General features: G+C 36.4%; 7 protein-coding genes, 2 non-coding genes and 1 pseudogene across 16 annotated transcripts; 5 read left to right on the top strand and 5 right to left on the bottom strand.

Moving 5' to 3' along the window:
* The first annotated feature begins 33,058 nt into the window (after positions 1–33,058).
* LOC107613357 (P-loop containing nucleoside triphosphate hydrolases superfamily protein) lies at positions 33,059–46,316 on the top strand. 3 transcript variants are annotated; one of them, XM_088497279.1, is made up of 9 exons: positions 33,059–33,198; positions 36,564–36,785; positions 36,907–37,011; positions 37,873–37,950; positions 39,313–39,463; positions 39,611–39,681; positions 40,334–40,430; positions 44,804–45,009; positions 45,650–46,316. In XM_088497279.1, the coding sequence occupies exons 2-9, from the start codon at positions 36,609–36,611 to the stop codon at positions 45,887–45,889; spliced, it is 1,125 nt and encodes a 374-aa protein (XP_088353405.1). In that variant the 5' UTR covers positions 33,059–33,198; positions 36,564–36,608; the 3' UTR covers positions 45,890–46,316. The 3 variants fall into 3 exon arrangements, with proteins under 3 accessions (XP_088353405.1, XP_088353406.1, XP_088353404.1); XM_088497280.1 differs by having other exon boundaries at positions 33,063–33,198; positions 36,584–36,785; XM_088497278.1 differs by lacking the exon at positions 33,059–33,198 and adding an exon at positions 35,020–35,142 and having other exon boundaries at positions 36,584–36,785.
* Positions 33,068–35,518, top strand: LOC107613355 (Tetratricopeptide repeat (TPR)-like superfamily protein). Its single transcript, XM_088497277.1, has 2 exons — positions 33,068–33,198; positions 33,492–35,518. The coding sequence occupies exon 2, from the start codon at positions 33,516–33,518 to the stop codon at positions 34,800–34,802; it is 1,287 nt and encodes a 428-aa protein (XP_088353403.1). The 5' UTR covers positions 33,068–33,198; positions 33,492–33,515; the 3' UTR covers positions 34,803–35,518.
* A 2,660-nt stretch (positions 46,317–48,976) lies between the features above and the next one.
* On the bottom strand, positions 48,977–52,155 carry LOC110265993 (uncharacterized). Its single transcript, XM_088496121.1, has 2 exons — positions 51,908–52,155; positions 48,977–49,601 (listed from the first exon to the last, which is right to left on the bottom strand). The coding sequence occupies exons 1-2, from the start codon at positions 52,054–52,056 to the stop codon at positions 49,346–49,348; spliced, it is 405 nt and encodes a 134-aa protein (XP_088352247.1). The 5' UTR covers positions 52,057–52,155; the 3' UTR covers positions 48,977–49,345.
* A 6,362-nt stretch (positions 52,156–58,517) lies between these two features.
* Positions 58,518–66,560, bottom strand: ATCS (Citrate synthase family protein). Of its 3 annotated transcripts, XM_088496400.1 has the most exons (21): positions 66,327–66,531; positions 66,005–66,074; positions 65,762–65,824; positions 65,471–65,512; positions 64,869–64,934; positions 64,674–64,739; positions 64,390–64,503; positions 64,179–64,242; positions 63,355–63,437; positions 62,259–62,308; positions 62,102–62,179; positions 61,835–61,963; positions 61,708–61,750; positions 61,515–61,601; positions 60,884–60,988; positions 60,360–60,467; positions 59,770–59,820; positions 59,170–59,243; positions 59,026–59,077; positions 58,804–58,897; positions 58,518–58,710 (listed from the first exon to the last, which is right to left on the bottom strand). In XM_088496400.1, the coding sequence occupies exons 2-20, from the start codon at positions 66,053–66,055 to the stop codon at positions 58,811–58,813; spliced, it is 1,413 nt and encodes a 470-aa protein (XP_088352526.1). In that variant the 5' UTR covers positions 66,056–66,074; positions 66,327–66,531; the 3' UTR covers positions 58,518–58,710; positions 58,804–58,810. The 3 variants fall into 3 exon arrangements, with proteins under 3 accessions (XP_088352526.1, XP_088352524.1, XP_088352525.1); XM_088496398.1 differs by having other exon boundaries at positions 58,518–58,897; positions 66,327–66,560; XM_088496399.1 differs by having other exon boundaries at positions 58,518–58,897; positions 66,238–66,560.
* A 26,693-nt stretch (positions 66,561–93,253) lies between these two features.
* Positions 93,254–93,361, bottom strand: LOC148549278 (small nucleolar RNA R71). The gene has a single exon (XR_015897970.1). It is a non-coding gene; the product is annotated as a small nucleolar RNA R71 (small nucleolar RNA).
* Positions 93,362–103,668: 10,307 nt separating this feature from the next.
* LOC148549279 (small nucleolar RNA R71) lies at positions 103,669–103,776 on the top strand. The gene has a single exon (XR_015898882.1). It is a non-coding gene; the product is annotated as a small nucleolar RNA R71 (small nucleolar RNA).
* Positions 103,777–114,567: 10,791 nt separating this feature from the next.
* On the bottom strand, positions 114,568–116,292 carry LOC148549280 (zinc finger BED domain-containing protein RICESLEEPER 2-like; annotated as a pseudogene).
* Positions 116,293–120,877: 4,585 nt separating this feature from the next.
* On the top strand, positions 120,878–123,300 carry LOC148549281 (uncharacterized). The gene is made up of 2 exons (XM_088495249.1): positions 120,878–121,060; positions 121,339–123,300. The coding sequence occupies exon 2, from the start codon at positions 121,339–121,341 to the stop codon at positions 123,298–123,300; it is 1,962 nt and encodes a 653-aa protein (XP_088351375.1). The 5' UTR covers positions 120,878–121,060.
* Positions 123,301–124,758: 1,458 nt separating this feature from the next.
* On the bottom strand, positions 124,759–125,255 carry LOC110265339 (uncharacterized). The gene is made up of 2 exons (XM_021108292.2): positions 125,061–125,255; positions 124,759–124,989 (listed from the first exon to the last, which is right to left on the bottom strand). The coding sequence occupies exons 1-2, from the start codon at positions 125,253–125,255 to the stop codon at positions 124,759–124,761; spliced, it is 426 nt and encodes a 141-aa protein (XP_020963951.1).
* Positions 125,256–126,640: 1,385 nt separating this feature from the next.
* Positions 126,641–132,381, top strand: LOC107613488 (GTP 3',8-cyclase). 4 transcript variants are annotated; one of them, XM_088497377.1, is made up of 7 exons: positions 126,641–126,905; positions 127,720–128,140; positions 128,706–129,326; positions 129,539–129,706; positions 129,803–129,994; positions 131,333–131,401; positions 131,679–132,381. In XM_088497377.1, the coding sequence occupies exons 2-7, from the start codon at positions 128,060–128,062 to the stop codon at positions 131,760–131,762; spliced, it is 1,215 nt and encodes a 404-aa protein (XP_088353503.1). In that variant the 5' UTR covers positions 126,641–126,905; positions 127,720–128,059; the 3' UTR covers positions 131,763–132,381. The 4 variants fall into 4 exon arrangements, with proteins under 4 accessions (XP_088353503.1, XP_020965288.1, XP_088353505.1 ...); XM_088497379.1 differs by having other exon boundaries at positions 126,670–126,905; positions 127,727–128,140; XM_088497378.1 differs by having other exon boundaries at positions 126,690–126,994.
* Positions 132,382–144,179: the final 11,798 nt, after the last annotated feature.

A 144,179-nucleotide genomic window follows, 5' to 3' on the forward strand; every position in this document is an offset into this window, starting at 1 on the left:
CATTCAATATTTAAGCACAAATCATCAATTTCTTGTATGAAAAAGCATAGAAAAATATGACATGTTGACATGTCATCAGAAAGTAAAGATAAAGGCTAAGAATTTTACCCACTTGAAGTTTGTATTGGGTGGTAATGGCCTTGGGAGAGGTGTTTTCAGTGGTCTTTCAAGCTCCACTCCTTTGTACTCTTATGTGAATTCTTCCACCTCCTTGCAAACCTCTTCAGTTGCAACTGCGTCTTGATCGAAGTCTTCGACTTCTTCCCCATCACTCAAGTCATAAGTTGGAGGTTGAGAAAAGTCTACCTCCACATCATCTTCGTATTCACTTGGGGAAGGTTCTTTAAGCTCAAGGAGTTCAATTTCGGATGCAAGTTCATCACTAGGAGAGCTTGATTCATGATCATCATTACCAAGGAAACTTGCTTCGTGATTTGTTCCGTCCAATTCTTCATAAGATACATGCCTTGGGGGTTGTGCACTATCCTCCTTAGCGTCAATTGCAAATTTCTTGGCGGAATTCTCTATAACTATTGATTCCCATGGAGGTTCAGCGTCTCCTAAGTCCTCAACCAATTCTTCTTCTTCGATAATTCCAGCTTCCTTTACTTGTTCCAATACAACGTCATGCTCCTTGCTGTCCACCGGAGTTTCTAGTATCTCCTTCATGCTACGTTCTTCATTAGATTCTCCACATGAGGCCATGGGAGTTCCTTGAATGTCCGAACGTCGGGAAGCTAATTGATTTATCGCTTGCTCCAGTTGATGAAGGGTTGCGTGAAATTGATCCACTGTTTCCTTGAAACGATCCTGTGATTCTTGTTCTGCTCGGATTGCATGATTAGGATCATATGTCTCTTGGGTCGATGGATATGGACGTGGTGCATATGGAAGTGATGGTTCTTGGGAGTAATTGGATTGGGGTTAGGGTGGTTCTATATATGGTTCATATGGCTCATAGGGTGGTTGATTGGGTGGATAATGGTTAGGATCATGTGAGGGTGTTTGGTAGTAGGAGGCTTGTGAGTGTGGTGGTTCAGAGCTATGTTGAGGAGGGGGTTCATAAGCATAGGGTGGGGCTTGTTGGTAACTACAAGGGGGTCCACCATATCTATCATCATGGCACGCACCTCGGAATGGCTCTTGACCATAGTAATTTGGTGGACGTTGGTTGTCATGGAAAGGTCCACCATAACTATTGTCTTGGTATGCATCATAGAATGGTTGTTGGTTATAGCGCATTGGAGGGGATTATCGCCAAGAGGGTTGATCAAATCCTTGTGGCTTCGCCCATCCTTGATTATTCCAACCTTGATGCATGTTCTTATTATAGCGCCCATTCCTTACAACAACATTGGATCCAAACTCAAAGCGACAGGGGTGAGAATTCATAGTGGCTAATAAAAATTAAAAACAAAAACAAATAAATAAGCAAAAAGCAAATATTTACAATAACCAATAATAAGGCACACGTTTGCAATTCCCCGACAACGGCGCCATTTTAACGAACGGATTCTTGCTAGTAAAGAATTTTACAAATAAGTTCTCGTTGAAAGTATAACTTCTAGACCGACAAAGAATCCTTTCGTACAAAAGTTTCGGTTGTCACAAGTAACAAACCCCTAATAAAATTGATAACCGAAGTATTTAAACCTCGGGTCGTCTCTCAAGGGATTGCAGGGAGGTGTATTTATTATTAGTTATGAAAAATTATCTTTTTGGGGTTTTTGAATAAGGAACAAGAAAAAGTAAATTGCAAGAATTAAAGTAATAACTAATAAAAGCTCTTGGTAAGGTATAAGAATTGGAAGTTCTATCCTAGTTATCCTTATCAATAGTGATGAAAATTGTTCATTACTCCCATTTAGTTAACCTTTACTAAATAAAGGAAAGTCAAGTGGACTAATCAATTTGATTCCTCAAGTCCTAGTCAACTCCTAAGGAAAGACTAGCTTTAGAGGGATCGAAATCAACCAGCAAATTCCAATTATCAATCAACAAAGGAGTTTGATAACTCAAGTGTCACCAATTACTCAACCAAAACCAAAAGGAGAGAAATCTAAATATTGAAAGCATCAATCACATAAATTGAAGAAAGCAACTGATGAGCGGATAATTTATACGCTTTTTGGCATTGTTTTTAGGTAGTTTTTAGTATATTTTATTCAATTTTTAATATATTTTTATTAGTATTTATGCAAAATTCACATTTTTGGACTTTACTATGAGTTTGCGTGTTTTTCTGTAATTTCAGGTATTTTCTGGCTGAAATTGAAGGACCTGAGCAAAAATCTAATTCAGAGGCTAAAAAAGGACTGCAGATGCTGTTGGATTCTGACCTCCCTGCACTCGAAATGGATTTTCTGGAGCTACAGAAGCCCAATTGGCACGCTCTCAATTGCGTTGGAAAGTAGATATTTTGGGCTTTCCAGAAATATATAATAGTCCATACTTTGCTCAAGTTGAGATCACGAAAACTGGCGTTTAACGTCAAGTTTCTACCCTATTCTGGCGTTAAACGCCAGAACTGGCATAAAAGTTGGAGTTAAACGCCCAAACTGGCACAAAAGCTGGAGTTAAACGCCAGGAGCAGCCTATGCACGTGAAAGCTTCAATGCTCAGCCCAAACACACACCAAGTGGGCCCCGAAAGTGGATTTCTGCACTTTCTATCTTAGTTTACTCATTTTCTGTAAACCTAGGTCACTAGTTTAGTATAAAAACTACTTTTAGAGACTTACTATGTACCTCATGACATTTTACATCAGAACTTGTATCTTCTACGGCATGAGTCTCTAAACCCCATGGTTGGGGGTGAGGAGCTCTGCTGTGTCTCGATGAATTAATGCAATTACTACTGTTTTTCATTCAATCACGCTTGTTTCTATTCTAAGATATTCACTTGCACTTCAACATGATGAATGTGATGATCCGTGACACTCATCACTATTCTCAACCTATGAACGCGTGCCTGACAACCACCTCCGTTCTACCTTAGATTGAGTGTGTATCTCTTGGGTTCTTGGTTCACACGTTTGATTGCATCTCCTAACAACAGAGCATTCAATTCTGTGAAATCAGAGTCTTCGTGGTATAAGCTATAATCAATTGGCAACATTCTTGAGATCCAGAAAGTCTAAACCTTGTCTGTGGTATTTTGAGTAGGATCTGGGAAGGGATGACTGTGACGAGCTTCAAACTCACAAATGTTGGGCGCAGTGACAGTGTGCAAAAGGATCAATGGATCTTATTCCAACACTAGTGAGAACCGACAGATGATTAGCCCTACGAAACCCGTAGCTGGACCATTTTCACTGAGAGGACGGCTGGTAGCCATTGACAATGGTGATCCACCAACATACAGCTTGCCATGGAAGGAGCCTTGCGTGTGTGAAGAAGAAGACAGTAGGAAAGCAGAGACTCAGAAGACAGAGCATCTCCAAAACCTCAACCTATTCTCCATTACTGCACAACAAGTATTATTTAATCCATGTTCTTTTACTCATTCCAATTAAAACTGAGAATTATTATTGACATCCTAACTAAGTTTTACAAAATAACCATAGTTTGCTTCAAGCCGACAATCTCCATGGGATCGACTCTTACTCACGTAAGGTATTACTTGGACGACCCAGTGCACTTGCTGGTTAGTTGTACGGAATTGCAAAAGTGTGATTGTGATTTCGTGCACCAAGTTTTTGGTGCCGTTACTGGGGATTGTTCGAGTTTGGACAACTGACGGTTTATTTTGTTGCTTAGATTAGGAAAATTTTTTCTTTTTGGTTTAGAGTCTTCTATTATTGTTTTTTTTTATTAAAATTTTAAAATCCTTATTTTATTTTTCTAAATTATTTTCAAAAATTTTCAAAACCAATAACTTCATAATTTAGTCTTCTGTTTGAGTTTAGTTTCATATTCTAAGTTTGGTGTCAATTGCATGATTTTATTTTTCTTTCATTTTTTCGAATTATCAGTACTCAAAATATAAAAATTTTTAAGTTTGGTGTCCTTTGTGTTTCCGTTTTCATAAAAATTTTTCAAAAGTTGCTCTTAGTGTACATTTTGATATTCAAAGATTCCTTGTTTGTTATATTTGTTTTGATCTAAAAATTTTAAGTTTGGTGTCATTTTTACTGTTTTTCTCTTTCTTCATTAAATTCAAAAATATCTTTTCTCTTTATTTTAATTGATTTTCAAATTCTGCCTTTAAAAATTCATATTTTTATTTTAAAACTTCTTATTTTATCTTATCTTAGTTTTGGAATTTCAAAATTCAAAATCCCTTTCAAAAATCATATCCAAAGTTTTTCAAATCTTCTTAATTAAGTAATTATTTTAGTTTTCGAATTTATTTTTCTTTTTTCTTTTAGTTTTCAAATTTTATATTTTAATTTTTAATTATTTTATTTTATCTTATTTCTTCTTTTTATTTATTCGGTTTGTTTTTAAATAAATAAAATAAAAATTTTAAAATATATTTTATTTGCAATTCACATCAATTCCCTTTTCTCCATCATGGACCTAAGTGGAAATGAACAATCCAGAAGGACTCTGGGGTCATATGCTAACCCCATTACGACTGCATATGGGAGTAGCATCTGTATACCTCCCATCAAAGCAAGCATTTTTAAGCTAAATCCTCAGCTCATTATCATGGTGCAGCAGAATTGTCAGTATTCCGATCTTCCACAGGAAGAACCTACTGAGTTTCTGGCACAGTTCTTACAAATTGCTGACACAGTACGTGATAAAGAAGTGGATCAGGATGTCTACAGATTATTACTATTTCTATTTGCTGTAAAAGATCAAGCTAAGAGGTGGTTAAATAACCAACCCACAGCAAGCATAAGAACATGGAAACAGTTATCAGACAAATTCCTGAATCAATATTACCCTCCAAAAAGGATGACACAGCTAAGGCTGGACATCTAAGGCTTTAAACAAGAGGATAATGAATCCCTTTACAATGCTTGGGAGAGGTACAAAGGGATGCTAAGGAAATGCCTCTCTGAAGTGTTTTTAGAGTGGGTGCAGTTAGACATCTTTTACTATGGGCTTACAGAGAAAGCTCAAATATCTCTAGATCACTCAGCTGGTGGATCTATACACATGAGAAAGATAATTGAAGAGGCTCAAGAGCTTATCGATATAGTTGCTAGAAATAAGCATCTGTACATAAGTAGTGAGTCCTCCATGAAAGAAGAAGCTAAGGCAGTATCAACTGACTTTAGTCCTCAGGAACAAGTTGTTGAACTCAATCAGCAACTATCTTCTATAACAAGGCAGTTAGCAGAATTTAAGGAGATGCTACAAGAAACCAAAAATGCTAATAAGGATATGGAATCATAATTGAATCAGACAAAACAGCAGTTATCAAAACAGATAACAGAAGAATGTCAAGCAGTTCAATTAAGAAGTGGAAAAATATTAAATACCTCAACTCAAAGCAGCAGAAAGCCAAGAAAAGAACAGCTGACAGAAGATGAGCAATCTGCTACCCAAAATCCCTCTGAGGACAGTAAGATCCCAGAGAGGAATAACTCTGGCATTCAAACGCCAGAAAAGGGTAAAAAACTGGCGTTAAACGCCCAGTGGATGCCCAGTTCTGGCGTTCAAACGCCAGAAAAGGGTGAAAAACTGGCGTTAAATGCCCAGTCCATGTCCAGTTCTGGTGTTCAAACGCCAGAAAGGGGAGGGAATCTGGCGTTAAATGCCCATCCAGCCCCAAGCATGGCGATCAAACGCCAATGAGGGATCAGACACCTGCAAGTGCTGATGGTAACCCCTCTAAGAAGGCTTCTCCAACCACCTCTGTAGGGAATAAACCTGCAGCAACTAAGGTTGAAGAATACAAAGCCAAGATGCCTTATCCTCAGAAACTCCGCCAAGCAAAACAGGATAAACAATTTGCCCGTTTTGCAGACTATCTCAGGACTCTTGAAATCAAGATTCCGTTTGCAAAGGCACTTGAGCAAATACCCTCTTATGCTAAGTTCATGAAAGAGATCTTAAGTCATAAGAAGGATTGGAGGGAAACTGAAAAAGTCTTCTCACTGAAGAGTGCAGTGCAGTCATTTTAAAGAGCTTACCAGAAAAGTTTAAGGATCCTGGGAGCTTTATGATACCATGCACATTAGAGGGTACTTGTACCAAGACAGCTCTGTGATCTTGGGGCAAGTATCAACCTAATCCCTGTATCCACTATCAGAAAGCTTGGCTTGACTGAAGAGGTCAAACCAACCCGGATCTGTCTTCAACTTGCTGATGGCTCCATTAAATACCCATCAGGCATAATTGAGGATATGATTGTCACAGTTGGGCCATTTGCCTTTTCCACTAACTTTGTAGTGCTGGAAATGGAGGAGCACAAGAGTGCAACTCTCATTCTAGGAAGACCTTTCCTAGCAACTAGACGAACCCACATTGACGTCCAAAAAGGGAAATTAACCCTGAGAGTCAATGAGGATGAGTTTAAGTTGAATGTTGTCGAAGCTATGCAGCATCCAGACACCCCAAACGACTGCATGAGCGTTGATATTATTGACTCTCTGGTGGAAGAGGTTAATATGACTGAGAGTCTCAAATCAGAGCTAGAGGGCATTTTTAAAGATGTTCATCCTGATTTGGAGGAACCAGAGAAAACAAAAGAACCTCTGAAAACTCCTCAGGAAGAGGAGAAGCCTCCTAAACCCGAGCTCAAACCTCTACCACCATCCCTGAAATATGCATTTCTGAGAGAAGATGACACTTTTCTGGTAATCATAAGCTCTGCATTAGAGCCACAGGAAGAGGAAGCACTAATTCAGGTGCTGAGGACACACAAAACAGCTCTTGGGTGGTCCATAAGTGACCTTAAGGGCATAAGCCCAGCTAGATGCATGCACAAGATCCTATTGGAGGATGATGCTAAGCCAGTGGTTCAACCACAGAGGCGGCTGAATCCATCCATGAAGGAGGTGGTGCAGAAGGAGGTCACTAAGTTACTAGAGGTTGGGATTATTTATCCTATTTCTGATAGCCCCTGGGTGAGCCCTGTCCAAGTCGTCCAAAAGAAATAAGGCATGACAGTGATTCATAATGAGAAAAACGAACTGGTTCCCACAAGAACAGTTACAGGGTGGCGTATGTGTATTGACTACAGAAGGCTCAATACAGCCACCATAAAGGATCATTTTCCTTTACCATTCATAGACCAGATGCTAGAGAGACTAGCAGGTCATGAATACTATTACTTTTTGGATGGCTATTCAGGTTACAACCAAATTGCAGTAGCTCCTCAGTACCAAGAGAAAACAGCATTCACATGTCCATCTGGAGTATTTGCATACAGAAGAATGCCTTTTGGTCTGTGCAATGCACCTGCAACCTTTCAGAGGTGCATGCTCTCTATCTTCTTTGATATGGTAGAGAAATTTCTAGAAGTCTTCATGTATGACTTCTCAGTATTTGGAGACTCATTTAGCTCCTGTCTTAACCATCTAGCACTTGTTCTGAAGAGATGCCAAGAGACTAACCTGGTTTTAAATTGGGAAAAATGTCACTTTATGGTGACTGAAGGAATTGTCCTTGGGCACAAAATTTTGAACAAAGGAATAAAGGTGGATTAAGCTAAGGTAGAGGTGATTGAAAAATTACCACCACCCACCAATGTTAAAGCAATCAGAAGCTTTCTGGGGCATGCAGGATTCTACAGGAGGTTTATAAAGGATTTTTCAAAAATCGCAAAACCTCTGAGTAATCTGCTAGTTGCTGACACACCATTTGTCTTTGACACAGGGTGTTTGCAGGCCTTTGAGACTCTGAAGGCTAAGTTGGTCACAGCATCTGTCATTTCTGCACCAGACTGGACATTACCATTCGAATTAATGTGTGATGCCAGTGACCATGCTATTGGTGCAGTATTGGGACAGAGGTATAACAAGCTTCTGCACGTCATTTACTATGCTAGCCGTGTTTTAAATGATGCGCAGAAAAATTACACAACCACAGAAAAGGAATTGCTTGCAGTGGTTTATGCTATTAATAAGTTTAGATCTTACTTAGTAGGATCAAAAGTGATTGTGTACACTGACCATGCTACTCTAAAATATCTCCTCACAAAGCAGGATTCAAACCCCAGACTCATAAGATGGGTGTTGCTTTTGCAAGAGTTTGATATAGAAATAAGAGACAGAAAAGGGACAGAGAATCAAGTAGTTGATCACCTGTCCTGGGTAGAACCAGTAGCAGGAGCGTCCCTCCCTCCTACTGAGGTCTCTGAAATCTTTCTGGATGAGCAATTGTTTGCTATTCAGAAAGCTCCGTGGTTTGCAGACATTGCAAACTATAAGGCTCAGTAATGTCAAGCTATTGACAGTAAAACAGCACTTATTGGGAGGTAACCCAATCTTATTTATCGATGTTAATTACTTTTTCATTTTATTTTCCATTGTTATTTTATGTTTTCTTTAGGTTGATGATCATGTGGAGTCATAAAAACAGCTACAAAATTAAAGCAGAATAAAAAACAGCATCAAAAATAGCACACCCTGGAGGACAGACTTACTGGCATTTAAAAGCCAGTAAGAGTAGCAGAATGGGCGTTAAACGTCCAGTCTGGCACTATTCTGGGCGTTTAATGCTAGAAAGAAGTAATAAGCTGGCGTTTAACACCAGAATAGAGCACCAAGTTGGCGTTAAATGCAAGAAAGGGAAGAAAAGTTGGCGTTAAATGCCAGAAACAGGCTGCAACCTGGCGTTTAACGCCAGAATTGCACTCTAACAGTGTTTTGCACACCTAAATGGAGCAGGGATGAGAAGTCCTTGACCCCTCAAGATCTGTGGACCTCACAGAATCCCCACCAACCTCAACTCATTCTCTCTTCCCCAGGATCCCCACCTGCCTCACCATTCAAATTTAAACCATTTCCCTCCCAAAACCCACCCATTCACACACCTCCATCTCCTCCACTTCTCCTTCTACACCCTTCTTTCTTCTTTTGCTCGAGGACGAGCAAACCTTTTAAGTTTGGTGTGGAAAAAAGCGTTGCTTTTTGTTTTTCCATAACCATTTATGGCACCTAAGGCCAGAGAAACCTCTAGAAAGAGGAAAAGGAAGGCAGTTGCTTCCACCCGAGTCATGAGAGATGGAGAGGTTCATCTCAAGGGTCCATAGTTTAGTGGTAGAGCATTTGACTGTAGATCAAAGAGCCATGAGGGACAAGCAACAAAGGCAAGGAAGAGACATAGAGGAGCTCAAGAGCACCATTGGTTCTTCAAAAGGAAGAAGACGCCACCCTTACTAAGGTGGACCCGTTCCTTAATCTCCTTGTCTATTTGTTTTTTTGTTTTCGGTTTTGAGCTTTATGTTTGACTATGTTTTGTGTCTTTACTACATGATCATTACTGTCTAGTGTCTATGCCTTAGAGTTATGAATGTCCCATAAATCCTTCACCTTTCTTAAATGAAAAATGTTCCTAATTACAAAAGAACAAGAAGTACATGAATTTCAATTTTTATCTTGAAATTAGTTTAATTATATTGATGTGGTGGCAATACTTTTTGTTTTCTGAATGAATGCTTGAACAGTGCATATTTTTTATAGTGGAGTTTATGAATGTTAAATTTGTTGGCTCTTGAAAGAATGATGAAAAAGAGAAATGTTATTGATAATCTGAAAAATCATAAAATTGATTCTTGAAGCAAGAAAAAGCAGTGAATAACAAAGCTTGCGAGAGAAAAAAAAAGAAAAAAAGAAAAAGCAAGCAGAAAAAGCCAATAGCCCTTAAAACCAAAAGGCAAGGGTAAAAAGGATCCAAGGCTTTGAGCATTAATGGATAGGAGGGCCCAAGGAAATAAAATCCAGGCCTAAGCGGCTAAATCAAGTTGTCCCTAACCATGTGCTTGTGGCATGAAGGTACAAGTGAAAAGCTTGAGACTGAGTGGTTAAAGTCGTGATCCAAAGCAAAAAGAGTGTGCTTAAAAACTCTGGACACCTCTAACTGGGGACTTCAGCAAAGCTAAGTCACAATCTGAAAAGGTTCACCCAGTTATGTGTCTGTGGCATTTATGTATCCGGTGGTAATACTGGAAAACAAAGTGCTTAGGGCCACGGCCAAGACTCATAGAGTAGCTGTGTTCAAGAATCAACATACTAAACTAAGAGAATCAATAACACTATTTTAATTCTGAGTTCCTATAGATGCCAATTATTCTGAACTTCAAAGGAAAAAGTGAGATACCAAAACTGTTCAGAAGCAAAAAGCTACAAGCCCCGCTCATCTGATTAGAACTAAGCTTCATTGATATTGTGGGATTTATAGTATATTCTCTTCTTTTTATCCTATTGTGTTTTCAGTTGCTTGGGGACAAGCAACAATTTAAGTTTGGTGTTGTGATGAGCGGATAATTTATACGCTTTTTGGCATTGTTTTTAGGTAGTTTTTAGTATATTTTATTCACATTTTATTATATTTTTATTAGTATTTATGCAAAATTTACATTTATAGACTTTACTATGAGTTTGCGTATTTTTCTGTAATTTCAGGTATTTTCTGGCTGAAATTGAAGGACCTGAGCAAAAATCTGATTCAGAGGCTGAAAAAGGACTGCAGATGCTGTTGGATTCTGACCTCCCTGTACTCGAAATGGATTTTCTGGAGCTATAGAAGCCCAATTGGCGCGCTCTCAATTGCGTTAGAAAGTAGACATCCTGGGCTTTCCAGCAATATATAATAGTTCATACTTTACTCAAGCTGAGATCACGCAAACTGGCATTTAACACCAAGTTTCTACCCTATTCTGGCGTTAAACGCCAGAACTGACATAAAAGGTGGAGTTAAACGCCCAAACTGGCACAAAAGCTGGAGTTAAATGCCAGGAGCAGCCTATGCACGTGAAAGCTTCAATGCTCAGCCCAAACACACACCAAGTGGGTCCCAGAAGTGGATTTCTGCACTTTCTATCTTAGTTTACTCATTTTCTGTAAACCTAGGTCACTAGTTTAGTATAAAAACTACTTTTAGAGACTTACTATGTACCTCATGACATTTTACATCAAAACTTGTATCTTCTACGGCATGAGTCTCTAAACCCCATGGTTGGGGGTGAGGAGCTCTGCTGTGTCTCGATGAATTAATGCAATTACTACTGTTTTTCATTCAATCACGCTTGTTTCTATTCTAAGATATTCACTTGCACTTCAACATGATGAATGTGATGATCCATGACACTCATCACTATTCTCAACCTATGAACGCGTGCCTGACAACCACCTCCGTTCTACCTTAGATTGAGTGTGTATCTCTTGGGTTCCTGGTTCACACGTTTGATTGCATCTCCTGACAACAGAGCATTCAATTCTGTGAGATCAGAGTCTTCGTGGTATAAGCTAGAATCAATTGGCAGCATTCTTGAGATCTAGAAAGTCTAAACCTTGTCTGTGGTATTTCGAGTAGGATCCGGGAAGGGATGACTGTGACGAGCTTTAAACTCACAAATGTTGGGCACAGTGACAGTGTGCAAAAGGATCAATGGATCTTATTCCAACACTAGTGAGAACTGACAGATGATTAGCCCTACAAAACCCGTAGCTGGACCATTTTCACTGAGAGGACGGCTGGTAGCCATTGACAACGGTGATTCACCAACATACAGCTTGCCATGGAAGGAGCCTTGCGTGCGTGAAGAAGAAGACAGTAGGAAAGCAGAGACTCAGAAGACAGAGCATCTCCAAAACCTCAACCTATTCTCCATTATTGCACAACAAGTATTATTTAATCCATGTTCTTTTACTCAATCCAATTAAAACTGAGAATTATTATTGACATCCTGACTAAGTTTTACAAAATAACCATAGTTTGCTTCAAGCCGACAATCTCTGTGGGATCGACCCTTACTCACGTAAAGTATTACTTGGACGATCCAGTGTACTTGCTGGTTAGTTGTACGGAATTGCAAAAGTGTGATTGTGATTTCATGCACCAGCAACCATAAATCTGAAATACCTCAAATTGCATTAAATAAAGAAATCAAATCTAACATGGAGTTCATAAACCAAATTAGAAAAATAAACAAACTAAAGTAATAGAATAAATAAAAATAGAAGAGAAATTAAATTAAAGGAACATTGAACCTGGAATGGAGAAGAAGTAATCCTAAAACTAAGAGAAATCCTAAAACCGAAGACCTAGAGAGAGGAGAGAACCTCTCTCTCTAGAAAACTACATCTAAAACCTAAAAATTGTGAATAATGAATGAATTCCTGAATGAATCAGTGATTCTCCCATTCTGCAGCCTCTATTCTGTGTTCTCGGGCTTGGAATTGGGTCAAAAAGGAGCCCAGAGATCGCCCCTAGCGCTTCCTACAACTTTCTGCACGTGGCGTCTGTCACGCGTACACGTCAGTCATGTGTGCGCGTCATTTGGCAAAATTCCTTGTCACGCGTACGCGTCAGTCACGCGTACGCATCGCTCGTGTTTTGCGTTAGGCACGCGTGCGCATCGTCCATGCGTGCGCGTCACTGTCAGTTTCTCAAAATTTCATTTTCTCGCATTCCTTCCAATTTTGCATGTTTCTTTTCCACCCTCTAAGCCATTCCTGCGCTATAAAGCCTGAAAATACTTAACACACAAATCACGGCACCGAATGGTAATAAAGGATAATTAAAATTCGCAATTTTAAGGTCTAGGAAACATGTTTTCACATATATCACAGACTAAGGAAGGAATTGTAAAACCATGCAAATTATATGAATAAGTGAGCAAAGACTTGATAAAAACCACTCAATTGAGCACAAGATAAATCATAAAATAGTGGTTTATCACTCAGCAATGGTGGCAAGGAGAGCGTCGACTACTACACCAACGGAACGTGAGCATTACCTGGGTGTTATTCGAGGAAGCCTTCTACAAGAAGTACTTTTTTGAGTCGATAAAGGAGGCCAGAGAGTTGGAGTTCTTGCAGCTGAAGCAAGGTCCATGACTATAGCTGAATACACCAGCAAGTTTGAGGAACTTTGTAAGTTCTCGAGTATAAGTAAGGGTTCCCCTGAGTCCTATGAAGGCTGGAAATGCGTTAAATATGAAGTAGGGCTGAGGGAAGATATCAGGAGTGCTGTAGCTCCATTAGAGACTAGGAGATTCTCTGAATTGGTGGACAATGCGAGGGTTGTTGAAGAATATGCAAAGATGGTAGCCTCGTCAAGGGACACTCATGGAGGAAACACTAGTAGGGACCGCGATGATTACTTCGGACCAAGGAGACAGAACTTCAAGAAAGATGGACATACTCTTCAGTATCTGCAAGGGCAAGGAAACTGCAGAAGGGACAACAAAGCCCAGTTTCATCAGGCGAAAGGAAATGGTCGATGCTATGCATGTGGGAAACCTGGACATATATCTAAGTATTGTTGCCATAGGAGGAATCGAGATGAGGGTTAGAATCAACAGTCTAGCCGTGTGGGTATCGTGGATGCACGTGATACGCCGGGGTCGAACCTTCCGATGAGAGGTAAGCGTATGCTTTGAGTATTAAATTGCTTGCATATGAGGGTAGCCTAGTTCTATCTCTGCAAAGTCGCCGTTAGGAGTTCAAGGGCTTAGAGTCATGTTGAGAGTAAACCATGGGAAAAGAAGGATCCTAGTGGCAGTACCCGAGGATTTCGGACTTGTGATGACGAACGATTAGAGTGGACGTGCCGAAATGGTTACCAGGCATGACTAGAAGTCTTGTCGGTACCCTGTATGGGTGATGGGTGCGGTTCAGCACTAGTGGCAATGATGAACAGACTCTTGACGGTTTAGAATTTTCTCAAATGAATGAAATCTCGTTGTAAAGTATAGTTTCCAAACCAATCAAGAATCCTTTCATGCAAAAATTTTGGTTGTCACAAAAAACAAACCCCAAATAAGAAATAACCGGAGTATTTTGGACTCTGGGTCGTCTCATAAGGAATTGCAATGAAGTGGTCAATTATTGGCTATGAAGGATGTAAGGGGGGTTTGGTTGATTAAAGGGGCAATAAAATAAATGACAAGAAAAATAAAGAGAGCAATTAATAAAGAGAGAGACATTCATGGCAAAGATTGAGATCATAGGCTTTCTATCCTAGTCATGCAATGATTAATTCATCTTATTTAGTCAACTCCAACAAATAGGAAGAAAGTCAAACAAGATTAATCAATCATACCACAATAATAACAATGATGTTAAACTAACATCCTATTAATAAGCAGCAGCAGTAAACAGTAAACAAGATTAATAATCCAACACTTATAATGGAAAACAAAAATTAAACTAACTAACTAACTAACTAAAAAAAATGGTGTTATATGATGTTTGGTAGTGTCGGATGATGTTTTAAGAGTGGAAGAAAAGAGAAGAAGGAAAGAAATGGAAAGAGGAGAAGAAAAGAGGGTGAGTGAAACAGGGCAATCCACGCGTGCGCGTCATGTGCGCGTAAGCGTGGGTTGATGAAAAATGGAAGCGACGCGTACGCGTGCAGTGCCCGTACGCGTGCATGGCAAGGCAGAGAGTCGACGCGGACGCGCAAGGTACGTGTTCGCGTTCCCTGGGGCACAAAGTTGGCACACTTCAGGCACAACTCTCGGGTGAATGTATGGAGGGGTGGAAAAACTGAATCCACGCGTACGCGTACATGGCGCGTCCACGTGGATGGTTGAAAATGCTTGAGGCGCACGTACGCGCCAGGTGCGCGCACGCGCGGGTTGGTGCTCTGTTTTTCAAAATTTTTCCAAGTTCTTGCACCAAACCAAGCATTCCAAACAGCTACCCAAACACCTTAAAACCTTATTTAACATATTATACTACCAAATAAACTCAACAAACAAAACAAAACATGAGATCAAACCTATTCTACCAATATTTACAAAAGAGAAAAATGAAAGGATATTACCATGGTGGGGTGTCTCCCACCTAGCACTTTTGTTTATTGTCCTTAAGTTGGACTTATGGGGAGCTCTTCATCAAGGTGGCTTGTGCTTGAATCCATCCTTGAACATCCACCAATGCTTGGACTTCCATCGTGCTTCATCATTCAAAGTTAATAACTCCAAGCTTTGATGGAGTTCTTCACAAACCATAGGCTCCTAAAGTTGATCTTCCTTGTGCGATCCGGGATCCCACACTTTGTTTTCACACCCGTCCTTGAGTTGATCATGGTGATTTCCTCCGGGTGGCAAGAGAGATGAATTCTCATAGGAGCACCAATCTATTCTCCTAGACCCATCCAATTGAGCATTAGTCCAACCTTTGCTCTTTGAAGCTTCAACCATAATGAGCCTTGATTTACAACGCCAACCACAAAACATTTTTCTTTTACGCTTCATCCCACAAAGCATCCTAAGTTGACCATCCGTTTCAAGCAAGCCATATTCGAGTGGGATAATAAAGATAATAGAAATGAGTTTCATCCACTCAAATAAAGGTGTAGATGGCAACCTAGGCAAAGGTGATTCCAAGGGTCTTGACAAGGCATATTCAATTTCCATCCTCCTTTTTCTAAGGATCTTCACCTCTTCACAAGATCTCTTAATCTCAATCCTTTGTTCAACAATTTTATCTAACTCTTTTCCCTTACTCAAATCATAAATGGGAGGACGAGAGACATTTACCTCCACATTGCTTTCCATTTCATCGAGAGAAGGTTCTTCATGCTCAAAGGATTCTTCACCACTAAGACTTGATGCTTGATCTTCATCACCAAGGGGACTCAATTCTTGCTCTATCCCATTCGATTCTTCATAAGGGATATGCCTTGGAGGTTGTGCACATTCCTCCTTAGCATCAAATTCAATCATCTTGGAGGGGTTTTCTTCAATCCTAGACTCCCAAGGTGGTTCCGCATCTCCTAAATCTTCAACCACTTCTTCCTCTTGTTCAATAATCTCTACCTCCTCCTCTTGTTGTATTTCTTGCTTTAACTCCTCTTCTTCACCTTGGAGCTTCAAGTTCACTCCCTCACTAAGCTCCTTCGTTGCTTCTCCATATTCTACAATGGAAGTGCCTTGATCACATAGGCTTAGGCGGGATGAGACTATGTTGCCAATGGCTTCTACCATGATAGCCATTTTTGCTCTTAACTCCTCAAAATTATTTTCATCCTCCTCGTGTTGCCTTAAGATATGAGATTCAAGATCCCTTAATTCTAGCATAGAGGCTTCATCGGAAGGTGATGGTGGAAGAGAGGGTTTATTGTTTGGGGGAAAGGTATTATAGTCGGAAGGTGGTTCTTTTAGGTAGAGTTGTGGTGGAAGGTAGAGCTCATCTTGTGGTTGAAAGTTTTCATGTATTGGAGGTGGTTCATCTTGGTAATAATATGAAGGGGGTGGCTCTTGAAAATGTTGATGTTGGAGTGGTGGTGGCTCTGTGTGTGGTTCATATGGCTCATATGATTGTTGGTAGGATGGATATGGATTAGGGTCATATAAAGATGGTTGGTAAGAAGGGGCTTGTGAGTATGGTTGAGGGTTATGTTGGGGATATGGCTCATAGGTGTATGGTGGTGGTTCTTGAAAGTCACAAGGAGATTCACCATAACCATTGGATTGGTATGCATCATAGAATGGCTCCTCTTCATAGTGCATTGGTGGAGGTTATTGCCATGAGGATTGATCATATGCATATGGCTCCTCCCACCCTTGATTATCCCATCCTTGATACACATCCTCATTGAAGTTCCCATTTTCTACAACATAATTGTAATCACACTCATAGCCAAAGTGAGAATTCATAGTGAAAAGTGAAAATAAGAAACAAAAGCTAACAAGAAATAATGAAACAAAATCCTAAAACTAGCAAAAACTAACAAGCAATCCAAAAATCAAGCTATTCACAATATTCACATATATACAATAACCGATAACATAACACCATTGCAACTCCCCGGCAACGGCACCATTTTGATGAACGAACTCTTGACAGTTTAGAATTTCCTCAAATGAATGAAATCTCATTGTAAAGTATAGTTTCCAAACCAATCAAGAATCCTTTCATGCAAAAATTTTGGTTGTCACAAAGAACAAACCCCAAATAAGAAATAACCGGAGTATTTTGGACTCCGGGTCGTCTCACAAGGAATTGCAATGAAGTGGTCAATTATTGGCTATGAAGGATGTAAGGGGGGTTTGGTTGATTAAAGGGGCAATAAAATAAATGACAAGAAAAATAAAGAGAGCAATTAATAAAGAGAGAGACATTCATGGCAAAGATTGAGATCATAGGCTTTCTATCCTAGTCATGCAATGATTAATTCATCTTATTTAGTCAACTCCAACAAATAGGAAGAAAGTCAAACAAGATTAATCAATCATACCACAATAATAACAAGAATTTATCTTATTACGTCATCTCCAACATTGGAAGAAGGTATCATATTATCTTCGATGGAAGAAAGTCTAACAAGACTAGCTAATCTCAATCTAAAAGTCCTAATCAACTCACTAATTTAATTAGCAAAAGATTAGCGTCAATGGAAACAATATTCCAAAAGTCCTAATCAACTCACTAATTTAATTAGCAAAAGATTAGCGTCAATGGAAACAATATTAGCTAACAACTCTAGATCACCAACATGAGTTGGGTTTTCATGACTCAAGATTGCCTAATTACTCTCTCCAAGCCAAGAATGCTCAAAAATCTACTCTAAGATCCAACCAAGCATTTTATCAAACACTTGGTGGGTATAAAAAGAAAGCATGGTAAAATAGCAAGGAAAGTAAATCTACACTACTCAATTGCAAGGAAAATAAACAACAATAAAGCAATTCAAGAATAAAAGAACATGAATCATAAATTGCATTAAAGGAAAATGGAAGAACAAAAGTGCATCAACAAAAAAGTAAGCAATTACTAGAATAAAATACAAAATTAGAGAGAGGAAGAGTAGAGGGACAAGAAATTGTAAAGGAAAAGTAAATCAAAGCATGAATTAAATCTAGATCTAAGATGAAAATTAACCTAACCTAATTCTAGAGAGAAGAGAGAGCTTCTCTCTCTAGAAACTAAACTACATGATGCTAATGCTACAAACAATTGCTCCACCCTTTTTTCCAAGCTTGAATTCTGTATGAAATAGCTTCATAAATGAGTTGGGTTGGGCCCAAAGTGCTTCAGAAATCGCTGGGGTCGATTTCACCTTAGTGGGCCACGGCAGAATCGGCGCGCACGCGTACATGGCGCGTGTGTGCCCCTGAGCGCGAAGTAACATATGGAAAATTTTATATCATTTTGAAGCCCCGGATGTTAGCTTTCCAACGCAACTGGAACCGTCTCATTTGGACCTCTGTAGCTCAAGTTATGGTCGATTGAGTGCGAAGAGGTCGGGCTTGACAGCTTTTCGGTTCCTTCATTTCTTCATGTGTTCTCCCACTTTGCATGCTTTTCTCCTCACTTCTTCCATCCAATACTTGCCTTATGAACCTAAAATCACTCAACAAACATATCAAGGCATCGAATGGAATTAAAGTGAATTAAAATCACCAATTTTAGGGCCTAAAAAGCATGTTTTCACATTTAAGCACAATTCAAAGGAGTATTACAAAACCATGCTATTTCATTGAATAAATATGGGAAAAGGTAAATAAATCCCCCAAAATAAGTACAAAATAAACCACGAAATCGGGGTTTATCAGGCAACGAAAATACCGACTGACGCCTTTGCGGTTTTTAAACTATGATTTTTGCAGTTTTAAGGTTTAAAATGATTTTCAAATCTGGTTTGGAGCTTTGGTTTAAATAATTTGGTTTTGAAACTAGGATTGGAACTTTCGATCAAATGATACGATTTAAAAGGGAAGGTGAGTCCTAAGATTTTGTTAACTTGCGATTTTGGTTTTTAAAATTTAACTTATCCAAACGGGATTCAAATGGAAAGGTTTTGATTTCAGGGTTTTAATGAATTTAGGAAAATCATGCTTCGAGATGATTGATTTACAAATTAAATGTTTTCGACTCTTTTAATAAGGTTTTAACAATGGACTCATTTAGATTGAACTTGTTTTAAAGGTTTTAAAAAATACTACAAATCGGTATTTGGTTTAAGGAAAAATCTTCATATTCTTAACGACGATAATCAAAGTAACGTAGCAGAAGGTGAGAGAGTTTTCAGACTTTGAAGCAGAAGTTAACTTCAGCACCTATTTTAAATCTTGCTGGAACCGCATGAACCATTCGAAGTGTATTGTGATGCGTCACTGAAGGGTTTCGGTTGCGTGTTGATGCAACATCGGAATGTGGTGGCTTACCATCGCGTCAGCTAAGACCGCATGAGGTGAATTACCCAACTCATGATTTGGAATTAGCGGCGATTGTGTTTGCATTAAAGATTTGGAGGCACCACTTGTACGAAGTAAAGTTTAGCATCTTTTCTGATCATAAGACTCTCAAGTACATCTTCGATCAGAAAGAGCTTAATATGCGCCAGAGAAGGTGGATGGAATTGCTTAAAGATTATGATTTCGAGTTGAGTTATCACCCTGGAAAGGCAAATGTGGTAGCAGACGCTTTGAGTCGGAAGTCCTTGACAATAGCTTGGATGAGAATCAAGGGAGAAGAGCTAGTGGATCTTAAGCTAGACATTGGTGAAGTTGCCGGAAGAGCTTATTTGAACCAGTTACAAATCTCAAGCACGTTTAAATCAGAGATACAAAGGGCTCAGCAAGATGAGCAGAAGTTTCATCAATTATTCCAACCAGTTGGTGATAAGAGGCATGAAGAATTCACTAAGGATAAGAAAGGGTTGTGGAGATATAAAGGGAGGATTTGTATACCGGATATTGGGAGTTTAAGGCAAGACTTTTGTCAGAGGCTCACATCAGTGGGTTTTCTTTTCATCCAGGAAGCACGAAGATGTTTTAAGACTTAAAGAAGATGTTCTGGTGGTCTGGGATGAAAGGTTATGTAGCTTCAACGGTGTCCAAGTGTTTGATGTGTCAGAAGGTGAACGTAGAGCATCAGAAACCGTCGGAGATGCTACAATCTCTTGGAATTCCTCAGTGGAAGTGGGGAGGAATCGCAATGGATTTTGTGACCAGTTTACTGAAGACTAGGTCAGGATTTGATGCGGTTTGGGTGATCATGGATCGCTTAACCAAATCTGCTCATTTTCTGCCTATTCGAGTAAACTGTTCTATGAAAGAGTTAGCAAGGTTGTATATAAAGGAGATAGTAATATTGCATGGTGTTCCGTCGTGCATAGTATCAGACTGTGATCCCCGATTCACATCAAGGTTTTGGGGAGCTTTCCAAAGAGCTTTCGGTATAAAACTATGTCTCAGTACCGCATATCATCTGCAAACTGATGGGCAGTCGGAAAGGACTAATCCGACGTTGGAGGATATGCTGGGAGCATATGTTCTGGATCAACCCGGAAGTTGGGACCGTTACATGCCATTGGAGGAGTTTGTGTACAATAATAGCTTTTATGTGAGCATTGGGATGGCTCTGTATGAGGCCTTGTATGGATGGAAGTGCCAATCTCCACTTTGTTGGTATGAATTTGGTGGAGCAAGTGTTTTGGGTCTTAATTTGATAGCGGAGACTACTGAGAACATTAAGAAGATTCGTGCAAGGATTCTAACTGCTCAAAGTCGACAGAAGAGTTTTATGGACCAGAGAAGGAAGCCGTTGAAATTTGAAGTGGGAGAACATGTGTTCCTAAGGCTTACACCGACAACTGGGATTGGAAGAGCAATCAAGACCAAGAAGTTGAATCCGAGGTATATAGGACCGTTTGAGATTTTAAGGCAATTCGGGCCGGTGGCGTATCAAGTTGCTTTGCCACATCATCTGTCTAACTTGCATGACATATTCTATGTGTCACAACTCTGTAAGTACACATCGGATGTGGCTCATGTGTTGGAGTCTGAGTCAGTTGAGTTGAGGAAAAACTAAACCTTCTAAGTAACGCCAGTGAGGATCGATGTCACTAGCATGAAGAAGCTGCGAAGAAAGGAAGTTGCGTTGGTCAAAGTTTCTTGGAAGCAAGCAGGAATTGAGGAGCATACGTGGGAATTGGAATCTGAGATGCGAAAGGATTATCCTGAGCTTTTCTAAGGTAATTCAAATTTTGAGGGCAAAATTTCTTATTTGGTGGGGAGAATGTAAGAACCGTAACTAATCAACTAGTTAATTAAGTGGTTAATTGCCCAAAGTAGATTTTGAAAAGTTAGAGTGAGAATCTGAGGATTTAAAGGTGATTTTTGGACTCAGTGGGTCTTTCTGAGCCAGAAAATGTGCTTTCTGCAAAAAACCGTCAAAAACCTTAGAAAAACGTTAGAAGTTGAAAACCGAGCGTTAATTTTAAAGGTTTGGCCCGAAGTTAGGCCAAACAGGCTAAAAACTCTAACGGGTTACACCGGGCCCAAGTTGGGCCAAAGCCTAACATATATAAGGGTTCATTTAATGAACCCATGCAGCCACACCACCATTAAACACACAGACACACACACCAAAAAAGAGAAAGGGGAGAAGAGGAAGAAGAAAACACTATTCACTTCAATCTTCTTTTTGCGATATCTTGAGCTACAGAGCTCCGATCCCTGCACCGTTTGCAACTACGCGTTCCTTGTGAAGAGCTCTACAAAACTCACCCAAGAAAGTAGTAAGGTAACCACGAAATCTTCTCAGTTCTTCTCTCCAAAATTTCGGGTAATTAGGGCTTTGGGTTAAATGAGTTTTTGTGATTTTGGATGTTTAGATTTGCTCTAATCCTTGCTTAGCATTGGATTGTTGCTATTAAATCTGTTGAAAAAGGTAAGAGCTACTAAACCCTTGTGTTTTTATGTTTAAATGCAACCCTAGGTTGATTTGTGGTGATTTATATGTATATAGCTTGATTATTGTGAGTTCGGAGATTGTTGGTGCTTGTTAGAGTTGCATTGGTGGTTGGATTTTGGTTGAAAGCTCTTTTGGTGCTCAATTTTGAGTTAAGGGCATATTGGGAATCGGCCTAGGTATGGTTTCGATTTTCTCTATGTAGTATATAATATCCATAGACACTTAGGCTAGTGACCTATAGGATAGGTTTGGAAATTGTATGTTGTTGATGATTGTTTGTGTTGATAAGGTATAATGAGTTGATGTGTTGTTGTGATTAAATGATGAATTTGAAATATAATGGATTTAGATGAATGAGTATTGTTAATTATGAATAGGAAGCATGGTTGAGTTGATGATGAGAATTGGTAGTGAGATAATGATGATTGGTGAATATGTTGTATATGTGATAATTGAGGTTGGAAGTAATGAAATGTGAAGGAAATTGTGGTATGATTGGTGTGATATGATCCAAAAGGTAAATTTTGATGAAAAAGGGAGTTTGGAATGCTTTGGTATTGTTTTGGTTGGTTTGAGATATGAAGGTTGGAAAAATTGGTCATTTGGGAACTTTTGGTAAAAATGAATTTTTGGTGAACTTTGCTTGATCATAACTTTTGTCTCAGTTTTCAAATTTTGATGAGATTTGTTTGGAATTGAAGATCTTTGAAAACCCTTTAAATTAATATAAATTTTGTAAAATTTGGAATTTTGTAGAAGAAGTTATGATCATTTAAAGTTGGTGTTAAAAATCTGAAATTTTGCTAAGCTGCAGAATTTTATTATTTCTGATGTGTGCGCATGCACAGCCTTGTGCGCGTGCACAACCCTGCAAAAATTTTACTCTGTGCGGACGCACACATTTGTGCGCACGCACAGGCAGGGAAGTGCCTACTGGTTGCAACGCTAGCACAGCTGGTGCGCGCACAATTCAATGGAGAATTACGACCTGTGCGAACGCACACACCCCTATGCGCACGCACAAGTTGGGAAGGGGAGTCTGTTGGGGGCGCTAGTACACCCTGTGCGAGCAAACAGACCTTATGGATCTTAGTATCTGTGCGTACGCACACACCCCTGTGCACACGCACACTTTTAAAATCTCCTGCGCGTGCGCACGCACACCCCTGTGTGGACGCACACGCCCTGTTTCTCAAATTTTTCTTTGTTTTCAACTATTCTACCTCCCTAACAAGGTTGTAAGCTTCTATAACACCTTTTTAAGCCTTTTGGGCATATATTTGGATACTTGAAAATTGGAAAGGATTTTAAGGGGTCTTAGACAATATTATTTGAAAAATTTAGAAAATGGAGGCCTATGTTTCTGGCGTATTGAAGGTGATTTAATATTATGTGGTGAATGGTTGATGAATGAGATGAGGATTAAAGAACTGTTGAGTTCGGAACTGAAATGTGAATGAACAGTGGTTAAAAAGACTCGAGGGCTCTGAATGAAGTGATGGATCCATCTTGTATTAAAAATATTTTTGAAAACCATTGCACTACTTTTCATTGAGTTTATGAGACATTATGCGCCCGGAAGGAGCCGAGGTTGGATCCCGCCTGTCGAGGTAGTGGCGGCGGCGTAACGGCGGTGGTTCATCCCGCTTGCGCTTAGATGTGAGGCCGGTGGCAATAGATCCCGCTCGCATCCCTTCGGATCATCAGAGCGTACAGGCGCAAAACCCTGGATAGTAATCTGAGCACTATATCTCGGGGGTTCCCACACCATGATTCCGAAGGGCAACATCTCTATGAAGATGTGTCGGGTTGGCAGTTGAACCGACAATGTGATATCACAGCCAGTAGGACAGGTATTCATCATGTGCATTTTCTATCTATTTGTATGCTTTGCCGACTTGAGGTTGTTTGCCTATTTGTATAACATACCTAATTGCTACTTGAATTAATTGCTTATTATGCTCCTACTTGAGTTTTACTTGCATTGTATATAATTGTGTTTTCTACTGGGATTGAGGAGGTTCGGAAGGCGGAGGCGATGGGATCGCATGGAGGGTAGGCTGGTGAAGGCTGTGGGATAGTGGTGTTGGTTTAGATTAGAAACTCCCATAAGATGTAGTACCCGGTTTATTTATGTTAAGGTTTTATATAATTATGCTTATTTGGTTTAGAATGCTTTAAGCTCGAATTCTTGTGATGGATATGGAGCTTAGGATTGCCTTTAGCGTCCCGGGGTCTTATATCCTACATCACTGGGCACTGTTACCATACTGAGAACCTCCAGTTCTCATACCATAATTCTGTTGTGTTTTTCAGATGCAAGTTGCATCCCACTTCGGTCAGTTGTCTGGTTGGTGACAGAAGCGGAGGATCTGGATACTTCTTTTGAGTCATTTTAGGTTATTGTGTATATCTCTCACTATTGTATTTTGTTTTGCCTAGAGGCATGTATTTGAGAGAACAAAACTTGTATATGCTCTTTTAAAACTTCAATTTCTGGTCATCTGTATATGGCTAGCCGGCTTAAACTCCACGAGCCGTGGCTAGTTTCTTATGATTATTATATACTTATCTATGTTATCTTATCTCTGTTTCTTGTGGCTTAAACGAGTAGCTTCGTTAGTACGTTTTGCGCTTTTGAAATCCTGCTTAAATGAATTTTTGGTGAACTTTGCTTGATCATAACTTTTGCCTCGGTTTTCAAAATTTGATGATATCTATTTGGAATTGAAGATCTTTGAAAACCCTTTAAATTGATATAAAGTTTGTAAATTTTGAAATTTTGTAGAGGAAGTTATGATCATTCAAAGTTGGTGTTAAAAATCTGAAATTTTGCTAAGTTGCAGAATTTTATGATTTCTGATGTGTGCGGACGCACACGTCCTGTTTCTCAAATTTTGCTTTCTTTTCAACTATTCTACCTCCCCAACAAGGTTGTAAGCTTCTATAACACCTTTTAAAGCATTTTGGGCATATTTTTGGATACTTGAAAATGGGAAAGGATTTTAAGGGGTCTTTGATAAACCACTATTTTATGGTTTATCTTGTACTTAATTAAGTGAATTTTATCAACTCTTTACTCACTTATTCATATAAATTGCATGGTTTTACATTTTCCTTCCTAATTTTGTTCTATAATTCGAAACTTGCTTCCCAAGCCTTTAAATTACCAAAAATTAATTCTCCTTTATACCATTCGATGCCTTGATATGTGTGTTAAGTGATTTCAGGGTTTATAGGGCAGGAATGGATTAGAGGATGGAAAGGAAGCATGCAAAAGTGGAAAGAATACAAGAAGTTGAAGGAATTGCTAAACTGTCCAGCCTGACCTCTTCGCACTCAATTGACCATAACTTGAGCTACAGAGGTCCAAATGAGGCGGTTCTAGTTGCATTGGAAAGCTAACATCCGGGGCTTTGCAAAGATATATAATTTGCCATAGCTGCCTCGAAGATAGGTGACACGCACGCGTGACCTGGAGAAAATTCAATCCACGTGTACGCGTGGACGACGCGTACGCGTGACTTTGCCGCGCGCTGGACGTATCAGAAATCGCTGGGAGCGATTTCTAGGCTGTTTTCGGCTCAGAAAACACATATTAGAGGCTATAAAGTGGGGAAATGCATTCATTCATCAATCAATCATTCAATTCACATAATTTTAGGTTTAGATGTAGTTTTCTAGAGAGAGAGGTTCTCTCCTCTCTCTCTAGGTTTTAGGATTTAGGATTTCTCTTAGTTTTAAGATTACTTCTTCTCAATTCTAGGTTCAATGTTCCTTTAATTTAATTTCTCTTCTACTTTTATTTGTTCTAGCTTACTAGTTTATTCTATTTTTCTTGTTGATTCTCTTTTTATCCAATTTGGTTTATGAACCTTTCAATGTTAGATTTGATTTTATATTTAATGCAATTTGCGGTATTTCAGATTTATGATTTTAATTTAACTTTTTACATTCTTAGTTTGAATTGAGTAATTGGTGACACTTGAGTTATCAAACTCCTTTGTTGATTGAAAATTGGAATTTGCTAATTGATTTGGATCCCTCTAAAGCTAGTCTTTCCATAGGAGTTGACTAGGACTTGAGGAATCAAATTGATTAGTCCACTTGACTTTCTTTTATTTAGTAAGGGTTAACTAAGTGGTTGTAATGAATAATTCTCATCACAATTGATAAAGATAACTAGGATAGAATTTTCAGTTCTCATACCTTGCTAAGAGCTTTATTAGTTATTACTTTAATTCTTGCAATTTACTTTTCCTGTTCATTATTCAAAAACCCCAAAAAGATAATCTTCCATAACCAATAATAAATCACACATCCCTGCAATTCCTTGAGAGACGACCCAAGGTTTAAATACTTCAGTTATAAATTTTATTGGGTTTTGTTACTTGTGACAACCAAACTTTTGTACGAAAGGATCTTCTGTTGGTTTGGAAAATATACCTACAATGTGATTTTTTTTTATGAATTTCTTTACCGGTAGGAATCTGATCGTCAGTCTTAGACGATATTATTTGGAAAATTTAGAAAACAGAAGCCTATGTTTCTGGCGTACTGAAGGTGGTTAAATGTTATGTGGTGAATGGTTGATGAATGAGATGAGGATTAAGGAAATGTTGAGTTTGGAACTAGAATGTGAATGAACAGTGGTTGAAAAGAGTCGAGGGCTCTGAATGAAGTGATGGATCCATCCTGTATTAAAAATGTTTTTGAAAACCACTGCACTACTTTTCATTAAGATTATGAGACGCTATGCACCCGGAAGGGGCCGAGGTTGGATCCCGCCTGTCGAGGTAGCGACGGCGGCATAAGGACGGTGGTTCGTCCCGCTTGCGCTTAGATGTGAGGCCGGTGGCAATAGATCCCGCTCGCATCCCTTCGAATCATCAGAGCGTACAGGCGTAAAACCCTGGATAGTGATCCGAGCACTATATCTCAGGGGTTCCCACACCATGATTCCGAAGGGCAACATCTCCATGGAGATGTGTCGGATTGGAAGTTGAACCGACAATGTGATATCACATCCAGTAGGACAGGCATTCATCATGTGCATTTTCTATCTGTTTGTATACTTTGCCGACTTGAGGTTGTTTGCCTATTTGTATAACATGCCTAATCGCTACTTAAATTAATTGCTTATTATGCTCCTACTTGTGTTTTACTTGCATTGTATATAATTGTGCTTTCTACTGGGATTGAGGAGGTTCAGAAGGCAGAGGCGATGGGATTGCATGGAGGGTAGGCTAGTGAAGGTTTTGGGACAGCGGTGTTGGTTTAGATTAGAAACTCCCCTAAGATGTAGTACCCGGTTTATTTATGTTAAAGTTTTATATAATTATGCTTATTTGGTTTAGAATGCTTTAAGCTCGAATTCTTGTGATGGATATGGAGCTTAGGATTGCCTTTGGCGTCCCGGGGTCTTATATCCTACATCACTGGACACTGTTACCATACTGAGAATCTCCGATTCTCATACCATAATTCTGTTGTATTTTTCAGATGCAGGTTGCAACCCACCTCGGTGAGTTGTCCGGTTGGTGACAAAAGCGGAGGATCCGGATACTTCTTTTGAGTCATTTTGGGTTATTTTGTATATCTCTCACTATTGTATTTTGTTTTGCCTAGAGGCATGTATTTAAAAGAACAAAACTTGTATAGGCTCTTTTAAAACTTCAGTTTCTGGTCATCTGTATATGGCTAGCCGGCTTAAACTCCACGAGCCGTGGCTAGTTTCTTATGATTATTATATACTTATCTATGTTATCTTATCTCTGTTTCTTGTGGCTTAAACGAGTAGCTTCGTTAGTACGTTTTGCACTTTTGAAATCCTGCTTTAAGCTATATTTTTCATCGGGCTTCTAGATTATACTATTCTTTATATATATGTATGTATGTATGTATGTATGTATGTATGTATGTATGTATGTATGTATGTATGTATGTATAAGTCTTAGAACTGTCGTAATCTCTGATTAACCTTTGCCTTACGGTTAGAGGTAAGGATTAGGGTAATTAGAGTGTTACATTTAGTGGTATCAGAGCGGTTCGTCCTCGTGAGCCTGAGGGATGGACCGATTGTGCTTTATTGCATACTCTGGGTCATTTTTCTTTCATGATATTTAGGTTATCTACTTGATATTTCATAGCATGCTTGCTTGTGAGTGCCTGTTTGGGGATAATTGAAACACTAGGCTTTTGATATTGAGACTGATCACCTTGATATCGACTGTTTGGTGTAGACAGGAAACCCAATGGCCACTCGCGGACGAGGTCGAGCATGTTCCCGAGAAAGTAGGAGTGTTACACTGGGAGTTGTGGAGAATGTGCTGGTAAAAGTGGGAAAATTCTTTCTCCCAGCTGACTTTGTCATCCTAGATATGGAAGAGGACCCTAACACTCCCATCATGCTGGGGAGGCCTTTCCTAGCTACGGGCAGAGCATTGATAGATGTTGAAAAAGGAGAATTGTTGCTAAGAGTGCATGATGAGCACCTAGCATTTCATGTCTTCAAGACCCTACATGAGCCCATTCAAGAAGAAGAAGGCATGAAGGATAAGGCCAGAGATCATAGCTTAAAGGGGGCATTTAAGGAGTTAACTCCAAGGCTTCTAAACCCATGCTTGAAAGAAGTAGAAATGGTGCAACAAACCAAAGAAGTCAAGGAGGAACTAGACCCAAAACCCCCAGATGAAATCCTTAACAAGAAGCATCTAGATAAAGAACCACCAAGGCATGAATTATCTCATGAGAAAGAAAAGAAGAAGAGGCCAAGAGGGTGGAGAAACAAGAAGATCCCCACTAAAGGCTTCTCACCATGGGATAAAGTGATGTTAAACACCCAACCAATGAAGGTGTCTCCACAATTGTCTGAGTACTACATTGTGAACCGGATCCTTTCACTTGAACACCTAGAGATCATCAAAGAGGAGACCGGAAGGAAGTTCACAGTAAGAGGAGAAAAGCTAAGGCACTATGATTTTCAGCCTCCATGATCAAAGGACAAGATGTCAAGCTAGTGACACTAAAGAAACGCTTGTTGGGAGGCAACCCAACCAAAGGTAGTTTTCTTTTCCTTTACGATTTCAATAAGAAAGTTTAGTAGATTTCTCTGCATTGCAAGGAGCTAAGTTTGGTGTTGCACACCAAAGAAATTTAAGGGTGAATGTGTAATTCTAAGTTTGGTGTTCCACCACAGATTTCATTAAGAACACATTGCACCCTCAGCATGACTAGTTAACAGCTCCAAACAATCAGAGAAACTACTCAACAGTTGTTTAGTTTCTAGTTCCTAGTTTGTTTTTTCAGTTCATAGTTTACTTTCTTAATAAAAGTACTTGAGGTTTCATGCATGTATTAACTCTGTTGCATATAGAAGTAGGCAAGGAACTAAGTTTGGTGTTCCTACACCAACTTAAGTTTAGAGAATCACAAGCATACATGCATGCTAACTGTTTTCCAAGTGCTTGGGGAACAAGCAACTTCCAATAACTTTGCAGGAGTTCAACCAATCTCTTGGAAAAATTTTGCACCATCATCCAAGGACACAAAGAAGAAGACAAAGCTATGGATGATGAGGACAAAGGAAGAGCTAGAAAACACCACCAAGAGGTTGTATTGTTATTTAATTCCCTCTGATTTGAAATACTTTAGTTGGAAGTCTAAATGTACCCTTGTTGATTAGTTTAAGTTGTATGCATTCTATTTGTTTACTGTCTTTTTAATTGTCAATAAGTGTGCTAGTCTAAGTGTTTGCTTCACTTTCATCTTGCTTGAATGTATGTTTTGTCCCTTTTGCTTGAATAAAAGAAAAATCATTTTGAAACAGAGAAAGAGTAAAGGTCTGGTTTCATATGAGACAGAATAAGATTATGTGGTGGTATGTGATGGTTCATTAGTTGATTTATGAATAAGGCTAAAGTGTGGCATAACTTTGAGATATGAACTTAAGTTACATTCCATGAGACTTGACAAATGAAAGAGGTCCATAATAAAAGAAAGAAAATGCAAGAAAAATAAAATAAAAAGAAATAAACAAGGCTGGGCACCAATGGCTTGAGATTTGAATATATGTCTGTGATGTTCTTGTACAAAGATAAGCTTGGATAACTAGGTTCTAAGGGGTGCTTCATCACCCAACAACTTGGGTTAACTAACCCGAGATTATCAACCGAAAGTCCACCATCAAGAGCTACTTTGAGACAAAGCATTTAGCAACCCAAAGAGGTGCTGGGCATCAATTCCCAAAGAACAAAACAAGCTAAATGCATGTGATGTGTGTGTGCTAAGGAGAGGCTTGAGCAAGTAAGCCCTTAGGGGTATTTCAACACCTAGCATCTTGAACCAACTGGGGCGGGAATGTTGGCTGAAAGCTTACTCTAAAGAGCTGCCTTAACACAACATTTAGCCTCAGCAAGCAATAAAGCTCAATCAAAAGAAAAAGCCAGAAAAACTAAGGACCAAGCAATAACAAGTCTCATTTTTTTTTGTAATTCAAGTAAGGATCCAAAGGAGTGTTGATAGCTTACCCACAGAATAAAAATTACTAAGGCACCATGCATGAAAACCCCATTAACCAGTATTGAATGTCCTCCAATAAAGGGTTTATACCTCTCTCTGTTTTCATTCAATCTCCTTATGTTTTAGTGCTTTCTTGGGGACAAGCAAGATTAAGTTTGGTGTTGTGATGACAAGTCATCTTAGGCTAGTTTCACAAGCCTTTTTCAGTCATTTTTACTTAGTTTTCATGCATTTCTTAGGCAATAAGTAAGGGTTTGAATAGGAATTTCATGATTGCCTTGATTTAATCAAACATTGTTGATTTTATGCATTATCATGAGATTTATGCAAGATTTATTTGATTATTATGAATGATGCAAAATCTTATGATTTTAGCAAGGCGTTGATTGAATGTTTGATTAATGACAGATGAAAAGATGCAAGGAAAAAACAGAGAAAGAAGCAAGGTAGAGGAACGCTACGCTCAATTGAAGAACGCTACGCTCTTTAGCGACGCGCACGCATACAGAACGCTTATGCGTAGGGCCAGAATTTTGGAAGACCCACGCGTACACACGCATGACGCGTACGCGTGGGTATGTTCAGCGCTCGTTAAACAAAAGAGCGCTATGTTCTCTAAATGAGCGCCTGCAACACATTAAAAATTTGAATTTGAAGTTTAGCCATCGACGCGTACGCGTGCATGACGCGTACGCGTGGATGTGACATTTTGGGAACAAGCACGCGCACGCATGAATGAAGCTACAACGTGGAAGTGATGTTTTGCAATCCACGCGTACGCGTAGTTGACGCGTACGCGTAGGGAGCATTGTTTCCAAGAGCGCTACGCTCATTTGGAGAGCGCTACAAGGGACGCGTACGCGTAAGAGGTGCATACGCGTGACATGGGCTACAGAGAGAAGCGACGCGCATGCGTAGGTGACGTGTGCGCATCGGTAGTGCAAAAATGAAGAATGACGTGCACGCGTGGGAGATGCGTACGCGTCGATGCCTGAGCGCTCCGTTCTCTTTGAAAGCGCTACGTTCTCCTGGGAAGCATCACCACCTTACCAGCTGAAAACCCATTCTGACTTACCTCAACAAAGACCAGAAAAGCCCAATCCAAGTACTGGAAGACTGAATTGGAAAGTATATAAATAGAAGAGAATTTGATTTGAAAAAAGCAGGCTGGCTACAGATCTGGAAGGCCAGTGAGGCAGAGACCCCAATTGGGGAATCTGCATTCTCTGTATTTTTCTTTTCTGCAATTCTTCTGTTTTCTGTTTTGTATTAGATCAATGATGAACTAACTCCCAATTTCATTAGGGAGAGGAGATATATTGTAATTCCAATGAATCAATGAAATTCTTCTTCTTCTCAATCTGCTTGGGTAGCTATAGGATATCTTCTGTTTTGATTGTGAATTATTCACTCCAGATGGAGGTTTAATTCAATTGAATGTGGGTGTGAGCCTCGGAAGGGGAATCACCTACATTTGAATTGGAGCTCTATCCTTCACAATTCTCCTAACTAACACCATTCGGGAGGAATTGATGTTTTGAGAATTTGTGTGGCTTATAGATAAAAGAATGTGCTCTAACTCTTCTCATGACAATTAGATCAAGGAATTGGCAAGATTGATTGTGATTAGAGAGATTGGATTGCCAAGAAATTGGGATCCAATCAATTTCAATCCGCCATAGATCTACTCATATGATTGAGAAAGGAGTTGAGACCAATTGATTCATGAAGGATTAGGATATCTCCAAACCCTAATGAATCATTTACTTTGATTTTCTGCAGTTTACATTCTGTTTTGATTCCCAACACCCAAATTCCTTTATTATTCATGCAATTTAAGTTTCCTAGCAATTTAGATTCTGCAATTTAAATTTATTGCACTTTAAGATTCAGTTATTTACCTTTCTTGCAATTTAAGTTTCAGCTCTTTTAATTTCTTGCACTTTAAGTTTCAACCATTTAAGCTTTCTGCAATTTACCTTTCTGTCAATTTACATTCTGCACTCTAGCTTTCTTGCAATTTACTTTCTGTTAATCAAATTCCACTCAAATCATCAACTGTCTGCTTAACTAAATTCATCACCCAACTAAAATTTCTTGATCCATCAATCCCTGTAGGATCGACCTCACTTTTGTGAGTTTTACTACTTGATGCGACTCGGTACACTTGCCGGTGAGTTTGTGTGGAATCAATTTTTTCTCATCGTTTTCCGAATTAAACCGATCGGTTCGGTTTGATTTTCGATTGACTCGATAGAAACCAAACCGAAAAAGTGACTTAGTAATGCATTGAAATGAAAATTTTAGACTTAACAAATATGTTTGTTTTATGTTTAGTTGTTGGAATGAGTTAAAATTGTATTGAATTTGAATGTAATATAATGTTATTTCAGTTTATTAATTATTTTAAATATTATTTTATTAAAATTAATTTTTTATTAGCTAGAATTTAAAAATAAAAAAAACTGACCGAATCAAGCCGCTTTAATTCAGTTAGATTCAATTCAATTGTTACACAAATAGCAAACCGATTAATTGGTACTTTATAAAGATCGAACTAATAACACCCCTCCATAGTACCGTGAAACTGTGGAAGCCCCATAACTATTCAAATTTAAGAAAGTCCAAAATTCCGTGTTTCCAATAGAGGACATTGAGCAGAGATTTTTGTCTCTGCTATATCCGATTCTCTGCCACACTCCTAGACTCATCAATTCAACAAATATTAACGTCAATCAAATAAATTCAACATAAAGTCACAACCATTCTAAAAACCACACCCACAAAAGCAAGTTCTATTTTTTTTTTTTTTTCTTCTTTATTTAAAGAAAAGGGAGTTTTGTAACGTCCACCGAATTACCGAAATCAGCCGAGAGCCGCGCACAAAGCTGTGTCTTCAATCTGTGAGTGTCTTCTTTTCTCTTACTTCTTGCTGTTTCTTCTCGGACTTAACTTTATTTGACTTTCACCTTCAACTAGAAATGAAACTCTCCTTTGGTAATGTTATCGAACGTTTCATTAGAACAAATATTACATAAAAGTATAAAACACATTCAAAAAACGAGCTAGATATCCTAATGGCCATAGGAGAGAAACGAGCATTGGAGAGCCCTTTGGGTTGAATCCATTTCCCACGCTTAGAAAGGTTATTACCATAGGCATGGCTTAATTAATTAATAACCCAAAGGAATTACAGGGTGGATGTCTTAGTCAACTGATCATGGGATCTTACTCTACCAACCTTACACGCTTGCTTTCATTCACCAAGCACATATCCTCCCACATAAGCGGTGGTCGTCATGAAGAAGCGCTTGCTGTTTTCCGACACATGCATTCATCTCTTGCCTTGACCCTTGATGCCCATGTCTTCTCCCTCATACTCAAATCCTGCACTGCCCTGAATCGCCCCCAACTTGGCACTTCAATCCATGCTCATGTCTCCAAAGCCTCCTTTCTTTCGAACCAGTTTGTTGCCAGCGCGCTTGTGGATTTGTACGGGAAATGCGTCTCTGTTTCTTCTGCACGCCAGCTGTTTGATGAAATTCCCAGTAGAAATGTAGTTGTGTGGAATGCAATGATATCGCTCTATTCACATTCTCATGAAGTGGGTAATGCTTTACAGCTGTTCCAAGCCATGGATATCATGCCTAATGAATCAACTTTCAATTCAATTATAGCTGGTATGGCAAGACTGGATGATGGGTCATTCAAGGCTATAGCATTCTATAGAAAGATGATTGAACTTGGATTGAAGCCACACTTGATAACCCTTCTTGCTCTGCTTCCTGCTGCTGTTGGGGTAGCAGCTTTGAATTTGATTAAGGAGATTCATGGTTATGCAATAAGGAATGACATCGACTCCCATCCCCAGTTGAGTAGTGGTCTAGTTGAGGCGTATGGCCGAAGTGGTTGCCTTATGCATTCGCATGATGTGTTTTGGAGAATGAAGGAAAGGGATTTAGTTGCATGGAGCAGCTTGATATCTGCATATGCTCTCCATGGGCGGGCAAGGGATGCTTTAGAAATCTTCAAGCAAATGGAATTTGCAAAAGTGCAGCCTGATGGGATTACTTTTCTTGGGGTTTTGAAAGCTTGTAGCCATGCTGGATTAGCTGATGAAGCCTTGTATTATTTTACTAGGATGTACAAAGATTTTGGTGTTGAACCAAATAGTGATCATTATTCGTGTTTAGTTGATGTTCTGAGCAGGGCAGGCAGGTTACATGAAGCATATCAAGTTATACAAGAGATGCCAGTGAAAGTCACTGCCAAAGCATGGGGTGCCCTTCTTGGGGCTTGTCGGAACTTTGGTGATCTGGAATTGGCAGAGATTGCGGCTAGAGCTTTGTCAGAGATTGAGCCTGATAATCCTGCCAATTATGTGCTGTTGGCAAAAATGTATGCTAGTGTTGGGAGACAGGAGGAAGCTGAGAAAATTAGAATGCTGATGAAGGAGCAGGGAGTGAAGGCAACAACTGGAAGTAGTTGGGTTGTGTATTCAGAATGATGACATTAGGAAGCTGAGAAAATTAGAATGCTGATGAAGGAGCAGGGAGTGAAGGCAACAACTGGAAGTAGTTGGGTTGTGTATTCAGAATGATGACATTTGGCTACATGTGTTTCATCCGAAATGATGTTCTTGTAGAAGGATGAGCACATTGATACGGGGTTATCTTAATGAAGGAGGAAAATCTTGGACTAGTGTTGCAATTTTCCCGATGAATGCTTGATGAATGTTTCATAATATGAAAAGATTAATTGTTTTAGAGATGTTGCCTCTTTCACTATGTACTAACTCCAGGCAAGTAGCAATGCATGAGATATCAAGATGTGTTCATGACTGACAGGTAAGGCACACTGGGTGGGAATATGGCACTTGCACTTCTTGTCAAGGTTTTCGTGAATGATCTCCTTTTTGGTCCTGAGATTAAGATTACTTTGTCATTTTAAGATGGAGATAGATGTGAAACCCGTTACAAGAATCCTTCATTTCTAGCATCGGCTACCGCTTTCTAGCAACAAGATAATTCAAACTCAAAATGTTACATTGATCTATAAACTTAAGAATTATACTTTTCTCATGATTTGTTTTATTTTGATGGAAAATAATGATTGTATTGCTGTTTGTTCCTCGACCTGACAAGAGGAGCATAGTTTGCCAACCATGGCACCATGCGTATAGAGTTTATTAGTTATACTCAAAGATTGGGTGATATTATTTGATACATGAATTTGAATTGCTCCATTCCATTCCTTGTTCTTTATGCTGGATCTTTAAAAATTTGGTTTACTTAAAGTAAATCAAACTTGGTGATTAGGCATGTTTTTCTGATTAATCTCTATGAAGGATTAATTGACAAGTTTTATCTAATTGATCTGTATGTGTCAGTCTTAGACTCACATACATCTCTTCACATTCAATCAGTCAGGGACAAAATTTTCCAGATAACATAGATCAATCAGAATGAGGAGTTATAGAGTATAGGTGTATAGACACTAAGAGCAGTAGGTAACTGCCTGGTAGTCAGTGACAGCTGTAACTGTAGTGACTGCTGTACCTCCAACTATATTGTGTGTGAATGAGTTGTGATTACAGAATATATAAGCCCTATATATTCTGCAATCACAACTCATTCATGCCCAACCAATAATATCACATTGAGAGATTCTGATCCAATTGTCTGTTCTCTCTGAATTCTTAAGGAGAGCACATAATTTTTGTCATATTATTTCCAAAACTCGTGATTCTGTTTTGAGAATAAAAATGTTTCATTTTTATAATCATGTTTGCAAAAAACCACATTAAAATTCAATCTTTAAAACACTTTTTGAGAATATGTCTATATTTAACATCATAAGGTATTTTTGTCAGCATGTTCAAAAATTGAATACAGTTTTGGTAGTTTACCCAACATATGATTCTAAAAGTAATTTTCTTTTGATGAATATTTTACTATATTGTAAGAGACAGCTACATATTTGATAATCAATTTTATTATATCTGTTTTTTAATATCAATTTCTATAGCTTTTCTTGCGGCCCTTGCTTAGTGTTGCAAACATGAAGTTTATGAGCTTAGATGTCAAAGAAAATTAGTGAAGAGTACTTATTGGTGCCAAACTTTATATTTGCCGGGCATCACAGTTATGCTTGGCTATTGAATGACCAACCTATATGATATAAAAAGCCTTGTTTTATTCACTACTTAGTTAAACTAATTGACAAGATGGGTATTCCTGATTGCTAATTTCCATGTTTTGAAAAACAGTCATAAATTTCTGCATGTAGTGCATGGCCATGTTCAACATCTGGTATGGCAGCAACAGCAACACATTTTGCGAGACAAGTAGGCACAGCTGTAAAGGAGAAAATTGGAAGGACAAAAAGAGCACAAGCACCATGGTACACCTCTCTGATGGCTGCTGCTTCTCGTGCACTTGTTGAAAGGTTACCATTGGTGGATCTCATTGTTGAAGTCAGAGATGCAAGGGTAGCATGCCACCGCAAACTTTTGTGCTGTTTCAGTCCTCTGTAAATCGTGTTTCAGCTTCTATCTTTTGTTTCTTTCCCTTATTTTAAACTTACTTTTTTCTTCATCCCTCTAATTTCAGATTCCTTTGTCTTCAGAATGTGAGTTATTAAGAAACAACCTATGCTCCTCTAGGCAAATTATAGCACTGAACAAAGCGGATCTTGCTGGTCGATCTGGTTCGCAAGTATGTAATCCTCACCCTTTTTGGTTTTTCTGTTTTCTGGGCATTTTGGTTTCTGAAATGAAGACACTTTCCAAATACACTAAGAATGCTACACCACTTTCACAATAATATTGTAATATTATAATACATGACACTGGATAGTATTGATTCTGACTTTTAATTAGAAGGCATGTATAGTTAAAAGTAAAATATTCACCAAGTATGTTCCATTGGTTGCTAAATTAATAAGATCTAAAGACTGTAAGTATTCTTCAATGTGAGCTTTCCTCTAGTTGTTGAAATTCTTGGTAGAGAAGGGGGAAGACTTGAAATTAATGAGAAAAGTTGCGTTTACACAATGAAGTTGTTAGCTCATATATAGAAGCTTTGAAGTTAAACTAACTGAATAACCTATAGTTACCTTCTACTAATTAATTAATGGACTAATCTAACAAAGGATGATTGAGGTTACCTTATTCAATCTACAATCACACATTGTAGTGAGTGAAATTAGGCATCAGAGAGAAAGTTATAGTAGGAAATATTATTGAAACTAGAGTTTTAAGTGGTTTGGTCATGTGAGAAAAATTGCAAAAGCCTTGGTAAGAAGATTAGATAAAATAGAGGGTGTTCCAATAGTTAGCAGTACAAGGAAACTAAGAAAAATATAAACAAAATCATTAAGAAGAACCTATACTAAAGGACTTGTTTACCGACCAAGGTTATTTTATGAATAATGATGTTATTCGATTCATTTGGCTCCACCAAGTGGGATAAAAGGATTCTGGTTGTTTATGCTGGTAACAAGTGACATTTGAAGTGTTTTAGCTTCTGATTGTGTATTTATTTCATAAATTTTTCTTGTAATCCATTTGTGAATAGGCATGGACTGATTATTTTAGGAGAACAAATTGCATATCATGTGGAGTCGACGCTCATAACAAGGAGAGCATCAAAGAGGTAAACTATACTGAATGTGTACATGTACATGTGGCATGATGCATCAATGGTTTTGTTTGTAGCACAGTATTTTGATTTTTTTCAGTCTAGCAAATAACTTTTGCTCCTTAGGAGAAGTCAGTTTGAGATTCTGAAATTGTTTTCTGTGTTGTTGCTATTCTGAACTCCTTTTTTAAAGTACAATTTTATTTTATCGCAACCTTCATGACTAGTAATTATTATTATTATTATTGTTATTGTTATTGTTATTGTTTCACATGTGGCAAAAGATGCATATTGTAGTGAGTGGAATTGTGAAAATGAGATTCTCAATTGATGTGCAGTGATTCATATGATTATAAAAAGAATTTGGCGTCTTGAGTCTTCATGTGTGTTCTCTTGTAAATTCAATTCTAGAATATGTTCTCTAGGGCTCCATTTGATAAGTGTCTTAGAGACACAAATACATGGACACAGAGGTATGCAAAGATGTTTGGTAGCACTGAGTCAGAGAGACAGAAACAGTAAAACACATGGAGGGACTGAAATACACTTTCTCAATGCACATATTAGAAGGAAGAATACTTGTGTGTCTGTCTCAGTGTCAAGTTCCACCCTATCCTTGTCTCAAATGCAGCCTAGTAGAGAACATTCTATATTTGAATAAATGCATTTGAAATAAAGCACTTTCCACACGATCAAATCCTGTTTATATAACTATCCTTTACAAAGCCCACCGCTCCTGCTGCCAAATGTTCAATTCCTCGGCCTATTTCCTTGCTAACCCATAAATGGCTGTCAATACCTCCAGTTCAAGATCAAAATATGACCAATCAGCACCTATTTTCTGAGCCTCAAGCATAGATGGAGAAAGGTAATTTAGGATTCTTAAGAACTCAGCATTCTCTATGGAAACATCTGATGGTTTGCTACTGATTTTGTAGGGAATATGAATTCGTTCCACTTTCTTGTTAGTGGATATATCAACCGTTAGATATAGTTTACTCACCAATTTGAATGGTGATATCATAGAAAGTTACATAAGGTGAAATCATCTTGAATTTGCTGAAATCTTCTCCTTCATTCTCTATATGTTCACTAAAGGTTGCTCCCAACCTCATCTTGTTGGCAGGCAGTATAGCATGTCCTGCTTTGTTATCTTTGGTTTCTCCTGCACTTACAAAATATTCTTTCATGAAAACTCAAAATATACAAAAGAAAAGGGAAAAAGATCTTGTGCATATTCTACAATAGAAATATGACAACCATGAAATGTGCTAAATAGAGTATAATTTTGATACATCTATATTGATCTTCTTATTTTATTGATACCGATTTTCTAGTTGTTCATGAATTACTAATTGGACTTTTTCCTTTGTAAAGCTTTTGGGCCTTATACAGCGGCAAGTGAGAGAATTGAGGGGAACTAGTCATGCTAATTATACTGCAACAGTGATGTTAATTGGAATTCCAAATGTTGGAAAGTCAGCTCTTGCCAATTCCTTGCATCAAGTGGGGAGAATTAGTGCAGCAGGTATTTAAATTTAAAATTTTCTTACAATTTTGATGTAGAGTAGTTGACATGCTCAACTTTTGAAAAGCACAAGTTGATGTGTATTTTGTCAGTTTGATGAGTTCTATCTTGTAAAATTTATTCTCTATGGAAAAATTCACTTTATAGAAAAAGGAAAGTTGAGGCATGCAACTGTGAGTCCAGAACCTGGGGAGACTAAAGACATAAAAAGTTTTAAGGTTAGCTGTGTTTTATCCCTGCAGTTTGTATAATATTTTAATATTTTTGTAGAATTACATATTTGTAAAACTCCAAAATAGTTTTCTTTCGTCCAATATTTCGTACTTCTATTTGTTGACTTCCCAAATAAATTTATTCTTTTATAGGTGAAACAAAAAAGATTGTTCAAACCCTGTGTCTAATGCTACCTTCTAGCTTGCTCTCTGTTCTTTTAAAAGTTTTTGACAAAGTTTTGCTGTTTAGCTTTGATAAAAAGAATATAGTAAGGCTCAGAAGAATGACATGAGGTTTGGGGGACAAGTGATCCTCACAAAAGCAAAAACAGATAAACGAAAAGCAATTAATGACGCATAGTTATTCCTACCTTATTTTCAGGAACTAGTAGGAACAAAATTTGCATCCAATTTTGTTTTTAATTGTTATCTAGCAAAGACTCAAATAAAGCATATATATATATATATATATAGTTTTTATTTTCATAATCTTATTTTTTGAGGTGTGCATACCCTTAAGATGCTAAAACCAAGAAAATTGTTTATATGTCCTAACTTTTTGAGCCAATGACAAGTTAATCAAGAACTTGTTGCAAATTTTGTCTTAATTGCATCTTTTCATGCTTTTCTCTCTGCTAAAACTTTGCTTTCCATTCAGATTGGTAGTCATCCCAATATTTTTGTCTTAGACACACCATCTGTTTTATCTCCTGATGTTCCTGACGTTGAAGTACTATCAAAACTAATTTTAACAGGTGTGTTAAAAGTATTTTTATCCTTTTCTTGTGTTTGCTGTGTTGTGTTTATTAAACGAACATCACTTGGTTAATGGTTAAAATGATTTCTGAAAGATCAGATGTGTCAATTTGGTCTTCGAAACATCAGAGGATTCAAATTAGTAAAGATACAACAATGAATCAAATCCGTCTTCTATTAGATGATAACGTGTCACATAATTATTTATGCCACATGTCATCATCATACTAATGGAAGGGTTAATTTGACTCATGGTTGTATCTTTTAGGATCAATTTGAGGCATCTGAATTTTTGAGGACAAAATTGAATGCACATGTGATCTTTCAATGACTATTTTGAGTGTTTTACTCTGGGAAGTTAAGTAGAATTTATATATTTTGGATAATATATCTTCCTCCTCATAACTGTACTTTCATTCTGGTCTACCATAATGTAACATCCTACCACACAAAACTTTACGCTTAAACCGTAAAACAGAGGTGGTGTGGTATTACGACCTCTAAAATAAAATATATACATAATAATATCGAAAAGGATACAGTAAGTCTTGAAAAACAGATAAAGCAAAATCACAAAATAAAAAGCATAATACTCAGAATTAAGGATTACTTGTGTGCGAAGAAAACTAAAGTTTATAAGCACAACTAAACAGAAAACAGGATTAGGAGGTCAAGAATATAAGATAACAAGCCTCCGACTCAGTCTACGAAGCTAAGGTTGGCCGGAGAATATTCACATACAAAATATACAACCTTTAACCCAAAGATACATGTTTAAAAATCCTAGTTCTCCATAAAACCTCTAAGAGGTACCAAAATAAAGTAAGTTGTCGGAGAGTTAAATACATAAGATTATATACAAATATACACCCAAAATAATAACCCAGAAACCACTTCGCTGTAGAGCTCCAGACGCCTACTGAAGTGCCTCTCGACTTGCATCTGAAAAACAACAACATAGTATGGGGTGAGAACTGGGGGTTCTCAGCATGGGAAATGTGTCATGCACATAAGATATAAGATCTTGGGAATGCCAGAGGCAATCCTAGAACGCCGACACTCAGATATTAAAGGTTAAAGTATTAATATAGAAACCATAAACAGGTGGTCTACTAAGGATATCTAAGCTTAACTTGAACTTAACCTTAGTCTTTCCAGCTTTCCTCCATTCCTCCATTTCCAGTGAATTTGCATAGACAGATAATCAAACAAAAGCAAACACAGATAGAATACAAGTAATACAAATAGCAAGTATAACAGTTAACATATTATAATTAATTAGGCACTCCCAATTAATGCATAGCAAACAAGCAAACAATATGCACATGATGTATGCCTGTCCTATGGCTGATGAGCCTCATCTGTCGGTTATCAAGCCAACCCGACAAGTCCGGCTGCTAAACCCTGGACTGTCCTCCTGTCGCGCATCCTCGAGAGTCTATGCATAGCTTTTTCACACACACACACACACACAATGGGGTACCATTCCCGGAAATTTATATGTGCCCAGTCACCCTTACGACGTAGGGTCAATAGAGTATTGAGTCTCAACCTGGAACACGTGGTGGCAAGCCACGGTACTTTACCTAAGGAAACTCGTATCTCAAATAATTGAATGCATAATCCAAAAGCATTCATAATACTTGTAATCATTGCATAATCATTTTCATTAAAGTCAACACCATATGCACTCCAAGTATTTACATTTCCATAGATAATTCATCAATTTTCAGTCTTACTTCACCTCCAAACTACCCCATTTTCTAACTTCATCTTATTACTAGAGTTACTACTATGCTTTAAGGTTAAAAGAATGAAAATAGAGGTTTAAAAATTTGAAATTAAGGTTAAAAACACAAAAATTCAGTTTTACTGAAATAGGGGCCACGCGTACGCGTGGGCCATAACAAAATCTCTTCTGCTATTAAGAAAGAAGACCATATAGTCTATATTGAATTTGCATTATTGAGTGTGTTTGGAATCCAACAAACCTAGAGAAGAATTGATTTAGAAATCAAATAATGTATTTGGAATTTAACAAAATAAGAAAGAATTTATTAGTCGAATCCTATACTTTTCATATCTTATACAACAACAACAACAACAACAACAAAGTCTTGTCCCACTAGGTGGAGTCGGTTACATGAATCAAACGACGCTATTGTACTCTATCATGTATCATGTCTACAGAGAGACTGTTTACATGTAAATTTCGTTTGACCACCTCATGGATGGTCTTCTTAGGTTTTCCTCTGCTTCTCGCCTCTGGTCCATCTTCCATCTCATCCACCCTCCTGACTGGGTGTTTTATCGATCTTCTTCTCACATGTCCAAACCACTTAAGACGCGATTCAACCATCTTTTTCACAATGGATGCTACTCCAACTCTCTCCTGTATATCTTCGTTTCTTATTTTATCTAATCGCGTATGACCACTCATCCATCTCAACATCTTCATCTTTGTCACACTTAGCTTATGCCTGTGCTCCCCTTCGGCCGCCCAACACTCCGTACCATAAAGCATAGTCGGTCTTATAGCGGTGCGATAGAATTTACCTTTAAGTTTTATAGGCAGTTTTTTGTTGCATATAAAACCAGATGCACTCCGCCATTTTGACCAACCTACTTGGATCTTATTATTTACATCTTGTTCAATCTCTCCATTATCCTGTATGATGCACCCAAGATACTTAAAACTTTTAACTTTTCGTAAGATGTTTTCTCCAATCTTCACTTCTATATTAGGGTTTTCCCTTCTAAAACTGAACTTACATTCCATATATTCCGTCTTGCTACGGCTTATGCGCAGACCATACACTTTCAGAGCTTCTTTCCAAAAGTCCAACTTCTTATTTGGGTCCTCCCTTGACTCTCCTATAAGGATGATATCATCGGCAAAAAGCATGCACCATGGCACAAGCTCTTGGATATGCTCTGTGAGTACTTCCAAGACTAATGTGAAAAGGTATGGACTTAAGGATGATCCCTGGTGTAATCCTATACCAATAGAAAATTCCTCTGTCACACCACCTTGAGTTTTCACACTAGTTGTGACCCCATCATACATCTCTCTTCTTTTTTAAAACCTTCCATAAAACCTCTCTTGGCACCCTATCATACGCTTTTTTTCAAATCAATAAACACTATATGTAGATCCCTTTTATTACTACGATACTTCTCCATCATCCTTCTTAATAGGTATATCGCTTCAGTGGTAGATCTGCCTGGCATAAATCCAAATTGGTTCTCTGTTACTTGTGTCTCTTTTCTCAACCTCCGTTCTATCACCCTTCCCCATAACTTCATGGTATGACTCATGAGCTTGATCCCTCTATAGTTTCCGCAACTTTCTATATCCCCCTTATTCTTGTAGATAAGTACTAAGGTGCTCTTTCTCCACTCATCATGCATTTTCTTTGACCTTAAAATCTCATTAAAAAGTTTGGTTAACCAGTTGATACCTTTTCCTCCAATGCCCTTCCAAACCTCAATTGGAATATTATCAAGTCCTACTGTCCTGCTATTTTTCATCTGTTTTAGAGCCTTTTTTACCTTGAAGTCTCGAATCCTTCGATAGTAGTCAAAGTTTTGATCTTCTTCCCTTGTTAGATAGGATATAATATGATTTGGATTTATTTGAGTTATAAATATTTGAAAAGACTATTTCGTCCTTTAAACTTTTACCAACCCTTAGTACTAATAAAAAAAACTTTTACCAACCCAAACACAATGCTCCAATTGATGACCTTGCAAAGAGAATCAAATTTAAGATCTTTTTAAACGTAATAATTGATTTGGAAATCAAGGCAATTGCAAACCCATTCTTTTCATAATTATTCCAAACATGATTTGATTTATTAGTCAAATCAAATCAATTCAATTGAGCTTATCTTAATTCAAATAATTTCCCTTTCTTTTATATTCCAAACACACTCTAAATTCCTTTAAATAAATGTTTAGATACTACAGGCATATAGAAACTTAATGAACTTAACTATCAGATCCAAAACTAGTTGAGTTGGCAACTATTAAAGTTTATTCTTAAAGATTGGACCATAAGACCATTCTGCCTTTCTTGGTGCAGTTAACGATTTCATTTTTCAAATGTTCTCATGCCACAATATTTCTTCATCTTCTATGCTTCAAGTTATCTTCCTTCATTAAGAAAGTGCAGAATTGTTTTCATACCAAATTCCTTCCTTCACTAACAAGCAAACTCGTAAAAGTGAAGCAAACGTACCACAAAAACAGCTATCCTCATGAAAAGCAATATACTATTTCTGTTTTAGTTTAGCTTTTGTAGTTCAAACTTTTGGATAATATCTACATTTTGTTGATAGAAATCATGCCTTTGTTTTAATTCCTTATGCAGGAACAATCGGAGATTGTTTGGTCAGTAGAAAAGAAATTGCTGAATATTTTCTGGCTATTCTCAACTCTAGTGAGGAATACAAGAAATGGGTAAAATTATCAAGTGATAATACTGTCGGAATATACCACGGCATTCCAAAAGGGTGTTTGACTTTTTCTGAGTTTGAAGGAAAGAAGAAAAAGCAAATTCCAACTGATCACACGCAGGTATTTAACTTACTAGCTTACTGCATTGGTAACTCGACTCTTCGTGTAGTTGACTTTCAATTGTATAGTTAAAATATAGTCATTGTTACATTCTCATTAAAACAATAAGATTTGGATTCTGGAAGCGGAAGAATGAAAGGACAATCAAAAAGTCGAACACTAATAAACGGTTCTCAGTATAACTATACAAACTTGTTAATCAATGGAGTCAAAGAATTGTTTACATTTCTTATGAAGTTTGCATATATGCTCTTTGGACTCCTACCAATGACTCAGCTATAGTATTTTCAGATTACCTTGGAAGTCGCAAGATTCAAATCTTGGTTTGGATGACAAAGTGGCATGTACATTTTGTTGCTTCATTCCTTAGTATATCATAAATATGAATGAATTATACTCCAGATATTGTTTTATTCCCCTGCAATTGATCTTAATCTTTGGTAATTATATTTTGTAAAATGAAAATATAAAAGTTAAAGCCTCTTATTTATATTGTTACTTAAACCCAACCCTACTCCCCTCCTCTCCCCTTTCCTTCCTCAGACACACAAAAAAGTGTGTATTTGAAGAACTGAGCAGTCTCCTTTCTTTTATTTTAATTATCTACTTATTTTAACTTTTTCTTGGTGTGCTTGAGTAGGATGACATAGTGTGCCATGTTCGGCGAACCCTTTTTGAAACAGTTTCATCTTTTGATGGAAACATAAGCTATGAAGATGAAATGGGAGCACTTATTGCTAGGCAGTTTGCTGCATTGCAAGAAGCCTTCCATGTTTCAGCTGAATGTGGAGAAGATGCTCATGTCAAGGTTGCTGGGAAGTTGCTTAATCTTTTCCGCACGGGTCGACTTGGACATTACGTTTTGGATCATCTTCCATAAAATTTCACTAATCATTGCAGTCAATCCACTGCATAATAATAATAGAGGAATGATAGGAGACCAGTAACTTTTGTGATTTGTAGCCATTAAATAGCCATCAATGATGGTTTTAATGGTGTGAGATTGGTTTGAGATTTCATCAAATGGCTCACTTTTCTTTGCTGGTTACATGCTGGCTAAAATTTAACAAAGTTGCTGGCCCCCTAGACTTTTCCATAATAATAATCTCTTCACGCTTAGATCAGTCTTAACTAAGGAAAAAAAAGCTATTCAATGTAAGACCCAGGCACTTGAATTGGTTGGATCTATTTCAATCACCCATAAACTAATTTGATTATGGAAGTAGAAACGCCATATTGGTATATCGTAACATTGTCGTACAAGTCCTTGCTATAAGTAATTAAATAAATGTATAATGTTGCAATGTGTCTCTTATTTTACACCAACACTGATGTGTAATCTCGTGTTAAGTCTCAAAGTGGTCCCGAAGTTGCACTCGAGCCTGATAGTGGTTTTTGAAATTAACAGTTACTCATATTCATCCCTCAAGTTATACTCCAGAACCCAAAGTTGTCCTTCAAGCACTCTTCGTCCACGAGACGCCATCAGAAAGTTGATCTGAACTAATTTCTGACACGCTGGGAAGACACTGGATAGCTGACCTGGCTCTAGAAACTTTTTTATGGTACTTTGGTCCTTGAACCAAATTTAAAAACCCTAATCCCCAAATTAGCTTCAACATATCCAAAATTTCTCGTTATGTGTTTTGCTTGATTATCTACTTGATCTCCAAATTGAAATGATGATGAGTAGCGCGAGTAATGTGGTTGGGAGCTCGAACAACCTATGCTCCAATGGAAGCGTTGCTAGGAGAACCATCAGTCGTGTTTTTCATATTGGTGTGGGTGTGGGTTGCAATCGGTTCTGTGATGGTCAAGAACATATACTAACCTAGGAAGGCCCTTCTTTGGTTGCTCAAACTATAATGTAACTAGTTGTTCTTATTTGTTGTGTTTCTGGATATAAAGTTGTCACATTGACTTCCAATCTTTCTTGAATGTGGGTATAGACGGTATTTAAGAGATGGTGTGGGCCGTTTCTGTGGGCAGATAAAATTCAGGAAAAAAATGTCAACAATTAATGGCATAATAGGTCCTTTGATTGACAATGAAAAATAGAAGATGAAGATTGCCTAGAAGCTTGGAAGCCTCGAGTCTGAAGTTAAGATTCTAAAATTGGGTGGGGTTCTGTTGTTTGTATGCATGTTGGTTATTGTAGTTATTTTGTTTTTAAAGTGGGATAGACAATTCGAGCAATTGTATCTTGCTAAAAAGAAATGAGACGTGCATAAGCACATTCTGTTCCTGTAAATGTTTTTGGTATACAAAGAAACGGAAATGGACATTGTTTTACATTACTCTTACTTGCATATTATGGGATAAAATAAAACCAAATCAAATACAAGTCAACTGAAGAAAGTTATAATTCATATTCATAATATAAAAAAACACATCCAAAAAAAAGCTTCCAGAACCAAAACATTGGTCACCAAGTATGTCAAGGTTGTCAAAATATAAACCCCATAGAGCCCAAGAGTAGGATTCTAATTAAGAAAGCATATAAAGAAAATAGTCTAAACAAAGCGCGGAGACACTAATTGTCCCTATACATAATAATCTAGGCAGTGTTTGGTTGTTGTCTCAAAAAAATAGAGACATAGACACAAAGATACAAATACACATGAATATAAAGATACACAAATTTTATAACATGTTTGGTGATAATACACAAAACACATGTATTTAATTCAAAAGTCCATTTTATCCCCAAACTAAAACAACTCAAGTGTTAAAGATAAAGGACAATGGTTGGAATTTTAAAAAATAATTAGGGATAGAATTGAAAAAATCTGTGTCTCATGGATTGTGTCTTAGTGTCACAGCTTGAAAGAGATACACTAAATACATGTCTTTTATGTGCATCTATGTGTAACCGTGTCTTTTAAAATTTTATGTCTCAGCAAACAAACGGTGTACACGTACCACCGTGTCCATGTCTCTGATGGACATGGACATTAACCAAACGGAGCCCTAAGTCATTATTTCTTTGGTTCTGGGTGGCTTGAATCCAGAAGTAGACATAAATCTCATGAAGTTTGCAGGCCTTGAAATAGTCCCCTTTGTTGCACCTTGCATGGGGTTAGGTGGATTAGTTCTTGTTGGTGAGGTGCTGGCTGGTTGGGTGGTTGCAGGTGGAGTGTTTGTGTTTTGAGAGCGAGAGAATATGTTGGATTAACTTTGTAAATGAAACGACGTCGTTTCACAACAATTACATACCAAAGCAAATACTGCATTGTTTAGAGTTTGCAAATGAAACTAGTCCAGATCAGCTTTTCGATGGCGCCTCATGGATGGAAAGTGCTTGAAGAACAACTTTGGGTCCCGGAATACAACTGATAACTTTAGGAACCATTATGACACTTGAGTGCAACTTCGAAAACCATTTTAAAACTTAATTCTGCAATCTCTACATTCTTAGTCTTGACTATAATGAGATATCTAATGCGAGAGGTAAAATCCCATATTTTGCGTCGAAATGTTCGTATGTGATACTTAATTTATCCCATACTTAGTTTTTCTTATATTAAGGTAAATAATAATTTTAAATTATGATGATTAAGTAATCATAAATTATGTGTTAACCTGTTTAGGGATACTTCTGTTCATTTCTATAATATTATATAGGAAATAGAGATTACTACTCTCATTTTCAAAAATAGAAGTAATACTATCATTTTTTTATTATATATCATCAAAATTAATTTATGATTTTCTTTAATATGGGTTAACATATTTTTTATATTCATTTTAAATCAAAGTTAGTAATTTGTATGTTATTAGTTTTAACTTAGAATATAGTAGTTAACTACAAATATTAAAGAGACTATGCAATGTATTGTACCCATTATACACGTACACAGCCCTCTAATTTTTGTAGTTGTTCATAATTGTGTCCAACTTAGTTATTTTGCTATATTCTGGTTAGTTAATTACATTCTTCTCAGTTGCTTTCCAGGTCAACAATAACTAGGTAACAAATATTGACACTAAACATTTCTCAGAAATACATATAAGGAATTCAATCTCAAGGTAGAGATTTGGAAAATTGAGTCCCCTAATATATCATGTTAGAAAAGCATATAAATATCCCTACCTTAATCTAAGCTGACAATAAGTCCTCAGACCTCTGAACTCTTAGAACTCACATTGTTCTTGTTATTTAAAATTCCTAAGAACCTGCTTCCTGTTATCTATTCCTTCTGTTCTTTGTTCCTTTATCCTCCTTTTAGTTCTATTTGCATTGTCATCACCACTCAAACACAACGAAAGAAATTGATACGAACTAATTGCAATTGCGTAAGTTAAACAAAGCGTCAATAAAATGCAATACACAGAATTATTTGGGAGATAAATTAACAATCAAACTTACGAGCCACATTATAATAGACCCAATGACCCAGCAAACGATGAAAAAAACAAAGAGCCCAGCCAAAATAGTAAGGAGAGGAGGTCCCTGACCAGCATTGCTTGTTTCTTTTGAATTTGAATTTGACCCTTCATTGGGTAGTTGTTTACCACTAGAGTTGGGGTTTGTTGCACAAATAGTCAATGGCCTTTGATTTATTTGCAATCTTGTTTTGAAGCCTTTGCACCTGGATACAATTAAGGACGCAAGTCGTAAGTGGAAATGTTTATGTTGAATTGCTAGAATGAGAGAGAGCAATTGTAATAGCAAACATCACAACTTTTCCCTTGTTTTTTACTTATAGTTGGAAATGTGATGATAGATGAACACACAAATGCATGAGTTATATAGAGAACCAATTTTTAATTAGTCATTATTTTTTGAATTGTCATTTTTTCAGAGGATTTAGAATTTAGAATGTATGATTTAATATTTAGAATTTAAAATAAATTTAAAGTTTAAAATGTAAAGAGAAAAAAATCAAAAAATTATCTCGATATTGATTGAAAAATAATGAGGTCATACCCAGTTTGATCTCAGAAATTCTCAAATCTAAGTGCTCATAAAAAAAGTCCCGATTTTTTAAAATGACCAAATTAGTCCTAAATTTACAATTCATAAATCTCTTTCATCTCTAATTCAACTGTCATTAACATTCACATGGAGTGTTAAATCCCCGACAGTAAGGTTGATGTGACTAAGATTTCAATATGGTTAAATAGGTGTTCCAAATTAGTTAATTGGACTCATTTTAGTCTCCACCAATATAAAACCAATTAACCATAATGAGTCTACTTAACCAATTTAGGACACATTTGATCATACTGAAGTCTTAGCGATGTCAGCTCACTGTTGAGGACGCACGCCGACACTTTAATGCTCTATGGCAGCACTGTTAATAATTGAATTAAAAACGAAAAAGATTCACTATTTGTAAATTCAGAATCAATTTGTTCATTTCTGAAAGTCATTCTGAGAATAACTAATGTAGACATTACCTCGAAAGATAATTGGTTCCTAATTGAACTCCATCAACATAAAAATGCAGAGTGACTGCATCTCTTCAACACTCCCCATTTTCACCAAAAAAAGTTATTGAATCCGCATACTCCCACGCACCAAACATTGCACTTTTTAATTTAGATATGGAAGAGGAAGTGGTGTAGGACACAGTTATGGAATGTATGGGTGCTTTACGCAGTTGTGGTGTCAAGAGCCCTCCGATTTGTGTTTAAAAATTTAAAAAAATTTGCAGTACACAAATCGAACCGTCCGATTTGTGTTTTAGACAACTAAAAAAATTTTAATTTTAAAATCAGACCATCCGATTTTTATTTTCAAAATAAAAAATAATTTAAAAGTACAAATCGGACCCTCCGATTTTTCCCCCACACAAATCGGACCATCCAATTTGTGTTTTTAATTTTTTTAATAAAGAAATCGGACAGTCCGTTTTCTTCACTTCATAGTTCAGAAAAAACTGTCCCCACATTCATGTCTAACACCACCCACTTCCTTAACCATGCACAACACACAGAATTTACATATCCAAAAAATTGAGCCACCAAACATTTCAATAGTTATAATCAAACATCCCAAAGGTAACAATCAAATTTACGATAATTAATCTAAAACATTTTACATTTTAGTGGTGAAACCAATTAACATTGAAATGTTTCGATGAATACAAAGTCAATAACCAAACTTTTCAATACATATAATCATGCATTGGCGCATTGCTATTAAAGCAATCAAACCATAAAAGAATCCAAAACATTTCAAAAACCATAGAGGCCAGCAGAATTTATTGTTTTTGGTCAGCGGTTAGCTATCATTATTTAAAAGTATGGGCTAAAATAAATGTTATTAAATAACTAGATTAACTAATTCGATTAATGACTAAAAATGATAGTCAAAAACAATAAATTCTGCTTGCCCTTGAGCATTTCTCTAAGCGAATACTTTAAAATTAACAATCAAACCAATAAGTAATCAAATATTTCAACAGAATTATTCAAACATTTCAACTCTAAAAATCAAACACGGAACGATGTTAGGATATGTATACCACTATATGTATGTGGCTGATTGGTGACTCAATTAATTTTGGTGTTTACGTGGTATTTTTGAAAACGAACTTCCTGGATCCAAATTTGTCCAAAAGGGTGAAATTGTAGTATGCAAAATTAGATACAGGTATTCTTTCAAGGAAGGAATGGGAAAAAAAAAAATCAAAATCAGAGTTGTTATGAGCACGATTTGAAAAGAAACTAATGAAAGCTACATCAAGTTCAGCACACCATAAACAGCGGTATGTGGGGTGTCAAATGTACTGCGGCAAAAATTGTGAAATTTGAAAAATGAACTCAAAATTGTCAGTAGAAGTTAGTGCGAAATTCGAAACCCGGAAACAAAACTAGAAACTATAAAATAGTAAATATAAGCAAATACACGGGGAAAAAAGCATCGAAATTAGAAGAAGAAATTTCGAACCCGAAGGAAGATGAGGGAGTAATCAGGGGAGTGAGTTTGAGAAGAGGAATGGAATGCGTTGAAGGAAACCGTCGGTGGAATCGGAGTAGTGTGAGCTGTGACTGTGTTGTAGCTGTAGCAGCGGAGACTGAGAGTGTCAAAGAGGCCATTTCTCTCTCAAGTCTAAAACAAATCAGGACCTCTTGTTTCCAAGATCTTTTCTTTTTAATGCCCTAATAAAAGTTTAATGTTACTCTAATCGTGAGGTAAGACTGTAGGTACCAAAGCCGAATGGATAATCGATTCAGACAATGGATCATTTGGTTAGTGGTTTGATGAGTAAATTTTTATAATAGTCCTCAAATTTATATAATTATTTAATGCGGTCTTTGAAATTTTAATTTTATTATTGTAGCCTTTTAAATATAGTTCTAACATCATAGTAATTTTGTTAATAAGTAATAGTTCAAATGGCATAGTCTCTTCATACTCAATTAAGAGGTTGTGGGTTCGAATCTCCTATTTTTGATATTAAAAAAAAAAAAACATCATAGTAATTTTAGGTATCTTTTCGTAATGAGTCGGCTATTGGCGCATGGACTTAGTATTACGTTATTATGCTAGAGGTGTCAAACCGTTGTTATTTTGGTTTGGAATTCAATTTGGAAAAAACGAAGCCATTTGGATTATCACTCGATTCGTCTTTTCTACTTCCAATTTTTTTCTCTTTCTTCTTCTTCTCTTCATCAATAGTGCTGTTGTAGGGTTTTATATAGTCAAAATTTTGAGACAAAAAAACATCCGACTCAAAATTGAGTTAGTTGTTCGTTTCTTCTATTACAAGCAAGAAGAGTTAAGAGTTTTATTTTCCAAAACCAAAAGATCATAAAAAATAAAATTCGGAATCGAAACCTGGCTTTTTCAATGGAGTCCGCCAAAAAACAACACAAATTACTGCACTAGATCCTATTCCCAAACCTTAAAGATGGTACTTTTCTGCCTAAAATCTATCGCCGCAACCATGACGATGACGAGAAAGGATGCGTAGACAAAGGTGACGAGGTGAAGGCCTCCAGTAATAACAGTGGTGACGAAAAGGAGGAGGTTGTGGACGGAATTATAGTTGGAGAAAGAACTAAATTGGGGGAAGGTAAGGAAGAACTCTAGTTTTTTTTATGAATTGCAAAGTTACATGGATGAATTGTAAGATTTGGAAATGGAGGAATTCTTATTTTCAGCTAGAATGAGCTTAGGGATTACTATGGTGTCTGGAACTTAATCTAAATGATTATTATAATGAAGTTAGAATTTTGAGAACCACATTAAATAATTGTTTAAATTTTAAAAATTATTATGAAAATTTACTCGTAATTCGATTGATGAAATATTGGTTAAATTATTTAAATTATAACTAATAAATATAATTTTAAAAATATAATTAAATTTATATATATTATATATTAAAAAAAAGTTAAATGTAAGGAAAAATAACTTGACCTAGTGATTACCAAGTTATTGCATGTGCTAGAGGTCCTAAGTTTAAACCAAACTAGAGTTTATTTTTGTTAAATTTAACAGCTCGAGCCTCGATATCAGTATGACGTTATCAGCGCGCGAATTGATCACCGATTGACTAGCGGCTCAATTCCGATTTGCATCAGTATTGATCCATTCAGTTTTATTTTGACTATTTTTTTATAATTACTCAAAATATTAGACCAAACTAATTTAAAATTCAGTTTATTGATTTTCTGATCAAATCAGTTGATCTGATCTAATTTTTATAACTATAAATATAATGCATGGAGTATTTAATAAATTTAGTTAATTTATGGTTGAAAAATATACTTTATAAATATAATAATAAAAAATTTTAAAGTTTATGTACTTAGTACATTATAAAGGAAAAAATATATATTTTTATTAATTTTTAATAAATTATTTTTTTATAATATTCTTAATATGCGTTTTTTTACTTTTAAAAATGTACCATTTAAACATTAATTAGCAAAGTCTTTATTTAATAGTAGCTTTCAATTTTAGCCAGCTTTAAAAAGTCGTTAAATGAATTTTTGTTATGAAAGTAAATGTCCTTGCTGGTGCACATAATAAATTTGGTCAATCTTGGAAATTAAACTATGTATCAAAATCACAGGGGGTTGATCTTGGAAATTAAATCATCAAACTCAAGCATGGTTTTTTCAAGAACGGTTCCGCTACGTTACCAACAGCATATCTGTCAACTTCTGCTAACTCTTATTTATAATTGTGTTTTATGGAAGTGTGTTTATAGATGTATCTAATAAAAATATCTTTTTTATAACTATGTTTAATAGAAGTGTCTTTATAGATATATTTTTTGGATGTGTCTCTTTATATATGTATTTAAAATATATTAATTATTAGACACATCCACGAACACACTTCCATAAAACACAATTATAAATAAAAGTTGGCAGAAGTTGACAGATAATATGTTAGTACCCTATACTTTTCCTTTCAAGAATATGCTCTTGTATGTCTATAAATAGGCATTTTATGAAAGACCAAATACGCACAACACAAACGTGTGTGTATATATATATATATAATAGCAGTTATATTATTAAGAGTGTGAGATAAAATCTCAATTATAATGAGATATTATGTATACATATTAGAGAATTAATAAAGTTCTTTCACTCCATCTATTTTATTTCTACATTTATTGTTTTATTTATTATTTTACAACGATTTTAGATTGGATTAATAGTTAAATTTGTCCCTAAAAGATTAGCTATTTTTTAAATTAATCCTCAAAGAATTTTTTTAGTCATATTAGTCCTTACAAGATAAAACATAAGTCAAATTGGTTCTTCCGTTAGTTAAATGATGACGTTGTAAGTTAATGTCACGTGTCACAAGATAATTAATTGACATGTAAAAAAGTTATTTATAATCAAAATAGTCCTTGAAAGTCCAGACAAAAATTATTTTCATCCTTAAAATTTTAAAAATAATAAAAATAATAAAAAACTCGTTTACCTTAAAAATTATTTTTATTATTTTATGTAAAGAGAATTTTGTTTATTAAGATCTAAAAAATAATATTAAAATTAGTACTATAAAAAAAGTTTAAATTTAAGATTATGAAGAAAAAATAAAAAAAAAATTATATAAGGACTAATTTGATTAATTTTTAAAATTTTAGGGATGAAAATGACTTATGTCTATTTTGATTATAAATAACATTTTTATATGTCAAGTGACACGTGGCGTGCTAGGTGTCACTGACCTGACACGTCAACCAATCATCATGTGACACGTGGCATTAACCTACCGCTTCATCAAGTCACGTGGCACTTAACGTGACACGTCATCATCTAACTAACGGAAGGATAAATTTGACTTATGTTTTATCTTTCAAGGACAAATATGATTAAAAAAATCATGTGAGGACTAATTTAAAAAATGAGTAATTTTTCAAGGACGAATTTGCCTGTTAACTCATTTTTTATTTGATTAGAATTCACGTGCGTGGTTTTAAAGTTGCACATTCTTTTGTAATATATTTTTAACTATTACCAGTTGTTCATACTTTGGCGGTCGGCTAACGTCATGACCAAAAAGGCCCATCAAAAATAGTGAAAGAGTCTAGGAGACCCATTTTACTAAAATTTTTTCGATTTGACTAAAATTTGGATCCCTAGGTCCAAGCTCAACTTGGCCTACACGACAAGAAAAGCCTTTCAATTGCACTAACATGCATGCCTACAAACTCGCCCACTATTCGAAATATGGGATAACTCCTCCTAAATATCAGGTAATAACTACCCACCATTATAGATGGGAGACTTCCAGAGTGACAGTCAAGTCATCATCTCTGCTGTATAAATACCCCATCACACACAGTTATTTATCAATCCTAATTCATTGAGTCTGCCTAAACTCTTGCTAACTTAAGTATCAGAGTCTCTTGCAAGTACTACTCTCCAATCTCACTCAAAGACTTCAGACAGATTTGCCTCATTGAAAAAGACGTCGAAACCCTCATCAGAAGGATTCTGGATCTTACGTCTAGTAGATAATGCATGGAACATTAGCATTGTTGTTAGAGACTTGAAAGTCAATACCAAACCATGGTGGAAGCTCATCCAAAAGACGGACATACTGCATCTGAATTGAAATCCCATAGTAGGAAGCTCCAAAACAATGATCAAACACTTTTTACACCCCAACATTCAGAGAAGGGTAAGTGTATTACTGAAGACAGAGATAGAAGCGACTTAAGAAGACGAAAGCTAGGCTCTCAGATCCATAATCCTAAAGGGTCGGGAAACATAGAAGCAACAAAAATCATGGTATTAGGTCATGGTTATCAAATTCGTTTAGAACAACTGGAATCAAGTTAGAGCGACAACATAAATCCAAACGACTGCTATGGAAGGCACTGCAAATTCCAAGGTTGGACTTTGAAGTAATAATTTTTGAAGTCGTAGAAAGACTCTTAAAAAATAGAAAACACTTTTCTACCCTAAATAGCTCGGAAAGAGGTTTATTATTGCTTTCTTGAGCTAAAAGGTTTAGTCAATTGAAACAGATAAAAGAAAATTTTGAGACAGGAGAAGGTCGAGCACATGGCTAACTAGTTGGTAGATCTTCATAAAACTCCCAAGAATCTGGATGCAACTAAGTAGGAGAAACTCGGCATGTCAAAAGGACATCTTGTTCGAAGTCGATAAAATGATTCTCACACCCAACCTAAGGAAAAGATACTCATACGTGAAGAAAAAATAGGGACTCGACTTATTGACTCGAGCATAACAAATTCTTTCTTCAGGGTCAGGGACTACTAGGACATAATTCTCATCATCCTCTAATTTTTTACAAATTGGATACTTAAGTCGAAAATTTTTTAGAGTCTCTTTATCCACCACTGAGATAGCCCCTAATATAATACTATCTACCCAATCTAAATCTTTTGGAATATTAGAAGGCATTATTTGAACTACAGAACGAGACATAAAGGTCGTATACCTACAAAATAAAGTAACTACTTATGAAGAGAAAGAAGTCGGTTGCAACATCAATCAACTCGGTATCGTCACCATAGCAAACACAACCAATCTAAGTCATTTTTAATGACTAAAGCCACATCAATGTCTAGAAACGCAAATGACGCACTCATCAGTAGTGATAACAGTATTTTTTGGGAGCAAAAAATGTCCCACAAACACAAGTTCAAGTGAAGTAGTAACATTCAACAAGAAAGCAATACTAAGAATCTCTAAATCATTCTAAAAAAATTCCTTTTCTTGAACATTTTGTCAAAATAAAAAAACAGATAAAAAAAATTCAACCATAGCAAATGAGAAAAAATGAGAAAAAGAACCCACCTGAAATGCTGGAAAGACAAGAGAAGCAAAATAAACACCCAAAAAATTTTGGAAGCACCAAAGCAATGATAAAAAAAATTTCTTGGAAGCAAAAGAATACGGTGGAAAGGGAAGTGATGAAAATGAAGTCACTCTGACAAAAGAAGGAAAGAAACTTAGAGGAAAGCAGTTTCAGTGAAATGTGAAAAATTTTTGTACGGAGAAGGAGAATTTGTATGAAGAAGCTAATATAGTTATAAGGACAAAGAGATAAAATCATCATGCTTTAAATGCTGCACAATTACCAAGGAAAATAAAAAAGTGTGCAAACGATTACAAAAATATGAAATGTTACATCAATCAAAATCACGCCAAGATAACCGACTTCTTCTAATAAATCTCATCGAAAAACCGACTTGAAGTAGTAGCAAAATAATAAGATTTGAGTACCAACTACACGACTCGGTATTATTCATACCCTGACCCACAGCTAATGCCAGTACTAAAAAGCCCAATTCAAAGAATTTAGGAAACATATCTTACTAAGGTTATTCAATTTGACTAAAGCTTGGATCCCTAAGTCCAAACTCGTTTCGACTTGCACGATAAGAAAGTCCTCTCAACTACACTAATGTGCATGTCTACAAACTCGCCCACTATTCGAAATATGAGATAACAACTCCTTCCTAAACAATAGAAAATAACTACCCATCACTCTAAGTAGGAAAGTTCCAAAGTGATAATTAAGTCATCATTCCTATTATATAAATACCTCATCACACACAGATTTTTCTCAACCAACTTAAATATCAAAATTTCTCCCTTACAGATACCATATCAAAATTTCTCCCTTACAGATACCATCCCCATTCTCACTCAGACTTCACCTTACTAAAAAAGACATCTAAGGAGTGGACCTTAGGCCAAATCATGCCAGTCTCACATAATTCACGGAACAGTAGCATTGTACGATAATATATTACCTGTGATTATAAAATTAGAACTGCCTATTAGAATTAAGCAAGCTTTTTAATATATTTTTTCACAACTTTAGGATCATATTTGCACATTTTTGGGTGAATTACAAAATCCATCAAACCATATTTTCAATTTTTTAACTAATTACAAAAATTATTACAATCGTTTCATTTTCACATTTCACATTTGGGGCCTAAAAGGCTAAAGCATCCCTTTTTTTTTTTTAATATATTTTGTGGTATCTTGTAATGTATACTCTTTATTTATAATAGAGCCAAAGAAAGCACAGAATGATGCTGTTTCAAATCTAACTCCTCGAAGTAAATACTTGTTATTGATCACTAGCCGAAGGGTTTAATCCCATTTTGAAATTTATGAAAGGAGATAACCCCAAAACAATAGTAATTCCTTTATTCTGAATGCTCCCTGAAATCTAATTTATGCAGCTCAAACGTGGCGAGACAACTGCGTGGGTGATAGAACACCATTTACCTAAACCAAAAAACTTATGAAACAACTCAGGGACTTGTGCCCAGCTAATGAATATTCCTCTTTTTTTTTTTTTAAATTGTACCCAGATTTTACCATATGATTATTTGGCACACAATTGCTCTAGTTTCTCCAATGTAACACTTTTGGGCCTTTCGAGTGGCATTCCAAGAGCTCGGTCCCATATCAACTGTAATGCACCATAAAGAAGCCATAAAGAAGAGTGATGTTAAGCTTACGCAACACCAAGTCCAAAAAAAAAAAAAAAAAAAAGCTTACGCAACAAAAAAAGTGTATAGCTAACGAAGCACAACTAACCTGAGGGCCAACTCCAACAGCTCGCGACACGCCAAAGAGAACAGTATAATAGCTGCCGAAAATATTCAGCAGATCATCAGATTCACCATTATTGCAAAATGAAAATCATCACAAGTGAAATATGCAAGAGAAGTAACAACGTACTTTTCCTCGGTAAGACCATAGTAGTTCAGTAGCACTCCACTGTGAGCATCAACATTAGGCCATGGGTTTTTAACCTACCACCATAGAATATCTCAAATTTAATCACTATAAAAGGAAAAATTACCTTAATAGCAAGATAGCAAAGAGTACAGCTATATATGGTTCATCAATTAAACTGCGAAAATCATAGTTTATTCAATATATATATATAAGAAAAAGTATAAATAGAACACAGACAGAACAAAACTAAAACGTGAACCAGTGTATCCAGATTCAAGGATCAATCGTGTGGGGCAAGAAATAAGCAAAGTAAATAGAATGGAACAAAAACAGAACTGCATGGTTGCTACAGCTCTCCATCATTTAAATATATATTACCTCTTTCTTTTGAACTAAGAAACTTTAGAAATGAAATTTACCAAGAATGGCGGAGTGATGCCATTGAATTAGAAGTTTCCAAAAGGTCAACAAAGCACTTTAAATTCATTATTCTATGGGAATGCTTATTGATTACCAATAGACCATTGACTACCGTAAGTCATTAAGCATAGACCACCTTGTATCAGAATGTTTATCAAAAGATAACAAACACAACATTACCTTGCCTAACTTGGTGAGAATAGGAGGCACAACCTCTTTTATTTTTGACACCTGAAACAGTGACAGTCAAATTAGATTTTGATGAAACTAGATGTAACAAATGGTATCTAAATGGGGAAAAGAGACGAAACAGTAGCCGAAACTGAGATTTAAATCAAAACCAGTGTGGCCTCCTAAACTATAAAATTTGAGAGAAAAATGAAAGAAACTGTGATAGTATCAAGCTTTCCAGAGAGTTGATTCTCCTATTCCAACAGTTTAAATGATTCCCTCACCATCTCCTGCACCCTAAATATCCTCCTCCCTCGCCTCAATCATGAGAATCCCACCCCCTCCCCCCTAACTTGCCATTTGGAAGGTTAGTTACAACATTTGTTCGCTCATTAACTCCCCTAGTCCCCGTTATCCACTTCCTATGTTTTCTCACATATATATACGCATAAGGTGGTGCTTCCCCTAATATAGCACTATAGCATCCTATGAACCTTCTATCCCACTCCCCTCTTTAAGGTGAGTAATATTATATTACTAAAACGGGAAAGTTCTCCAAAGCAATAGAATAATATTGATATTAGGAAATAAACAATTACCAGCTGGAAATATGGATCATTTGGCAAATGCTTCAAAGCAAACTCCCTCTGGCATGTGTATCTTGGATCTGTTTTGCGCAAAACACCATGTCCGTATCCAGGAATAACCTGGCGATCCAAAAAAGAATAGCCAATACCTATTAACAAATTTCCAATACTTCTCATTGCACTTACTCTAGTTACGAAAACAACCTTTATTTTGGAAGTATAAAAAATTGTCCCCTAGTTCTTTTCAAATATTTTACAGAAACTTCCTGTTAGGAAACACTTGTTTTGTAAGACAAATACAAGGGATCAAGAGAACAAGAGTCAATAACGCTAGATATGAAAATCTAAATGGATTTCTTATCCGCAGCTCTACCTATCAAATTCTTTTAGTTGAAAGGAAAAGAAGAGTAAAGGTTAAAACAATATTAATTGCACGAAGTTTTACCATATAATTTATTCACCAAAATGCCAAATCTAAAGGAAAATGGCTTTCAAAAACACTATTTCGCTTCCCATAATACAAGTTACCACGTCACCTGGCCACTATTCAATGTTTTATGAATGTACTCGCTCAGTTGCTCTGTACTAATGTTTGGAGTGCCAAACTCCGCAACTATTGATCGGATCCATCGCAGAACCTCCTGTAACAACATAATAAAACGGACTTAGAGAATTAAACTAAAAATAATAAATGAGAAAAACTATGAACATTAATCACATACTATGACACTACCTAGTTTTGTCTTTTGTGTAAGCTTTAATAATATTTATATTCCATAAGGTAATAAGATGGCAAATACAATGCTCTCACAATGGTAAACAACTTAAACCCCTTTCAAGAATACAAGGCAGGCTTTTTTCTTACTATTATCATTCTTTAAGAAAGCAGCATTCCTACTAGACCAGTATCTGGCAGACAGAACATATCAATACAGCACATACTTGTAAGTTGTAATGCAGAACAGTTTTATTTTATCAAGAAGCAAGCAAGCGATCCTTGTCCTAGTAAGTGGGATTAGCTACTATAAAGTAGAAAACACGAGTGTCATTCTGAAAACTAAGCCTATACTCAAACCATTAAAATCTGTAATGTTGGGTTGGAGTGAATACTATAGGCAAACAGACTTCTTAGCAGAAGGATGAACTATGACGATTAACAAAATATACCTGATTAGCCAACCCATGGAGTGGCCCAGCTAAACCATTCAAAGCAGCCGCAAATGCAAGGTAAGGATCTGATAGTGGACTGGCTACCTGAAGGGATCAAACAACACCATACATTAAAAAAATAGCAACATAAGTAATATATACAGAAGTTCAACATTATTGGGCAAGACTTTAATTAAGGGAAGTAACTCACTAGGTGGGCTGTATGAGAACTAACATTACCACCTTCATGATCACTGCAAACCAAATGCATCATGAAACTCAACAGTAAAGCCAGGGTGGTAACTCAAATGAAACCAAGGAACCCATGGAATACGAACCTATGAATGGAAATATACAGCCTCATAAACTCCAGCATTTCTGGATCGTCAAATCCTAACATGTGAGCATAGTTTGCACCATAATCCAAAGAATCATCCAATGGTATGATTTTTCCATCCTTGTATTTCCTTTATAAGGTGAGAAAGTAATCCAAATGGTAAGAGGATGATAGAAGATGTCAAATACTTAGGATCAATGATCCTGCAATGTATCCCCCACAGTAACTTGGATGAGGATATCCTTTACAATTTTAGTATTTTACATACCTCCTATAAATATAAGCAGCAATTCCAGGCAAACGAGCAATTAAATTCAATGTATCCTCATACGTTGGTTCCCAGTACCTATATCGAAACAAAAAAAAGGCTATAGTAACTTACACAAGTAAATAATGCAAACGCCATTAAGAAATTAGAACCATACCTTGCCTTAGCTATCCCACTCTCGTATGCCTTCTGAAATTCACTCTCAACCTGGAAGTTAAATGAATTGACAGTAAGTTCACTCTTGCTTGCTTCAGCAAGAATATTAAAAGTGTACATATTCAGCAGTGAGTTAAGTTTATAGTGATCCTCAGCAACATGTTGTAAACAAGGGTGTTTGTTTTTAGCTTCTGAAAAAAGTGATTCTACAATTAAATTAAAATCTTATATATAATTAAAAAGATGAAAACTGATTTTTCTGAGAAGTTACTATTAGCCTACAAAATAGCCAAAAATTGAATATATTTTTATTTGAAAAAACTGATTATTTTAAAATTTTATCCAAATATATGAAAAATATTCTTTTCAGTGAAAACACTAATTGTCTGACAAAATAAACTGAAACAAACATTAACTAAATATGTTATCTTCATTTCATATTTTTCGGATACATAGGAACCTATGGTGAGATTGGACCAGAGATAAGCACATGTTCAATGCACTTATTGAGCAATTTCCTTAGCCAGTTATGGCTTATGATGGTCAGTTGAATATGAGATAACAGTTTATCCATTGTCACTATGATTAATATTACTATATAGACTTCTTTGTTATCAATATTATCATTTTATTTGCAAACAGATATAAAAAAATAAATCAACAAAGGATAACATATCACAAATTCAAGAATCAAAGAGTGAATGTGGTATTGAGGTTGCCAAAACGGGGGGTTTTAAGAGTTCAAATATGATTTTACTTTTATTGTGATCATGTTTGGTTTTGGGGTTTCATTCTCAGCTTAAACATAATTCTGCCACAGAAAACCATGGTTTTGTCCACAGAAAGAAGTTCTCACTTTAATGTGGGCTACAATTCCAACATTAATTTTGCCAAAACTAGTTTTTAAACAGAAGTACCAAACACAACCTAGTTTACTTCCTAATCACTTTAAATTAAAAGTCATCTATGGAGAAATCAAGATCATCTAATCTTGTTGGTAAAAGCAAAATAAAACCCACTGTAAACAATTTAATTACAGAAGAAAAGCTAGGAAGACTGTATAAATTAGAAGTTGAAGAAAGAATCTGATACTCAACCTGCAAGGCCATGACACCAGTAGTAAACTGAGTCATTGGATGAGCAGAAACAGGCAAAGCATCAATAGCCTTAAAAGCATAATCTGCAGTTGGGAAAAAAAAATGAATCCACAATTTTCAGACAAAACATGATCATTAACTCATTCATATATTAGGAACAACCAAGTAAAAACTATGTTTAAAATTTCTATGGACATGCCACTCATAAGTCATGACATTTGAGCAAGAGCAAGCCTGAAGTTTGCCACGGACATAATGCAACAAGGCAAGTCCATATCTTCCAAGTTAACAAGTGCTTAGACAAGGATGTGCATTTTTCACAGACATGGACCATATTAATAGAAATGATTCAGAAATTGATGAGAATCGGTGTCATTTCATTATTTCAATGATTATGACAGAGAGGAAATTCAGTGACTCACTCCATTCCTAGATTGATTTCCCCTCTACTCTTTACCATCTATTTTTATACTAACTCCTAACTAGTCAACAGCGCATCAGAAAGCTCAGTTCCTCTCACATTCATGATAAATGGGTATAGAATAGTGATCCTAGATTCATATGAAGTTCAAATAGAATAATACTTTTTCTTTTTATTAAAAAAAAAAAGTTAATAACAGAATCCAAACATGTCATACACAGTCATTAACCTATTAAGCACTATCTATCCAGGATATCAAACCTACTCAACTCTAGCTTGAGGGACATACACTACCTTTACAAAAGCATGTCAATCTACTTGGTGTCAGTTTATTGTATGATGAGGAAGAACACAGTGCTTCATAAATAATTAAAATCAAGTTGTGACCTCAAAGGAATCTGACCTGGGATAGTTGCACGACTTCGCAATTCCTGGGATAATGAATCTACTTGCTCCTTATTAGGTATCTGCGACACAATGAATCAAATATAACAAAATTCATATAAAGAGAACATATCAAAAATATTGTCACGTATAATCTTATGTAGTGTAATAGAGATATGTCTGCATCCAAAATAAATAATCCAATATGTTTGAATGAATCTAATGCATACCTTTCCTGTCAATAGAAGCCAGAGTATGCCCTCAGGCAATGGCTCCCCACCAGGACATGCACCAGGAAGTTTTTTCTGGCAGTCAGGAATTGTCATGCCCCTAAAGCGAATTCCCTGTAAGACATAATGTGTTGTCCTCAGAAATTAATTTAACTTAATAAAGAAAACTAACGGATCCTAAACCTAAGATACTATCAACTTATCAATAGTCGTTAGCGGTAAAATCCACCTCCCTCCAAAAAACGCAAGTATAAGAGTGAAGAATGGGTATTTTAGATATGTACCTCATCTGGATCGACAGCTGAACCTAGCCATACCAAAGCCGTCATTCCTCTCATTCCACCAAGTACCTTTTAAACATGACAAAGGATGATCCAACGAATCAGTCACATTGTGAGCTTATAAACAAGAGGTAAGAGATCAGAATATAACATTTACTGTAACTTGACACTATGTATTATAAAGCAAACATAATTTACCATATCAACAGTGATTTTTCCCAATTCAACATTTGCATGCTCTTTCCTCAGCTTCTTAACACGCTCCTGAAACCAGATTTTATGTATAGATTAAATCATAACTAGATATACTGCAAGCTTAGAGCAAATAAAACAAACAATGAAGATCAGGAGATATTGGGCAACAACCAATCATCAAAGAAAACTACGAATCAGGAAAGACATTTACCAAGAGCTTCAGACTTAAAAATATCTTGTGCACTTGCGAAAACAGCTACAACTAACATGTATTTGCCATTGCAGCACAAACAAGGCTTCAACTTACATACACTAACACCCATTAAAATCAAACAATTAACATTAAAACCAAGATTACACCAGCCCATACAATGAGACAAAAAAAAAACTTATGACACAACCCAAATCACATTAATCCCTGATAGAGCAGGACCATTTATACATCAGCCTGGTGCAATGCATCCACATTACGCAGGATCAAAGCAAGGACCACACCAAAAGGTTATAATGTAAGCTAGCCACTGCTATCTTTGATTACCCTTTCTAAATCAGTTTATCCAACATAAACAGGTATCACTGCCAAAGCTTAAAATAACAGAACGAACCTGATATTCTGGAATTAGCTCCTTCAACTCAGAACGTAGATCCTGAAAGATAGGAAAATAAATGGTTAAGTTATCAACAACATTAATAATGATAACAAAGTTCCAGAAAATATCACGATTAGTATCAAAATCCCCCCCCCCCCCCAAAAAAAGACCAACTGTACCAATATAACAATGATAGGAAATATAGCAGTAATTCCATTCACAGAGAAAAAAAATACACGCGATAAAGGCTTATTGTATACATTTCATAAAACACCAAATATAAACAGGAAGTGAGGGAGAGCATACAGTGGCAGTGGATGTCTGAATTTGAAGCCATCTAACTGAATTGGCAAGGGTAGGTTGTTGACCCTGTGATCATAAAAATAAAATTAGATAATCATTACAGAGAAAAGTAAAATGGCGTGCGCAAAGAGAGAAAAGATAAAGAAAGAAAAAAAACAACAGAGATTCCATTTAAAAGGGAAAGTTATATTTCTAAAAGGAAAAACACCAAAGGAAAAAGAAGTTGGCATTTTTCTTGAGAGTTACCACGCGAGATCGTAGCCTAGAAAGCGCAGAAACGCTTCTGAAGAACGCCATTCTGAATCAACACAGCAACCTGTAGGTTCACCTCCTCATCGTTACCAAATCACAACAAAATCATAAGAAAATAAAAAAATAAAAAATAAAACCGATGATGAAAAAACGCGGTGGTTGAGCTGAACAAATCGGAACGACGACGAATCGCGAAAGGAATGACAGAGAACGACGGAATCAATTACCAAAGGCAAATAGCAAAGGTAAGAGTGCAGAATGGAATTGTAGAGAAGGTAATTACTAGGGTTTGGAAATGGAAGAAGAAGAGTATTACCGGTTCGAATAGAAGAGAAAGAAGGAAAAGGAGAAAGATCGCGGATCCAGAAGATTTGTGAATTTTTTGAATTGGTCTTAGAAGAAGTATAGTATTAACTATTAAGTATTATAATGACGATGATGGCATCTTGGGGTGGAGCTGCTTAGTCGTAAAAAAAATGTGATTAGTGGGGAACTCTGGTTGTCGACTTGTGGGGTTGTTCACTTGGTCATGGACAAACGCCTTTTTTGTGTTTTTGTTTTACCACGGAAATCCTATATAATTGGAGCATGCTGCGTGCGGCGTTTTTTTTTTTATGGAAGTAAAATATTGTAATTTTTTATTTTTTTTAAAAGGGTTATAATTTTTTTGAATAATATAAATAATCACCAGTCAAATCAAAATATACTACACTTTTAAATTATTCACCTAAATCTTAATATTAGAATAATTATTCGCACGCCTAGTAAAATGAACATCCAATATATCAGTCAATGAGTTATAACTCAAATGGCATAGTCTTTCCATACTCAATTAAGAGGTTACGGGTTCGAGTCTCCTATCTTTGGTTAAAAAAAAAATCCAATATATCAATTATTCACATTATTTAGTATTTTCATTGTCTACCTATACTTTTTTTTTTTAAAATGATGAAACGTCCAATTTTTACTTCTCTAATTAAACGGTTTTACATTTGAGAATAACACTTCAACTATTTATATTTTAAAAAATACTATTGTCACTCCAATATCAAAACAAAAAGTTTACTGGGTGTCTCTAGATTTAAAAATAAATTAATTAATTAAATTCCATATATATAATATAAATTTAAATAATGTGAAAATCTATATATGTATAAATATTAAATAATCAATAATAAATATTAAATTTAACTTGCCTATTTAAAAAGATTTTTTGCGTTCCTCTTGCGCGCATTAGTCAAAATATAAATTCAACTTCGTAGACTTTTAAATAAAAATAATAACTAGGGCAAAAAACCATAATGAGCCAAAGCAAGAATCTTGTAACCAAAATGCGCCAAATCCAATTTCCTTTCAGCAATGAGCCAAAGTGTATTTTAATATAATTCGAACCAAGCTGGTTCGAATTGCACTCCTTCATAATTCGAACCAACATGGTTCGATTTAGTGTTGTACGTTTTTGAATAATTCGAACCAATAAGGTTCGAACTCCTCCCATACATAATTCGAACCACTATGGTTCGAACTTCTCTCATACATAATTCGAACCAGGTTGGTTCGAATTATGCTTTGAAATCGATTCCATGTAATTCGAACCGGGCCGGTTCGAATTACTCCTAATGCACTCCTTCATAATTCGAACCAGGCTGGTTCGAATTAGGTGTGATTCGACTATATAAGGAGTTCGAATCACCCTCATTCGAACCATTATACCTTCACCCCTACCCCACAAAATCTCAGAGAAAACGACCCAGATTCTCTCCGAGGAAGACCTGAACGGACTACTCTGCTGATGGGGGACGATCCGGCACAGTTATATCGGTTGGACGGAGTCGCTCATATAGCCGGGGTCATCAACGACGAGGTTAGTACGGAAATATTTTTGATTCAAGCGTTAGTTGTGCTTTAGTGGTTTTGTATCCTGGTTAGACGGTACTTTATGTTAGTGGTTTATGTAGGTGGTTTAGGTGAGGGGATTATGTAGGTGGTTTATGATAGTGGTTTAAGCTAGTGGTATTAGTTAGTGGTTTATGTTAGTGGTTTAGGGTGGTGGTTTAGGGTAGTGGTTTTTGTTAGTGGTTTAAGTCAGTGGTTTTTGGTAGTGGTTTATGTTGGTGGTTTATGTTAGCGGTTTTTGTTAGCGGTTTTTGCAAGCGGTTTTTATATGTGGTTTAGGGTAGTTGTTTAATGCTAGGTGGTTTAAGTAAGCCGGTTTATTGAATTTCTTTCTTGTTAATGGCTCTCGTTAATTGTGGTATATGCTAGCGGTTTAGTTGTGTGGTTTAGGGTTTGTTTTCCAGTTAGTTATCTTTCATGTGATGTTATGCTGTTTAATTTAGCGAAATGGTTAATGTAAACCGGATTATAGAAACCGTTTTATGTAAACCCGTTTATGTAAACCGGTTTACTTTTAACCGGTTTATGTGAACCGGTTAACTGTAAACCGGTTTATGTGAACCGGTTGACTGTAAAACCTGTGTAGTTATATATCTCAGTATGCGTTTCTTTTCATGCGCAGCCCGAGCGATGCATTAGGAGCATGAGGCGGCAGCAGGGCATGCGTCTTGATGACAGATACGTTCCATACTTGCAGATGGCAGGGCTATACCATCTTGCAAGGCTGAACGACCGGTGGTTCCGGCTAGACGAGGCGCTCGTCAGTGCATTCGTGGAGAGATGGCGTCCCGAGACGCACACATTTCATATGCCGTTCGGAGAGTGCACGATCACACTCCAGGACGTGGCATACCAGCTGGGTTTGCCAGTCGATGGCCGTTACGTGAGCGGGTGCCTGTCAGAGTTCCATATATACATCGATGGCGGCCGTCCACCCTGGGTCTGGTTCCAGGAGTTGCTAGGAGTTATACCTCCTCCCAGTCAGGTTCAGAAGTACGCAGTGAACTGCACCTGGTTTCAGGAGACCTTTGGTGAGTGCCCTGAGGATGCAGATGATGACACTGTTCGCCGATATGTCCGGGCGTACATCATGATGTTGCTGGGCACGCAGCTGTTTGCGGACAAGTCTGGCAACCGGATTCACATTAGATGGCTTCCATATGTAGCGAGGCTGGAGGAGCTGGGTACGTATAGCTGGGGTTCGGCAGCACTGGCCTGGTTGTACCGGTGCATGTGCAGGGTGGCAAACAGACATGTTGTGAAGTTAGCGGGCCCGCTCCAGCTACTGCAGTCTTGGATCTTTTGGCGGTTTCCTCAGTTTAGGCCTACAGGATATGAGGCCTTCAGCTGGCCTTTGGCGTCGAGGTACTATGCTGGGCCTATTCTTTTTCAATATGACTTACAGCTGTCGTGGCGTTCAGGAGCACCTTGATGCTAACCGATGCGTCAGCCCTAACCATTGGCATAATGAACGCCGAAATCACAGAATGATCCAAACTTCTGTGATCACTTGATATGGATGTGGCTAGGCAAGTGTGAGGGCCATTGTACCGTTTGACCTCCCAAATGCCCTTGCGCTTCCGGAGACTTAGCCGAATCAACCATGTGCAACCATTCCCGAACTCGGAACACTTGCCCACATACCGGCGGTGATCGGACTCCACCACCTTGTACTGTACCCCTCGCCGGATGCTGTAAGTCTTCACACTTAACAGGGCCTCATCTTTATCCTGGAATTGCTGACCAACTTGGAACTCTGTGAGACCAGCATTCTCTTCCGCATCTCTAGCTCCGAATCCAACAGGGTGCCCTAGCGCACCCTCATGCGTCATGGCGTCCAGGTCCAGCGAAGAAAAATATGGTGGATACTGCTGTGTGCCAGAGCTAGAACCACCGCCAGCCAATGCAGGCCCAGCCGCTACAACCTCGTCCCCGCTATCTTCCTCAATCGTTTCGGGCTCAACGTCGTCCTCATCAGGATCACCCAATTCTCCGTCTCCGACGCCAACCGGTGGAACGCCGTGTAAAGCGTTTGGCAGAACATCAAAGGATCCTACCTCGTCGCGGACGCCGTCATTCAAATCAACAGCAAATGACGGAGAGGCGACAAGTTGGGCCGCTGGCTCGTAAACTGGGACGGAGGAAGAAGCCACAGCAGCCATCGAACTGGAGCCAGCTGCAGTGGCTACATTGGCGGTATTCCGGTTCGAACCGCCTGAGCTGGATACCACATCAACCAGCTTTGCCAGCAACTCTGGTGTGCGGACCTCCGGAAACTGCCTCCGACAAAGAAACATGACTTGGAGGTCCTCATCACTACCAATCGTGAGACAATCATACTTCACCGTATCGTGCAGGATCGTGACTGGAATGCGATAGAAAAACTTCTTAATCCGCTTCGCACCTTCCAGGCCAAGTTTCATCAGCACAGCTCTAACCAGGTCATCATAGCTTGTCGTTCGATTCACCACAATATAGAGAGGATTCTTATCTGTGAACTTCACTCCGGACCGAGTTTTCCTCTTGATGGATCCTCTGTGGTGTACCAAAACAGCAAAACTCTCCTCTTCACTAGCCATCTTAAGTCCTCTAATGAGAGCAAATCACGTTTACAGCGTTTATATAGAGCTCTGACTCCTACTAATTCGAACTAACCTGGTTCGAACCATGATACATGTAATTCGAACCAGGCTGGTTCGAATTATAACAATCAGCCTCTCTTTGGTTCGAACTAACCTGGTTCGAACCATGATACATGTAATTCGAACCAGCCTGGTTCGAATTACTTCAGTCGACCTCTCTTCCCATAATTCGAACCAACCTGGTTCGATTTATTACACTAGACTAATCTCCACATAATTCGAACTCAACCGGTTCGAATTACATGCTCTCCTGGTTCGAACTTGACCGGTTCGAATTATTCACATTTTTTTTGTAGTAGTTCGAACCAATGTGGTTCGAATTACTTACTAATAGAGTTCGAACCTTGTTGGTTCGATTTATATAAAAATGCCTCTTGGCTTATTGCTGAAACAAATTTCTGTTTGGCGTATTTTGGTTAAACTTTTCTGCATGTGGCTTAATATGATTTTTTGCCCTAATAACTATGTTAAATATATGCAAAAAATAGTTATTAAATTAATTATTTAAAATATAAATTAAAAATATAAAATACATATTAAAAGTAAGTTAAATAATACATATATTTATATACGAATTTATAATAATTAATTTGATATTTTTTTTTGCTGTATATAATATATTTTAAAAAAATAAAAAACAATGAGTAATATTTGTTCTTGACGACAAACTAAATTAAAGATTAAGTTATTTAAAAAGACAAGTAACTATACGATCGATTTAAATTAATTATTTTCGCTTACTTCCTTTTTTTTACATTATTAAATTTTATTTTTTTACGATTATAAAATAAAAATAATAATTTCGACTTAAATCTATTAATTGCAAAACATGATGCTAATGTTAATATAAATAATTATTTGTTGGCATCTTTTACGGTATAAAAACTAATTTAAATATTTTCTCACAACTATTATTTTTTCATAGTTGTCATTGTTATACCATAACTCCATAAGGTGCTCGATTTATCTAGTATGAGAAAGCACATTGTTATTTACTAAACGCCAACGAGTTATAATTTAAATGACATAGTTTTTTTATACTCACTTAAAGATCGCGAGTTCGAGTTTCCTTATCTTTGGAAATGAGTCGAGTTGAGTCGAATTAGACCAAACTCACAAGCTGTCTCAAATAATAAAAACATAAATATATAATTTATAATTTTATATCAATAAATTATAATTTATATATTTTAAAAAATATTTAAAAAAATCAATTTTATATATTATTTATCTATCAATAAATTATAATTTTTTTATTTATGTCCTATATCAAAATTATATATAAAAGATAAATATAAAATTTTAAATAATTAAGATTATTAGTATATATATATATATATATATATAATTGAGCCAGTTCACGAGCAAATGAACTGAGCTTATTCAAATTTAAGCTCGAGTTATTTAATTTATGAATTCAATTCCAAACTCAAGACTGGCTCACCAACTCACAAACTTAGCTTATTGAGCTATTAACAGTCGAGTTGACTTATGAGCGGATTTGACTCACTTCCAACTTTAAATGTATGTAATTTAATTTTGTATTTAAGGCATTTTAAATTTTACTTTAATTAGTATAATTTAAGTTTAGATAATATTGTTATGAATACAAATTTCTTTTAAAACTAAAACACGTATTCCCAGTTTAATGTAGTATAATATAATTTTAATATTTAAATTTATTGTAAGTTAATTTTATATTTAGGATATTTTAAATTCTACTTTAATTAGTATAATGTTAGGAAAGGGTTTTTTTTAATATTGAAGATAATTTTAATTTTTGATAAAAATCTTAACAAAAACCAAAATAGTACTTTAATCCGTTAAATAACTGACCCACACATAATGTAGACTTTTATTCTTCATGGATTCATGCATATATTTGAAATCGCAAGTGATGAAATTTATCCGGAATAAAAGGTTGGTTTGTTTATTAAAGTTTAAATTAATTTCTATTGACATGTCACAAATGTTTAATTATATGTATTATGTTGTTAATTAATTTTTTTTTCTTTTATAAATTTAAAGATCACGCCAGCGAAACGGGGTTGATATAGAAAAAGAATAGACATCGCAAGCAAAACAAAGCCTGACTTCTCAATACAGGACTGACGATCGCAAAATGGTCACCTCTGATTCAGCACCCGCGAATTGGAGCACATCAATTGTGACAAATACGAATTGGGCCGCTGGCATTATTCTTAAATTGATGTATTTTTCTATTTCGCATGCGTTATGTGTATTTTTATTTTAATTTTATTTTCTGCGTATTTTGAGAATTAATTATTTTTGTTTATTTATTTAAATAAAAAACCGAAAAGTTCTCTATTTATTAGGACTTCTCAAAACAATATTCCTTATATGATCATTTTCTAAATAAAATTATTGTCAAAAAAAATATTTCTAGGGCGGAAAGTTTAGCCCTAAAGCCGCCTAACACTTCTTTCTTTCTTTTGTTTAATTTGAAGACTCTGAAACTCAATTGTCCTCAAAAGCTCCAAAAAGATGGCAATGCTAGAATTTTGGTTAGGTCAGTTAAGTTAGGTGGCAAATGCAATGACTTAGTTCCAAATTTTGACCTGTCTAACATGGTTGGCTCCTACACAATAGCTTAATTGTTTGAAAACTTTTGGAATAGAATTCTCTAAAGAATTTGAATTTTCTTTTATGTTTTGCTACTAAAAAATATAACCGATTTTAAAGGTAATAAAAATGCAATTCTCATTATTTAATAGGTATAAATTTTTTGAATTAAATCCAACCAACTTAAATAATAAAGTTTGGATAAGTTGGTGAATGAAAATGATAAGAATAATTTTTGTTTATATTAAATTAATTTAATTCAATTTAATTGACAAAAAAATTTATATGTATAATATTACTCAAAAATTAATATGCCAAGAATATTCTCATTATAAAACTAAAATATCAAAAAATATTCCTAATATTATTTAATAGTTCTTTCATTTTTATTCAACAATAAAAAATGATTCTCACAAATCACCGTCGCCACCAAGATTACTTCCATCATTATCATCATCATCAACATCAATATTATCATTTTTAATAAAAAATTGATGTTAAAGTGTTAAAAAAGTATAAGTATCATTATTTTAAATTGTTTTATTACGATTCAATTCAATTCTATCTTAATTTATTTTAAATTTAAAATATGTTTAAATTTTTTTTTGAAGAAATGAGCTCAGCACAACTAAGTAGAGTAAGAGAACAAAACTAAATTAAAAAGAAAAACAGAGAAACAGAAGCAAAAATAAATCCAAGGTTATCTCCGGCGTTGCCATCAAGAACCATTAGAATCAACTTTATTCCACTCGTAGTAGCTCGTACGAGACTTATTAATAACTTCCACAACTTCTATTTCTTGGCTCCTGAAGATTTTGTTGTTCCTTTCCATCCATATGTGCCAGATGATAGCAAAAAAACCAGCTAACCATCTATTACACTCCTCCTTTCTTACAGGCACTTCTGTCCAACTTTCAAAGTGTTACTTAATAGTTCCTGGAACGGCCCACAATCTACCATAGTCACACAACCAAGCACACCACACCTGCCAAGAAAACTGACACCGAAAAAACAAGTGGTGGACGTCCTCAACATCCTCTTTACATAAGACACAGACACTATCATGCTGATCAATCATGCCTATCCTACGTAATCTCTCTTTCGTATTGACTCTACCAACTAACACGAACCAGGTAAATAACTCAATCCGTGGAGGTACTAAGCCTCTCCAAATGGAACTAGCAAAAGTATAGCTGGTAATGTTCTCTAGAAGTGTTTCCGCCTGCAAAACCTGCACAAAAGAGTTAGTAGAATAAACGCCTGATTTATCAAATTTCCACACCAGCCTGTCCTGTCTATCAGTTGTTAACTTAATTGATCGTAGAACTTCATAAAGTTGGTTAACTAGTTCCAACTTCCATTAGAATAGTTCCCTTCTCCACTGAAAGTTCCATATCCATTTTAGTCCATCCCATAATCCACAATTCCCTATCACAGATCCGTACTGATTTAAAATCGAGAAAAGTCTTGGGAAAGAGTCCTTCAACACACCAGATGGCAATCAGTTAGGGCTGGAAGTGAGTCAAGCCAGCTCATGAGCTAGCTCGAGCTCGACTCGTTAACAGCTCGATAAGCTAAGCTCGTGAGCTGGTGAGCCAAGCTTAAGCCTAAAATTGAGCTCATAAATTAAATGAGTCGAGCTTGAGCTCATAATTAAGATTGTTATATATATATATATATATATAATAATCTTAATTATTTAATATTTATATTTATTTTTTACATATAATTTTAATATAGGATATAAATAAAAAATTTATAATTTATTGATAGATAAACAATATATAAAATTGATCTTTTCAAATATTTTTAAAAATATATAAGTTATAATTTATTGATATAAAATTATAAATTATGTATTTATGTTTCTCTTATTTGAGTCAGCTCGTGAGCTCGAGCCAGCTCATTAGCTTTTGGTGAGCCGAGCTTGAGTTTAAGAAATAAGCTCGATTGTTAATGAGTCGAGCTGTGATGTAAGATCCAGAACTTTTGAAAAGTCTTATTATGATCAAGTCTCAAATCATATAGTTATTTATAGCCTTAATTTCAGAGATTATTTTATTAAAGGTAATTAAGGCAAGTTTTGATTTATTGAATTTGAGATAAGTTATGATTATTATCCAATTTTATAATTATTGGATTATTTTCTATATTTAAATTTTAAAGTTGATAGTTATGAAATAATAAGGATTTTATATGATTTGGATTAGATAATTAATATTTTAAATATTAATATTTCTATTTTGGAAAATGAAAAAATTAAGTATATTATTTCTAATTATTTGGTTGGGACATTTTATTGAAAATAATTTATGAAATTGATGAGCAAATAGTATTTTTATACATTATTATTAATGGATTAGAATTTACTTCTAATTACTATAATATCCCTATTTTTATTTGAAATTACTAAAATGTCCATAACCCTAATTTTTGAAAGAGAAACCCTAACCCTAAAACCCTAACCCAGTAACCCGTTTCTTCCCCCACAACCCAGCACACACAAATACTCCCTAATACTACAGCAGCAGCGGCTGCAACGTGAAAGAGGGAAATGAAGGGAGAAGGGGGAAACAGGGGAGGGGTTTGCGGAAGCAGATTGAGAGAGGAGGAAAGGCGGCGCGGTGGACGCCACTGCCACCGTCGCCGCCGCTGCTGACAAGGAGGGGAGAGATCTGTGAGGGCCGAGGAAGGAGAAGGAGGAGAGAAAGACTCGCGCCGGCATGCGGGCTTCACTGCCGCCATCGCGCCATCGCCTGACTGAGGGAGAAGACCGTCGCGCCTCACTGCCTCGCCACTGCCGAACTCGCGCGCAGAGAGAGAGAAGATGCGCGAAAGGGAGCCACCGCGGGGAAGCCATCACCGCCTGTCACCGTCGCCGAGCGTGGGCCTTCGCCATTCTCCTCGTTGCCGACCAGCTTATCCCATCACCGCTGACGCGCCGTCACCGCGCTGTCATTCTCGTCACAGAGCCAGCCGCCGCCGAGCATCCATAGCCGCCGCGTTTCACCGCGGTTGAGGGCGTCTCCACCACCACACCTTGGCCGACGGTGCTGCCGATCTGTTGCTCCGCGGTGCCTAGCTGGAGCTTCTGTTGCTAATGATGGAGGTCGGTGGTTGCTGGAAGACACCATTGTTGTTGCTGCCGAAGGAGAGAGAAGCCGTGCCACTGTTTTGGCCGCCAGGAGCAGTCTTGTGGCCGCTAGAAACACTGCCAGAGATGCCGTCACTGGGATCAGTCACTCCTTCTTGGTTGCGGTAAGGATTTTGTTTTTGGCTTTGGTCCTTTTTGAATTCTCGAAATGCTGTAGTTACTGAATGTTGCTGCAGCCGCCTCTGTCGCCGAAAATAGCCACCGAGTCCCCTGCTTTCGTAAGAATTTCCGAGTCGAAAGGCCTTTTGTCGTTGTTCTGTAAGCTTATGCTGAGGCATTGCGGTGTTGTCCATCATAGGGTTGTGGATTCGTGCTTGCATTCCGTGCTCGGAGCTGCAGCTGCCTCGTTTTGTCATCCCAGTAGGTATTTATGTTTCGGAAAGTCTCGCATTAGTATTCTGTTGTGTTCGGTTAATGAATATGAGTTTTGATAACGTGGGGTCGAGTCCTGATTATTGTATGTTGCGATTAGTGATGCTATGGTTATTGCGAACGTGACTTGGAGCTGAGGTTTTGGTTGCCGTCAGTTCGAGTTGAGGTGGAAAGGACTCTGTGAGACTTTTGGGTTATGGATTTGCGTTTTGAGGTAGGGGCGCTTTCCAAAAACTATATTCTTATATATTGGAATTATTACATATGGATACTATTATTAGATATTGTGTATTTGGTGATTGTATCTGCCTTATGTGTTATTTGATTGACTCGAGTGATTATGGATGTTGGTTTGGTTGAATTGTTGTGCGGCTTTGTGAAATGTAATGTTTTAAAGTTGATTCTTTAAAAGATTTGAAATCTGAGTTTAATCCATTGAGGATTGGTTTGAATTGAGTCAATTATTTTGATGATGTGAAAAATAGAATACACTCTTGAATTCAGCCTGGCTTGCTTTAAATGATCTGGTTTTTGATAAATGATTGTTACTGAACCGTTTCTTTAAAGCTTTGGAAATGAGTTTATTCGGCTGATAACGATTTGATTTTTGAAACGGTTTTCTTGAAATATGGAATTGAGATGACTGTTGGATTTGGCTTGCCTTGAACTGATTTTGGAATTTGAGCTGTTGAAAAGGAATGAGAAACGGTTTAGTTGGGACCCGAACCGGGTGGCAAAAGTCCAAGTTTTAGGGGAGATGCTGCCGAAATTTCTACAAAATCCTAGTCTTGTTTAAAAGTTATTTAAAAAGGATTGGATTTGAGAAGTTGTATTATTTGATTTATTAAGAGAATATTTATATTTTCAAGCTTAATTTATTTAGTGAACTTTATGCCTTGAGTTTGACTTATTTAGAACTATTTTTACTGTTTGAATCACTGAAGGAAAGAATGATGCTCTAATATTGATTTCAATATGAAAAGGAGCCTTTACTGATTTCAAAGGAATCTAGACTTTTGATTGAGTAATTTAGTTTGAGGCATTTTGGAAGAGTTAGAAAAATGGGTTCCAAAAAGAAACCTGAAAGTGGTTTGATTCAAATGAACCGGTTCCTTTTTAAATGAGTTGATTTTTGGACCGGGTTGGAACTTGTGATTTTGTATGGTTGGTTTCATAATAAATTCAGTTTTATTTACTTGAACCGAGAATCCATGATTTTAAGAGTTTCAATGAATTTTAAGGAATTGATATAGGTTGACCTTCCCTAAAGACTTAGGACTCTGCCGAGAAACTTTTGTTATAAAATCTCATTGTTGTATGGGTGATTTTGAATACTTTGAAATAAATCCTTAACTTGCCATGGTTTTGGAAGTTTTGGAAAGAGAATGCCGAGAGTGGCTTTGTTTTAAAAAGGGAACTCACTTTGAGTAAATTTGGCTTATGAGCCTGAGATGATTTGAGAAACGAGATTTCTAAAGCCAAGGCTGAAAAGAGTTGAAACTTGATTTCAAAGTGAAGCTATTTGAGAAAAAGTGATTTATGGCTTAAGTGCTGGATTTATGGATTTGATGATGTTGGATGGCGGAAGTGCTGTTTTGTTATGGACTGGAATGGCTGTGTATGATTATGAATATTGGCTGGTTCTGGATTAAACCGTGAGCCGGAATGGCTGTGTATGATATTGATTTATGGCTGATTGCCGAATGAGTTATGGGCCGTATGGCTGACTATGAATTATGAATTTAAGCCGGATGGCTGAGATGGATGTTGATCCATGGCTGGGACTGAATGAATATATGCTTGAGATACCTGGGTAGTAGTAAGGGTTGTGGTTCGTCCCACTTGCTCCAGGTTAGAGACTGTGACACCTGGGTAGTAGCGGTAGTAGTGGTGATTCCACTCGCTCCAAGTTGAGCTTTTAAACACCCGCCTGGGTAGTAGCCGCAGTAGTGGTTATTCCACTGGCTCTGGGTTGAGCGGGTAGTAGCAATGGGGTTGTAGCTCAAACCTACTTGCTCCGCGATGGGTGTTTCTGTCCATGGTTAGCTACCAGGACGTGTCGGGTTGGCTATATAACCGACAGATGATATCATCAGCCATTAGGGACATGCATGCATCATATGAATTTATGTGACATTGTTTGGGTGTGCATATTATACTTGGTTTGTCTACGTGATTAATTACTAACTGTTCTACTTGCAATAACTGTTTGTTTGTGCTTGCATCTTCCTATTTGTGTTTGCTACTGGGACTCTGTTGGACTGTGGTGATTGGTTGTTGTTGGATTGTTTGGGCCTAGGGCCGTGGTTGGAATGAGATGAACTGATGGTTGATTTCGGTTTTGTGTTTCTGGTTTGGAATAAAATATGAAAGGCTATTTTGGTTCTGCATAGATAAACCGTTTTGAAAGGCTTTGGAGTTTTTGAAAATTAAACGGTTCTTCTTTCAGAAAAGATTTCTGACTTTACTTTTATTGTAAACCGTTGTTTTTGAAAAGAGGCATAAGACGGTTATTAATCACTGGTGCGGTTATCTTCACGTATCCTATTACAGTAATTCTCAAAAACCCTCTACTGAGAACCCTTTCGAGGATGATGTTCTCACCCCCCTACATTTTTCCCCTTTCAGAATATGGGCGCAGAAGTCACGAATAGTTTATTTAGTTGTTGAAATGCTCTGTATTGCTTTAGATTATTACTTGTTGTACCCTCGCTATTATCTTGATATATTCTGTAAGAGGGATAGGAATTGTATTGGTTAATGCTTGTAATGTTATATATATATATATATATATATATATATATATATATATATATATATATATGTAATGGATGTACTATTTATGAGTCTTTGTGAATTGTATGGTATCTATGGATGTACGTTATCGAACAAAAGTATTTTTGGAGCGGCTTTGCGGTTTAAAGTTTTAAACAGGATCATATTTTAGTATTAAATAGAATAAGTGTCGTCGTAATGTCCGAGCTATCAGAGTCGCGTAGCCGGAAGCGTGAGCTTTAGTAGTTAAGGTGTTACACGTGAGCCAAGCTCAATTTTTGTAAGTCGAGCTTGAGCTTGGTCTAGCTCGGCTCAGCTCGGCTCACTTTCAGCCCTACAACCAGTTGTCCTCCCAAAATTGGACTCGTCTACCATTACCTACCTCCAAGCACAAACCCCCTGATCATCTTCTCCCTCACCTTCTGCTCCTTAATCTGTAGCTGACAAATATCTTTCCATGGTCTCCCTCTAGCAGGTACGAATTGCTGACTCAGCAATACATCAGGATTTAAATTATTACAAAAACAGACAATTTTTTTTATAACGCACAATTTTTCTTAAAAAACTGTCACCACTATTTAAATAATAGAGCTGTATTCTGAATAAGATAGAATTGAATTGAATTTTTGAAAAAAATATTTTGTAATTAAATTTGCAAAAAAATGATAACATCGAATAGAAAGTGAATTTTTAAAATATATTTAATATTATCATTTTACCTTCAACTAAAAAAAATTATTTCTTGTAGCAGTTCTTAAAGAAAGAAGGGAAAGGCGGAGAGAGAAGATGTGATGTAATTATAGAAGATGGTGCGCACAGAAAAAAAATGAATAGTAAAGATTAGAGAAAGAAGAGAAAAGAGAAAAAAAATATATATTTAAAATATCAAATTATATCAAATTAATTTAGATATTTAAATTTCAAATACAAATTTTATGAGAATGAATCTGTAAATTTATTTTAATCTGATTTACTTTTGGTTTGAAAATGCTTTTATACTTTTTAAAGACCTAAATAATTTGTCTCAAAATTGAATTCACTTGAAAATTCTATTCGATTCTATATCACACTTTTGATTCCAAGCATACTGTAAAGATAAAAAAACACATGCACAAATAAATTCCCCTCCTCTTTTTCTGTTAGTTGTTGATGAGCTTTTTCTTAAGAATTTATCCAAAATTTAATCATACATAAATCATATTATTTATATGAATCAAGATCGTTTAAAATAAAAAATAAAGTTAATAAAATAAAAACTTAATTATCATTAAATTTGTATTTTTTATAAAATATAAATTTTATTATTTTAATTTAAAAATAATTATCTCCTCATTTTATTACTTTATTAATATTTTCATTTTGAAGAATCTGAATTATATTCATCCAGCTGAATTAGGGTTGACAATGGGTAGGATAGGATAGAGTTTTGACTCTACCCTAATCTTATCCGCAGGTTGAAAATTTTTTTAAAACTCTACCCTATTCTATTGGCGGGTTGAGAACCCTATTAGCACAAAGTTTTTAACCCTACCCTACCCAACCTTACTCACAGAAACAAAAAAAAATTTAAATAAATATAAAATTCAACAATTCTAAATTTCACACATATTAATAAAATAGAAAATAAAAATTAAGTTTAAATTAAAATTAAAAACAATAAAATCTTAAAGAAATTCAACATAAAATTACAAATAATATGATCATCAACTAATTTAGTGATTATTTTAAACTTTTATAAAAAAAATTGTGAAGACAAGACTTACTTTCTTCACTACATACATAATTTTTATATATATATTATATAATATATTAAGGGTGCGGATAAGATAGGATATGATATATTCTAAATCTGTACTCTACTCTACCTGCAGTCCTGTAGCTGCAGGTAAATTTGTATTCTACCCTACTTTTCTGTGCAATGAATAAAATAGACAATTCTATTCAAACAGATTGATCCAAATTAGATATTTGCAGATAAGATATATATTGCCAAGGCTAAGCTGAATTAATTATCGACTTCATATGCTAACAAAATAAATTCGGATAGTGTCGGTTTGGAACTTTGGATTATTATTGTTGGTAACTTAAACCGTCTGTTTTGTTTTTTTGAATGTTGAGTCATAGGCCTTGGATAATTATTTTTTTTGGTGTCTCCTTGGATAATTATTTAAAAAGCCTAATAAAATATTTAGTATTAACTAATTTTATATTTATTATTATTAAACATATTAATTTTTTTTAAAAAAAATAAAAACTATTAATCAACTAGAATAATATATTAATTTAAAAGATTTAAAATTATTTATATCATAAAATAATATTTATATAATTTTTCTAATTATTTATGTGTTCTATTTAAATAAAAATATGAAATAAAAAAGTAATAATTACAAAAAGGTATATAGTATGTCCTTATTAATTATTATACACCTCAACGTAATTTCAGTGAATGTCATCTAAATAATATTTATTTCATTCAGAATTATGTTTGAGAAAAATCTATCACAAATACAAATCACATTAATCCTATTCTAATTAAATTAATTCTACGTTAAGCAATAATAATTGACGCCTACATTGTTTTACAAAATGTTGATCCATGCACACGTTAGTTCTCCCAAAAAAGAAAAAACACCTAAAAAATTGTTGAGTGTCTTTCTCTGCCTTAGGTTTAAGGCGATATACTTGGATTTAATTTCTTCTTCATTTCTTACATATATACTAAAATTAGCTATTAAAATAAATTATTAGTATAAAATATATATTAAAATATAAATATATATTAAAAAAATTAAATTATGTATATATTTAATTTATAGATAAATTTATTAATTACTAATTTTAGTATAAAATAACATTTTTGATTCCTAAAAAAAAACCGGAGGTTCAAAAGTTACTTACGTGCTGTGAAAACAAGATCCTTGCATGATATGTTGTGAAAAGAACCAAAGTTGGCCGTTCTTTATATAGATGCTGGTATTCGATTCTTTTCATTTTTAGATGATTTAATTGATTTTGCAGACTTTTGCTTTTTACAAAAAAAGGCTTTAATTTCCTTTTTTACGAGCAAAAAACAGAGACATGTACGTAGCAGGGGCGAAGCTAGACACATTTAGTGGGGGTAGCAATAACAAAACTTTTTGAATTTTTTACTTTAACAAAAAAAAAAAAAACTTTCATTAAAAATCATTATATATAAAAAATTTGAATTGAAAATTACGATATCAAAACTTAGAATTTATTCAAATACAACGTAATTGAACATATTATTTATCATAATACTTAAACACAAATATTTTAAAATTAACATCAAATATTATAAAAATATGATTGTATTTAAAATCTATAACTATTAATCAATTTTTTAGACGATGTTTCAGTAAAATTATAAAAAAATATATTCATAGTTCATGTAAATAATTTGAAATACATTTATAACTTATCTACGGAAAAAAAATTAACAATAATAATACTAGAGTTGAAATAAATTAAAATTTGTAATTTACGTAAATAATTGTGTTTGACAATTTTTCTTTGATTTAAGTCATTTTTTTTATGAATTTGTATTAAAAGTAGCTGTAATTTTTTTTCAATGTAAATTATTGAATTATCTATAAAAAATTCATATGCCATTTTATTTCGAAACCGTTTAACAATTTTTATTATTGAGAAAGTTCTTTTTATTGTTGCTGTAGATACCGAAAGAGTCAAGACATCGCGAATCAATCTATCAACCAAATAAAAAATTCTTAATATTTTTTGTTTCTTTCAATCTTTTACATAAATAAAAAAGTGCCCTAAAATTTTTTAAATGATCTATAATGTTGCAATTTAACATTTAAAAGAATCCTTTTCATGATTAGAAAATTAGAACGAAAATACTTTTCAACTAACTTGCATATATTTTGAATATTAAACAACTTAAAATTATTTTTAAAATATAAAACAATACTTAAAGTCGCAAGCTCCATCATTTTCTCCATGAATCTACTATTTAATTTTTGTATTTGAGAGTCAATTGTTACTAAAAAATACATCTATTCGATAATGATACTCAACTATTATCATTAGTTGATGAAATCAACCTCTTTTAACAATGTATTATATACGCATATTAAGGATATCAATTTCATGTTTCTTATAAAACCTTTTAATAATATCAAATAAATTGCACCATCTATTATTCTTCAAATTTTAGAGTAGTTTTGATATGGAGACAATATGCATTATATTTAAAATATGCTGGGATTTTTGTTGTAGCGCTTAACACAGAATATTAGTAATTCACAAAATTTGCTTGATCAAATATAGCGAAAAAAACAAATTCAAACGAGAATAGCATTTTGTTAATACCATAAGCTTTACCTCTTTTAGTAGAAGTTGCACCTTCATTAATAATGCTATTGAAAATGGTATGAGTAGGGGTAAACATTCTTATGAAACTATAAATAGAATAAAAATGAGAACTCCATATTGTATCTCCAACTCTTTGTAAAGTGGTAACTTTGTTTTCACCAACTTTACAAATTGACCTATTTCTAGTTTATTATTAGCAATTAAATTTGTATTTTCTATTTCTTAAGCGCTTTATAGTCGATTATGCCTTTTGTGAAATGCACTAACAATATTGACAATTGTATGGAAATTCATGAACTTGAAGTACTTCTAGAGAAGTACTTCTCCTGAATATCCACAAGTGCTAATTACAATTTATGAGCAAAATAATGGGACATAATATGCTTGTCGACAATTATTGAGAATTAAAATTTGTAAACTATTCCATTCACCTTACATATTGCTAGCACCATCATACATCAAACTTCAAAATTTACAAATTGGAGATTATAAATAGAAAGTACAGATACCAATTCTTTTTTTAAAGTCAATGCAGCACACTAGTGTCACTAACATATACAAGATCAAAGAAACATTTGAACAAAATCATCTAGATCAAGAAATCTTAAAATAATAGTCATTTGCTCTTTTTTAAATTCATCACGAGTTTTAATAATAACGATACAAAATTGGCATCTCTAATATTTTTTCTAATTGAGTTTTTCACCATTGTAGTAAAAATATATAAAATTTTCTTTTGAACATCACTTGAAGTATATTTAACAAACTTAGAAGTATTTTCTAAAAGAAGCTTTTAAACACCAATATTACAAGACCCACAAACATTAATTTAATAAAATTATTTCACAACAAGATTAATATTTAATTTTAATTTTGGGAGTATTTTAGTGGAGGTTTCTGAAAACTTCTACAATACATTTTATTCATGGCAATTTAGAAAACCTCCACATAATTAATTTATTAAAATACAAAATTTTTCCTTAAAATCCAATTTTTCCTTTTCGCAGAGATGAGAGGCTGGTTAGCGGAGAAGAGAACGGCAATGAAATCTTGAATTTTCTACCGCCATTTTTGCCGCTGTTCCTGTAAACCCCGCTAAAATTAGCAAATAATTAGTCAATAAATTGAATTTTAATTAGAAAAATTAAAAATATAAATCTAATATTAAAATAGGATAGAGCTCTTCAAACTGAGAATTTTGACGTTAAATTCGAAAAATTTGGCCTAAAATTGAGTCGGATGGGCCGAACCGGTTGAGCTGGGCCCGTGGGCCCAACCGAACCCAATCACTTAAGTGGGCAGAAGCACCTCTTTTCCCATTCAACAACAAAAGACGCTGAATAGCAAGGGGGGAAGAGGAGAGCTTCCTAACCCTCACCATCACCATAAACCACCATAACTCCTCCGTTCGAGCTCTGATCGCTGCACCGTTTGCGGCCACGCATCCAGCGCATCGAGCTCTACGTTTCTATCAGATCAATTTCATGGGTAAGCCACAATCCCATCTCAGATTCTCTACCCCCTTTTAATTTTCGAAATTGAACCCTTGTAATGAGATTTTGTCAAATTTGGTGTTCTAGGTTTGATTTAGCTTGCGGAGCTTATTGGGTTTGAGTTACTTTGCGCGTGGGTGCGCTAAGGATCACCTAACCTAGCCAACTCTTGATTTTATTAGGTGAATTCTGAATTTTGAAGTAATAATATGTGTGAACTGTGTGTGTGTGTGTGTGTGTGTGTGTGTTAGAATAGAATTGTGGACAATTGGAGGCTTGGTGGAGGATTGGTACTAAAGTCTTGGTGATTTTTGAAACTTGTGGGGCTGTGTGTGTGGCTTAGGTAGCTGCCTTGGACTAAACGTGGTGATCGGCCAAGGTATGGTTTAGGTTTGGAGCATTTAATATGTAATGCTCTGTGAAAACTTAGGCTAGAAAACTATAGGATAAGTTGAAGTGGTTGAATATGTTAAATGATTAGTCTTTATGATATTGATGGATAATTTGATGTTGGGCATGTGTTGAGGAATATGGTGAATTTATGATGTCTTCTTGGTGTTTGGTTATAGTTGAGCAATTGACAATGTGGGTTGAAATGAGATGTTAATGAGTTAAGGAAATGATAGGATTGCAAGGATTGTTGTGTTATTGTTGAGGGTAAGTTATATTCATGGTTATGAGTATGTTGAATTGAGTGGGAATGAGTTTTGAAAAGAAAATGAGGTTTTGAAGTTTTTGAAAAATTTGATTTTCGGCCGAATTTCGGCAGTTCATAACTGGAGCCTCAAATTTTGGTTGGAAATGGAATTTGTTTCAACTCAAAGATGGTTTTACAAGCTTTTGAACGGTATAAATTTTGTGAAAAATAGAATTTTGTAGAGAAAGTTATGGATGTCGGAAGTTTTGGTGTGAAATATGTATTATGCAGGTGACTACATTTTGGTTTTGCAGCTTTTTGGGTAATCTAATGTTTTTTGGAAAAACGTACATCCACGCATACACGTGGCATGAGATTTTTAACTGCACGTGCGTGGGAAGCCCCGTGCGTACACGTATGAACCAGCATGCATGACCACGCGTACGCATGGCCCACGCGTACGCGTGATATGATGTTCTCACCTACGCGTACGCATGGTAAGGGAATGCGCGCGCGAGCTGCTTGTTATACTCCCACGCGTACGCGTGGCCCCTGTTTCCTGCAAAACTAGATTTTTGTGTTTTAAACTAGATTTTAGACTTCTAAATCTCTATTTTTATCCTTTTAGTCATAAAGTATAATACTAAGTCTAGTAGCTAAAATAAGGTAACTTGGGGATGAAGAAATGGGTAAACATGATGAGTTAAAGAAACAGATGTAGATGTTAAATGAAGTTATGATGCCATGGCTATGAAAAATGATTATATAATGATTATGAATATTAAACGACTTATGAATTAATGATATCTGAGATACGAGTTTCCTTGGGTAATAAAACCGTAGCTTGCCACCACATGTTCCAGGTTGAAACTCGATATCCTGTTGACCCTACGTCATAAGGGTGACCGGGCACATATAAATTCTTGGGAATGGATATCCCCCATTGAGTGATATATAAATGAATGAATGATTGTATAAATGATGAATGAATGAGAAATCTATGCATAGACTCATGGGGATGCGCGACGAGGGACAGTCTAAGGTTTTTGGACTTGTCGGATTGGCTGGATAACTGACAGATGAGCCTCATCAGCCATAGGACAGGCATACATCATGTGCATTTGTTTGTTTTGTTTGCTATGCATTACATGGGATTGCCTACTGAATATGTTACATGTTACCTGTTATATTTGCTACTTGCACTATCTGTTTCCTACTTGTGCCTAAAATTGTGTGATTGTTTGTCTCTGCTAAATCAATGGTGATGGAGGAGCGGAGAAAGGGTGGACCGGTTTAGGGTTAATGTCAGGATTAAAGTAGGTAAGTTTAGAACCTTTTAGGTCACCTACCCCCTTTTATGGCTTCTGCTTAGAGTTTAAGTTTTATAACTGTATGTTGAAGTTCTAGGATTGCCTCTGGCATTCCCAGGACCTTATATACTATATGAGTGGCACCTTTACCATGCTGAGAACCTCTGGTTCTCATCCCATACTGTGTTATTATTTTCAGATGCAGGTCGAGAGGCTCCTCGCTAGGCATCTGGATTCCTAAAGCGGAGTAGTCCCTAGGTTATTTTGGATTATCAGCTTATGTATATATGTACTTAGCTACTTAGCTTTCTCTCCAAGAAACTTGATTATTTTATTCCTCATAGAGGTTAAAGGAGAGTTAGGACCTTATTTCTGTATTTTGAGTATTTTTGGATACATGTATATGTATGTAAATATTCTCCGGCCAGCCTTGGCTTCGCAGGCTGAGTCAGGAACTAGTTATGCTATATTCTTGCCTCTCTATTCACTCTTTCTCTTATTCATATCTATAACTTTTAGGTTTCTTAGCACGCAAGTAATTCCATTCTCTGAGTGTTGCGCTTTTTATTTTGCGATTTTGCTTTACCCGTTTTTCAAGGCTCCTAGTATATTATATTTTTCCATTATTATACGTATGTATTTTCTGATTAGAGGTCCGTAACACCACACTACCTCTGTTCTATGACTTAAGCAAAAATCTATGTGTAGTAGGGCGTTACAGTTCCCGCTGCCATTTTCGCCGCCGGCGCCATTACCACTGCCGTGTCCGTTGTAGTAGAGAGCTTCTGGATCGTACCACCTATCTTATCAACGCGTTTTCAGATCTGTCTCTTTATACTGATGTTGCTGTCACTGTTGCAACCACAGTTTTTGCCGCCGTTGCCGCCACAGTTTCTACCGTTGATACCACCGTAGTTGCCGTGGTACAACGCGTTTTCAAATCTGTTTACTCCGGAGCTTCTTCTTCAATGCCACTTTCTTTCACTCTAATTTCTCCTTTAAACTGTTGCTGTTACTTCTTTTTCTTCTTCTTCCCAATTAATTTGCTGATATTTCTTGAGTAAAGTCCCAACCCGGTCCTTGTCCATTTTCTTGAAGGACATAGCAATCCTTGTCCAAAAAAAATGGTACCCTCGGTCATTGTCCCTGCTTGCTGTGAGATAAGGCGTTCCTTCTGTCATCTCCAGCGTCAAGACCTAACGAAATTTGCATATGTGGCCGTTAATGTTGATGATGTGGTCGTTAGAGTCGTTAGATGCTATGCTGGCTAATTGGAGGTTGGACAGGGATCGATTTGTTCGTTATTTGGGTGGCCAAAACATTGCCATTTTGCTAAATATATAAGGTTATATGAAATGATTCTCATCACCTAAACCCTCCCGCTCTCTTCCTCGTACATCCCTTCTATGAACCCTAGAAAACAATGGTGAAGAGCGGTGAGCATTTGCCACTCTCAAATTGGCGAAGTAGAAGAGATGCATCTGACTCTGAAAGTTGGAGTCAAAATTCTGGCGCGACTTTGAGAGAAAGGAAGAAGAAGAAGTGGGTTGCCCCAAAATGTAACTGCGGTACTCATGCTATTCTCTTCATGTTTGGAACGGAATTAAACCCAGGCAGGCTATTCCTTGGCTGCCCATACTTCAAGGTAGTTTATTTTTTCCCATTTATTTAGATTTCGATAGAAGGTTTACAAAATTTCTCCCAAGGGTAACAATCTTCCTCCTATGTTGCAAACTTCAGCACCTCATTGCAAGTATTTTGCATGGCTTGATGATGAGCGGATAATTTATACGCTTTTTGGTATTGTTTTTAGTATGTTTTTAGTAGAATCTAGTTACTTTTAGGGATGTTTTTAATAGATTTTATGTTAAATTCACATTTCTGGACTTTACTATGAGTTTGTATGTTTTTCTGTGATTTCAGGTATTTTCTGGTTGAAATTGAGGGACTTGAGCAAAAATCAGATTCAGAGGTTGAAGAAGGACTGCTGATGCTGTTGGATTCTGACCTCCCTGCACTCAAAGTGGATTTTCTGGAGCTACAGAACTCTAAATGGCGCGCTTCCAATTGCGTTGGAAAGTAGACATCCAGGGCTTTCCAGCAATATATAATAGTCCATACTTTGGCCAAGAATAGATGACGCAAACTGGCGTTCAACGCCAGCTCTCTGCCCAATTCTGGAGTTCAGCGCCAGAAATGGATCAAAAACCAGAGTTGAACGCCAGAAATGGATCCAAACCTGGCGTTCAACTCCACAAATGGCCTCTGCACGTGGAAAGATAAAGCTCAGCCCAAGTACACACCAAGTGGGCCCCGGAAGTGGATTTATGCATCAATTACTTATTTCTGTAAACCCTAGTGACTAGTTTATTATAAATAGGACCTTTTACTATTGTATTAGACATCTATGGATGCCTGGTTCTTAGATCAGAGGGGCTGGCCATTCGGCCATGCCTGGACCTCTCACTTATGTATTTTTAATGGTAGAGTTCCTACACTCCATAGATTAAGGTGTAGAGCTCTGCTGTTCCTCAAAGATTAATGCAAAGTACTACTGTTTTCTATTCAATTCATCTTGTTTCACTTCTAAGATATCCATTCGCACCCAAGAACGTGATGAAGGTGATGATTATGTGTGACGCTCATCACCATTCTCCCCTATGAACACGTGCCTGACAAACACTTCCGTTCTACATGCAACAAGCTAGAATGAATATCTCTTAGATCTCTTAATCGGAATCTTCGTGGCGTAAGCTAGAATGATGGCGGCATTCAAGAGAATCCGGAAAGTCTAAACCTTGTCTGTGGTATTCCGAGTATGATTCAATGATTGAATGACTGTGACGAGCTTCAAACTCGCGATTGCTGGGCGTTAGTGACAGACGCAAAAGGAGGGTGAATCCTATTCCAGCATGATCGAGAACCGATAGATGATTAGCCGTGCTGTGACAGAGCATGTGAGCATATTTTTCACTGAGAGGAGGGGATGTAGCCACTGACAACGGTGATGCCCTTGCATAAAGCCAGCCATGGAAAGGAGTAAGACTGATTGGATGAAGGTAGCAGGAAAGCAGAGGTTCAGAGGAACGAAAGCATCTCCATTCGCTTATCTGAAATTCCTACCAATGAATTACATAAGTATTTCTATCCCTATTTTATTATATTAAATTCGAAAACACCATTATCAATTTATATCTGCCTAACTGAGATTTGCAAGGTGACCATAGCTTGCTTCATACCAACAATCTCCGTGGGATTCGACCCTTACTCACGTAAGGTATTACTTGGACGACCCAGTGCACTTGCTGGTTAGTTGTATCGAAGTTGTGAACCATGGTATTGGCACCATGTTCTTGGCGCCATTGCCAGGGAAAGAAAGAGCCATGAATTTTACATCATTAAAGCGTAATCACGATTACGCGTACCAACTTGCTCACGTTGCCAGGGATTGTTCGAGCCTGGACATCACAATTTCGTGCACCAAGTTTTTGGCGCCGTTGCCGGGGAAAGAAAGAGCCATGAATTCTACATAATCAAAGTGTAATCACGATTACGCGTACCAAGTTGCTCACGTTGCCAGGGATTGTTCGAGCCTGGACATCACAATTTCGTGCACCAAGTTTTTGGCGCCGTTGCCGGGGATTGTTCGAGTTTGGACAACTGACGGTTCATCTTGTTGCTCAGATTAGGTAATTTTTTTTTGTTTTGTTTTCAAAAATTTTTCAAAAATCTTTCAAAAAAAAATTTTTCTTTTGTTTTTGAAAAAAAAATTAATAATAAAAATAATGTTTTCAAAAATAAATTATTTTATGGCTTCAAAACATTCAAGAATGAATTCTAGAGTTTCATGGTAACATGTTGAATCCTATCTGGCTGAAAAGCCATACCCAAACTCCTTTGGGATTGGTCTTCAACTAATCACCTCAATGGATGTAAATCCATTCTAAAGCTTGACTGGCTATTAAGCCATGTCTAGCCCTCAGATTGGAGCTTTAGACTAAAGAGTACAAGATTCCTGGAATTCATATGAAAAATTTTGAATCCTTATTTTTCTTTTTCAAAATGATTTTCGAAAAAAAATAAAAATAAAAATAAAAATACAAAAAAAAAATTAGAAAATCATAAAAATCAAAAATATTTGTGTTTCTTGTTTGAGTCATGTGTCATGTTATAAGTTTGGTGTCAATTGCATGTGCATCTTGCATTTTTCGAAAATTTCATGCATTCATAGTGTTCTTCATGATCTTCAAGTTGTTCTTTGTCAGTCTTCTTGTTTGATCTTGATGTTTTTCTTGTTTTGTGTCTTTTCTTGTTTTACATGTACATTTTTTATTTATTAGAGTCTAAACATGAAAGATTTCTAAATTTGGTGTCTTGCATGTTTTCTTTGCATATAAAATTTTTCAAAAATATGTTCTTGATGTTCATCATGATATTCACGGTGTTCTTGGTGTTCATCTTGACATTCATAACATTCTTGCACACATTCATAGTTTTGATCTAAAATTGCCATGCATTGCATCATTTTTCTTGTTTCTCTCTTGCATAAAAAAAAAAATTTCAAAAAAAAATATCTTTCCCTTTTTCTCTCATCAAATTCGAAAATTTGATTGACTTTTTCAAAAATTTTAAAAATCAAATTGTTTCTTATGAGTCAAATCAAATTTTCAATTTGAAAATCTTATCTTTTTCAAAATCTTTTTCAAAAATCAAATCTTTTTCAAAATTCTTAGTTATTTTCAAAAATTCTAAAAATATTTTTCAAAAATCTTTTTCTTATTTTTATATCAAATTTTCGAAAATAACATAATCAATTAATGTTTTGATTCAAAAATTTGAAGTTTGTTACTTGCTTGTTAAGAAAGATTCAAACTTTAAGTTCTAGAATCATATCTTGTGATTTCTTATGAATCAAGTCATTAATTGAGATTTTAAAAATCAAATCTTTTTCAAAACTAACTTCAATCATATCTTTTCAAAAATATTTTCTTATCTTATCTTTTTCAAAAATATGATTTCAAAATATCTTTTCTAACTTCTTATCTTTTCAAAAATTTGTTTCAACTAACTAACTAACTTTTTGTTTGTTTCCTAACTTTTTCAAAACTACCTAACTAACTCTCTCTCTCTCATTTTCGAAAATATCTTCCCCCTTTTTCAAAATTTCTTTTTAATTTATTAATTATTTTATTTTTTAATTTTTAAATCTTAATTTTCGAAAATTGCTAACATTTTTCAAAAACTATTTTAAAAAATCAAACTCTTTTTCAAAATAATTTTTGAAAATTATCCCTCCCCCATCTTATTCTATTTATTCATTCATATCCTAACATCTCATCTCACATCTCTGCCATCCTCACAGTTGTGTTTCTTCCATTATATTACATTCTTTGTCTCCCCCTCTTCTTCTACTCACACAGGGATCCCTATACTGTGGTATAAAGGATCCATATTATTATTATTATTTTTTCTCTACCCTCTTCTTTGTCATATGAGCAGGAGCAAGGACAAGAATATTCTTGTTGAAGCAGATCCAGAACCTGAAAGGACTCTAAAAAGAAAATTAAGAGAAGCTAAAATACAACAATCCAGAGATAACCTTTCAGAAATTTTCGAACAGGAAGAGGAGATGGCAGTCGAAAATAATAATAATGTAAGGAAGATGCTTGGTGACTTTACTGCACCTAATTCCAATTTACATGGAAGAAGCATCTCCATTCCTGCCATTGGAGCAAACAACTTTGAGCTGAAACCTCAGTTAGTTTCTCTGATGCAACAGAACTGCAAGTTTCATGGACTTCCATCTGAAGATCCTTTTCAGTTCTTAACTGAATTCTTGCAGATATGTGATACTGTTAAGACTAATGGAGTAGATCCTGAAGTCTACAGGCTCATGCTTTTCCCTTTTGCTGTAAGAGACAGAGCTAGATTATGGTTGGATTCTCAACCCAAAGACAGCCTGAACTCTTGGGATAAGCTGGTCACGGCTTTCTTAGCCAAGTACTTTCCTCCTCAAAAGCTGAGCAAGCTTAGAGCTGATGTTCAAACCTTCAGACAGAAAGAAGGTGAATCCCTCTATGAAGCTTGGGAAAGATACAAACAGTTGACCAAAAAGTGTCCCTCTGACATGCTTTCAGAATGGACCATCCTGGATATATTCTATGATGGTTTATCTGAGCTATCAAAGATGTCACTGGACATTTCTGCAGGTGGATCCATTCACCTAAAGAAAACGCCTGCAGAAGCTCAAGAACTCATTGACATGGTTGCTAATAACCAGTTCATGTACACTTCTGAGAGGAATCCTGTGAGTAATGGGACGCCTATGAAGAAGGGAGTTCTTGAAGTTGATACTCTGAATGCCATATTGGCTCAGAACAAAATATTGACTCAGCAAGTCAATATGATCTCTCAGAGTCTGCATGGAATGCAAGCTGCATCCAACAGTACTCAAGAGGCTTCTTATGCAGAAGAAGCTTATGATCCTGAGAACCCTGCAATAGCAGAGGTAAATTACTTAGGTGAACCTTATGGAAACACCTATAACTCATCATGGAGAAATCATCCAAATTTCTCATGGAAGGATCAAAAGCCTCAAAAAGGCTTTAATAATGGTGGAAGAAACAGGTTTAACAATAATAAACCCTTTCCATCATCCACTCAGCAACAGACAGAGAACTCTGAACAAAATACTTCTAATTTGGCAAACTTAGTCTCTGATCTATCTAAGGCCACTGTAAGTTTCATGAATGAAACAAGGTCTTCCATTAGAAATTTGGAAGCACAAGTGGGCCAGCTGAGTAAAAGGATCACTGAAATCCCTCCCAGTACTCTCCCAAGCAATACAGAAGAGAACCCAAAAGGAGAGTGCAAGGCCATTGACATAAGCACCATGGCCGAACCTACTAGGGGAGTGGAGAACGTGAATCCCAAAGAGGAAGACCTCTTGGGACGTCCAGTGATCAATAAGGAGCTTCCCTCTGCGAAACCAAAGGACTCTGAGGCTCATCTGGAGACCATAGAGATTCCATTGAACCTCCTTATGCCCTTCATGAGCTCTGATGAGTATTCCTCTTCTGAAGAGAATGAGGATGTTACTGAAGAGCAAACTGCCAAGTTTCTTGGTGCAATCATGAAGCTGAATGCCAAACTATTTGGCATTGATACTTGGGAAGTTGAACCTCCCTTGTTCATCAATGAACTAAGTGATCTGGATCAACTGACATTGCCTCAGAAGAAACAGGATCCTGGAAAGTTCATAATACCCTGTACCATAGGCACCATGATCTTTAAGGCTCTGTGTGACCTTGGTTCAGGAATAAACCTCATGCCCCTCTCTGTAATAGAGAAACTGGGAATCTATGAGGTGCAAGCTGCTAAAATCTCCTTAGAGATGGCAGACATCTCAAGAAAACAGGCTTATGGACAGGTAGAGGACGTGTTAGTAAAGGTTGAGGGCCTTTACATCCCTACTGATTTCATAGTGCTGGATACTGGAAAGGAAGAGGATGAATCTATCATCCTAGGAAGACCTTTCCTGGCCACAGCAAGAGCTGTGATTGATGTTGACAGAGGAGAAATAGTCCTTCAATGGAATAAGGACTCCCTTGTGTTTAAAACTCAAGGATCTCCCTCTGCAACCATGGAGAGGAAGCATGAAAAGCTTCTCTCAAAGCAGAGTCAATCCAAGCCCCCACAGTCAAACTCTAAGTTTGGTGTTGGGAGGCCACAACCAAACTCTAAGTTTGGTGTTAGAGAGTTTCAACAATGTTCTGAACAACTGTGAGGCTCCATGAGAGCCCACTGTCAAGCTATTGACATTAAAGAAGCGCTTGTTGGGAGGCAACCCAATCTTTATTTATCTAACTATATTCTTCTTAGTTATAAGTCTTTATAGGTTCATGATCATGTGGAGTCACAAAATAAATATAAAAATTGAAAACGGAATAAAAAATAGCAAAAGAGAAATCACACCCTGGAGGAGCATCTGCCTGGCGTTCAAACGCCAGAACAGAGCATGGTTCTGGCGCTGAACGCCCAAAATGGATCCTTTTACTATTGTATTAGACATCTTTGGATGCCTGGTTCTTAGATCAGAGGGGCTGGCCATTCGGCCATGCCTGGACCTCTCACTTATGTATTTTTAACGGTAGAGTTCCTACACTCCATAGATTAAGGTGTGGAGCTCTGCTGTTCCTCAAAGATTAATGCAAAGTACTACTGTTTTCTATTCAATTCATCTTGTTTCGCTTCTAAGATATCCATTCGCACCCAAGAACGTGATGAAGGTGATGATTATGTGTGACGCTCATCACCATTCTCCCCTATGAACACGTGCCTGACAAACACTTCCGTTCTACATGCAACAAGCTAGAATGAATATCTCTTAGATCTCTTAATCGGAATCTTCGTGGCATAAGCTAGAATGATGGCGGCATTCAAGAGAATCTGGAAAGTCTAAACCTTGTCTGTAGTATTCCGAGTAGGATTCAATGATTGAATGACTGTGACGAGCTTCAAACTCGCGATTGCTGGGCGTTAGTGACAGACGCAAAAGGAGGGTGAATCCTATTCCAGCATGATCGAGAACCAACAGATGATTAGCCGTGCTGTGACAGAGCATGTGAGCATATTTTTCACTGAGAGGAGGGGATGTAGCCACTGACAACGGTGATGTCCTTGCATAAAGCCAGCCATGGAAAGGAGTAAGACTGATTGGATGAAGGTAGCAGGAAAGCAGAGGTTCAGAGGAACGAAAGCATCTCCATTCGCTTATCTGAAATTCCTACCAATGAATTACATAAGTATTTCTATCCCTATTTTATTATATTAAATTCGAAAACACCATTATCAATTTATATCTGCCTAACTGAGATTTGCAAGGTGACCATAGCTTGCTTCATACCAACAATCTCCGTGGGATTCGACCCTTACTCACGTAAGGTATTACTTGGACGACCCAGTGCACTTGCTGGTTAGTTGTATCGAAGTTGTGAACCATGGTATTGGCACCATGTTCTTGGCGCCATTGCCAGCGAAAGAAAGAGCCATGAATTTTACATCATTAAAGCGTAATCACGATTATGCGTACCAAGTTGCTCACGTTGCCAGGGATTGTTCGAGCCTGGACATCACAATTTCGTGCACCACTTGACGAGTATGTTTAATCATTTAATGAGGATGCTAGTAAGAATCTTCGTTTTGGTGGGCTGATGCAAAATAAAGCTCATTTTGAAGGACATAATCATGTTATTCATGACAAAGTGAAGGAGTTTGATGAAAGCTTGGCTGGGTTAGAAGTTGAGTTATACAAATCTCAGGTGAATTTGATTCAAAGTAGATGCAATGATATTGGATGTATTGTTATGGCATTTGTTACAGGAGTTGTAATTGCAAAGTTCCTGAGGGCTTTTGGCTAGGAAGGAGCAGAATTTTGGTTGTTTTATTTTGTAGAAATGTGATTGATGAGTGGATATTTTATACGCTTTTTGCCATTATTTTCATATAGTTTCTAGTACATTTTGTTTAAGTTTTATTAAGTTTTCATAGGTTTTAATGCAAAATTCACATTTTTGGATTCTACTTTGAGTTTGTGTGTTTTTATGAAATTTCAGGTATTTTCTGGCTGAAATTGAGGAGTTGGAGCAAAAGTCTGATTCAGAGACAGAGAAAGTGTTGCAGATGTTGTCAAGATTTGACCTCCTTGCACTCGAAAGAGCTTTTTTGGAGCTACAGAAGTCCAAATAGAGCATTCTCAACGGCTATGGAAAGCTAACACTCAGAGCTTTCCAGTAATGTATAGTAGTTGGTGCACGAAATTGTGATCATCAATGGCGCCATCAACATGGTACGCTCAATTGTAATCTCAACTTTTTATCACAACTTCGCACAACTAACCAGCAAGTGCACTGGGTCGTCCAAGTAATAAACCTTACGCGAGTAAGGGTCGATCCCACGGAGATTGTTGGTATGAAGCAAGCTATGGTCATCTTGTAAATCTCAGTCAGGCGGATATAAAATAGTTATGGAGTTTTCGAAAATAAATAATAAGTAAACATAAAATAAGGATAGAAACACTTATGTAAATCCTTGGTGAGAATTTCAGATAAATGCATGGAGATGCTTTCGTTCCTCTAAACCTCTGCTTTCCTGCTGTCTTCATCCAATCAGTCTTACTCCTTTCTATGGCTGGCTTTATGTAAGGGCATCACCGTTGTCAGTGGCTACATCCCATCCTCTTATGAAAATGGTCCAAATGCTCTGTCACAGCACGGCTAATCATCTGAGGTTCTCGATCATGCTGGAATAGGATTCACCCTCCTTTTGCGTCTGTCACTACGCCCAGCACTCGCGAGTTTGAAGCTTGTCACAGTCATTCAATCCCAGAATCCTACTCGGAATACCACAGACAAGGTTTTGACTTTCTGGATTCTCATGAATGCCGCCATCAATCTAGCTTACACCACGAAGATTCTGATTAAGAAATCCAAGAGATACTCATTCAATCGAAGGTAGAATGGAAGTGGTTGTCAGGCACGCATTCATAAGGAATGATAATGATTGTCACGTTCATCACATTTAGGTTGAAGTGCGAATGAATATCTTAGAAGCGGAATAAGTTGAATTGAATAGAAAAACAGTAGTACTTTGCATTAATCTTTGAGGAACAGCAGAGCTCCACACCTTAATCTATGGAGTGCAGAAACTCTACCGTTGAAAAATACATAAGTGAATAGAGGGTAAGCATGGCCGAGTGGCCAGCCTCCCATGGAGGTCTAGAGATCTAAAAATGATCAAAAGATGTCTAATACAATAGTAAAAAGTCCTATTTATAATAAACTAGCTACTAGGGTTTACAGAAGTAAGTAATTGATGCATAAATCCACTTCCGGGGCCCACTTGGTGTGTGTATGGGCTGAGCTTGAATGTTACACGTGCAGAGGCTCTTTCTGGAGTTGAACGTTAGCTTTTGTGCCAGTTTGGGCGTTGAACTCCACTTTGCAACTTGTTTCTGGCGCTGAACGCCAGAATTGGGCAGAGAGCTGGCGTTGAACGCCAGTTTGCGTCATTTAAACTTGGGCAAAGTATGGACTATTATATATTGCAGGAAAGCCCTGGATGTCTACTTTCCAACACAATTGGAAGCGCGCCATTTTGAGTTCTGTAGCTCCAGAAAATTTACTTTGAGTGCAGGGAGGTCAGAATCCAACAGCATCAGCAGTCCTTCTTCAACCTCTGAATCTGATTTTTGCTCAAGTCCCTCAATTTCAGCCAGAAAATACCTGAAATCACAGAAAAACACACAAACTCATAGTAAAGTCCAGAAATGTGAATTTAGCATAAAAACTAATAAAAACATCCCTAAAAGTAACTAGATTCTACTAAAAACATACTAAAAACAATGCCAAAAAGCGTATAAATTATCCGCTCATCACAACACCAAACTTAAATTGTTGCTTGTCCCCAAGCAACTGAAAATCAAATAGGATAAAAAGAAGAGAATATACTATAAATTCCAAACTATCAATGAAATATAGCTCCAATCAGATGAGCGGGACTTGTAGCTTTTTGCCTCTTGAATAGTTTTGGCATCTCACTTTATCCATTGAAGTTCAGAATGATTGGCTTCTATAGGAACTCAGAGTTCAGATAGTGTTATTGACTCTCCTAGTTCAGTATGATGATTCTTGAACACAGCTATTTTATGAGTCTTGGCCGTGGCCCTAAGCACTTTGTTTTCCAGTATTACCACCGGATACATAAATGCCACAGACACATAATTGGGTGAACCTTTTCAGATTGTGACTCAGCTTTGCTAAAGTCCCCAATTAGAGGTGCCCAGGGTTCTTAAGCACACTCTTTTTTTGCTTTGGACCTTGACTTTAACCGCTCAGTCTCAAGTTTTCACTTGACACCTTCACGCCACAAGCACATGGTTAGGGACAGCTTGGTTTAGCCGCTTAGACCAGGATTTTATTTCTTTAGGCCCTCCTATCCACTGATGCTCAAAGCCTTGGGATCCTTTTTATTTGCCCTTACCTTTTGGTTTTAAGGGTTATTGGCTTTTTGCTCTTGCCTCTTGGTTTTAAGAGCTTTTGGCTTTTTTTCTGCTTGCTTTTTCTTCTTTTTTTTTTCTATTTTTTTCGCTATTTTTTTTCTTTTTTTTTCTTTTTTTTCTGCAAGCTTTGTTCTTTGCTGCTTTTTCTTGCTTCAAGAATCATTTTTATGATTTTTCAGATTTATCAAATAACATGTCTCCTTGTCATCATTCTTTCAAGAGCCAACATATTTAACATTCTTAAACAATAACTTCAAAAGACATATGCACTGTTCAAGCATACATTCAGAAAACAAGAAGCATTGTCACCACATCAATATAATTAAACTTATTTCAAGGATAAATTCGAAACTCATGTACTTCTTGTTCTTTTGAATTAAAACATTTTTCATTTTAAGAGAGGTGATGGATTCATAGGACATTCATAACTTTAAGACAAAGTTACTAACTACTAATGATCATGTAATGAAGACACAAACATAGATAAGCACTTAACATAGAGAAAACGAAAAACAGAAAGTGAGAACAAGGAATGAGTCCACCTTAGTGATGGTGACGTTTTCTTCTTGAGGAACCAATGATGTCCTTGAGCTCTTCTATATCTCTTCCTTGTCTTTGTTGCTCCTCCCTCATTGCTTTTTGATCTTCTCTGATTTCATGAAGGATGATGGAGTTCTCTTGATGTTCCACCCTTAGTTGTCCCATGTTGGAACTTAATTCTCCTAGGAAGGTGTTGATTTGCTCCCAATAGTTTTGTGGAGGAAAATGCATTTGAGGCATCTCCGGGATCTCATGGTGATGAGCTTCCTGCGCCTCTTGAGCTCCATGAATGAGCTCTCTTGCTTGCTCCATCTTTTTCTTAGTGATGGGCTTATCTTCCTCAATGTGAATGTCTCCTTCTATGAAAGCTCCAGCTGAGTAACATAGATGGCAAATAAGATGGGGAAAAGCTAGCCTTGCCCCAGGGGAGGGCTTTTCGGCTATTTTGTAGAGTTCAAGGGAGATGACTTCATGAACTTCTACTTCCTCTCCAATCATGATGCTATGGATCATGATGGCCCGATCCACAGTAACTTCAGATCGGTTGCTAGTGGGGATGATGGAGCGTTGGATGAACTCCAACCATCCTCTAGCCACAGGCTTGAGGTCCAGTCTTCTTAGTTGAACCGGCTTGCCTTTGGAGTCAATCTTCCATTGAGCTCCTTCCACAAATATGTCCATGAGGACTTGGTCTAACCTTTGATTAAAGTTGACCCTTCTAGTGTAGGGGCGCTCATCTCCTTGCATCATAGGCAAGTTAAACGCCAGCCTCACATTCTCTGGACTAAAATCTAAGTATTTCCCCCGAACCATTGTAACATAATTCTTTGGATTCGGGTTCTTACTTTGATCATGGTTCCTAGTGATCCATGCATTGGCATAGAACTCTTGAACCATTAGGATACCGACTTGTTGGATGGGGTTTGTTAGAACTTCCCAACCTCTTCTTTGGATTTCATGTCGGATCTCCGGATACTCATTTCTCTTGAGTTTGAAAGGGACATCGGGGATCACCTTCTTCTTGGCCACAACATCATAGAAGTGGTCTTGATGGGCTTTGGAGATGAATCTTTCCATCTCCCACGACTCGGAGGTGGAAGCTTTTGTCTTCCCTTTCCCTTTTCTAGAGGATTCTCCGGTCTTAGGTGCCATCAATGGTAATGGAAAAATAAAAAGCTTATGCTTTTACCACACCAAACTTAGAATTTTGCTCGCCCTCGAGCAAGAGAAGAAAGAATAGATGAAGAAGAAGAAGAAAATATGGAGAGGAGGGGGGAGGTGTGTTTCGGCCAAGAAGAGAAAGGAGGGTTGTGTTGTGAGAAAATGAGGAAGAATGGAGGGGTATATATAGGGAAGGGAGGGGGGTAAGTTAGGCCATTTAGGGTGGGTTTGGGTGGGAAATTGATTTTGAATTTTGAAGGTAGGTGGAGTTTATGAGGTAGGTTTATGGGGAAGAGTGGATGGATGTGAGTGGTGAAGAGGTGATGGGGAAGAGTGATTGAGGTGATTGGTGAAGGGTTTTGGAGAAGAGTGTTTATGGGATTGTGTGAAAGAGGGGTGAGAAGAAGTAAGTGGAGGTAGGTGGGGATCTTGTGGGGTCCACAGATCCTGAGGTGATCCTGTGGGGTCCACAGATCCTGAGGTGTTCAAGGATTTACAACTTTGCATCCAATTAGGCATGCAAAATGCCCTTGCACACAACTCTGGGCGTTCAGCGCCAGATTGGTGCTTGTTCTGGGCGTTGAACGCCCATTTGTTGCCCATTTCTGGCGTTGAACGCCAGAACCATGCTTGTTCTGGGCGTTCAGCGCTAGCTCTTCTCCAGGGTGCATTTCTGGCGTTCAAACGCCCAGATGCTGCCCATTTCTGGCGTTCAGCGCTAGAACCATGCTCTGTTCTGGCGTTGAACGCCCAAACATGCTTCTTATTGGCGTTTAAACGCCAGTAAGGTCTTCCTCCAGGGTGTGATTTTTCTTCTGCTATTTTTGATTCTGTTTTCAATTTTTATATTTATTTTGTGACTCCACATGATCATGAACCTAATAAAACATGAAAAATAATGAAAATTAGATAAATAAACATTGGGTTGCCTCCCAACAAGCACTTCTTTAATGTCAATAGCTTGACAGTGGGCTCTCATGGAGCCTCACAGATGTGCAGAGCTTTGTTGAGACCTCTCAACACCAAACTTAGAGTTTGGATATGGGGGTTTGACACCAAACTTAGAGTTTGGTTGTGGCCTCCCAACACCAAACTTAGAGTTTGACTGTAGGGGCTTTGTTAGACTCTGCTTTGAGAGAAGCTCTTTATGCTTCCTCTCCATGGATGCAGAGAGAGATCCTTGAGTTGTAAACACAAGGTTGTCCTCATTTATTTGAAGGATCAATTCTCCTCTGTCCACATCAATCACAGCTCTTGCTGTGGCTAGGAAGGGTCTTCCAAGGATGATGAATTCATCCTCATCCTTCCCAGTATCTAGGACTATGAAATCAGCAGGGATGTAAAGGCCTTCAACCTTTACTAACACGTCCTCTACTTGTCCATAAGCCTGTTTTCTTGAATTGTCTGCCATCTCTAATGAGATTTTAGTGGCTTGCACCCCATAGATTCCTAGTTTCTCTATTACAGAGAGGGGCATGAGGTTTATCCCTGACTCAAGGTCATATAGATCCTTCTCAAAGGTCATGGTGCCTATGGTACAAGGTATTAAGAACTTTCCAGGATCCTGTTTCTTCTGAGGCAATGTCAGTTGATCCAGATCACTTAGTTCATTGGTGAACAAGGAAGGTTCATCTTCCCAAGTCTCAATACCAAATAATTTGGCATTCAGCTTCATGATTGCACCAAGAAACTTGGCAGCTTGCTCTTCAGTAACATCCTCATTCTCTTCAGAAGATGAATACTCATCAGAGCTCATGAATGGCATAAGGAGGTTTAATGGAATCTCTATGGTCTCTAGATGAGTCTCAGATTCCTTTGGTTCCTCAAAGGGAAGCTCCTTATTGATCACTGGACGTCCCAGGAGGTCTTCCTCCTTGGGATTCACGTTCTCTCCTTCCTTCACAGGTTCGGCCATGGTGATTAATTCAATGGCCTTGCACTCTCCTTTTGGATTTTCTTCTGTATTGCTTGGGAGAGTACTAGGAGGGATTTCAGTGATCCTTTTACTCAGCTGGCCCACTTGTGCCTCCAAATTTCTAATGGATGACCTTGTTTCATTCATGAAACTCACAGTGGCCTTAGATAGATCAGAGACTAAGTTTGCTAAATTAGAGGTATTTTGTCCAGAGTTCTCTGTCTGTTGCTGAGTGGATGATGGAAAAGGCTTGCTATTGCTAAACCTGTATCTTCCACCATTATTAAAGCCTTGTTGAGGCTTTTGTTGATCCTTCCATGAGAGATTTGGATGATTTCTCCATGATGGATTATAGGTGTTTCCATAAGGTTCACCTAAGTAATTTACCTCTGCTATTGCAGGGTTCTCGGGATCATAAGCTTCTTCTTTAGAAGATGCCTCTTGAGTACTGTTGGATGCAGCTTGCATTCCATTCAGACTCTGAGAAATTATATTGACTTGCTGAGTCAATATTTTGTTCTGAGTCAATATGGCATTCAGAGTATCAATTTCAAGAACTCCCTTCTTCATAGGCGTGCATCCCATTATTCACAGGATTCCTCTCAGAAGTGTACATGAACTGGTTATTAGCAACCATGTCAATGAGTTCTTGAGCTTCTGCAGACGTTTTCTTTAGGTGAATGGATCCACCTGCAGAAGTATCCAATGACATCTTTGATAGCTCAAATAAACCATCATAGAATATATCCAGGATGGTCCATTCTGAAAGCATGTCAGAAGGACACTTTTTGGTCAGTCCTTTGTATCTCTCCCAAGCTTCATAGAGGGATTCACCTTCTTTCTGTCTGAAGGTCTGAACATCCACTCTAAGCTTACTTAGCTTTTGAGGAGGAAAGAACTTGGCTAAGAAAGCCTTGACCAGCTTATCCCAAGAGTTCAGGCTATCCTTTGGTTGAGAGTCCAACCATACTCTAGCTCTGTCTCTTACAGCAAAAGGGAAAAGCATGAGCCTGTAGACTTCAGGATCTACTCCATTAGTCTTAACAGTATCACAGATCTGCAAGAATTCAGTTAAAAACTGAAAAGGATCTTCAGATGGAAGTCCATGAAACTTACAGTTCTGCTGCCTCAGAGAAACTAGCTGAGGTTTCAGCTCAAAGTTGTTTGCTCCAATGGCAGGAATGGAGATGCTTCTTCCATGTAAATTGGAATTAGGTGCAGTAAAGTCACCAAGCATCCTCCTTGCATTATTATTATTTTCGGCTGCCATCTCCTTTACTTGTTCGAAATTTTCAATAAGGTTGTCTCTGGATTGTTGTAATTTAGCTTCTCTTAGTTTCCTCTTCAGAGTCCTTTCAGGTTCTGGATCAGCTTCAACAAGAATGCCTTTTTCCTTGTTCCTGCTCATAAGAAAGAGAAGAGAACAAGAAAAGAAGAGGAATTCTCTATGTCACAGTAAAGAGGTTCCTTATTGTTAGCAGAAGAAGAAAAGGAATAGGGGTGAAGAATAATGAAGAATCCAAACACAAGGGTAAGGATAAGAGCAGTGATGTGAGATGAAGAGAAGTGTTAGTAGATGAATAAATAATTAGAAGGAGATGAGGGAGAAGGATTTTCGATAATTATTTTTTTGAAAAAGGGTTAGTGATTTTCGAAAATAGTTTTTGAAAAAGGTTAGTAATTTTCGAAAATTGAAATAAAAAATTAAAATAATTAGTTAATTAAAAAGAAATTTTGAAAAAGAGGAAAGGGATTTTCGAAAATTAGAGAGAGAGAGAGTTAGTTAGGTAGTTTTGAAAAAGATGAGAAACAAACAAAAAGTTAGTTAGTTAGTTGAAACAAATTTGAAAATCAATTTTGAAGAGATAAGAAGATAAGAACTTAGAAAAGATATTTTAAAATCAAATTTTGAAAAAGATAAGATAAGAAGATATTTTTGAAAAGATATGATTGAAATTAGTTTTGAAAAATATTTGATTTTTAAAATCACAATTAATGACTTGATTCACAAGAAATCACAAGATATGATTTTAGAACTCAAAGTTTGAATCTTTCTTAACAAGTAAGTAACAAACTTGAAATTTTTGAATCAAAACATTAATTGATGATGTTATTTTCGAAAATTATGATATAAAATGAAGAAAAAGATTTTTGAAAAATATTTTTGAAATTTTCAAAAATAACTAAGACAAATGAAAAAGATTTTGAAAAAGATAAGATTTTTAAATTGAAAATTTGATTTGACTCATAAAAACAACTGGATTTTAAAAATTTTTGAAAAAGTCAAATCTAATTTTCGAAATTTTAAGAGAGAAAAAAGGGAAAGATATTTTTTTGATTTTTTTTTTGAATTTTTAATGAGGAGAGAGAAGAACATGAAAATGATGCAATGCATGAAATTTTTAGATCAAAACAATGAATGCATGCAAGAATGCTATGAATGTCAAGATGAACACCAAGAATACTTTGAAGATCATGATGAACATCAAGAATATATTTTTGAAAATTTTTATATGCAAAGAAAACATGCAAGACACCAAACTTAGAAATCTTTCATGTTTAGACTCTATGAATGCAAGAATGCATATGAAAAACAAGAAAAGACAAAACATGAAAACATCAAGATCAAACAAGAAGACTTACCAAGAACAACTTGAAGATCATGAAGAACACTATGAATGCATGAATTTTTCGAAAAATGCAAGATGCATATGCAATTGACACCAAACTTATAACATGACACATGACTCAAACAAGAAACACAAAAAAATATTTTTTTTTATTTTTATGATTTTCTATTTTTTTGTATATTTTTAATTTTTTTTGAAAATATTTTGAAAAAGAAAAAATAAGGATTCCAAAATTTTTAATATGAATTCCAGGAATCTTATGCTCTTTAGTCTAAAGCTCCAATCAAAGGGTCAGGCATGGCTTAATAGCCAGCCAAGCTTTAGTATGTAACTCAGACATGACACGCCTAACATGCCCTATCCAGAAGAATTAGACATGGCTTTACAGCCAGCCAGGCTTCAACATGCTTCATGAAACACTAGAATTCATTCTTAAAAATTCTGAAGAAAAATAAATTTTTGAAAACATTTTTATTATTTTTAAAATTTTTTTCGAAAACATAGGAAAAATTTTTGAAAAGAAAACAAAAAGAAAATTACCTAATCTGAGCAACAAGATGAACCGTCAGTTGTCCAAACTCAAACAATCCCCGGCAACGGCGCCAAAAACTTGGTGCACGAAATTGTGATCATCAATGGCGCCATCAACATGGTACGCTCAATTGTAATCTCAACTTTTTATCACAACTTTGCACAACTAACCAGCAAGTGCACTGGGTCGTCCAAGTAATAAACCTTACGCGAGTAAGGGTCGATCCCACGGAGATTGTTGGTATGAAGCAAGCTATGGTCATCTTGTAAATCTCAGTCAGGCGGATATAAAATAGTTATGGAGTTTTCGAAAATAAATAATAAGTAAACATAAAATAAGGATAGAAACACTTATGTAAATCCTTGGTGAGAATTTCAGATAAATGCATGGAGATGCTTTCGTTCCTCTAAACCTCTGCTTTCCTGCTGTCTTCATCCAATCAGTCTTACTCCTTTCTATGGCTGGCTTTATGTAAGGGCATCACCGTTGTCCGTGGCTACATCCCATCCTCTTATGAAAATGGTCCAAATGCTCTGTCACAGCACGGCTAATCATCTGAGGTTCTCGATCATGCTGGAATAGGATTCACCCTCCTTTTGCGTCTGTCACTACGCCCAGCACTCGCGAGTTTGAAGCTTGTCACAGTCATTCAATCCCAGAATCCTACTCGGAATACCACAGACAAGGTTTTGACTTTCTGGATTCTCATGAATGCCGCCATCAATCTAGCTTACACCACGAAGATTCTGATTAAGAAATCCAAGAGATACTCATTCAATCGAAGGTAGAATGGAAGTGGTTGTCAGGCACGCGTTCATAAGGAATGATGATGATTGTCACGTTCATCACATTTAGGTTGAAGTGCGAATGAATATCTTAGAAGCGGAATAAGTTGAATTGAATAGAAAAACAGTAGTACTTTGCATTAATCTTTGAGGAACAGCAGAGCTCCACACCTTAATCTATGGAGTGCAGAAACTCTACCGTTGAAAAATACATAAGTGAATAGAGGGTAAGCATGGCCGAGTGGCCAGCCTCCCATGGAGGTCTAGAGATCTAAAAATGATCAAAAGATGTCTAATACAATAGTAAAAAGTCCTATTTATAATAAACTAGCTACTAGGGTTTACAGAAGTAAGTAATTGATGCATAAATCCACTTCCGGGGCCCACTTGGTGTGTGTATGGGCTGAGCTTGAATGTTACACGTGCAGAGGCTCTTTCTGGAGTTGAACGTTAGCTTTTGTGCCAGTTTGGGCGTTGAACTCCACTTTGCAACTTGTTTCTGGCGCAGAACGCCAGAATTGGGCAGAGAGCTAGCGTTGAACGCCAGTTTGCGTCATCTAATCTTGGGCAAAGTATAGACTATTATATATTGCTGAAAAGCCCTGGATGTCTACTTTCCAACGCAATTAGAAGCGCGCCATTTTGAGTTCTGTAGCTCCAGAAACATTACTTTGAGTGTAGGGAGGTCAGAATCCAACAGCATCAGCAGTCCTTCTTCAACTTCTGAATCTGATATTTGCTCAAGTCCCTCAATTTCAGCCAGAAAATACCTGAAATCACAGAAAAACACACAAACTCATAGTAAAGTCCAGAAATATGAATTTAGCATAAAAACTAATAAAAACATCCCTAAAAGTAACTAGATTCTACTAAAAACATACTAAAAACAATGCCAAAAAGCGTATAAATTATCCGCTCATCAATAGTCCATACTTTTCTTCAGAATTGAAGGCCCAAAACTGGCGTCCAACACAGCCTTCTGCCCCATTCTGACATCCAGCACCCAAAGGAGAAGAAACTAGCGTCCAACACCCATAAAGGATCCCCTAGCCAGCATTCAACGCCTTAGAGGCCTCCTAGCACGTGGATCTCAATTAAGCTCAATCCAAACACTCATCAAGAGGGCCCCAGAAGTGGATTTTCGCACTAAAAGACTATTTTACCTTTCTTATGTAATTCTTAGTCATTAGTCTAGTATTTATTTTGAGAACTCCCATAATCTCAGAGGAGGACCTATCATATTTTGAATTACACATTGTATTTTCTATCAGCATGAGTTTCTAAACCTCCTAGGTTGAGGGAAGGAGCTCTGCTGAGTTTTATGGATTAATAAAGTACTACTGTTCTATTTACATTCGTGTTTGATTCTCTATTCTAAGATGTATATTCGTTCTTCATCATTATGAATGCGTTGAACCAGCACAAGGTTATCCCATTCTACATGAGTTCAGAGTGAGTCTTTCATCGGACAATTGATGAACCACTAACTTGATTATACATCTCTTAGATGACTAATTCATGACTTCATTGGGGACTTCTCGAGACACCAGTTCAACCAAGGTACGGGGAGATTAGAGTCTTTGTGGTACAGGCTAGAACCAAAGGCACAGCATTCTCTGATCCGGAAGATTCGACCTTGACTGTGGTGTTTTGAGTAGGATCACTAAGAAGAATGAACTGCAGGAGCTTCACCCTCAATCAGACTGGATCTATATTAACCCTGAGGTTCAGATCTAGAGGAGCATTGACGATCTCTTAAGAAGAGCGTTAATCACATACAACTTGCCATAGAAGAAATCATTCACAGTTGAAGAAGACAGAAAGACCGGATTTATCCAGAAGAACAAAGCATCTCTAAGCCTTAACCATCTTCTTATCATTTCTTTCACCATCAATTGATTAACGTTTTATTTATTTTCTTTTTATGCGTTTAAACAATTAAACAATCTTTCTATTCGCTTGACTAAGATCTACAAGATAACCATAGCTTGCTTAAAATCACAATCCTCGTGGGATCAACCCTGACTCACTCAGGTATTACTTGGATGACCCAGTACACTTGTTGGTTCAGTTGTACAAAGTATGGAAATTCGTGCACCAGTGATCATGGTTGTAAGGGTTGTACCAATATGAAATTGAAAAATATAATTTGTGCATCAATGAAGATCAAAATTTATTGTTTCATACATGGCTGTGTTTAATTATTTAAATATGCAGTTGCTAGACTTGATATAATTAGTATAGACAATGACTTAACTATAAAATGGTAATATAAAGCAACAAGAGAAATTCGATAGAGAAATATATATATATATATATATATATATATATATATATATATATATATATATATATATATATATATATATATATATATAAGGTAATAAGTTATTGGCACATATTTATAAGGAATGATGTATCCTTCCAGCTATTGTAACCTAATATAATGACACAAAGTTGATATTGATAGCTCTAAAAGGTCACAATTTTGCTAAAGAGAACAATTCTAACAATAGCAGGCATGGAAAATGATCCCAACAAAATACTGAAGATGAAGTCAAGTTTCTTCAAGGCTCTAAATAGCCATAATAATAACTTCCAAAATATGCATATCCAAATAAATTAAAAACAAAACAAATTCATAAGGTTCCTAACTAAGTCAACAAAACACAAACAACTATTTCAAAGTCATCATTTCAATACTCCTTAGGTGGCCTCATTCTTGGAGTGGGGATGAACTTCAAGATCCTTGAGGCAGTCCTAGAACTTGATATAGCAATTGTCTCTGCGGATACAGTATTGTTGGCAAAGGTATTCTCGGGATGAGGGGACCTAAACCCTTGGGTTGGAAGTGTTGGAGCCATGGATGTGAACGGTGGTCCCTATGTTGGTGTGGACATGCATGTGGATCTAATAATCTATTGTTTTTCTCGCACAGATGACATTGGATTCATCTACGTGTTATCTTTCACAGGCTGGTCCAAAAAGTAAAAAAATTGAACATCATCAAAAATTATAGTGAATGTATTTGCGAGTTTGGGTTAACATGTAAATGTATTTAGGGATGAATAGTATACCTCCTCCATATTAGGTGCAGATTGTGAAAGAGGTATTTCCTCACTTTGGTGTGTGCCAACTTGCCCTTCTTTCGATGTGGTTTTAAGGAGTTTTTTCTTGTTCTTCTTAGCCTTAGACTGTATCAATCGACACAAATTTACATGTTAGCAAGGCTAGCATCACCATCATATAGGATCCATGTCATAAATGTGCTATACTCACCATAGCATTTACCAGAATTTCACCATGAGGAGCATTTGAACTGTTATCTGTCTTGGGGTGCCTGCTAATAATCACAACTTGATTACATATTAAGTTAGCAATGTTAATAAGTTTGAATATAGACAAATCTATTGTTAGCAATTTCTAAAATAGACATATAAGTTAGCAGTAAACCCCTAAACATTTTGTTTAATACTTATCAAACCCTATAATAAGTTAGCAGTGAAACCTGGTCAGTTTTTGGTTGGGTTGACACCACAATCTGTTTGCTCTTTGCTCTCCTCTCCTTCTTCGTCATAGGTTGCCAATTTGGATCTTGTGGTGCATTGGTACAAGTCTTGTAGTAATGTCCTTTTTGGCCACATTTTTTACATGTCACAAGGAATGTTTTCCTAGCCTTGTTGGTGTGCATTTCACCTTCAACCGGATCTGCCATTTTCTTCATCTTTGGTCTATTAGTAGGTTTCTTTATTTGAGGAGGAAGTGGTTTTGGAGAGTCAGTAGGGATCCAATATTCTTTGCTATTGATTGGCTTTATGCAGTATGAATAGGTGGCTCTCACTGCATCTATGGTTAGCCATCCATGGTTAGGCTCCTCGCTATTGACTGACTGAAGAACGCTTTCGACCAAACACCAGGATTAAACCTTCTCATATACTCCCATACTTCAACACTGGCTTTCTTTAAGTTCTCCATGGATGCCTTAAATTCAATTTGAGTAGTGCATCTTGCACATTCCCATACTAACTGCTTGGTCTGCTGGTCTTTAAAATACTTAATAAAAATTTTTCATATGTGTAACACACAATTTTTGTGATGAGACAAAGGCATAACCACTTTCAATGCCAAAGCCAACCCCTTTTTTAACACAACAATACAAGGGAATTAAACAATATAATTTTAATAAATTGTAAAATAGTTATACAAATATAAACATAAATTAATTTACTGAACTCACCTTTTGTTGATATGAAATGAAGTTCCAACCACCTTCAGTGCAGTCCCCCAAATATTCTTGAAGCAGTGTCAAAAACCACCTTCATGTCTCCTTACATTCATTTGGTACCACAACATATGCAATAACATAAAAATGGTTATTGCCATCTTGTCCAACTACACTAAGGAGCTGTCCACCATAATAGCCCTTAAGAAAGCAACCATCCAATCCGATTAGAGGCTTGCACCCGTCTTTGAATCCTTTTTTGCACGCATCTAAGCTGATATAATGCTTATCAAACAATGGGTGAGACTCAGTCTGAGGAGTTACTTCCATCAAAGCAGTTGACCCTGGGTTACTGCTATGTAACTCCATGAGATAATCACGAATTCTTCCATACTGTACTTGTTCATTGCCAATTACTTTCTCCCATGCTGCCTTTAGAGTCCTACTAATCTCTTTTTCACTCAACTCAACATTATAGTCTTCAATCATGTACTCGATGGCCTGCTTAGATTTTAAATCTGGTTGGGTAATCAACCTTTTAACTAACTTTAAAGTAACCCATGACCTATCAGCAAGGTTACTACCAACGTCCCTCCCACAGTTATGCTCATTAAAGAGAGTTTTTACTTGAAAACAACCATCATGGCTATTCCATGGTGTCAAGATTAACCAAGGACAATTTGGATCCGCACATGTTGCCCTTTCGCTTATCATTCTTTAAGTACATGACATCTTTACTCTCATATACGAAGTAGTCCTTCAAAGCATTTTTGAAAGCCTCCATGGTAACACATATCTGACCAACTTTGAATTCAACTTCACCATACTCGATCTCCTCATTAAATGCATCATACGCAGTCCTACCATCATCTTCAGATGAAATTGGGATATTAAATGCCTCACTTTCATATTCATAAGGTTTCTCATAATCAGAGTCTAATTCCTCACCACCTTGATCAATATTCAGATTCTTAACACATTTCTCCCCAAACCCACTACTAATTCCCTTATTGCCACCACCTACAAACCCATTATTATTGTCATTATGCAGCCCATCCTTAAGGATATACTTTTTTTCACTCCAGTGTACTTCTTAGAACCCCTTCTCTTTGAACCATTCGGCCCAACCCTATCATCACTAATTGGGCTAGATTTGTGAACTTCTTTTGGGCCTTGATCAGTCTTCTTCTTAAGTGAAGCCATCTTCTTCCTCTTATTAAGTTTCTTTCTCTCTAATTCAATATCTTCACTGTTGTTAGAATCTTTAAACCCAGGAGGAGGAGGCTTGTAAACCTCATTTTTTGTACTCTCGTATCCATTATCTGAGAATGAGGATGATAAATCACTCAGCACAACTTCATCCCTCGGAACATCATCAACAACCTCAGGAACATTGACTGGATGTTCAAAGTATAAGTAAAATTCATGAGTCTCTTTATTTTTGCTGATGTTATCCCTCATTTGATTTATCTCAACATCACCCTTGAGAAGATGCAACCTAGTTTTCATATCAGGTGCAGTCATGTCAAGTCAATACATGCTTTTATACTCTCTATATCCCAACTCCTTAAATAAAGTCTCCAAATCAAAGAAGTTAATGAAATATAAATTCATGGGTGGATATCTACACACATTTCTATCATCATAATTTAGTACCCCTCTGAGTTCCTCTTAAAAGAATCTTCATAATTAAACACAAGAACTACCATCTCATCTATCTACATTAAGATTAATTATAACAAAAAAAATAAGATATGTAAAAAAACCTAATTATCTTAACTATTTTAGTCAAAACAGCACAATTATTCAAAGTTCCATTCAGTCATGCAAAGTTCAGCTCAGTTCAATGATTCAACAATGGAGAATAATGTAAAAAAAAATTCATGACATCCCTTCAGTTCACCCCATTCTTGTGCAAAACTCTTTGCATTAACTAAAGACAAAATGAACAAATACAAAATGCAGCTTCTCTAAATGTAAAAATTTTTTGGCAACTTCCATGTTTGCAACATCGAAAAAAACAAGCACAACAATTCAAATTCACCAAATTTTTTAATACCCTAACCCCATTGTTTATCTCTGCAGCTTCCACCTTCAACTTCTATCGACGCCGTCAACAAGTCCGTCATTGACGCCGTCAGTCCCCTTTCCTCGCGTCTTGTCAGCAGCAGAGTCAGAGATCCACTTAGGAATACCATCACATGCACCGTCCCAGAGTCGTCTTTTGGAGGGAGAAGAGGAAAATATTTTAGGATTTTCTATAAATAGAGGTGAGGGATTGTGGGTTATATGGAAAGCCAATATGCACACTCAACAATAGGGGTGGGCATGGTTTGGATTTTTATAAATCCAAACTGGATCCACTTCAGAACCATTTTTATGGTTCATGAAACTAAACCAGAATTGGATTGAAGAGAGAAATCGGTTCTAAACCGGTTTTAAATCCGGTTTTACGTACAAACCGGTTTTAAGTCCGATTTTTTTAAAATCCAAATCTAAAATCCGGTTTTTTTTTTTATAAAATCCAATTTTAAAACCAGATTTTTTATCCAAAAATTCAGTTTTAAAACAAATTTTTGAAAATCCAGTTTTAAAACCAGTTTCTTCAACCAAAAATCTAATTTTAAAACTAGTTTTTAAAAATTCAATTTTCAAACCAGATATTTTAACAAAAAATCCACTTTTAAAACCGGTTTTTAGAAATTCAATTTTCAAACCATAATTTTTTTAAAAGTAAAATTAATACTAAAGTCATTTTAAAGTGTATAGGTTCATTACAACTAGAATTTGGTTCTTTATAAATCTAATGACAATAGCTAATCTATATAACATTTAATCATTCTCAAAACATCAAAAGAATACCACCAAAAAATCTCTCTAAAACAACAACCACAAAGTATCAAAAGATGCCAAGTTACCAACAAAATCATCAAACAACCACAACCTTTGAGGAAAATATATTTGCAAATAACAAAATATACTTTTGTCATTTTAAAACAAATCTTTGAATGAAAGTATTAAACCAAATGAGAATATTAAGCATACCTAGTCATCATTAAGATTATCAATTGATGCCACCATAGAACAAGCACCATCATTAGAGGAAAATATATCTGCCAACGGAATCAAATTAATTATCAAGTCTATATTCAACAACTTTTAATTGGTAACTAATACCTAAATTCTAAAATAGAAAGATGACAAAAATAAAAATAAAATAAAATGAGAAGAAATATGAAACAAATTCTATACCTTGATCAACTTGTTGAAGAACTTCACCATCATCATCTAAATCAGAGAAAAGATCTTCCTTAAGCCAATCTCCTGTGCAGACTAAGGCTTCTACCATTCTAGGTGTTAAGAAACTGCGGTATGGATCGAGGACTCTTCCTCCAGTACTAAATGTAGACTCCGAAGCTACCGTAGAAACAGGTATAGCCAATACCTCACGAGCCATATTTCCAAGAATTGGAAATCGGGTTGAGTTGACCTTCCACTAGTTTAGTATATCGAACTTATGGGAGTATGACTCGCATTCTTCTTGTAAATATCTATCAAGTTCAGATCTTGTATTTATTCTACGACCGGTTGCTTGCAGAAAAAAGCCCATGCCATAAAGATCGGTATTAATGTTGTTGGCTTGAACATCTTGCGTATCAGCTTCACTTGCTTCCTCAGAACTTTGGTATTGCTGATAAAGTAACTTTATGTACTTGGACAACTTTGACTTCAATTCACCTTCTTTTTCTTCTCCAAATAAGTAATCCAAGAAATAATTGACATACTCAATCTTTTGCATTGGATTAAGTACAATAGCAATCAATAACAACATATTCACCGAATTAGGATTGCCCCAATACTTCTCATACTTAACCCTCATCCTTTCTGCCATTGACATACTACTAAAATCAATAGAATCACAAGAATGACAAATAAATCGTCCAATTGAAAATACTTCCTTCATATACATATCACTGGTAACATATAAAGTACTAGAAACACGTATAGTGACATCATTAAACACTCGCAAAAATGGTACAATGGACTCAGCATACTCCCAGTTTGAATCAAAAGGAATACCTCTCCCTTTTCCTCCGTTCATCTCTCCTATATAGGTATTATCTTTCAAAGCAAGCAACTCAAATGCTTTGCGATGCTTCAAAGCTACCTCTAACATTTGATAGGTAGAGTTCCACCTAGTCTCAACATCCATGCAAGGCAAGCCTTTATATTGAATTTTTTCTAGTTCAACACACTTTTGAAACCTACTAGCTCTAAATGGAGAAGATCTAACATATTTTACTGCACTGCAAATCCTCAAGACTGATTCATCAATCTCTTTCAACCCTTCTTTTACAATTAAGTTTATAATATGTGCACAACACCTCATATGAATAAATTCACCATTCAAAATAATGCTATTCCAAGAATTCAATCGCTGCTTCAGATATTTAATTGCAACATTATTAGACGAGGCATTATCAACTGTCACACTAAATACCCGATTCAAATTCTCATTATTTAAACAAGATTCAATTGTTGCTCCTATAACCTCTCCTGAATGACTTGTCACTTGACAAAAATTAAGTATCTTTTTATGTAATTTCCAATCCAAATCAACAAAATGTGCTGTCAAACTCATATAAGTAAAATTTTGAATTGAAGTCCAAGTGTCAGTGGTTAGACATACTCTACCATAATTTGCCGAGAGAAAATCTTGTAACTTCATCTTCTCTTCAGCATAAAGAGCTCCAATGTCACGTGCTAATGTAGTCCGTGAAGGAACTTTGAATCTTGCTTGTAGGGCATGCACAAATCTTCGGAATTTCTGGCTTTCAACGGAGCGAAATGGTAGCTCTTCCCCAATAAACATTTCCACAAGTGCCCTTCGAGCCTCCTCTTGGTCAAATTTGGAAGCACTAGATGAATTTAAAACACCACGCTCATCTATAGTCGGTGTGGTCGTTGTTTTTCTTCTTTTGTTCTAATCATTATTAGGATTTTGCTTGCATCTTCTCAAATGACCACCCATTGAGCTGATTCAATTCCCATATTGTATTAAGCTACCACAATATTTGCATTTAGCCTTCTTCTCGGTAGCATTCTCTATATCAAAATGATCCCAGATAGCTGACCGATTCTTACGAACACCTGATGATGGAGAAGATGGTTGAGTGCTAGCGGACATCCCTGCTGCTTCAATATTACTGTTTTTAGTCATCTTGCTCTGGATATAAAGCAAGGTGTACATAACCCAAAATTTGGTGCCAAACATGCTAAAATTAACACAAACTAATCCAAAGAAACAACAGCCAATAAAACTTCAGCATGATTCATAAACTAATCCATGTTCATATATCTCGCAAAAAAAACACGACCCAAGGATTATGAAATTAAATTAGAATATGTTTAGTCAACTAAATTAGAATATGTTTAGTAAACTAAATAAGACAATTATTCTTAATTCTAATCAAAACGTTTGGAGGAAAATAAAATAAAAAGTTACTTAGTTTCTGCATTGTATCTGTATATTTTGGAAATCTAGAAAAAATTAAAGAAAAAAACGCCTTTGTCAAATGAGCTATTTACACTTTACAGCACTCAAAAGTAACCATTTTGATTTTGATCATCCTATTTCATCAGAACATTCAAGCACATTAAGCCAACTAACCTACCATCACTTTCTCATCCAAAAATTTCAATCCTACTCTGTCATAATTTTGTTCTATTTATCATGAGTTTAGTAATTAAAAACAATGCAATAATTCAGTCATCCTATTTCTACTTAAATGTGAGATACCGTGTATTTTTGCTAAGCAAGAACAATGTCATTATGACAATTCATTTATCCAACAAAATAAACACACTTCCACATAAATATTTCCCCCAGTGGTAAAAAATAAGAAGCGACTCACTGACTTGGCAATTTGGAACAGAAACAACAAACATGGGCACAAGTCAGAAAAGAGGAAGACTATTATTATTATCAATGCAAGTTATGATTTCCACCAATAAAAACCACTACCACCACCAACAACAATATTGTGAACAAGAGGGATTACGATACAACATTTTTACATGATCATTTCAAGTTAAACAAGAGATAGACACAACCAAGTTTCCAAATTACACCTTAGAAGCTCCACCTATTTAAAGTACATTATCTATCTCCCTCCCTTAGCATAAATGTTCATGGCTAATCTTAAAACAAACATGAAAGGGTATCAATCCAAACAACACTTATCAATTATGATACAGAGAGTATACGATATCCAAACAACACAATTAAATTAGACTATATTTCTTTTGAACCATTTTTTGTATGGGTCCATATTAGTCACCTTAAAGTCAGCTTCATTCATATCCTAATCAATGATAGCATAAACTTTTTGCCAAATACATCCACTCCTAATCTTTTATTTTATTGCATTTGCTCAGCCACGTTGAACTGTTGATAGAATTTAAATTATACAGAGGACTCTGAGTCTAGCATTCTACTACGCAACATTCATTATCATAGTCCACAGACCTAAAGCATATATCCATGACATCCATATTCTATCTTGAATCCTAGGCGTTAAAGCCCTAGTCCCTACCCCACAAAATCAATCTCCCAATTACTATGCAGTTTGTGAGTTGATCCAAGTGCAACTACAAAAATTGTGCTCTGGTATCCTCCCCCAATTTCTCCCACCTTAAAATAATGATGAAATTGCACGACATGACCTGCTGAGATCCTACTTCACCAGAAAACCATATATGCAACAAAACCCATATGAACCTTTTTGTTTTTCAAAAAAGTAAGCAAATAAGCAAAGCAACCCCATTGCCACTGAAAACTCTCTGTTCCTTGTCCAATAAAGACTAACCCACATCTAAAAGATCAAATCTTGCACATATCAACACATACTTAGAATCCAAGTATAACTTCCTAGAGCAACATAAGACCACTATTAGCTTAAGACTTAAGTCATAATAACAGCCCAGTTCCAGCAACAATTTCAACAATTTTGCAATAAAGTAGTAAATTTTAAACAGAAGACAAGGAAAATCTAATATATCCCTACTTTTAAAAAATCTCTATATACACCAATATAAAAGGTTTAAAATTTCCAACAGGTAATCTCGGAACAGGATATAAAAGTTCCAATAACTTTGAGATTAACACAACACTAAAGAGGCCCTACAATAGAGCAAGAGTGAACCAAATTGGTAGATGGAAAAAGGCCAACTTTTACAGCAGTAATAAGAGAAAGGCCCACAAGAAGACATAGAAACACAAGGAATACAAGGTTTAAAGCACAAGGAATACAAGGTCAAAATACTTGATAAACACAAGAAGACACAGAAAATGCTTGTTCTGATTGTGTTGGAACTGTTTGTTCTGGTTCAGTTTCACGAACTTTGTTTTGCTCCTGGGTGGAAGAACAAAATCTGCAATGCAATGAATTGCAAAATCAGACACGACAACCCAAAATTTCTCTAGAAGAAGAACGAGCAGAGGTAAAGGTAATGGTACTAACGCTGTGACCCAGTGGCAAGAAGCACGAGCAGAGGCGAATGGAAAGCCCACACCTGTGACGGCAAGTCGGCGAGACGGAGATGGTGAAACCAAAGAATGACAACGGCGAATGAGAAAGGAGAAGACCGAAGGAGAAGCGTCGAAGGAGAAGCGCCGAAGGAGAAGGAGAAGCGCAATGCCACAGTTGAAGGAGAAGCGCGATTTGTGCGTAGTGTGAACTGTGAACTGGTTCACCGAATTAGGGTTTTTCCAAATTTGGATCCTAATTCGGATTTGGATCCAGATATGGATTTAAGTTGGTTAATTGGTTTGGATTAAAAAACCAAACCATAAAATTGATGCAATGTGGTTTGGATGTTTTTTTTTTTAAAAACTGATTTTTTTAAAGTGGTTTGGTTTGGATTGGGTTTAAAATCTAAAATTTGGATTTTTTTGCCCAGTCCTACTCAACAAGCCATTTTTGCCATGTATAAAATGACAACGTTTCGGTAAAAAAAAAAGGACAAATCGATCCCTGTTCAAATTTCAATTGCCATCATGGCACTAAACAGACATATTCTTGACACATCATCAACGTTAACCGCCACATACGCAAATTCCGCTAGGTCTTGACGTTGGACAAGGAGGGAAAAGGAGGGACAAGCAGGGACAAGGGCCGAGAATACCATTTTTTTTTGGACAAGAATCGCTATGTCCTTCAAGAAAATGGACAGGGACTGGGTTCAGACTTTACTCATATTTCTTCTTTGTTAACAATACATTGTGCCTACATAACTATGTTATAAGATAACAAGGAGAAATTAAATTGAAAGTGAAAGTGAAATAATCCTTATCCTCTAAGTTTTATACTTTTGATGATGCCGGTAAAGCCAATATGAAAAGCGGAGACTCAACTTCAAACTCATCATCGTTGTCCTTTGAGAAGTTCATCATCAACGTTGAACAATCAGTTAATATCTCTCTCACGGTAAGTCAATTACTTTATCTTCGTTTATATCGTTATTGTGTTCATGTTGGCTTAAGTTTTCTACTTCAACTGCTTAGTGTTAGTGTGGAAGTGCTCAATTAAGAGTATGCTCAATTTCAATTCAGTTGGCAATTTAAGGTAGATGTCATTGATTGATAGTTTATAGCATCTGAAAGCTACGGATTTGCCAATGAGAATGAGAAATCAATACTCTGTAGAATGTTTTTGGTAATATGATGTTTGGTCTGTCATTTCTCATATTGAGGCTGTAATCTTGAATTGGCTAATATAATCCCCTCTCAGGGAAAGTGATGTCTATTTCTGTTTGCTTATTTTTTGCCTTGTTGATATTTTTCAGAATTCTGTGATAAAGATACTTGATACTTTGTACCATGATAGGGATTATGCAAGGTCTTTTGTTCTTGAAACAATTGCCAGGGTTCTTTATTTTGGTAAGTGCCATTCTTTAATAACTGTCGAGGGGCTTGAAGTTGTCATTTCTAACTCTAATTAATGAACAACAATCCTTGCTGGATGCTACTACACATAATTTACATGCTCTTTTGAAAGAATGAACATAACAAACCTGCATATGGCCCTTTTGTTTTCTTATAACTTCATCATACTTAGGAAACTTAAAATTGCACAGCTGTAATTTAGTGAAAATTACTGCACAATGTATTGTTTTAGTTATGAACACAGGGATATGCTGTGCATTGGTTGTAGATATTTGGTAATTATCTTTTAGTGAAGAATACAAAAGGAGTCTTAAACATCACATTGGAGTTTAATTTTTATTGTGCGAAATTATGGGTCTGTGTGCTTTTAAAATTCAAACATTAACATTTTTCATCAAATAAAGTATATCTTTATATGATTTCGTTCTGTGAGAGTGATATTATGATAATTAATTAATTAGTATGGTTTATGCACTTGAGAGAATGTGTACTATATACATGCAGAAAAAATAGAAAAGAAAGAAAGAAATAAATTATGGGTAGAAATATTTCCTTATTCAAATCTCAAAACTAGACTAAATCCCCATAGTGGTCCCCCAGATTCAGCCCGTGCACCAATTTTGCCCCTGAGATTCCAATTGCACTGTTTATGTCCCCCAGATTCCGATTCGAGCACCTTAATGGTCCTTCGAAGATTTTCCGGCGTGACTCAGCGACGGCGTTGCTTATGTGGCACAGCCACTGCCACGTTGGAGAGTCAGAACGACGTCATTTCATGGGGCAAAATGATTGAAAGCCCACACGTCGCCGTTTTGATCACAGTGAGAGTAGTAGTAACTTGGGCAAAAGGTTTGGTATTCGTTACGTCTTCTCCTCCATATTTTCTCACCTCTCTCAACGCTTGGTCTCCTCCTCCATAAGCAGTAGCGACAGGCAAGGGCACTGCTGCCTGGTTTCTTAACATTGCTGTACTGAACTTGGGGGAAGGTTCGTGGTTCACCATTGAAGCATCGACTGAAGAACCGTTTAAGCTAGCTTCAAGGTACAAATTTTATTATATTTTTTTGAATTTTTTGGATCATGTTTCATTCCTGATATGGCCGATTGTTAAATTTACTTGAACATGATGCATGTAGTTTGTGTTAGAATCCACTACCTGTTAGGGTTTTAGTGTTTTCCTTCTTCAAACTAGTAATGCATGCTCTGTTTCTTATGAAAAGAACAGGGGTTAATCTCTGGTGGTGTGTAATATCTAAGTTATTTGTTGTTTATGTGTTGCATGCGTGGTGAATTTTAAGCATTTTCTCTGTTATGTTGCAGATGAACGCCGAATTGTTAGACATAATGTTTCATCATGGGGGAAATTTTGAGAGGGGGAAGGATGGGAGATGGACATACACACCTGACAATAGGCATTGTTTGGGTGATCTGGATGTGGACAGGTTGGATGTATTATACCTGAGAAATTACTTCAAAGAGCTAGGCTATGAGACCATGAAGGAAGTTTGGTGGCAGGTCCCTGGGATGAGCCTGGAAGTAGGTTTGAGGCGTTTAGACTCTGATAATGAGTTGAGAGAGCTATGTTCTCATGGTGGAAAGAACAATGGGGTAGTGGATGTCTACATTGAACATGGCATTTCAGAACCTGAAATAGTACAAGGAGAGGATGTTGTTGTGCATGTTGATGACGAGGTGAGGGATCTTGGAGAGCAAGCCAAGTCAAATGCCAGGATGGTGAAAGACCCCCCTGTCAAACCTACCACCGAGAAGGACCATCCTAGGAGTTTAAGCATGGTAACATACAAGCCCCAAGCTAAAGAGGCGTTACTGAAGAAGAGCAATGTGAATTCTAACATGGAGTCCCAGCCTAAGCCTAAGTCAAAGTGTAAGCCTAAGACAGTTCCCAAACCCAAATCCATGCCCAGACAGAACAATGTAACTAGGACTAGGAGATATTGTCTAAGGTCTGTAGGGAAAGGTATTTCAAAAGCAAAGGAAAATGCTAGTGATCATGTTCTTTTATCCTCTGACTCAGACTCTCATGACAGCTACGAGAGTGCTGAGGACGAGGCCTATAAGCCACAAGAGCCGGATGATAGCTCAGATGAATCGGGCATTGGATATACTGTTCCTTCACAGAAGAAGAAAGTCAAGAAACCCAATGCAAGGAAGAAGGTCCAGGCTGAGAGTGGAAAGGAAAAAGGGAAGGCCAAGGTCTGTGTTGATGATGATGGATTTGTGGAAGACGTTTCTGATGAAGATATGGACATTGGATTTGTGGGGGGAGGTATAAAGGGGGATAACCATGATGCTTTTGATCCAGGGTCAGAATCGGATGGTGGCAATTCGTGGCACTCTTTGGAGATGAAAACACCACCTAATTCAGAGGATGAGCTGGTTGGAGAAGAAAGTTCAGAGGAGGTATTTCCGGTGTTTAGACATGGTGCTAGGTTCGGGGAACTACATTTAGAAGTCGGGATGAAGTTCAATACTAAGTGGGAGTTCAAGGAGGCAGTGAGGGAGTTCACTATACAAGAAGGGAGACGGATGAGGTTTAGGAAGAATGATGGTAAAAGGGTGAGGGCAGTATGTAAGGTGAAGGATTGCAAGTGGGTTGTATACGCATCAAGGGACCACGAAGACAGTTGCTGGCAAGTTAAGACTTTCTTCAATGACCACACTTATCCACGAGAGGATAAAAACAGGGCAGCAAATAGAAATTGGGTTGCAGGTAAGTTGGTAAAAAAACTAAGGAAATATCCCAATTTCAGGAACTGTGAGGCTACAACATATTTCAAGACGAAATATGACTTGTCGCTCAATAGGAACTCTATATCACGGGCACTGTGTGATGCTAGAAATATAGTCTATGGGGATGCCAAGGAGCAACATGCTATGCTTAGGGACTATGGTGAAACACTATTGAAAACAAACTCGGGATCAACTGTTCAGATATGCACAAAGCCACAGCCTAGTGGTGAGGTCATATTTGAGAGGATGTATGTCTGCTTGAGTGGCTGCAAGTCAGGTTTCAAGGCTGGCTGTCGTCCGTTAATTGGACTTGATGGGGCTTTTCTAAAAACTATTTTCGGGGGGCAAATTCTATCGGCTGTTGGACAAGATGCTAATCATCATGTCTATGTCATTGCCTGGGCAGTTGTGGAAGTGGAGAACTTTGAGAATTGGAAGTGGTTTCTAGAGTTGCTACATGAGGATCTTGGAGACTACAAGACCCATGGGTGGAACTTCATCTCTGATATGCAAAAGGTAATTTCTTACTGAAACCTTAATCCTTACTCTCACATAAGTTTAAATGTGTAAAACTGTGTTAGCTTGATGTAGTGCATATAGTGCAGTATACTGCCATATTGTGATGATACCTAAGATATAATTGTTTGATACTTTGTGGTATATACTATGGTGTGCTGTTAGTGTCTGCTGCTATACTGTGAATACTGCTCTGATCTAATTGTTTGATTACGTACTATACCATGATGGTGTGCTGTTAGGTACTATTACGGTGATCGATTTTCAAAGTTAGGGATTATTATGGTGAAGGATTGGCAAAGTTAGGGACTATTATGGTTATCGTTATGCAAAGTTAGGGACTATTATGGTGATCGATTTTCAAAGTTATGGACTATTATGGTAACATAATGCTTGATATCTTCAGGGATTACTGCCTGCTATGAAAGCCGTGATGCCTAATGTGGGACACCGATTCTGTGTCTGGCACTTGTGGCGAAATTTCAATAAGCAGTGGAAGGACCTGGAGCTTAGGGGACTGTTATGGGAGTGTGCTAGAGCTACAACATTTCAAGAGTTTAAGGTACATAAAGACCCTAAAAATGCTAGTGCACAAGCAACTGCAACTGCCCAGGCCACCACAACTGACACTGCAACTGCCTCTGCATCTGCCAGTGCCACTGCAACTGCTACTCCAAATGCAACTACTACTGCTACAGCTACGGCTAATGCTAATATTACCATCAATTCTGCTCCTATTGGTCAAGCATCAGAAATTGATCCGTCACAGCCAATTTGTTCTGAACCAGAAGACTCTCAAAAGGTACAATTTTAATTCTATAATAAGCCTTTGTAATTCATGGAGTAAAAACTCTGAAAAAGGTTTACTGAGTGACAATGTTTGGTATTTATTTCTGGTTTGAAATTTGTGTAGTTCACTGAAGTAACCGGGGAACCAGCCACAAGACCTGCCAAACTGCCTACTAGAAGAAGGTCACCTCCAACAACCCCTTCTACAGCACTAGACCCAATGAAGGGTGCGAGTTCTGCCACTGCTTCACGATTCACAAATTTTCTGAAGTTTGTGCCGACTCCTGGATTTAAGCACCCCCGAAAGAAGTGAACTTTCATATTAGGACATTAGGACATTTTGCTTGTCAAGTGTTTGTTTTTTGTTAAAAGATACAGTGACTGCGCTCACTCTAAACAATGGTTCATTTTGTTGATTACTAATCAAGTATGTCATGCTACTTGTTCAATTACTTATGGTTGTAATGTGTTAAAACTATGAATGGTTTGCCATATTTTGGTATTGATCAATTAATACTGTCCATGGTTTGGATCAATCTTGCTGTTACTTATTTACAAGTTCTTTTACTTCATCCAACAGGATATTATATTATATCAAAGTAAGATGATTTACACAAACCTTGTTATGTTACCACATAACAGTTTCATTCATTAATTTGGGAACTGCATTACATTGACATGTTCTCAACCCTTTAATAGCACCAATCCTACAAAAACAACAATTACTAAGAACCCAAATCCAAGAACATGAGTTATGAATTTCAGATTCCTAATGTCTGCCTCCATCTTGCCCATCCGCCATGCAAAGTTCATCTTCCTGTCACCATCATCATCTCCTGCAACAGCTCCTTCAGACAACTCCTCTTGCACAGAATCAGCCCAGACGAATAACCCACACCATGTTTTCCCACTTATCTGCAACCAACCAAAATAATCAACCGAAAAAAAAATTTTCAATCTGCTACAAATTATTAAATTTTACTCACATTATAGTTGGGGCAACCAAAGAAGGGCTTGTTAGGATGCGACTCCGTCCCAGACCACCTTAGCACCGGGCGACAACCACAGCCGCACCAGTCCGGAACCCGTCCATGCCTGCTTCGCGTCGTGCTTCTTCTCCAGTTCTCCGTCGACGATGATCGGTTGGAACTTCCTGCAACATGGCTCCCACTTTCTCTCATGGGGGACAGCTATTGGTGTACAGAAGAGATGCAGAAGAAGATGTTGATGGAGAGAACCTCAATGGGAAGGCCAACGAAATTTTAGGGTTTAAAAATGAGGACAGGGACTACATTAGGGAATTTTATCACACATTCCACGTCATATGTACACTACGGCGTCCAACGTGGTAGTGGCTGTGCCACATAAGCAACGCCGTCGCTGAGTCACGTCGGAAAATCTTCGAAGGACCATTAAGGTGCTCGAATCGGAATCTGGGGGACATAAACAGTGCAATTGGAATCTCAGGGGCAAAATTGGTGCACGGACTGAATCTGGGGAACCACTATGGGGATTTAGTCCTCAAAACTATATATTAGGCCAACATGACTATATATATACATATCATACACTTTAGTTATTATTTTGGTCTGGATAAGCTCTCACTCATAACTTGTAATGCAATTTGTATTTTTGGAGATCTGAAAATAATTAAATCCTTATGCTTCAATGGATATATTAACAAGATAAGTAGATAACAAACTATGTTGTCTAAGATCAGTGATGGAACTTGAAAAAATTTGTTGGAGGGTCAAAAATCTTAATAAAAAATTTTATAATAGTATTTATATTAAAATAAAATTTATAAATATAATTATTTTATTTTTAATTTATTATTAATATATAAGATTATATATGGTTAAGATTAATAAAAAATAATTTTAATTTTGATTAATAAAAAATTTTGTTTAGGTTAATAAGCGAATTTGATTTTAAATAAAAAATCAATTTAAAGAAAATCAGTTTTTACATAAAAAAAATTAGTTTTTGCACGTCAAAATATATTTTTATTTAGAAAACTACTTTTTTTTTTTATCTAAATACTGATTTTTCTTTTTAAAAATTGATTTTTTATTTAAATTATATAAAATCAATTATAACTTATAAATTATTTTTCAATATTTTTTAAAACATTAATTTTATTTTTGATAATATTTATTTTTTAAAAGTCTCAAGATTAATTATTTTTATTATTACTTTTATTATAAATTAAATAATATAATACAACAAAATAAAGTCTTAAATTTCTAATAAAATAAAAATATCAAAATTTATTAATGTAAATAGTGTTATACTATAATGATATTAAATTTGTAAAGTTAATTTAAAAATAAAATAATAACTTTTTATTAATAACTGATATTAATCTTATAAAAATTGGATCGGATTGATCGGTCGAATTGGTTTAATCGCGAAACGGTAGCTTAAGCGGTTCGATTTATTAGCAGAAACCGATGTTCTAGAAATTGAATACAAACTGCTCGGCCGGTCAAATTGGATCGGGACCCGGCCGGTTTACAAGAAACGACGCCGTTTCCTTTTTTAAATGAAAAAAGCGGTTGCACGCGTTTGGCTCCCTTCTCCGATTCCTTCCTTAGTCATCAGCAAAATGCCCTAGCCTCCACCAAAGAAAGCAAACCCTAGCCTCTACCAATCTTGTCGCCGTCTGTCGGAGTGAGAGACTGGTGCTGCCGCCTCCGTCGCACTCAAGAACTACCATCTTCGTGCTATCGGCGTTCGTTACTTCGCTCTCACCATCCCCTGTTCGCTCTCATCAGTTGCCTGTTCGCCGTCGTCCGTTGCGCTCAACCGCTCTCCGTCGTCCGTCGAAGGTCAATGCTCACTGCTAGTGCTTGTTCTTCGTGTTTTTTTTTTATTGTCTGTTCAGAAACCAAACCCTCTTCATGCTTGTTCTTCGATGGTTAGTGATCGTCATTTTTTAATACTCACTGTTGGTGTTTTGTTTTTCATTGATTGATGATTATTGATTAAGTGATGTGTTGCTGTTTTGTTTTTTTACTTTGTGCTTGAGTTAATTGGATGCTCTGTCATTGCTTAGTGCTTGTTCTTGGTTGATTGGCTTTGCTCACTACTCTGGCTTGTTCTAGCCTGTTCTTGATTAATGAACTCTGTTACTGGCTTATTGATTGATGCTAAATTGGTACTAATAAACTGTTTTTGGCTTGTTCTTGCTTTTTTTCTGATGTTAAATTTTATTAAAGTTTCTTGATTTTGTGCTCATTACCTCACTCGGTGCTTTTTTTTTGTTGTTAATCATTGTGCTAATCTTGTTAAAATTGAGTTAAAATTGATAATCTTTTGAAGTTTGATGTATAATAGGTTGATTTCAAGCTGAGATTTTCTTCTAACAATGATACTGACAACTGGAATAACTTAACAATTGGACTATTCATGGAAAACATCTACATAATTTTCATATTTTATTGATGAGCATTTGAGCTGTTTATATTTGAAGCTTGTAAAACAGATGGAATGCTTTCTATAAAAACCACGAGTAAGTTTAATGTTCTTATCACAGTTAGTTTTGCTTTGATTTCATTGAATACATGCATACACCTCAAGCTTGAATATGTTTTGAGCCATAGTATTAAAATGTTTTGAAATTTCTACTTGAAACTTTATTAGGGAGCAGCTCAAAGTTAGGAGTGGAGTAGCTTGCAGCATTGAAAACCATCAACACAATGAACTGGTGATAGAGGCAGTCATAATAATAAGTAACATGCCAGTAGACATGTTCTGTAATTTTATATTATAGCAATACACATATTCTATAATTTTTATTGTGTTGATGATTTATTGATTGTTTTTTATTGTGTTGATGAGAGTTGTTCTATAATTTATTTATTATTTTATTTTAAAACGGTTTTTTCGGTTGAATTACGGTTGGACCAATGAACCAGTGAACCAGTGAATAAAATGGTTCAATGACCGGTCCGGTTCTCAGAACCTTGGTTATAATTAATTGATGATTGCATTAATAACGAGGCGCTTCTTATCAAAATTCCCTGGTTGGCGTTTCGGCTTCGGACAATCCAATTCCTTATTGGTACTGCTCTTTCTCTCGTTTACTATATATGTAACTTACTCTGTCAATTTACTTAGCTTGTTCTTTTGGTCATGAAAATGCATTGATCATCAAGCTCTACTTTGATTTTCTAATGGATTAGGAAAATGGATTCTTGGGTTCTTACATACACGAGCAACATAGTTATCATATGTATGTTGTCCTTGTCAATGACTCGTAAATTTGATAATAAAGTTGCAAGAATCTCTTAAGTTCTATAGTGAAAAACACAGTCAGTCATTTAGTTGCGCCCTTGTTATGGGCCGAATTTCGATTCTTGAAGCGATGGTAAGATTGTTGCATAAATCTTCTCTATCCAATCCTGCTTGATAGGAATTTTGTGCTGTGAGTTGTAAATATTGATAACCATTTGCATCTTAATGAAAATTGTTATTTTTTGTCCTTGGATTTTGTCTAAGTATTCTAATTAATAATTAGATTTTTCTTATTCCATGTTGTATTAATCCGGAGTGTGGTGGTGATGATATATCTAAGTCTTTTGTTTTATGAGATTGTGGTTGGATAATCTGCAAATTTTGTAAAGCAGGTGAATTGTGAGGCGGGGTCTCATTGTGCTAGCAGAAGTACCAATGGTCAAGTCAATTTCAGTGGCAACTTGAATGAATATTCCACAAGAACTTATGAAACATCGTGCGCTACATCGCTTGACAATCAGCCAAAGGATAACACTGTTTCTGATATGTTAGTAGATTCATTTGGACGGTTGCACACTTACTTCAGAATATCGTTAACAGAACGGTGCAATTTACGGTGTCAGTATTGTATGCCAGCAGACGGCGTGGAGCTAACTCCTAACGCTCAGCTTTTGACAAATGCTGAGATTTTGCGACTAGCAAATCTCTTTGTAAGTTCCGGGGTAAATAAAATACGGTTGACTGGTGGGGAGCCAACTGTAAGAAAGGATATTGAAGATATATGCATGGGGTTGTCAAAATTGAAGGGACTGGAGACATTGACCATGACTACAAATGGTATCACCCTAGCAAGGAAACTTCCAAGGCTGAAAGAATGTGGCCTTACTTCTGTGAACATTAGTTTGGACACATTGGTACCTGCAAAGTTTGAGTTTATGACAAGACGGAAAGGGCATGAAAAAGTAATGAATTCAATTAATGCTGCTGTGGACCTTGGTTATAATCCTGTTAAGGTATTTGCTAGTGCTGGTCTTGTTTCTTCACTTTTTGAACACCTCCCATGTTATTAGCTTCCCTTGCAAAATTGTGAAATTCTTCATTGATTTGTAGTTTTTGTACATATTTCTATGTTGGATTATTCTTGTGTGAGACTTGATAGCCATGTTAAATTTCAAAGGTAACTGATTGATGCGTTTTAAGGTGTCCTTTATGTTTGTTGCTTCAGGTCAATGGTGTTGTAATGCGTGGATTTAATGATGATGAAATATGTGACTTTGTTGATCTGACAAGAGAAAAGCCTATTAATGTTCGTTTTATAGAATTCATGCCATTTGATGGAAATGTTTGGAATGTCAAGAAGCTTGTACCCTACTCAGAAATGATGGATAGAGTGGTAAGGTAGAACTCTGCAGGAGATCTCACTTGGATTTTTTTTTTTTGTGTTTTTTTTTTCTAGTTGAGACCCTTCGTCACCATTTTTATTAAACAGATAAAACATGTTCCTTCCATAAAGAGACTTCAGGATCACCCAACAGATACAGCCAAGAATTTCGCAATAGATGGACATCAAGGTAGAGTTTCATTTATCACATCAATGACGGAGCATTTTTGTGCTGGTTGCAATAGATTGCGAATACTAGCAGATGGAAACTTCAAAGTGTGTCTATTTGGTCCTTCAGAGGTAAGTCATATTTTTTGTTCTGCATGTCACCAGTAATTGTTAATTGCAATTTGAAGAGTATCTGTGTGATGTTAGATATATGTGGAATATTTAATGTTTCTAGTGAATCTACAATGTTATTATCATTAATGAGGATTTTATAGGTTTCTTAAAGTGAAGTGGGTATTGAATGAGATCATTAGGTAATGTGAGGAAAGGGCTTGGATTTAGAGTTGGTATTAGAAATACACAAATGCTTTTGGTGGATAAAATTTGGAGTAATGTTAATGCAAATCTTTTGCCATTATTGTGCTGTGTTCCGTAAGTTGCTTTCTACAAGTGATCAATGGCTTTACAGGACAATGGGAAAAAGAATAGGCAGCAACATATATTATAACATTGATGATTGAGCCTATGATTTCTACTCTTAGTCCTGAATTCTTGATATGGTTTGTTCTCAATTTTGGGGAAGATTCCTAATAGAGTGACTAACATAACTTTAAATAATTCATATTAGAAAGTAAGAGGTCTATACTACCTTGCCGAAAATGGATTTATTCACTAAATTTTGAAGTTTGTTCGTAATCTGGGAAAGTTAGATGAGAGCTTGTTTAATCCTTTCCTTGTGCTTCATGAAGATGAATTAATTCTCATTTTGGGTCTCTACTTGTACATTATTGGACCAGTGGTTGTCTTCGCTATCTTCAACTCTGGAATGCATAATTATTAGATTAATCCATGCTTGTTGCTTTTCCTATTAAGTTCTAGTTATTCATATGGTATAACATATAATGTGTGCTTTTGAACGATGTTTAGAATTATGCATGATGTTAGGTAGCATATTTTGTTAAGTGGTGTGAGTTTTTTGGTCACCATTGATGAGTAGAGTATATTCATTGTTTGACTTGTTTGGTGGAAGGTCTGTTTCGCAATTCGATGACCTTATTTTACCTTAGATATGAAAAATTATGTTTCACATTTTTCAGATTGAATGCCCATTTTCTTCTTTTCCTTTCTAATAATTTCTTAGATGCATAATCATATGAACCATCTACTGCTAAGTTCATCAAGAATTATACCTTAGACTCAGCTTACAGATATTCTTCCAAACTGTGCCATGAAAGCAAAGTGCCTCTCACAAAAATATTGGATCATGTGAACTTGATAAACGCTAACTTTTACAAGGCACACTGTGACTGTTGATTTTATCTGTTCAGGCCAAACCTATTTATGCAGTGATATGGACACTGGACAGTAGAAATCGGCCATTTAATATATATTGGATTGGATATTTAATGTGTTGTGTGACTTTAAGCAAGAGATTTTTGTGATATTTTATACGGCCTTGTCCTCTTGCAGGTAAGCTTAAGGGATCCCTTGCGACATGGTGCAGAGGATGATGAGCTTATGGAGATAATAGCAGCAGCGGTATGCACTTTTTGATTATTGCTAGGATTCAAAATTTCATCATGATAATTTAGAAATTTAATTAATCTATCAGGATTTGTTTTCTCATCCAATATGGTGGAATTATATTTGCTTTTAGTTTTAATGTAGTTTGTTCATTTCGGCATCATAAAATCTGTTATTGCTTTTTTATATTGTTGTGTAGCAACATAGTCGGTTATATACTCCTTGTTTAAGCTATGTCATCTGGAAGGTTCTACTATAATGTTCGAGTATTCTGGCCTTCTCTTTGGTGTAGGTGAAGAGGAAGAAAGCTTTGCATGCTGGAATGTTTGACCTTGCAAAGACAGCAAATAGGCCTATGATACATATCGGCGGATGAAGTCTTGTCATCTTCTCTTCCCCACTTCCTTAACTCCAAAAATTTAGGGCTTGCTTGGTGATAATGTTATCTTTTTTTAGGAATTTGCAAAAGAAAAAGTATATCATGAAAAGGAACACAATATTCACTCTTTTTTTTACAAAATTATGGAAACAGAAAACACTGAATGAAAGCACAAACCAAATATGCCCTTAGGTGTTCATTCTCTTAGGTGTGTTTGTGAGATGGGGTTTTAAAGGGAAAGTGGTGAAAGGAAGAGTTTGAAGAGTAATTATAAGTCAGTTTGTCTATTCAAATATTTCTTTCTCTTCCTCTCCTTGTAAAGCTTCAACCGCATTATTAGAGTTGTAGTTAAACGAAGTACCTCATTTGTGTGCAAGTTTAGGTGTCATGTGTCTTTCAAAATTGCTTATATTCAAGGAAAACCATAGCTGCCCGGCTGCCCCAGCCAGAAGGTCTTTCGTTCTCCTTATGGAGTGATACAGTGTTGTCTGTTTACTTTAGCATATATTTGGTCAAATGTTTTTCGGCCTACATTTTCAGATCATGTGTTGATTATCAAGATAATTATGTGTTGTTTATAAAATTGAGGTTATTTATTTGTTGTTTGTATAAGCCATATTTGAGGGTCAATAATCGACACATTATTCTATGCAGCTAGGTGGTTAACAAACCCAAATCTAGTGTCTTAGATAATGCACAGTGCAGTATAACAGTTGAGGCATTGTGAGTTTGTGACTAGAAAAATGAACTGCCTTTGTAATTGGGGAACTTTTTGGGATCAAATTATTCTGAAACGGGATGCACAATTTGTGTAAATTCTTTAGAGGGGGCAGACTAAAATTTGTTTGTAACAGTGTCTCGAGTGTCTATCATCGCTGATTTTTTATATCATCGTGGTTTTGCTAAAGCATCGAACATAATTTTGCTTCTCTTACGTTTTACTAAAGGTGTATTTCATGAAGAGAGGTTTTGGAGAAGATGGGAGAGAATTATTCGAAGAGTGAAATATGAAGCTCCTCTGTTGCCCCTTTTTTTGTGTGCTTTGAATCATTAACTCAAAACACATTATAGATGTATTTGTGAGTTGAAATATTTAATCTACGTGAGGTAAAACAATGACTTGACCAACAATCAACAAAGCGAAATTTATTTTATTTTTGAAACCATTTTTTTTCTTTATCGTCTCTTTGATTTTAAGGAATTCACTTTTTTTGTGTGTATAATATACTAAAAAAGAATTTAATTTTGATGTACTGATAGAGTAAAGCATTTTACATAGTCATGCAATCACATATGTTCTTTTGAATGATTATTCATGCGGTCAATGTAAAAAATAGTTTTTTTTACTAATGTGTCGTTATGTAATTGAATGCACGTGTAAATTTATTTTACACCGACAGTGCATCAAAATTAAAGGTAAAGAAAAACCAACTTTTAACTTCATTAATAAAATTTTTAATAATAAAATTAGTTTTTTAATTTTCACTTTTTGGAGAGTTTAGTATTTATAGTTAGAATTTAAAATTTAAAATTTAGCATTTAAAATTTAAAATTTAAAAATTATAATTTTTTTATAAAAAATATTAGTTAATATTGGCCAAAAAATAATTGTTTTCCTAGTTGAACTCATTAAAAATGTACTAAGATATTCCTACCAAATAATTGACATATATATTATTTCTATATTTAGTCATCATTATAACTGTACTTCTATTGTTTTTCATTCCTAAGCTTTTCTAAAATAATAGTAACATAATAACATTTCATATATTTTCCATAGTGCTAAGTAAAAAACGCTTTAGGCAATTAAAATCTATTCAAAATCTTTTACAATAATGTAAAAATCATTTATACAATATGTGCATGAATCACGTACTTTTTTTCCTGTTCATGGAGTTGCATTTTGTTGGTCTTTACCAACCATTCAGCTTTAGCTGGAGTATCTGTAATGACCCAACTTCTGGTATGTCATGATCATACTAGAAGTCGAATACTACCAACTTGCCTTCCTTAATTTTAGTTATTATTTATTATATGAGTCTGATTCATTGTTAAAACATAGTTGTTTAGCGGGGTAATTTTTTTTAAACATTCGAGTTAGTAAACGGAATCATTCATAATCAATCACAAATAATAGCAGGTAAAACAATGATAAACAACCACACTTATGTACATCTCAAGCAGTTAACAACATTTAGTTATCCAGCCTTTATTAGAGTATAGAACTCAGTTAGAACATCCCTAAAAATAGCTAGATAATATATATATATATATATACGTACAACATCCTAGATTCTGACTTGTTTAAAAAGTCTCTAAGTTGGCGCCCAGGCTAGTTTAGATTCTATACTCACCTAATCCCTATAAACTACAAAAGCGAGAGAAAGTACGTTCTAGGTCTTCAAAACTCGGGTCAAATTGAACGTCATCAAAAGGCGGAATGTGGTCTACTACTCCTCTGCACGGTCATACTTCGCCGTGGGGCAACTCACTGGTGCTTCATCAAGTATCCACAAAATAGGAGTCTCATATAGAGGATATAGGTTAGGGTCCGTGAATTGACGGGGTGCAGACATCGGTTGGTCTTACGGTATATAAATATATAAACAGAAAATGAATCTTGCTCTAGACTCAGAAGACTACCCAAAGCCGAACTCTTTCGCAGAATGATCACCAGCAGACTACGAAAGGGCACTCCTGCCTCCATCTGAAGGGGGAAAGGAAGGGGGTAAGAACTGGAGAGTTCTTACTAAAGTCAGGCTAATTAGTCAAGTTAATTGCTTCTGTCGTTATCACTGGACAGTAATATATTCAAGAACATAAACATACAGTATACAGAAAAAATAGAAAAATAGAGTACAAAAAGAGAAATACAAGACAAGTGCACACAAAAAATATAGAGAATAGAATACAAATAGAGAAAGCATACATTAATACAACAAACATAACACAGAAAGAAATGCAACCAAGTATGATGCATGTCTATCCTATGCAAGCCATGTGCTCATCCGTCGATTGACTACCCGCAACCCGACATTACCTAGGCACAAGTTCCAGATATGACTTTTCAGGTGCATCCGTTGCATACAAAGTCGTATGGATGAAGCCACATATGTTGACTTTAAGTTGTATGGCTGAAACCACATCAGTTGACTGTCCATTCTTTTCATAGATATGCGTACATCTGAAAAACAGTTCTACATTTGTGGGCATCCCACCATTACATTCAAGTTATGAGCAGGTAGGATGAATCCCTCAACTTTGCCAGACACTTTAGTTACTCATTCAACATTCTCAGTCATTCCTTTCATCATTCAATTTTCATTCATCTCTTTAAGTTTCTTACTTAAGCTCTTAAGCCTTATGACCGAAGTCATTCAATTGGCTTTCAATTCTCTTTTCTTAATCTCTTAACTTTTCTCTTAACTTTTTTTTCACTTCGTACTTAATCTTTTCCTCAACTTTTACTATATTCTTCTATTAATTCCCAGTTCTCTTTTTCTTTATTCATTTGTTGTTTGTTTTGTTCTCAATTGATGTCTTAGTTTATCTTAGTCTTTTCATTCTGTTTCTGTTTCTCTCTTTAATGTTCATATTATTATTCTTTGTACACTTTCTTAACTAACTTTTATCTTCTCTTTAATGTTCCTATTTTCTTTTATCTCTCCTTAACATGTTCTTGCCATTCATTAGATGTTTTATGAAGAAAATTATAATATTCTGGGCTTAAAGTTGTCTTCCTAAGACTTTTAGATAAATTTGTCTTTTATTATTATTTTATTATTAAAATTATATTTAAGAATATTTTATTTATAAACTTTTGGAAATTGCATTTTGACCTCTAAATTTTTTAGTATTTTCACTTTAACCACTTAACTTTTGAATATTATACTTTAACCCCAAACTTTTTATTAATTAACTTTCAACCCAAAATTTTTCTTATTTATAAATTGACCACAAAATAATCAAAAGCTTAAGGTTTCTTTTTCTTCAAGAAATCTGAATTTGTTCATAAAAGTTTTTCACTTGATTTTTAACTAGTTTTTCAATCTTTTTGGTTACCGATTTTTCTCACTTTTCAATTTTATTTTTCAGCCACCAAATTACATCAATTTCATCAAGATTCCAATTCAAATAAAGCTTCAAAATTGGGGTGAACAATTCGGTTTTCAACTGCACCTTGAAACCGAATTGTTGGCTTCACTTTTTACCAAATTTTCAACATATTTCAAGCAAATAAACACCCAAACAAATAATCCAGCAATCACTCATTAATAACACAATTAGTCAAAGATTAATTTTACCAAACTCTACCTCTTTGCTGCTGCTCCAACCGGTTGCACCAAGAAAGCTTCCTAGTTCACTTTTTCTCCTAATATTCAATCAAAAACAACTTTAAACCTCAAGATCCTCAACTGGCCGAACCATCAGAAGCTAGTTAGAAAGGATTTTCTCACCTTAATCTTGTTGAAAATAGTGATTTCTTGGTTCACAAATTAACTAGGCAAGAGATCTAAGAAGAAACATTAAAAAAAAACACAAGTTCAAGCATGGTTCCTCATAGCCGAACTAAACAAGAGGGGAGAGCAGCCACCAAACATGAATTTGATCCATGAAAAGTAGCATAGATTTGAAGAGAAAGAAGAGAGGATCACTTTAATCGGTTCAGAATTTTGATCGGAGTTTTGGTGAGGAAGAAATCAAGCTTGGAAGCATGTATGGTCATGGAAATTTCACCATTTTTCTTTCTTTTTTCTTTCTTATTTTCAGCATGGAGAAGGAGGAATGGTGTAAACCCTGGGTAATTAATAAATAGTTAACCAATAAATTAATTATTATTTAAATAAATTAGAAAAATAAATTTGATAAATTAGAAGGGTAAAAATATTTAAAATATAAATTTTGACATAAATTTTAAAGAATTTGGTCCAAAACTGGACCGACGGGCTAAACCGATCGAACCAGGTCCAAAACAGGCCCAAAACCTAACCCAAATTCCATTAATATTAAGCTTTAGCACATTCTCTCTCCCATATGATATGAAACACGCTGAAAGCTCAGCCAAAGGGGAGAAGAACATTTCCAAAATCATAAACCCTTGGTTTGATTTGAAATCAAGATAACTTTTGATTCGGAACTCCAATTGCCGCGTCTCCGGCTACACGATCATCGCATTGAGTTCTACAAAACCCACCAAACAATTTAGTTAGAGCATATTAATCTTGAGATATTGCTGGGTCTTACTTCAATTTTGCATTGGTAAGATGTGAATTATGGGTTTTTGAGGCATGTTGATGGAATTGGAGGATAATTGGTGGTGTCGGTAAGCTGAATTTGGGCCGCGGTAACTGAATTTTTTGTTTGGTGCACTATTTGGGGTTGTGAGCATTTGCGAAACCGTGATAACTTGTGGTGTTCTAGCTAGGGAGGAATCGACCAAGGTATGGTTTTGGTTTCTCGTATGTAATATATAATGTTTTGTGAAAACTTAGGCTGGACGATCTAGGAAAAGTTAAATTATAAGTTTGGAGCATGCTTAGTGGTTTTAGTGGATACTATGCATGTTGAATTGATGAGGTATGATTAGATCGATGATCCATTGATATGAATATGGTTGGTGTTGGTGAAATGGATTGATGAATAATAATTTTAATGATGATGGATGAGGATAACGAATGTGAAAATATGAATGTTGATAATTTGATTGATTGTGTTTGTATAATTGAGAATTCTTGGAATAAAGTTGTAGAAATTGAGGTATGGTAGGTTATGATAGAATATGGAGCTGTGTTGGATGTATTTGGAGTCATTTTGAGATGTAAAATTTTGGTTTTGTAAATGAAGTTAGTAAAATAGAGGTTTGGAAATCCTTGGTAAAAACTTGGTTTTTGACTGAACTTCGGCAGGCCATAACTTGACATCCGGACCCTCGATTTCTATCAAACTTATTCATATAAAAATTGGGTATGTGAAGTTTACGTCGTTTGAAGAACAGGCTAAAAATGATTTCTAACAAAAAAGTTATGCTCATCGAAAGTTTGGTGTGTAAAAGGAAATTCTGCAGCACTTAACAGCTTTTTAGCATTTTTGAGGGGCATGTGCACGCGAGTGCACACGCGACGTGACTGTTTGGTTATGTCTAGACGTTCTCGCGTACGCGGGCAAGTGCCATGCGATGCAAGCTATCTATTCTGTCCAAGGGAGCTCGCGTACGCGGACGGTTGTCGCGTACGCGAGTGGAGTAAATGACGCCCCCGCGTATGCGCAACATGGCATGTGTACGTGGGACCCTGTTTTCAACAACATTGCATTTTTGTAATTTAAACATGATTTTAAACCCCTAAACTTCTATTTTTACTTTCTAAGACCCTAAAACTTAGTTATAATCATAGTGAGGGAGCTGAACCTTGAAAGGGTGGCAATTTGAAAGTGAAGAAAGTTTGTGAAGTAGTGAATTATGGTTGACAAGTGCGAAAACGCTGAGTTTGTGATGAATATTGGCCATGATGAATAAGAATAATTGAACTTGAATGAATAATGATAAATGGGGATGACTGGTGATGAGTATGTTTGAGTTTTCTCTCTATTGTAAAGTATGTCGGGCGCTAAATCCTATGAGTGTATCGGGAGCTATATCCCAAGAGCATGGCGGGTGCTATAGCCCAAAAGTGTGGAGGCATGTCAGAGAGACGATATCTGGGTTAGCTGCCGGATGTATCGGGTTCTGGCGATATAACCGACACGTGAGCTCACGACCAGTAGGAAAGGCATACATCATATACATCTGTTTGTCTTGTTTGAGTTTGCATTACTTGAGTTTTCCTATATGAATATCTATGCTTATTTTCTATATGCTCTACTTGCTGTAACTGCATTTTATCCGTGTTTTCCTTGTTTGTATTGTTTGTCGATGCAACTGAGAGACCCCTTGTCTGGCGGAGGAGTGACGAGGGCAGTTCCATCAGATTTCAGAGGGCTGGAGGAAGCTGGAATTTAAGGGTTAAGTTAGGATTTGAATTATAATTTGGAAACCTTAGATTATATACCCAAAATCTAGCTTAAATTATCCCTTAAGTTTTAAATTTGAGTGTCGGAGTTCTAGGATTGCTTCTGACTTTTCCGATACCTTATATATTATTTATGTGGGCACCACTACCATGCTGAGAACTCCCAGTTCTCATTCCATACAAATACTGTTGTTTTCATATGCAGGATGAAGCACCGCACTGAGCATTCTGGAGACACTTGGAAGCAAAGAACTATCTTAAGACTCGGTATTTGTATGTTTTGTTTGTATTTATACGTATGTAATAGATTCTCCACCCTTTTATTTTGTAATTTTGTCCCTCCTAGAGGTTGACTTGGAGAAACATGAATTATGTTTATCATTTGGTTCATTCTTGAGTTGTGTGTGTGTGTATATATATATATATATATGCGTGAGCATATTGTACCCTTTTTTCCTCTATTTTTCTAGTCTTTTTTAGAAGTATTTATTAAGTTCTATTATATTTTAGTGCAAAAATCCCCTTTGGATGCTAGTTTGAGTGTTTTAGTGTTTTTATCTATTTTAGGTGAAATTAGGAACAATTTGGCAAAGTTTTGTGCCAAAAGAAGAAGAATTGAAACTGTCAACCTTAGGCGCTAAACACCCAGTTGGCGTTTAGCTCCAGTAACTCAGCAAGCCAGGGACGTTCTCTGCCTCTTTGGGCGCTAAACGTCCAATTGGCGTTTAGCGCCAGGCAATCCGAAGTGAAAGCATATCAAGGGAGCATCTTCAAGTGGATTTAGCTTTTATTAGTTATCTTATCTTTTATTTTTATAATTTTTTAATTACAAATAATATCTTTTAGTTTTAGGATTTATTATTTTATTTTATTTTCAAATCAAATTAGGTTAGATATAAAAGGAAAAAGATTCACCCTTTAGGGAGATCTTCTCACTTCCGCACTTTCACACTTTGAGAACCCTTGTTTTCTCTGTAAGTCATGAGCCACTATACCTCCTTGATTAAGGTTAGGAGCTCTGTTTATTTCTATGGATTAAGACTATTTCTTTTCTATTTTAATTAATGTACTAATTCAGTTTCAAGGATTACTTTCGTTCTTAATTTTATGAATATGGGTGGAATGGGAGTATGACCCTTATTCTAGATGCGTTCTTGTGACCCTCGGGAATGATCTCTCACTTGAACACAGCTTGAAAATAAATTCCTCCTAAATTGCTAATTACTTGAACTAATCTGGATACGTGACATATAATCCGTTTAGTCTTGGGTAATTAGGATTTTTGTGGCCATAAACTAGATTTGAACTTAACCCTCTAATCGGAATCAAATGTCCAAGGGATTGGCAGTTGATGAAGGTTAGAGGAGACTAAATCACTAAGGGATTAGGATTTAGTAAATTACAATTTGCCATGAAATGAATCTTGCATGATTAAAATAGTTGGTAAGAAACCTTAATCCAGAAAAGTAAACATCTCCGATACCTTAACTGTTTCTCTCATTGATTTCTACTCCAAATTCATTATTTGGTTTCTTTACTCTTGTTTTATTGTTTCATGCTTTTAAAATCCAAAAAACCAAATTTTTTATTCGTTTGACTAAGCCAATCAGTTGACCATTGTTGTTTAGTTCTTCAGTCCTCGTGGGATTGACCCTCACTTACCTGGGGTATTACTTGGACGACCCAGTGCACTTGCCAGTTCAGTTGTGGATATCTAAAATTCTGCACCAAGTTTTTGGTGTTGTTGTTGGGGACTAACGGTGATTGACAACTACCAGTTGTCTAATTGCTTAGATTAGGTATTTTTCTTAGTTTTGTTTGTTTATTTTTATTTAATTTTCGAATTATGTTTTGTTTGTTTTTTCTTAATTTTTAATTTTAAGTTTGGTGTCCTGCTATTGATCTTCTTTTCTTTTATTTTTCAAAAATATTAGTATTTTTCCTTGTTTATTTTTTTGAATTCTTTGGGTTATTTCTTTCTTGTTAGTTTTTGAAATTTTCAGTTTAATTGCTTATTTTATTTTATTTTATTTCTTTTACATAGGATACCTCACTGGGAATTCTCTATACTCTAACATAAAGATACCCACTTTTTTTTTTGTTTTTTGGTTGTTTATGAGTAGGAATAGGGACAAAGAACCCCTTCTTGAATTTGATCCTGAACCTGAGAGGACCTTGAGGTGGCATTTGCAACAAGCTAGAGCTTACAAGGCCGGTGAGAATCTTAAGAATACTTTTGAGAAGGAAGCCATGGATCCCAATAATCCCAATAATGCTGTTAATGGTAATGGTGGGAATTCGAATGTTAATGAGCAAGCTAGGAGGACTCTGAGCTCCTACACTACTCCCATTCCTGACTTTTATGGGCGTAGTATTTCAGTACCTCCAATAGGTGTTAACAATTTTGTGCTGAAGCCACAGTTGATCACTCTAGTACAACAAAACTGCCAGTTTCATGGACTCCCTCAGGAAGACCCGAATTTGTTTATTTCTAATTTTCTGCAAATCTATGACACTATAAAGACCAATAGAGTGAATCTTGATATCTACAAGATCTTGCTCTTCCCATTTTCTATGATGGACAGAGCAAAGTAGTGGTCGGATACTCAGCCAAAGGAGAGCTTTGACTATTAGGACATGGTGGTCAATGAATTTCTGACCAAGTTTTTCCCACCTCAGAAGCTGACTAAGATGAGGGTGGATGTTCAGACTTTCAGGTAGAGAGATGGTGAGTCTCTCTATGAAGCCTGGGAAAGGTACAAGCAGATGATCAGGAGGTGTCCCACAGAAATGTTTTTAGACTGGACCAAGCTGCTGATTTTCTATGATGGCCTCTCTGAAATGGCAAAAATGTCTCTAGACAATTTCATAGGAGGTTCCTTGCATATGAAGAAGACGCCTGAAGAAGCTAATGAGCTTATTGAGATGGTTGCTAACAACCAATATCTGTACTTTTCTGAGAGGAATCCTGTGAATCCGGTGAAGAAAAGAGTTATGGAGGTGGACTCCTTGGATGCCATTCTAGCTCAGAACAAGATCATGTCATAGCAGATTAGTATGATTTCTCAACACTTGAGTGGGATGCAAGTCTCTATAGTTAATACTCAAGATGCATCTTATGACATGAGTGGAGACTTTAACCAAGGAGAGAATTATTATTATGCTCAAATCACTCCTGAGCATGTTTATTATATGGAAAATTCTTCTAGAAATCCCAATAATGATCCCTATTTGAATACATTCAATCAGGAATGGAGGAATTACCCTAACTTTGGGTGGAAAAAGCAACCCCAGAAGCCCCAGCCGAATTTCAGCAACAACTCCCAAGGCGGTTTCAATCAGAACAAGTTCATAACTTCCACAACTGTCAATTTCAAGCTTCTCAGCCACAGCAGGCATCCACTCAGTCTCATAGCTGACTTGGCCTCTTTAGTTGCAGAACTTTCCAAGAGCACTCATAGCTTTATTTAGAAGACTAGAGCTTCCATTCGGAACTTGGAAGTACAAGTGGATCAGTTGAGTAAGAAGATACCTGAGAGACCTCCCAACACTCTTCCTAGTGACACAGTGACCAACCCAAGAGAGGAGTGTAAGGCCCTAACAATGGCTAAAGAATCCATACTGAAGAAGGAGGTGCAAGTTGCTAAGGGGTCAGAGGAGAAAGAGGCTCCAGAAAGGGCTGAGGTTACACTGTCACACGCCCCCTCTAAGGCACCTATGCAAGAGCCTAAAGTACCACCCTCTCAGGAGCTCCAAGAGGAGACCTAGGACGAGAAGTTCTCTCAGTTCTTGGAGGTCTTTAAAAATTTACAAGTCAATATTCCTTTTGTTGAGACTCTTGAGAAGATGCCTCCCTATGTAGCATTCATAAAAGGCTTACTCTCTGAGAAGAAGGCCTTGAAGGGAGATAAAAGAGTGGTACTGACTAAGAAATGTAGTGCACTCATTCAGAGCAAGCTGCCAAAGAAGATGCCAAATCCAGAGAGCTTTCAGATTCCTTGTACTATTGGGAATATCACTATTGACAAAGTTCTTTGTGATCTTGGCTCAAGTATCAATCTGATGTCCTTGTCCGTAATGAAGAAGCTGCAAATTCAAGAGGCACAGCCTACAATGATAGCACTGTAGACGGCTAATAAATCTCTAAGGTAGGCACATGGGCTAGTGAAAAATATTTTGGTCATGGTTGGAGAGCTCTTCCTCCCTGCAGATTTTGTAGTACTTGATATGGGCGAGGATACAAATGACTCCATCATCCTAGGAAGACCATTCCTAGCCACTGAGAGAGCTCTTATTGATGTTGAGAGAGGTGAATTGGTTCTGAGGCGCAAGAGGACTACTTGGTATTCAAGGTTTTTAAACCTTCACCACTCTCTGGAGAAAGAGGTATTTGCATGCAGGGTTCATTATTTGAGCCTCCTCCCTTGGTGGGAACAGATACAATTCCCTTTGACATAAAACCTAAATTTCGTGTTAGACATTCATCACCCACCAAGGAGGGAGGAGGTCCAAAAAAGAAGGTACCCAAGGGCTGGAGGAACAAGAAGATCCCCACTGAAGACTTCTCACCTAGGATGAAAGTGGTGTTCACTAGAAGTCTAGTCCTACCTCATATAGTGAATATGATCCTGTCCCTTGAGCATATTGAGTTAATCCATGAGAGCACAGAAAATAAGTTCGCAGTGATGGGTGAGGACCTGAGCCCCTATGATCCTCCTCCTTAGAAGAGCTGACCATCAAGCTAGTGACGGTAAAGAAGTTCTTGTTGGGAGGCAACCCAACCATGATTATCCTTTAGTTTTTATTTTTCAGTTTGAGTTTCATCTACTTTTCATTACTTTTCATAGTTTTTTCTTGGTTTAATTTTGTTTGTGATCATGCATAGTGCTTAGAATAGGGACAGGAGGACTCTGAATGAAGAACATAATACTCTGGAGTAAAGAGCTTTTGAAGGGCTCTGGCGCTAAACGCCTAGGAGGGCGTTTAACGGCAGGAATGGGGCAAGCAGGAGCTAGCGTTAAACGGCAGGTGGGTTTTTAACACCCACAAAGGATCTCTTTTTAACACCTTCAAGGGTGATAAATGCCCGCATGACTCGTCCCAATTTCAAAAAAAAATGTGTACCATTACTGGCGCTAAACGCCAGAACTGGAATTTAGCGCCAGCAATCCAGTTTCAAAAATGAAGGAGGGGGTTTAACCAACGGTTAATACCCCAACCCCCACCCAATTTGACCATTCAACCACCCTTCTTCTCTCTCCCTCTTTACCCACTATCCCATCTACATTCACCCCCACTTCTCCAAACACCTATCACCTCTCCATTCATTAATCAAATCCCATCAATCTCTCTACATTCACCTTCCCCAAACTCACCTACCCTCTCTCCATTTACCACAATTCAAATT

This window comes from Arachis ipaensis, chromosome B8, assembly GCF_059453495.1.
Source record: "Arachis ipaensis isolate K30076 ecotype BB chromosome B8, ASM5945349v1, whole genome shotgun sequence".
NCBI classification, from domain to species: Eukaryota; Viridiplantae; Streptophyta; class Magnoliopsida; order Fabales; family Fabaceae; genus Arachis; species Arachis ipaensis.

Excerpts from the sequence above, each read along its gene's own strand:
- LOC148549281 (XM_088495249.1), top strand. The coding sequence starts at position 121,339 with ATGAACGCCGAATTGTTAGACATAATGTTTCATCATGGGGGAAATTTT.
- LOC107613355 (XM_088497277.1), top strand. The coding sequence starts at position 33,516 with ATGGGATCTTACTCTACCAACCTTACACGCTTGCTTTCATTCACCAAG.
- LOC110265339 (XM_021108292.2), bottom strand. The coding sequence starts at position 125,255 with ATGAGAGAAAGTGGGAGCCATGTTGCAGGAAGTTCCAACCGATCATCG. Across the intron at positions 124,990-125,060 it reads TTGGTTGCCCCAACTATAAT|ATAAGTGGGAAAACATGGTG; the intron begins GTGAGTAAAATT and ends GGTTGGTTGCAG.
- LOC110265993 (XM_088496121.1), bottom strand. The coding sequence starts at position 52,056 with ATGGCCTCTTTGACACTCTCAGTCTCCGCTGCTACAGCTACAACACAG. Across the intron at positions 49,602-51,907 it reads ACTCCCTCATCTTCCTTCGG|GTGCAAAGGCTTCAAAACAA; the intron begins GTTCGAAATTTC and ends AATTGTATCCAG.
- ATCS (XM_088496398.1), bottom strand. The coding sequence starts at position 66,055 with ATGGCGTTCTTCAGAAGCGTTTCTGCGCTTTCTAGGCTACGATCTCGC. Across the intron at positions 64,504-64,673 it reads CAGCTGTCGATCCAGATGAG|GGAATTCGCTTTAGGGGCAT; the intron begins GTACATATCTAA and ends TATGTCTTACAG. Across the intron at positions 60,468-60,883 it reads AAACATTGAATAGTGGCCAG|GTTATTCCTGGATACGGACA; the intron begins GTGACGTGGTAA and ends TTGGATCGCCAG.
- LOC107613488 (XM_088497377.1), top strand. The coding sequence starts at position 128,060 with ATGATTGCATTAATAACGAGGCGCTTCTTATCAAAATTCCCTGGTTGG. Across the intron at positions 129,707-129,802 it reads CAGAAATGATGGATAGAGTG|ATAAAACATGTTCCTTCCAT; the intron begins GTAAGGTAGAAC and ends TTTATTAAACAG. Across the intron at positions 129,995-131,332 it reads GTCTATTTGGTCCTTCAGAG|GTAAGCTTAAGGGATCCCTT; the intron begins GTAAGTCATATT and ends GTCCTCTTGCAG.
- LOC107613357 (XM_088497278.1), top strand. The coding sequence starts at position 35,111 with ATGAGATATCAAGATGTGTTCATGACTGACAG. Across the intron at positions 37,012-37,872 it reads CTGGTCGATCTGGTTCGCAA|GCATGGACTGATTATTTTAG; the intron begins GTATGTAATCCT and ends ATTTGTGAATAG. Across the intron at positions 39,682-40,333 it reads AAGACATAAAAAGTTTTAAG|ATTGGTAGTCATCCCAATAT; the intron begins GTTAGCTGTGTT and ends CTTTCCATTCAG.